We start from the raw sequence: 121,896 nt of genomic DNA, 5'->3' as shown, positions 1-121,896 counted from the left end.
ATGAGATTTTAAAAAGTGAAGTGCTTAGCATAGTACTCTGGCACTTAGCAAATGCCCAACAAATTTGATTGTCATTTTTCAACCAAGAAATCATAAAGGGGTGCACGGTCTGTGGAAGGCCTTGAGTTTTGTGTTTTGCTGCGTTTTGACGTCAGCACAGGCAAGCAGGAGCGCCAAAAAAGAACCTATTTAAAAGTGAAGAACAACTCTCCTGGCCACTTCGTGTCATCTCAAAATTCTGCCCCTTTAAGGAGGGCTCAGCCACGTGACCCAATGGGTCACATGGCTCGCGGGACAACATGGCTGCGCCCGCACTAGGGCTGGTTTGTGGACGCTACCCTGAGTCGGGTCGCGTCCTCTTGCTGCTGCTGCTCTCGCTGCTGTGTGGAGCGGCAGGGAGCGAGGAGGCCGGGACCAGTGCGGTCGCGGGGTCCCTTGCGGGTTCTTGCGGCTGCGGCACGCCCCAGCGGCCTGGCGTCCATGGCAGTTCGGGAGCCGCTCACCGATACTCGCGGGAGGCTAACGCTCCGGGCTCCGTACCCGGAGAGCGGCCGCTCGCGCACTCAAAGGTGCTCCATCGATTCTTCCAAGGCGGGTGGGGGCTGCTGGGTTACTGGACCGGGTTGGAGTAGGCAAAGCAAGGGACTAGTAGGAAAGGAAGTAAAGGTTATAACCACACCTCAAATCGAGCACCTGCTGATCCCGTATGAGGAGTTCTTCCTCTGTGCCTCACCGGAAGACTCCGTTTAATTGACCATTAGGGAGTTTGGTTTGAGGATTATTGTTACTTCTTTACCCCCTATTTCTTCCTCCCTCCAACCTGTTCTCTTGATGAGAGTCTCAGAATTTTAAGTCAATCAAATTATGGTTTAAATCACCATTTCCTCTCTTATTAACGGAATAAATTAGGATCCTGGGTCTCAGTATCTTCAACAGGGTTGTATACTTATCTGTAGTCTCCTCGAGTACACTCTGCTTGAGGACAAGGGCTTGTATTGTTTAGCCTGCTATTCTTAGCACTTTAGCACATAGGAAGGACTAAGCAAACTGTAGTTGTTTTATTACTATTATTTATCTGTGTCTTGCTTAGCGCCTCTATGTGTTAGGTGCCAGGATATATAAATAACTTACTGACCGGGCGCGGTGGCTCACATGCCTGTAATCCCAGCACTTTGGGAGGCCGAGGCGGGCGGATCACGAGGTCAGGGGTTCGAGACCAGCCTGGCCAACATGATGAAACCCCGTCTCTACTAAAAATACAAAAATTAGCTGGACGTGGTGGCGGGCGCCTGTCATCCCAGCTACTCGGGAGGCTGAGGCAGGGTAATTGCTTGAACCTGGGAGGCAGAGGTTGCAGTGAGCGGAGATCGTGCCACTGCACTCCAGCCTGGGCGACAGAGCAAGACTCCGTGTCGGGAAAAAAAAAAGAAAAAACAAAAAACTATTACTTCATTCTGTCTGCCCGGTATTTTGCATGTTGGTGTGTTGTCGAAACAATTTATGGAACTAGAAGTCAGGTGTTCTGACTCTTAAACTAGTGCTCTTTCTTGTTTACTTAGCGGACCCTATCCTTTTCCCATTCCATTTTTCTTTTCTTTGGGTTAATCCTGACTAATATTTAGGGCTTAGGTGAGAGGTAACATCCACAGCAGGTTTTACCTGACCGCCTCTCTTTCTCTCTCCTTCAGTATTTCCATATCCTGCCTCAGTAGTATGTGTTTACTCCGACATAACAATTATTAAAGATGTTTTTCTGCTGATGTCTCTCCCCAATTGGACTGTGAGGGTGATAGGGTCAGGACCATGATTTAGTCTCTCAGGTGTAGAGTGTAGGAGGTTGATACATGGGCTTCTCATTGTTTTTCCATCCTGTATAATTTTTGGTCTTTAATTTTTTTTCTGTTACCCCTTAGAGCATGCCCTGCAGCATTGTGTATCTTCTGTGTGTTGAAGACTCCTGATTACTGTTTTAGTGTGTATTGGCCATACTTGATTTTAATTCCTCTCTAACTTGCCGATAATTGATAATCAATCTCTCCCTCTTTCTTTTTTTTTTTTTTTTCAGAAGGAGTCTAGTTGTGTTGCCAGGCTGGAGTGCAGTGGCGCCATCTCCGCTCACTGCAGTCTCCACCTCCTGGGTTCAAACGATTCTCCTTCCTGCCTCAGCCTCCCAAGTAGCTGGGATTACAGGCACAAGCAACCATGCCCAGCTAATTTTTGTATTTTTAATAGAGATGGGATTTCACCATGTTGGCTGGATAGTCTCAATCTCCTGACCTTGTGATCCGCCCGCCTCGGCCTCCCAAAGTGCTGGGATTACAGACATGTGCCACCGCCCCCGGCCAATCTCTCCCTCTTTCTAAGGAGAAATCCTTGCATCTGTTTCTCTATTTTTTAATAGGGAGCCATCTCATTTGCATATATGCATTGGTCTGTCTCATAATTTTGTCTAGATTCCTCTGGCAAGCCCTGACATTTCTCATTTTTAAACATTCTGTTTTCCTATGGGTTCCAGAATGGATGTGGATGCTAGAATCTTTTGAATTATGTTTACAAGATGTACATTTTTCATCCCTATAGAGTGGTTTTGTGTCTTGATTGATGCTATATGGGTCATCTTTGGCCAGTTCTTATAGTCTGCTTTCTACACTGTTTAGGGGCATCTCAATTTATTAACAAATTAGTGGTTGATGAGAATATACCTTCAAGCCTTCAAGGGCACAACCTAATGACTGAACCTGAAGTAGTCTTGTTGCAAATGTCTTAGTTCATGTGCAGATGACTTTGGTCTAATTCTGACACTTTGCCATTTATTCTAAATTCAGGAACTCCAATATTTCAGGAGAAGTAAATGATCATAGTGGTGGTTCTGCTTTTTTTTTTTTTTTTCTCTTTGTTTTCTGTTTATTTGGTTTAATTCAACAAATGTTTATTTGGTACATTACTGTATAACACTTGTTATATAAGATTCATCCTATGTGCTGGGCATACAGGAAAAGACCCATACACTACCCACATGGCATTTACACTCTGGTAGGTGTTTCTCTCTCTCTCTCTCTCTCACACACACACACACACACACACACACACGTAAGCATCTTTTTTCTGTAGTGAGAATACTATAGGAGAAATATGTCCAGAGTACCTGGAGAGGAAGAAAGAATTCATTCTTCATGGACAAGTCAAGTAGTGCCTCAAAGAAAAGGTCACATTTGAGCTAGGCCTTGGAGGAAATATTTTTAGGAGCTGGGAATGGAATTTCAGATTCAAGGACATTCCAAGAAGGAGAATAGTATCAACACATGGCACACTGTGGAAATGCATGGTGTGTGCTGGGAAACATAAGTGATTTAAGATCTGGGAGTGACCTGTTCGCACTTTTTGATGTAACACTTTTTCGGTAAGTCTTTTTTTGTTTTTCTATATTCATACAATGAATGTGTGGCAAGGTGAGGGACACAGAGAAATAACACTGGGCTTTGCCCTCAAGAAATTTTCAGTTTCACTGGAAAGTTATGGCAATTAGAATTGTCTGGGAAACAATATAGACATTTAAAAATTTGATGTGTATTCCCTCTGGTTATAAAAATACAATTCTCATTGAGAAAATTATCTTAACAGTTTTCTGCACGGCTTATGATTGTGTAACAAGGAAGCAAAATGTTTTAGTCTGCTTTTATCTTTTAGAAGAGTTATTTGAAAGGCATTTAGGATCATCGGATGCTAAGATTGTAGGTAGCATGTCTGTACTTGTGGATAAAGTCAGTCTTGATTTCCTGTCTGAGGAGGTTTCTGTCTGGTAATGCTTCCCTGGGCATCCAGGCACAATCGAATGTCGTCTCTTCCATGAAACCTTTCCACCTCCTACAAAGAAGTAGTTTTTCTATCCTCTCAGTTCCCATAGCTTATTTTGTTGTTGTTTGATGACAGCTTGTATATTTTCTTTAATATAGTGCTAGTGTTTTTTTTGTTTGTTTTTGTTTATGTTTTGTTTTGTTTTTGAGACGGAGTCTTGCTCTGTCGCACAAGCTGGAGTGCAGTGGCGCAATCTCGGCTCACCACAACCTCTGCCTCCTGGGTTCAAGTGATTCTCCTGCCTCAGCCTCCCAAGTAGCTGGGACTACAGGCATCCACCACCACGCCTGGCAAATTTTTGTATTTTTAGTTGAGATGGGGTTTTACCATGTTGGCCAGGATAGTCTCGATCGCTTGCCCGGCCCTAATGTAGTGCTAGTTTTGTAGTTGTCTGATATTCTACATTGGAAGCATTTTTAGATGTTTTAATCTCTATATCTTCCACGTGCCTTGTACATTTTAGGCATTCTGTAATAATTTCTTGAATGACCTATTTCCTTTTATGGTGGATACAATATTGAGAAACTGCCTTGGGAATAAAGAAGGTCACATCCTCTTTCAAGAAACATTTGTAAAGTATTCTTTTGCTCTATTCATCCTCCTGAGAATCCTGTGAGAGAGATTGTCTCCCACTTTACAGTGAGGCAACTGCGGCTTAATGGAATCATATAGCTCAGAACTGCAAGAAACTTTGAATGTCATTTCATCTATGATTAGTGTCTGTTTGTAGAGGCAGGAGGGTGACAGAATGGTAAAGATAGATAAGCCCTGTATAGATAGATAAGGCAGGGGTTTGTGGACAGATCCAGAGAGCATGCTTCTCTTATTCACCCAGCTTTCTCATGAGCCTTTAGCTTATTTTATTTTATTTTATTTTATTTTATTTTATTTTATTTTATTTTATTAGAAGGGACTCAGAACAAGAGCCTTTAGCTTTTAATGTTAGGGCTGAGGAGAGGAAAGAAGGAAAAGGAGAAGTTACACAAAAAAGTTATGTATGATCTTATTTCATCTTTGTGTACAAGACAAAAATCACTAGCAAGTGAAAAAAAGACAAGACTGGCTTAAGCAGGAAAAAACTGGAGGGGACATTTATAGCTCTCCTGGTTGGAAGTTCAAGAGTAAATATGGTCCCAGACACACCCGGATACAGGGCCTCAGGCAGCATCTCCAAGGCCTTTCTCTTTGGCTATCTCTTGGCTCTTCTGCTCCATTGTCAGGTAATGTCCTTTCTCCTACTGATAAGATAATGAGAAGAGAAAAAGTTCTTTCCTGGTAGCTCCAGCAAAAGTTCAAAGATGAACTTTGATTGGGTCTTGGGCCTATCCCTAATTACATCTCTGTGATCAAAAGAATGCTATGGTTGGCCAGGCTTAGTGGGTCGTGGGAAGTAGGATAGAGTTATCCAGTACCCCTGGGCCACTTAGAAAGCTTAAGAAATGGTTTTGGAAAGGAACTTCAATATTTTACAAGTAGAGGGAGTGGGTGCTGGATGGACCAAAATAGCAGTGCCCACTGCACGTGGCCTAAATGTGTAGCCCACATACGGTGCTGTTATTCCAATGAATAATAGAGTCATTCTTGACTTCACTTACACTTCTGGCTTGAGTGGCAGTGGCAGAAGCTGTGGTGTGGCGGGAGGGGTTTATCTCACCTTCAGATTGGAGGAGATGTGGATTCTTTGAATTTGGACCTTCAATGAAGAGTTGACTAAAATGGTCCTTTTTATGTGGCTTAGGATCCTACAGAGTGAGACACTTGATGCTCTGGTTTTGTCCTCTTAGGACTGCGCTATCTTGTGTCCCAGCATTTATAGTGAGAATAATGGACAAACTTAGTTCAGTCCTTGACCTGCATCTGTTAAACAGGTTTCACTGTGATGTTGACATGTTATGCATGTCTAGGACTATTTAAAATTAAATAATATTTTTATAATTATGCATAATTCAAATGATAAATTGCTGATTACAGTCATGACCTCATTCAATTAGTAAAGATTTTTTGTGTCTACTGTGGACCATGCACCATGCTAGGCACTGGGGATATAGAAATGAAAGATTCATTTCTGGTCCCCAAAGAGCCTAGGTTCTAGGGAAGATGAAAACACAGAATTAAGATACTTTGGGTGAGATGCGGTGGCTCATGCCTGTAAGCCCGGCACTTTGGGAGGCTGAGGCAGGAGTATCACTTGAACTCAGAAGTTGAAGACCAGCCTGGGCACATAACAAGACCTCGTGTCTACTAAAAAAAATTAGCTGGGTGTGTTGGTGTGTTATGCCCAGACCCTCTGTTCTCTAAAGAAGACCACCAGAGTCCAGAGTCAAAGCCAAGCGGCAAGGATCTTTACGACAAGTTCGAACTTGGTCCTTCCATTACACAGCATACAAGAGGGCCCCGAACAATGCGAGTGTTTGCTTTTTATAGCCCGAAAGTTACAGGGGAACAAAGGAATTCTTTTGGTTCCCGCGCTTTCAGTAAAACTTTGAACGGCTGCCTCCTTATCGGAGACTTTTCCAGGTGGTGTTTGTACTGGGCTCAGGAAGTTTGAGAGATATATGGCGATATGTGGTGGGATGGGAGGATGTGATGTGTTTGTACTGGGCTCAGGAAGTTTGAGAGATATATGGCGATATGTGGTGGGATGGGAGGATGGGATGTGTTTGTATTGGGCTTGTTTGTTTTGAGCCCGGGGCTGAGGAATGTGCCCGGCTCCTCTCATTCCCCCCTTCTTTTCAGGTATCTGTAGAGCCAATCTTGGGTCTTACAAGTCTGATTCTGTTTCAGCGTCTACAGGTTGGTATTGGGCTCTGAGGACCATGAGTTGTACAGTGTCAAATCTTTCTCTAACGAACTGCAAAATTCTGTTAACAACACAAGGTCCTACGGTAAGCAGAAATAGAAGACTCAGCAGGGGTCTAAGGAAGGAGGCTAACAGAGAAAACATAGATGAGTTCCACCATTGGTCTGCAGCTGAAACAAACTGCCATGTTCTTACTTCTGTGCTTAACTTGCGTAACTGTTGGACCCGGTCCTCCACAAGTCCTGATTCATTTATGTAGAAACAACAGTCTTCTTTTAGGAACATACACGTACCTTCTTTTTCAGCAGTGAGTAGGTCTAAGGCCCTCCGGTTCCGCAAGGTTACCTGTGCTAGGGACGTGAGCTGCCGCTGGAGGGAGGCAAGGGACTCAGCTGACTCCTCTATAGCAACGGCAAATTGTTGGTACAGCTTGTTACTTTCTATGAGGGTGTGACCTAAGGCTCCCCCCGCCAGTCCGGCTGCCATGAAGGATGCGGTGAGGGAGATTCCTGCAATGAGGGGGAGAAATATGGCTCGTGCAGGTCTCGGTCTAGGGACTGGGTGAATAACAGCACTAGTCCAGTTACCGGTATACCTTAGGAACTCTCCGGCAGTAAGTAGAGTCAACCGGGGAACTAATGTGACAGGAAGACACAGTAGGTTGGTAACAGAGGGGCTTGATAGGTTTTTAGATAATGTTCTATTACACCAGAAGAATATGCCTGACGGAGCCCTTAAGGTGATATTAGGGGGCGTTGCAGTGATGCTGCAGAGGCTGGAATTAGTTCCTGAGAAACAGTAGTGAAACTTTTCTTGACTGGGGTTTAGGTATAGTGGCACGTTAGGGATAGGGGCATATGAGAGGTTTCGGTGGTTGTTAGCTTGGGCAGAGGTAGAGGATCCTCATGGCAGGGGGACAGCGGTTAGCGGTGGATGCCCTAGAGTGGCACACAGAAAGCAGCCAGACAGGCTGTGAAGTCCTGTAAGGTTAGCAAGTTCTAATCCTTCTTGCAATAATTTTAACCAGGAAAAAGGACGTAAATCTTGTGTCAGGCGGTTTTCTTGTCGCTGGATATTTCCATGGACCAGGGGCCGTACCTGCACTAGACCCCGCCACAGATAGAGGTGACTGCTAGGCCATGTGGAGGCGGAGGAGTAGTATACAGCCCTGTGTTGAGGCGTGGTCCAGCGGGAGTTCTAGGGGTCTCTAACTATCCATGTATATGAAAGGTCTCCATCTCGTCTACGACGGAAGGGCCATCTGGGATCTATCTGTTCTTTTCCACCCCACCATTGGTATTTATGGACGATACAATAGTTATAAGGGCAGCCGGCACTTTGGTGCCACCAATAGTGCTTACAATTGTATTGAGTCTGATCATACTCGAAGCATATCATTGGTGCCACTGGTTTGGCTATTGGGAAATCGGTAAAATTTAGTAAAATTGGGCTATTGCACCCTGAGGAGGGGCAATCTGCACTGGCCACTAATTTCCTGGGCTTATGAGGTTGCCCAGGGTGGGTTTAGTTTTCATAAAGCCAGAATCTCCAGACAAAGGGATTAGGAGCTGGCTTTATGTTTTCCCTAGCGGCCACTAGGGCGACCAACGTTAGAGTCAGACTACCTAACTGCATGTTTGCAGTGAGCTATGCTGTCGGCTCAGGGTGAGTTTTAAGGGGTTGTTCTTAGCTCTGTCCACAGTCCACATGTCCGGTGCTTCAGCCGCCGCTGTGATTGGTCCCAGGAGGTCGGAGGTTGGGTCCACTGGCTTGACGTGGGTGTAGTGGATCCACGACGTGATGCCTTCTACCTTTAGGGCGGTGGGTGTGGTTAGGAGTACCTGGAGTGGTCCTTTCTACCTGGGTTCTAGGGTCTCTTGTCGGTGTCGCTTGACCAGGACCCAGTCTCCCGGCTGGTACGGATGGGGTGTCGGCGGGGGACTGGTCTCATATAGTTCCTTCAGCTTGGGCCAGATTTCTTGATGAATTTTCTGCAAGGCTTGTAGGGAAAATAAGAGTTCAGAGACATTTTCTGTTTCAGACTTGAGCAGATCATCTTTTAGGCTGGGAACTAGGGGTGGGGGTCTACCATACATGATTTCATAAGGGGTAAGGCCCAGTCTGTAAGGGGTATTACGGGCCCCGGAACAGAGCGTAGGGGAGAAGGACTACCTAATTAGCGCCAGTCTCCATAGTCAATTTAGTTAAGGTCTCTTTTAAGGTCCGATTCATCCTTTCTACCTGTCCTGAACTCTGGGGCCTATAAGCGCAATGGAGTTTCCAATTTGCCCTAAGGATGGAAGCCAAATCCTGACTTACCTTAGCGACGAAAGCGGGCCCGTTATCTGACCTTATCTGGACGGGGAAGCCATACCTGGGAAGGATATCTTCCAGAATTTTCTTTGCTACGACCTGAGTAGTTTCTCTTTTGGTTGGGAATGCTTCAGTCCACCCTGAAAAAGTATCTACAAAGACAAGTAAGTACCGGTACCCGTACTTTCCTGGCTTTATTTCAGTAAAATCTACTTCCCAGTAGATACCGGGCCTGGTTCCCCTGAGCCTTTTTCCTGTTGCAGCTTGAGATTGGGGGTATGCGTTGTTAAGCTGGCAGACTTTGCAACTTGTCACGATACTGCTGGCCGTCTCAGCTATATGTCTGATTTTGAGCTTGGAGCGTCTGATCAGGTCTATCATCCGCCGGGCCCCCAGGTGGGTGGTTCGGTGGATGTGTTCTAACACCTGTTGTCCTAATTTTTCTGGTAGGATGGTTTGGTCATTAGTATCAGTCCACCACCTATTCTGGACTTGTTTCAGGGGAAGTTTGTCAATCCACTGGAGATCTTGTTCTGAATATTCAGGGAAATTTGGCAAGTCCTGGGAGCCCAGGTCAGGGAGCTGGAGTGTAAGGGAGTTGGCTGGGAGCCTTTGCCACATTCCTTGCAGTTTGGTCTGCCAGAAAGTTGCCTTGAGCAGTTGGAGTAGTTGGTTTCTGATGCCCTGGGCAATGCACAATGGCTAACTTTTCTGGCCTCCATAGGGCTGTTAGCAGGGCTAGGATCTCTTGCTTGTTTTTTATTTCTTTTCCTTCAGCCGTCAGTAACCCTCGCTCCCTGTAAATGGCCCCATGTATATGCGCCGTTGCAAAAGCATATCGGCTGTCTGTATATACTGTCAGCTTCTTCCCCTCCCCTAAGGTAAGAGCTTGGGTGAGCGCTATCAGTTCGGCCTTCTGGGCCGATGTCCCCGGGGGCAGGGGTTCCGCCCAGATTACCTCAGTCTCTGAAGTCACTGCCGCTCCAGTGTACCTCTGGCCTTGATGCATGAAGCTGCTCCCATCAGTGAACCAGACGAGGTCGGCGTCAGGAAGTGGGCGGTCCTGCAGGTCTTCTCGAACTCCGTGCACCTGAGCTAGTATCTTGGTGCAGTCATGGAGTGGGGCGTCCAGGTCCGGGTTGGGCAGCAGCGAGGCAGGGTTTAAGGTCGTTGGGGGCAGGAAAGTTATCCTGAGAGGATTTAGTAGTAGTCCTTGGTAGTGGGTGAGCCGGGTGTTACTCATCCATCGATTAGGTGGCTGTTTGAGTACACCTTCGATGGCATGTGGAGTAACGACCCGCAATTCTTGTCCCATGACAAGTTTATCAGCATCTTGCACCATCAGAGCCGTGGCCGCAATCATTCGGAGACAAGGGGGCCACCCGGCAGCCACTGGGTCTAACTTCTTTGACAGGTAGGCAACTGGCCTCCGCCAGGGGCCTAAGTTCTGAGTTATTACCGCCTTGGCGACACCCGTATTCTCGTCCACATATAGGGGGAAGGGCTTGGTAACATCAGGTAGCCCCAGTGCAGGCGCAGAGAGTAAGGCGGTTTTAATCTGTTGGAAAGCCTATTCGGCTTTGTCTGTCCAATTAAATGGCTGCTGCCCCCGGGTTGCCTGATACAAGGGTTTAGCCAGTTCTGCGAACCTAGGTATCCATAGTCTGCAAAATCCTGCCGACCCCAGGAATTCCCTCACTTGTCTGGTGGATTGTGGCCTGGGGATATGCAGAACAGTTTGTTTCCAGCGCTGTTAACCAGCGCTGCCCTTCTTTGAGCAGGTACCTCAGATATGTTACCTCTGGCTTACAGATTTGAGCTTTCTTTGCCGAGGCTTGGTAGCCCAGATTCCCCAGAGCTTGTAAGAGACCTTTGGTCCCTTGGATGCAAGCTTCTTGGGTCTCAGCAGCAATTAGGAGGTCATCAACATACTGTAGTAAAGTTATTTCAGGGTGTTTGCATCGGTACTCACCCAGGTCTTCATGGAGGGCCTCATCAAACAGGGTAGGAGAGTTTTTAAATCCCTGCGGCAGCCTGGTCCATGTCAATTGGCCACTTATGCCCTTATCAGGGTCATTCCACTCGAAGGTGAAGAGCTTTTGGCTCTGAGGGGCTAAAGGCAAACTGAAGAAAGCATCTTTCAAATCTAAAACAGTGTACCATTGATGTTTAGGGTTTAAGGTACTCAGGAGGGTATACGGGTTAGGCACAGTTGGATGTATGTCCACAACCCTCTTATTGATTTCTCTTAAGTCTTGTACAGGTCTGTATTCTCTACTATTAGGTTTTCGTACCGGCAACAATGGAGTATTCCAGGGCGAGTGACATGGGCAAAGGACCTCTTGGTCAAGGAGCCAGCGGATATGCGGGGCAATTCCTTTCTTGGCCTCTAGGGGCATCGGGTATTGGCGTACCCACATGGGGTCTGTCCTAGGCTTAAGTTCAACAAACAAGGCAGGACGGTGTTTTGCTAGTCCTAAGCCCCCCGTTTCCGCCTAAGCTTCTGGATATTGCTGGAGCCAGGTTGCTATGTCCTGGTGAGGGGCCGCTCGCTCCTGGTGGAGCCGGTACTCATCTTCTAGGGTTATAGTCAGGACGGACACGGGTTGATTGTGGGAGTTGGTCACGACGGGCCCCTCAGGGAGGAAATGGATCTGTGCTCCCATTTTAGTTAGCAGGTCTCTCCTTAATAGGGGACAAGGGCTCTCAGGGATGACCAGGAAAGAATGGGTTACATTCTTGGCTCCGAGGTTTACTGTCCTTTGTGTTGTCCATGGGTATTTTTTAACTCCTGTGGCCCCTTGTACCCACGAGGACTTGGAGGACAATTTCCTATTAGTTTTAACTAAGACTGAGTGCTGTGCTCCCGTATCGACCAAGAACTGGACTGGGGACCCCTCCACTTGCAAAGTTACCCTAGGTTCAGGGAGGGGATCCGAACCCTGTCTTCCCTAGTCTTCATCTTGAGTGACTAGTACGGGTGTAGACTTAGGGGGTCCCTGTCCTCGTTGTTTCTTTTTGGGGCAGTCTCTTACCTAGTGGCCAGCCTCCTTGCAGTAGGCACATTGGCCTTTTCTCAGGTTATCATGCCTGGGGGGCCGCCTAGGTTGGGTGTACTCTGGCTGTAGATGCTCTTTCTGTACCACTGCTGCCAGGACCTTGGTCATTTTTTCAGTGGCCTTAAATTGCCTTTCCTCTGGAGTATCTCTGTTATTGTAAACCTGCTGGGCTATCTGAAGGAGGTCTTGAATCCGCTTTCCTTCCAAGTCTTCTAATTTCTGGAGGTTTTTTTGAATATCTGGGGCTGCCTGATTTACGAAAGACATTACAACAGCTGCCTGACTTCCTGGAGCCTCTGGATCTATGGGGGTGTACTGTCTAAAAGCTTCCATTAATCTTTCTAAGTAGGTGGCTGGGCTCTCTGTCTTTCCCTGCAGAATAGAATATACTTTAGCCAAATTAGTGGGCTTGCGAGCAGCTGCCCGGAGACCTGCCATTAGAGTCTGGCGATAAAGGTGTAGCCGTCCCCTACCTTCTGCCGTGTTGTAGTTCCACGCTGGCCTGGTCAGAGGAAAGGTCGCGTTTATGAGGTCGGGGTTGGCAGTCGGTTGACCGTCGTCCCCTGGGACCAGCTTTCTAGCTTCTACCTGTATTCTCTCTCGCTCTTCCGTGGTAAACAAGATTCGGAGGAGCTGCTGGCAATCATCCTAAGTGGGCTGGTGGGTGAACATGACACTATCCAGTAAAGCCAGTAAATCTTTGGGGTTGTCTGAAAACCGAGCACTCTGAGTCTTCCAGTTATACAGATCACTGGTGGAGAATGGCCAGTACTGGAGCCTGGGGATTCCTGTGTCATCTGGGGGTCCTATTTCCCGAAGGGGTAAAGCCACCGTGGAGTCAGGCGGCTGGGGGGGCTAGCCCGCGAAGTGCGCCTTCGCGTCCGCCCCACTGGCCCTTCAAAGTTACCTTCCCTGTCAGCGGGCCCGTGTGTGCCGGCCGCCTCCCCTCCGCCTGCTCCTTCCTGCGACTCAGCCCGGGGGGTCGGGGCCTGGGGCCCGGAGGGGTACAGAGGGGGTTCTGTGAACAGTGGGTCCCCGCTATCAGGTAGAACAGGATGGGGGGGGGACAGTTGGTTGCTTGGATTTTAGTGGTCGAGCAACCAGTGTCTTACAGGGTTCAGAGGCTAATTGGAAAGGGGACAGCCAAGGAGGCGGGTTCTCAACAAGGTCCTGCCATATGAGGATATATGGGATTTGATCTAAGTGGCCCGCACGCCCAGGTAGGAAAATCTTGGACTTTACCCTAGTGATGACCGCAAGTCGGAAGGTCCCTTCGGGTGGCCACCTTACATCAAAGGCAGGCCATTCGGAGCGACACAGAGTAATTAGCTTTCCTTTCCTGATTTCCATACCAAGATCATGGCCCCTTGCTCTTACTTCTTTGAAATTATTCGTAAAGAGAGATAGAGGAGTGCTCTGGGTATTACCCATCCTGTAATAATTTGTAGTCCCTTCCTGTAAAGGAATGTGGGTTTGAATCCCTGCAAAGGAAATCTGATCTGACTTATTAATGATATTTAGTCGCGATCGTGCTCCAACAGCCCAGATCAGAGACAGTTACTGCCCAAACCGCAGACCGGCGCTCGGGGCAGTTCAGGTCAGAGACAGCTACTGCCCAAACCCCAAACCGGCGCTCGGGGCAGTTGAGATCAGAGACAGCTACTGCCCAAACCCCAAACCGGCGCTCGGGGCGGTTGAGATCAGAGACAGCTACTGCCCAAACCCCAAACCGGCGCTCGGGGCGGTTGAGATCAGAGACAGCTACTGCCCAAACCCCAAACCGGCGCTCGGGGCGGTTGAGATCAGAGACAGCTACTGCCCAAACCCCAAACCGGCGCTCGGGGCGGTTGAGATCAGAGACAGCTACTGCCCAAACCCCAAACCAGCGCTCGGGGCGGTTGAGATCAGAGACAGCTACTGCCCAAACCCCAAACCGGCGCTCGGGGCGGTTGAGATCAGAGACAGCTACTGCCCAAACCCCAAACCGGCGCTCGGGGCGGTTGAGATCAGAGACAGCTACTGCCCAAACCCCAAACCGGCGGTCGGGGCAGTTCAGATCGTAAGCTAGATCAGACGAGCACCAGGCGACGTCTCCTACCGGTCTCCGCTGGCCGTCCTATAGCGCGTCCCCCAGGACTGTGCCAGCTCCAGTTTCAGACCTCGCGAGTCACAGATTCAGATTCAGAACAGACACAGACAGACAAACGGAGACGAGCCGGCTCACCTATCAGTAGATCGATCCTAGTAGATCCGTTGACCAGGGGTCTGGTGGGCTTGGGGGAATCCCGGACGAGCCCCCAGATGTTATGCCCAGACCCTCTGTTCCCCAAAGAAGACCACCAGAGTCCAGAGTCAAAGCCAAGCGGCAAGGATCTTTACGACAAGTTCGAACTTGGTCCCTCCATTACACAGCATACAAGAGGGCCCCGAACAATGCGAGTGTTTGCTTTTTATAGCCCGAAAGTTACAGGGGAACAAAGGAATTCTTTTGGTTCCCGCGCTTTCAGTAAAACTTTGAACGGCTGCCTCCTTATCGGAGACTTTTCCAGGTGGTGTTTGTACTGGGCTCAGGAAGTTTGAGAGATATATGGCGATATGTGGTGGGATGGGAGGATGTGATGTGTTTGTACTGGGCTCAGGAAGTTTGAGAGATATATGGCGATATGTGGTGGGATGGGAGGATGGGATGTGTTTGTATTGGGCTTGTTTGTTTTGAGCCCGGGACTGAGGAATGTGCCCGGCTCCTCTCAGGTGTTCACCTGTAGTCCCAGCTGCATAGAGGCTGAGGTGGGAAACTTGCTTGAGCCCAGGAGATCGAGGGTACTGTGAGCTATGATCATGCCTCTGCACTCCAGCGTGGGGTGACAGAGTGGGACTCCATCTCTTAAAAAAAAATGTATATATATGTGTGTGTGTGTGTATATATATATACGTGTGTGTGTGTGTGTGTGTGTGTATATATATATATATATATATTTTTTTTTTTTTCCTGCAGGCAGGAAAGGCCTCCTGGAGGAGGTGATCCTTGAACCATGACAATATTTACAAAGAGACAAAGTATTTTATGAAAATGCAGGTGAAACACAGGGCAAGAGATAGTGTGAGAGATGAGCTCTGATGTTTATATATGTTATTCTGAAAGGTGATAGGAATTCCTGACAATTTTAAGTAGGAAAGTAGTATGGTCAGATTGACACTTTTTTTTTTTTTTTTTAAAACAGGAAGTACATTTACGTGGTTTAAAAATTTAAAAACATATAAAAAAGTATATAGTGAACAATTTCTCATTTACCCAATAACCTTCCCCTCAGACAACCACTGCATGCATTTCTTGTATATTTCCTCAGAGCTATGTTCTGCAAATATAAGTAAATACAAAAATATGTGAACCTATGTACCTCAACCTGCTTTCATGCTAATGACAGCATACCTTACTTACCATTTGTGCACCTTGCTTTGTTCATGTAGCTCATCATAGTGAGATCTTTCCATATCAATACATCAAAAGCTTCCTTTGATATCCCCCTCTTCTTTTTTCTTTCCTTTGGGCTGCTTAATTTTCCATTTTATCGAAGGCCCACAATTTACTTAAAATGAGCCTACTATTGATGGACATTTAGGTTGTTTCCAACCCTTTTCTGTTGGAAAATTGTGTTGGGTACAGTAGACTAACATTTTTAGAAGGATTAGTAGGGGCTTAAATATTTGTTGAATGAATTATTGAATGGAAAATAGATGACTTGGAAGCAAGTGGGGATGTGAAAGGGAACTGAAGACAGGAACACCAATTACAAGGCTTTTGCATTTATCTGGGGATAGAAAAGAGGGAGAGATTAGAGAGATACATACTTAGGAGATCGAGTGAGACTAGGTGGCCTGTGTAATGTTGGGAGTAGGGGATGCGAGTAGTCAAGGTTGATTTCTTGGGATAGCAGTAATACATTGGACAAACAAAAACACATTTATTACTAATTTATCATAGATGAAAACAGCACCGTTTTTATTGGGAAATGCATGCATAGAATCAAAGCAACCACTAACAAGGAAAGTCAGTAGAAATAGAAAGTAGAATCAATGATTGTGGATTCCTAATTTGTTTCTTCTGATGTTATTTTTCTAATGCTTCTGCCCTTATTGCTAAGCAACTCTTTTTTTTCCAGCTAGTCGTCTCTCCTTGACTTCTTTTTTTCCTTTTCTAATTTGAGCCCTTGGTTTTTAAAATTTTATTTTTAATCGACAAATAATTATATAATAATTTGTGGGGTACATTGTGATGTTTTGATATATGTTTACATTGTGGAATGAGTCAAGCTAATTAACAAATCCATCAGCTCACATACTTATATTTTTTGTGTGTGGTGAAAACATTTAAAATCTATTTTTTAATAATTGTGAAATATATAATGCATTATTTATTATAGTCACCACTCTGTGCAATACATCACTAAAGCTTATTTCTTCCATCTAACTGAAATTTTGTACTGTTTGATCAACATCTTTCTTTTTCCCATCTTCCCCACTCCCCTAGCCTCTGATAACCACCACTCTACTTCAATTAGTTCAACTTTTTTCGATTCCACATTTGAATGAGATCATCAAGGTATTTGTCATTTTGTGCTTGGCGCATTTCACATAGCATACCGGCCGCTAGGTTCATCCATGCTGTCATAAATGACAGAGTTTTCTTCTTTTTTTTTTTTTTTGAGATGGAGTCTCGCTCTGTTACCCAGGCTGGAGTGCAGTGGCGCAGTCTCTGCTCACTGAAAGCTCTGCCTCCCGGGTGCATGCCATTCTCCTGCCTCAGCCTCCTGAGTAGTTGGGATTACAGGTGCCTGCCACCATGCCTGGCTAATTTTTTGTATTTTTAGTGGAAATGGGGTTTCACTGTGTTAACCAGGATGGTCTCGATCTCCTGACCTCGTGATCCAACTGCCTTGGCCTCCCAAAGTGCTGGGATTACAGGCGTGAGCCACCACGCCTGGCCGTTTTCTTCTTTTTAAGGTTAAAATGTATAAATAAAATATATGTATATGCATATATATATATCATTTTCTTTATCCATTTATCTGATAAGGGACACCTAGGTTGCTTCTGTAGCTTAGCTATTGTGAATAATGTTGCCATGAATATGGGATTGTAGATATTTTTTGAGCATACTGGTTTTATTTCCTTTGGCCATATACCCAGAAGTGGGATACCTGAATCATATGGTAATTCTGTTTGCAAATTTCTGAGGAACCTCCATATTGTTTTCCATAATCACTGTATTTACATTCGCACCAACTGCCCAAGGGTTCCTTTTTTTCTACACCTTCTCCAACACTTGTCATCTTTCATTTTTTTGATGATAGACATTCTAACAAGTGTGAGGAGATAGCCCATTGTAGTTTTAATTTGTGTTTTCCTGGTGATTAGTTGTGATGAGCATTTTTTCTTATATTTGTTAGCCATTTGTATGTCTTTTGAGCAATGTCTCTTCGGGTCCTTTGCTCATTTTAAAATTGAGTTCTTTGTTTTCTTGCTATTTAGTTGAATTCCTTATGTATTTTGAACATTAACTCCATATAAGATGCATGGGTTGCAAAGATTTTCACTCATTCTGGGATATCTTTTCACTCTGTTGTTTCCTTTGCCTTTTGGTTTGATGCAATCCGATTTGTTTATTTTTGCTTTTGTTGCCTATGCTTTCGGGGTCAAGTCTGAGAAGTCTTTGCCAGGCCTGTCTCATGGAGCTTCTTTTCCCAATGTTTTCTTGTAGTAGTTTTACAGTTTCAGACCGTACATTTAAGTCTTTAATATAGTTTGAGTTGATTTTTGTATATGCTATGAGATAAGGGTCTAATTTCATTCTTCTACATGTGGATATTCAGTTTTCCTAATACCATTTATTGAAAGATTGTCCTTTCTCCATTGTGTGTTCTTGGTGCCTTTGTTGAAAATCAATTGATGGTAAATGCATGAGTTTATTTCTGAGCTCTCTATCCTGTTCCATTGGTTTTTGTGTTAGCTTTTATGCCAGTACCATGCCATTTGATTAGGTTTGTATTTATTTTGAAGTCAGCTAGTGTGGTACTCCACCTTTGTTCTTCTTGTTCAAAATTGCTTTGGGTCTTTGGGGTCTTTAGTGGGTCTGTACAAATTTTAGGATTTTTTTCCTATTTCCTTGAAAAATGACATTGGAATTTTGATAGGAATTACATTGAATCTGTGGATTGCTTTGGGTACTATGGACATTTTACTATTAATTCATTTAATCCATGAACATAGGATGCCTTTCCATTTATTTGTCTTTTTATACTATTTTTTTCATCAATGTTTTATAATTTACAGTATATAGGTGTTTCACTTCTTTGGTTAAATTTACTACTAAGTGTCTTTTTTTTTTGATGCTACTGTGAATGGGATTAATTTCTTTTTCTTTTTTTTTTGAGACGGAGTTTCACTCTTGTTGCCCAGGCTGGAGTGCAGTGGCATGATCTTGGCTCACTGTAACCTTCGCCTCCCGAGTTCAAGCAGTTCTCCTGCCTCAGCCTCCCAAGTAGCTGGGATTACAGGCATGCACCACCATGCCCAGCTAATTTTGTGTTTTTAGTAGAGACGGGGTTTCTCCACTTTGGTCAGGCTGGTCTTGAACTCCTGACCTCAAGTCATCAGCCTGCCTCGGCCTCCCAAAGTGCTGGGATTACAAGCGTGAGCCACCGCGCCCCGCCTGGGATTAATTTTTTAATATCTTTTTCAGATAGTTCATCATTAGTTTAAAGAAATGCTGGCTGAGCACGGTGGCTCATGCCTGTAATCCCAGCACTTTGGGAGGCCAAGGCGGGTGGATCACCTGAGGTCAGGAGTTCGAAACCAGCCTGGCCAACTTGGTGAAACCCTGTCTCTACAAAAAATACAAAAATTAGCTGGGCGTGGTGGCAGGCACCTGTAATCCCAGCTACTCGGGAGGCTGAGGCAGGAGAATCACTTGAATCCGGGAGGTGGAGGTTGCAATGAGCTGAGGTCACGCCATTGCACTCAAGCCTGGCCAACAGAGAGAGACACCGTCTCAAAAAAAAGAAAAGAAAAAAAAAAAGAAACGCTGCAGATTTTTACATATTGATTTTTGTGCCCTGCAACTTTGCTGAATTCATATATCAGTTCTGACAGTTTTTTGGTGGAGCCATTAGGTTTCTGTATGTAAGATCATGCTGGCCGGGCGCGGTGGCCTGTAATCTCAGCACTTTGGGAGGCCGAGGAGGGCGGATCATGAGGTCAGGAGATCGAGACCATCCTGGCTAACACAGTGAAACCCCGTCTCTACTAAAAATACAAATAATAATAAAAAAAAAAGATTAGCCGGGCGTGGTGGCAGGTGCCTGTAGTCCTAGCTACTCGGGAGGCTGAGGCAGGAGAATGGCATGAGCCTAGGAGGCGGAGCTTGCGGTGAGCTGAGATCGCGCCACTGCACTCCAGTCTGGTAGACAGAGTGAGACTCCGTCTCAAAAAAAAATCAATCATGGCATCTACAATCAGGGACAATATAACGTCTTTGTTTCCAGCTTGGATGCTGTTTCTTTCTTTCTCTTGCCTGATTGCTCTGTCTAGGACTTCCAGTATTATATGGAATAGAAGTGGCAAGAGTATGCATCCTTGGCTTGTTCTGAATCTAAGAGGAAAAGCTTTCAATTTTTCCCCATTGAGTATAGTGTTAGCTGTGGGCTTTTCATATATGGCTTATATTAAGGTACATTCCTTCAATGCCTAACTTGTCAAGAGTTTTTATCTTGAAAAGATGTTGAATTTCGCCAATGTCTTTCTGCATATATTGATGTGAACGTTTGGTTTTGCCCTTCATTCTGCTAACGTGGCATATCACATGTGTAGGTTTGCATATGTTGAACTACCCTTTGATCCTAGGGATAAACCCCACTTAATTTTGGCATATGATCCCTTTAATGTGCTGTTGAATTCACTTTGCTAGTATTTTGTTAGAATGTTTGCATCTATGTTCATTAGGGATATTGGCCTGTGTATATATATATATATTTTCTTCTAGTAGTATTCTTGTCTGGCTTTGGTATCAGTGTAATGCTGGTATCATAAAATGAGTTTGGAAGTGTTTCCTCTTCTTCAATTTTTTGGAAGAATTTGAGAAGGATTGGTATTAGTTCTTCTTTAAATTAGAATTCTGCCATGAAGCCATCTGGTTCTGGGCTTTTCTTGATGGAAAATTACTGTTGTTGTTATTATTATTATTATTACTTGAGATGGAGTCTCACTTTGTCACCAGGCTGGAGTACAGTGGTGCAATCTTGGCTCACTGCAACCTCCGCCTCCTGGGTTCCAGTGATTCTCCTGCCTCAGCCTCCCAAGTAGCTGGGATTCCAGGCGCGTGTCACCACACCTGGCTAATTTTTTGTATTTTTAGTAGAGATAGGGTTTCGCCATGTTGGTCAGGCTGGCCTCAAACTCTTGCCCTCAGGTGATCCACCTGCTTCAGCCTCCCAAAGTCCTGGGATTACAGGCGTGAGCCACTGTGCCTGGCCAATTTTTAAAATTATTTATTCAGTTTCCTTATTTGTTATCAGTCTGTTCAGATTTTCTACTTTATCTTGATTTGGTCTTGATAGGCTTTATGTTTCTAGAAATTTATCCTTTTTTTTCAAGGTTATCAAATTTGTAGATATATAATTGTTTATAAGTAGTTTCTTATGATCCATTTTATTCTGTAATATTGAGCCCTTGTTTATAGATGAGGGACTTGACAGTTCCTAAGCTGCTGTGGAGTCTATTAATTGACTCACTCAAATGATTTGAAAATAAGACATTATGTCTGTTAAGAGTGTATTTCTGACAGATGGTATGGTTGAAGCCCTGTGGTTTTTGAAAAAAGTTGAGATAGAATTCATATAGCATACAATACACTCTTTTAACATGTACAATTTAGTGGTTTTTAGTATAGTTATGAGGTGTTACAACTATCACTGCCTAATTCCAGAATACTTCATCATCTCAAGAAGAAACCTATGCCCATTATCAATCATTCCCCATTCCTGCCTCCCTCTAGCAACCACTAATCTACTTTGTGTCTCTTTGGATTTGTCTATTCTGGACATTTCATACGAATAGATTCATACAATATGTGGCCCTTTGTGATTGGATTCTTTCACTTAGTATAGTATTTTCAAGGTTCACTCATACTGTAGCATGAACCAGTGCTTATTTCTTTTTATGTCTGAATATTATTCCATTTTATAGATATACCATATTTTGTTTACTTATTCATCAGTTGATAGACATTTGGATTGCTTCTGCTTTTTGGCTATTATGAATAATGCTGCTATGAATGTTTTTGTACAAGTTTTTGCATGGACATATGTTTTTATTTCTCTTGGGTATATACCTAGGAGAACTGCAGGGTCATATAACTCTTTGTTTAGCTTTTTGAGAAACTGCCAGACTGTTTTCCAAAGCAGCTGAACTATTTTACATTCCTACCAGCTATATATGAGGGTTCCAATTTCTTCACATCCTCATCAACACTTGTTATTGTGTCTTTTTTGTTATAGTCATGCTAGTGATCATGAAGTGGAACCTCATTATAGTTTTGATTTGCATTTCGCTAATGACTCATGATGTTGAGCATGGACCTGCATTTTTTAACTGAACATTTTCAGTGTGATCCTCAGACCCTGTGCTCAGTGTTGGGAACAGAGCTGTGAATAAGGCAGCCCCAGTTGCTGTCTTCTTGGAGTTTAGAGTTCATGTGGGAAGGTAGATAGGAACAAAGTAATTGCAATTAGGGTTTTTATAAGGAATTATACAACACATAGCCCCTTAGTAAACTTTAAAACTTTCTATTTTAGTGAGGTAAGCCTTTTTCATGATTGTTGGAGGCCAAAATTCATGCAGTGGTTATTTAAAGATAGAGATTGCATTTTTACATGTGCTTTTAAAAATAATTCAAAGAAACAAAAGCATATGCGAATAAAATATGTATAAAGAAAACAGTGGGGCTGGTCACGATGGCTCATAATCCCAGCAGTTTGGAAGGCTGAGGTGGGAGGATCACTTGAGCCCAGGAGTTGGAGACCAACCTTGGCAACACAGTGAGACCGCATGGCTTAAAAAAAAATTAGCTAGGTTGGGCGCGGTGGCTCACACCTGTAATTGTAGCACTTTGGGAGGCTGAGGCGGGTGGATCACCTGAGGTCAGGAGTTCAAGACCAGCCTGGTCAACTTGGTGAAACCCTGTCTCTACTAAAAATACAAAAATTAGCTGGGCATGATGGTGGGCGCCTGTAATCCCAGCTACTCAGGAGGCTGAGGCAGGAGAATTGCTTGGACCCAGGAGGTGGAGGTTGCAGTGAGCCATGATCATGCCACTGTACTCCAGCCTGGGTGACAGAGCAAGACTCCATCTCAAAAAAAAAAAAAAAAAAAAAAAAATTAGCTGGTCATGGTGGCACATGTCTGTGCTCCAGCCATTTGAGAGACTGAGGTGGGGGGATCTCTTGAATCTGGGAAGTCAATAGTCAATGCTGTAGTTAGCCCTGATCATGCCACTGTACACCAGCTTGGTCAAAAGAGTGAGAACCTGTCTCAAAAGAAAAGGAAAGTTGAATATTCTCCCTACCTCTGCATTCCAGCCATTAGCGGCTTGGTGACTGTTATTCCAGACCTGTTTCCAGTACAGGTATAGATTTGTATCAGTAGAGGTTTGATTAAGGAGATTACCTTCCTAAAGAATTTTCACTTCTTTTTGAGAGACTTGTGATTCACCTTCTTTGGGGTATAGAGAGATTTTTCCTAATTTTACAGTTATTACTGTGGTGAAGATTTACTAACTATTGAGTGCTTACTGGGTGCTAGGAACCTTACCCCTACACAGGTACACCTTGGTTGTGATGCATGACTTCCTGTGTTTCACCTTTCATTGTAGATGGTCCCCATCCCTGCCGGAGTATTTACAATGGGCACAGATGATCCTCAGATAAAGCAGGATGGCGAAGCACCTGCGAGGAGAGTTACTATTGATGCCTTTTACATGGATGCCTATGAAGTCAGTAATGCTGAATTTGAGAAGTTTGTGAACTCAACTGGCTATTTGACAGAGGTAATGGGATTGGGGAAAGGAGGGAGAACTTGTTCTTTTCCAGAACTTTTAAGAATGCTTTAATAGCAGCTCAGAGTGACTGACCACTTTTACCACATTCTGTGGTAGAACTGTGTGAAGCATTTTATTGTATATATTTCATCTTAATTTCTCACAACAACCCTATGAGGCCGGTTATTTTTCAGGTGACATACTGAGGATTAGAAAAGTGATTTGCCCCACATCACACAGCTAGTTGGTGGTAGAGCTGGGATTCCAGCCTGGCCAGTGTGACCTCAGAACCTGTGCTGTAACTATTACACTATATTGTGTTAATGCTTAATGTGTCAGAGAATACCACTGACCACTAAGGCTTTTTGAGATAACAGATGGCATGCAAAGTAAGACCACTTTTCTTCTCAGTAAATCGCAGTTTGGTTTTTCCAGAAGCATTTCATATTTTTTAAGTGATAAATGCAGAAGTGCAGTTTTTCATTTTTGTGGCTTTATTCCAACACCTTGGCGACTCACACACACTGTGCTGTGGCAGCCCCAAACATTATGTGGTGGCCACTGAATCACAAAGCAAGGTTCTGAAAGTGGATGTTGTCCTAAATGGGAATAGGAAGAGGAAGGCTTTCTAGTCTATGAATGTTTATGTCACTTTCTGAAATACACTTATTTTATTTGCTTTCTAGTTTTCTCTCACAAAAAAACTTTACTCTTGTCTTCAGTTCGTGGAGTCCCTGTTCCTTTTTTTTTTCTTTAAGGCCCCAAATGTCTTTTTGTAAATTATTATTAAGTGAATAATTTGAGAGTGAATGTATAAAGTAAAACAACTTTCAAATTTGGTTTTGCATTGTCACATTTCTTTGGAATTTGCTCAAATATACAAAGTGGTTAGAAACCTTTTTTGTACACATTTCTAGTAAGCAGAAGTCCTTTTCCTTTTGGTTTCACAGGATATTCTCAGCTCAGGTTCCTCATTAGTTTACTTAAGTTAGAAAACTTCTAAAGAACAGGGTTGTCCATGAAGATTAGATAGAATAAGCAGAACTTAGGGCATCTAAAAACATGGATGGGGAAAAGTTATAAGTTGGTACAAAAGTAATTACGGTTTTTGTCATTGCTTTTAATGGCAAAGACCGTGATTACTTTTACACCAATCTCATATATCTGGTTATTTACTACCCTCGAGCCCAAATGTAATATTTCCTTCAATTATGATGCAAACAACAAACCACAGCAGTAGTAGCAGTACCTCTGACTTTGTTACCAGTAGAAATCACAGACATTTTTAATCATATTTTTGTTGTTGCAGAGATCTTGAAATATTGTCTGCATTCATCCCCACTTTGAAATATGATAATTATGAGACCTGCCACTAGATCTTATTTAATATATTAATGAAGAGCATATTTAATACTATAGCACTAATTTGCTTATTAATATTTTGATATAATGACTTTTCCTCATAATACTATTGATTTTATTTTATGCATTTTAAATGTTTTATTCTGAGAAGGGGGTTCTTAAGCTTCACCATACTGCCAAGGAGCTCAAAAAGGACCAAGAACTGCCTTGGACCATATGCTCTATTTTTTTTAATGGCACTCTATAGTCTTCTTTTCCCATCTCTCCAGCTTCACTTTATATCACACTCCTCTTGTGAACCGTGTTCTAGCCCTGCTGGTTTTGTTTCTATTCCTTGAAAACTCAACATTCTTTCCCACCTCAAGAGCTTGGTCCTTATTTTCTCTCTGCTTGGAATTCACAGTTCTCTTGCTTATCACCCTTATGCATGACTGGCTCCTTCTCATTCTTGAGTCGTCTCATCTTAAGTGTCACTTTCTCAAGAACGTTTTTCATGACACTCTTTACCTTACAAGGTGAAGTAAAGTTATAATTATTTTCTTCCATTCTTTGTTTGCTTGATTTTTTCTGTGCTCCCACACTTAAGCACAATAAGGATAGGGACCATGGCTATCTGATATTGACCTTATATCCCCCAATTTAGCCCCAAACTAGGCATAAGGTAGGTGTTTGATACACATTTGTTGAATAAATAAATGGCTTAGGTAGTTAGTCATGGCAGTGTCACAAGGGAATGCAGGAAGAAGATTGGGGTGAAGAAGAGATGGTAGCCTCCCCTCCGGAAAAGGAGTTGGAGGTGCTTGTAAGATCTGCAATATAAGATCCGGTACTCAGTTAATTTCATCTAGTAAGAACAGGACAGAACTAGAGGTAGAGATTTGAGAGTCATTTGGAGTACTGGCTATAGTTAATTTGATGAGGTTGAAAGAAGTTGTCCATCAACAAGCATCGATCAGTGTATCTCAAAGTGTATCTCTTGAGCTACCTGTATTAGAATGACTAGCTGTGTGCTATTTACACATACAGACTCCTTGACCTCACCCTAGAGCCCCAGAATCAGAATCTCTGGGGTTGGGGAGCAGCAGTATATAGTTTGAACCAGCTGATTACATAATCTCAATTGCACAAAGCCTGAGAGCCACTGGTGTAGTAGAAGTGCAGAGAGCCAAGGGCAGAGCTCTGGGGAGCAACAGTGTTCCAGTGGCTGAAACAAGAGCCCACATATTTTAGGAGATGAATAAGAACACTCAGAAATGTAGGAGGAGAGTCATGGTTACCAAGGGACAAATGACCTAATTTTCAGAATAGGGTTACATACAACAAAAATAATCAGGTGGATGAAGACTTGAGACACTAATGGTAAATAAAATCGTTAAAATACAGATTTCTATTTGGTGCTTGAATTGGCCAGTTGAGATTTGTAAGCACATTTGACCCCTTAGTGGAGCTAGAACGTGTCAGAATATGAGCAAACAGTGCCATTTTTTCATTTAGCTAGATTCAGGACAAGGACAAAACTTGATTATGTAATCTCACATGTACAGAATACTATTTCCCAGAGTCATTTGTAATACTTGGGGAAATGTATTTCCTTCAGGAACAGTCATGTTCTCAAAAACTAATCTTGTTCAGTCTGCATTCTTATCAGCTAAGTGAGTCTTAAACGAAAATGGTCTCTGTAAGTGACATTAACTTGTTTTAAGAGGAAGCCAGAGACTTTTAGGTCATTTCTGAGTCCCCTGGGAAGTCATAAGAAAGACCCAAGTTCAACCGGACAAGAGGAATAACTTTAATAGTGTGGAGAGAAAATGGCACACATGAAACACATTACCACAACCTTTTCTGGATTTTTATTTCCTACCTTCCTTATAGGCTGAGAAGTTTGGCGACTCCTTTGTCTTTGAAGGCATGTTGAGTGAGCAAGTGAAGACCAATATTCAACAGGCAGTAAGTAATGTTTCAATAGGCTCCTGTATTTCTCAAAGGCTCATTGAAAAGGGTTTGGGTGAAAAATCCAAACCACACATGTCACCCCCCTCTCCCCCTGACACCTAACCATTCTCCTGCTGAGGCCTGACCCCAAATAATAGGCCCATGGACCAGGACGCCTTATCTTAAGGAAAATGGGACAAGACGGTATCTGAGGAAGTGCTGGGTCTGCCTTGAGCTTCTGTCTCATGTGCCAAGGAACACACTGCATTGCTAGGTAGAGCTCAGTAGGCTCCAGACACTTCTGAGTTTCATTTACTTATAGCCATTTCTAGAATGGAGAGCTCAGTGAGAACATTTTAAAATTCTGTTCTTAAAGTCTCCATCTCCTCAGGTGCTGGTGTGGAGATAGAGCTTCTTTAAACATTTTTGAATTCATGGGATCAGAGTAGCATTCAAGAAAGGAGCCTTTTGTTCTGGATATTAATAAAAAATGGAGGTGGTGAACTGGTTCTTACACGCAGGGGTATACCCTCTCATATGGAGGATCCAGGGGATGCAGATGAAGTGTGTTTTTCTCAGACATCATGGAAACAAATGGTGGAGTAGACTTCCACAAGCACCTTTGTGATGAGTGGAACTTGGGATTCTTGTTCCAGACATTTTAGCAGGTTTGTGTATGTTTGAGTATTTGCTTGCTTACATGTCTCTTGAAAATATAAGAACAAGGGATGGAGTGAGGGTAAGCTGGGAAGTTGAGGGTTCACAAAACAAAGAGGGTAGAGAATGCAAAAGAGATAGGAGATGGTGAGAGAGGGAAGGAAATGAGGGTCTGCCCACTCAAGGGAAGCTGATGAAGCTAGAGGCATTGAAGACAGAGGAATCCAACCCTTATCTTCCTTTTTAATGCAAGTTGCCTTTTAGTTCCTGTCTGCACTTCATCTTTATGGGTGGGCCTCACTCTGTCCTCTCTTGTGAGCATCAGTGCAAGAAAAATTAAACTGTCCCGGCTTATGTTTTCTTTCTCTTAAAACTGACGTAGAAAAACTTGGGGGAAATGGTGAGGTAAAACAAGACTTGTTTTCAGATCATATGTAGGTGAATCGAGCCACTTTTTAATATGTGTTTTAGATAAATGTTTGAAAAATGTGATTGAGTTCCATTCGAATTCACAGCTTGCTTTGCTCCTTACAAGTTTATAAGTCTAATATGGAATCTGATACCTGCCCCCCCCACCTTTTTTTTTGAAGGACTTTGAGGTCAGTTTAGGCTAGTGTTGATGAGCCAGCAACTTGGGACAGAGGGCCTCATTTTAAGATACTGAGTTCAGGTGAGGGAGGGCGTTTGTGCTTATATTTGTAATTTGGGTTTTCAGATACAGGGCCTCTTGTCACTTGAGAACCTCCAAACACATTAGGTGTGAAGACAGAGGTGGGTCATTGCTAGGCTCTGAAGGTGCCTGTTGAGTACATAGTGAAGTGTGTGTGCTTGTAACTAGGATGAGGACAAGCAGCTCTCACTGGGTTGTAGTGTCAGTCACTTGCTTAAATGCTTATAATGGAAAAGCAAACCTTTTAAGCTTATTTAGAAAGGGCTGAACGAGTAACATAAATCTGTTGATGATCAGGGAGAGCAAAGTTTTTGTTTTTTTCATCCTCCTCATAAGGCCTGACTTACCTTCATTCACTGCACCAGACCTCTTTTTTTTTTGTAACTCAGTGTCTCCAGAAGAGTAAGATGTGAGCTGGCCTACGAAGTAGATTTAAGCAGTAGGGAAGATGATTTTGAGTGGTAGATAGGCAAGCCTCCCATCTCCCTGAATCACATAGTGAGAAAGTGCTTTCCTTTTAGGTGTCTTTCAAGACTTGATTAAGTTAAAAAGAAAGACTCTTGAGTGCTAGCATATCCTTAACACTTGACTACACTTGTTATTCTCCATTTTAACATAGAAAAGGGCTTGGAAGTGTCCTCAGGCTACCGCAGCTAGTTAATAATATTATTTTCATGTAATTATTTTAACTGTTGCATTCTATTTATGACAGGTTATAAAAGTGAGATAAATTCTCCTTTTTTTAAAAAAATCTTTTTTTTTTTTGTAAAATTAGACAAATACAGAAAATAACACAACACAAATGTGCAGCTTACTGAGTTATCCTAAGGTGAACACACAATTAGAATTTTTCTGCCTGGCCTAGCAGCCCCATCCAGGTGCCACATCCTAATCATCACCCCTCTCTGTCCTTAAAGTAGCCACTACCCTGCTTCTCAAAGTAGACACTTGTTTGCATTTCTTTATAATATTATTATCCAGGTGTACATCTCAAGTTTAATCTTGCCAATTTAAAGGAAATTTGTGTCTTTTAAGACTCTTCTAATCTACAGGTTTCCCTTTCATTGCGTTGCTTCCCCTTACCCCCTAGTTTTTCGTCCAGTGATTTATCTGTTGAAGAATCTAGGACATTTAGCCTTGAGACTTTCCTACAGTCTGGATTTTGCTGAATGCTCTGTCATGGTGCTGTTCACCTATTCTCTCTGACCTCTGTATTTCCTGCAAATTGGTAGCTGGATCCCCAAGTGTCATCAGACTCAGGTATGAACCCTACAGTAAAGACATCAGATAATTGGTGGGTTCTTTCCCCAAGAGGCACCTGATGTCTGGTGCTGTTTCTTTTTACGATGTTAGTGGCTGTTGATGCTCAATGTCTAATCCATTAATCCATTGGGGGCCATAAGATGGTGTATTACTCTCTTCTCGTGCTGCTAATAAAGACATACCCAAGATTAGGTAATTTATAAAGAAAAAGAGGTTTAATGGACTCATAGTTCCACACGACTGGGGAGGCCTCATAGTCATGGCTGAAGGTGAAGGAGGAGCAAAGGCACGTTTTACATGGTGGCAGGCAAGAGAGTGTGTGCATGGTGACTACCCTTTATAAAACCATCAGATCTCATGAGACTTATTCACTATCATCAGAACAGCACAGGAAAACCTGCTCCCATGATTCAGTTACCTCCCACCGAGTCCCTCCCATGACAGTTGGCGATTATGGGAGCTATAATTCAAGATGAGATTTGGATGGGGACATAGCCAAATCTTAGATGGTGATAATCTAATCTTTTTCATTTATTAATGGAGATTCTTTCATAAAGAGATAGTTCCATTCATCTACTGTTTCTTAACTATTGTTGCAGGTCATACAGGAAAGATAGGATAAATGCTTGATTCTTTACTAGCTTTTAAGATATAGATTTGGTTCCCTACTGTTCTTCAAAGGTGACCAGTTAGAGTATTTTTTGATTAAATATTTCATCTTCAGATAATCATATATTCTCATGCATTGTAAGGAATAATACAGAGAGATCTGGTGTACTTTTCACCCAGTTTCCTCCAATGGTACCATCTTATATAACTATAGTACGGTTTCACAGCTGGAAAATTGAGCATTCATATGACCCACTTGTTTTTGTCTGATTTCACCAGTTTTATATTATTCATTTGTGTGTCTGTGTATATTTAGTTCTGTACAATTTTACCACAAATGTAGATTTGTGTAATCACTGGATTTAAAAAAGTCTTCATGAACTCATGGATTTAAATATATTTTATGGCCAGGCATGGTGGCTCATGCCCATAATCCCAGCTGAATTTTGGGAAGCCGAAGCAGATGTTCGCTTGAGGCCAGGAGTTCAAGACTAGCCTGGGCAAGAGAGAGAGAGACCCCATCTCTACAAAAAATACAAAAAATTAGCCAGGTATGGTAGCATGTGTCCATAGTCCTAGCTACTTAGGCTAGCTACTTAGGCGACTGAGGTGGGAGGATCACTTGAGCCCAGGAGTTCGAGGTTTCAGTAAGCTGTGATAGCACCGTGGTACTCCAGGCTGGCTGACAGAGTGAGACCCTGTCTCTGGGGAAAAAAAACCAAAACATATTTTTTTTTATTTTATTTTACACTGAAATCATGATCCCTTTTGAAGGTTTGGGCATATCTTTTTTTCCAACAGCTTTATTGAGATGTAATTTACATACCATAAGTTTCAACATACTAAGTGTACAGTTTCATATTTTTTATATAGTACAGTTTCACAACTAGAAAGCTGACTGTTGATACAACTCACTTATTTTGGGTTTGTATCAAAAATTTATCTATATCATCACAATCAAATTTTAGAACATATCTATCAGCCCTAAAAGAAACCACATGCCCATTTGCGGTCATCACCGATTCCCATCCCTAGCTTTAAGCGGCTGTCCTGAGTCCTAGCAGTGACCCTGGTGGTCCTTCATGGCTTCATGGCTTCATAGCTTTGCTTTTTGTAATGAAAAGATCTGCTCCCATCCCTACCCTCACCCTTAAAGCCATTTCTTTAAGAATCTCTAGTATCTTTTAGTAGGAAATAGTATTTCGAGGACCCTGTCTAGGCCCTGGGTGTGCTCATTGCTATTAGGTTTCTAGGCCACTGCAGTGGACAGACTGAGATAAAATGCCAAAATCAGTTTACACTGATACTTCCATTTTGTGATTTTTAGTTTAACCTGTTCTGTATTACATCTATCCCCTTTCTTCCACAGCAGGAATCCTGGTTTTCAAGGACACAGGGGATGATAGACTACTCCATAATCACTCATTTATTTTATCCCAGATTATATACATAATGGTCTCAATAATACTAATGCTACCATCCCCAGTGTAATTACTGAGAATAGGTTTTTAAAAATCCAAAAAGTTTATATCTGCTTTTGCTGTTTCTCCCCTAGTTTTAAAATATTGTACTATTTCTGTATTATTGAAACATATGTCCATTATAGAGAATACTCTTTCCATTTTAGCTCTCAACTAATCTCAGTTCTATAAGTAACTACATGTTTAATGCTCTCTGTGATCATGTCTCTGTAGTCATTTGAATTGATCAAGCTCATTCTCAACTGGATTCTTCAGGAAGTGGCCATGGGAACAATATGCCCTGAGTGTTTGCATGTTGATAACAGTTTGTTAGTGCTCTTTATACTTTGAAGTCAACTTTTCTGGATATGAAATCTTTGGTTCACATTTATTTTTCTTGAGTAGCTCACATACTTTATTTTATTTATTTTTTTTGGAATGAAGCATTGCTATTGAAAAGCCTGATGATAATCTATTTTTTTCCCTTGAAAATTCGTTGTTTTTGCCTAAATACCCATTATTTTCTTTTTCTCATTCTCTAGTGTCCAGTGATTTCATTAGACTGTGTGTTGGTGTTGGACGTTGTGGGTCAGTATTCTCAGGTATGGGGTAGAAGCTTTCAATATCTAGTTTCATAATTTTTTTTTAAACTTCAGGAAATTTTTATATTATTACTTTTTATCATTTTTTGTGTCCTTACTTTTATTTTATTCTTTAGGAACTTCTCATATCTTTCTTTACATAATTCTTTTTACCCATTTCATTGTTTATCACTTTCTTTTTAATCATTTTTATCTCTCTCTCTCTCTTTTTTTTTTTTTTTTTGAGACAGGGTCTTGCTCTGTCACACTGGCTGGAGTGCAGTGGCACGATCTTGGCTCACTGCAGCCTTGACTTCCCGGGCTGAAGTGATCCTCCCACCTCAGCCACCCAAGTAGTGGGGACAACAGGCACATGCCACCATACCTGGCTAAATGTTTTGATTTTTAGTAGAGACGAGGTCTCACTATGTTGCCCAGGCTGGTCTCAAACTCCTGGGCTTAAGCAATCCTCCCACCTCAGCCTCCCAAAGTGCTGGTATTACAGGCATCAGCCACCGTGCCTGGCCTCTTCTTTTTATTTTAATTTTTTCTTCCTTTTTGTCTTCTGTGTCTTTTAATTATCTGTTTATTTTTGAAATGACTTTTTATTTTATTTCTAGTTACCACTTGACTTCTCTACCTCATCTGAGTTTGTGGATTCTGATTTATTTTGTTCTCTCATGCATCATTTTCTTTATGCCATTTACCTCATTTTATTTTTATTTTTATTTTTTGAGACAGAGTCTGGCTCTGTCACCAAGGCTAGAGTGCAGTGTGCAGTCTTGGCTCACTGTACCCTCCATCTCCTGGGCTCAAGCAATTCTCCTGCCCCAGCCTCCTGAGTAGCTGGGATTACAGGGGCCCGCCACCACGCCCGGCTAATTTTTTGTTTTTTTTAATAGAGACGGAGTTTGGTCATGTTGCTCAGACTGGTCTCTAACTCCTGAGTTCAGGTAATCCATCTGCCTTGGCCTCCCAAAGTGCTAGGATTATAGGCATGAGCCACTACGCCACACCATGTTGTTGTTTATTTATTTATTTATGAGCATGTCTTCCTGACTGCATTTGTTATTCATAAGGATGTTGTTCTGCTTCTTCTTCTCTTACTTCTTATAGAACTTTGGATTGCATTTGAGCTTGAGTCATTTCTGTTGCTCATTTCTATTTGAACTCAGTTTTTCTGAACTTATAGAAAGAGATATGGTTCAGGGTAGCTTTGTAACTTCACTGAGCTCCCTCTTAGCTGTTCTCAGCATAGTGTTTAAACAATGGCCTCCTGTCTCCTGAGATTTCCTGGATTTCTTCCCCTCCTCCACTACTTCTCTTTCCTTTTTCTCTCTTGTCTATCTATTTCAGGAGTTTGGTTTTGTCTCTTGAGATTTCTCCTTGGTGTGAGGTTGTATTCTGGAAGGGAACCCTGGCAGGTCAGTTTCAAGAGTTCATGGTGTACAACTGCTTGGGCGCCTTCACAGTTTCTTACCATGGGCCCCTTAAACCTACTCCTTATTGGAGTGGACAAAATTCCTTCCAGTGTGAGCTACTATTGTCAGACTGTCCCTCTATGTTTTCTAGTAATGCCTGTTGGCTCTTTTGGAATTTTCCTTTTCACAGGTCTGATTGCCTGTTGCTTTGTTTTTCCTGCCCAGCCACTGCCCAGCCACAGACACCGTGCAGGTTATATGGCTGTTGGCGGTTTTTCTTCACCTTTTTGTGTTCTGGGTTTGGTGAGGATACTTTGTCACATGGATTTGCTGTGCACATTATTCCTGGGTTTTGGGTATTGCTCTCTAGTTGTTCTGTCTGGTTTTATACGTAGAGAGGAGAGATTCAAAAGCTTTGCTGATGTTGTTCCCATCTTAGCTAGTTTTCTTTTTATGTAAAGTTTTGAGGTGAAACATTGAGCTAACTTTCAGAGTTTGTGTGTCAAAATATCTTAAACTGGTGAATTTAATGGTTTAAAACAGAGTATGATTAATTCATGATTATTATTTGGACATTGAATTTGAGACAAGAATCTTAAAAGGTATAGATATTAAGTCCCAGAAAGGATTAAGGTTAGTTTTGCAATTGTGGCAGTGTTTGCTTTTTGGGGGATATTATACTATAGATCAGCAGTCCCCAGCCTTTTTGGCACAAGGGACTGGTTTTTGTGAAAGACAGTTTTTCCTTGGATGTGGGGCAGGGGAGGGAATGGTTTTGGGATGATTGACGCACATTACATTTATTGTGCACTTTATTATTATTAAATTGTAATATATAATGAAATAATTATACAACTCACCATAATATAGAACCAGTGGGAGCCCAGAGCTTGTTTTCTTACAACTATGTGGTCCCATCTGGGGGTGATGGGAGACAGTGAGAGATAATCAGGCATTAGATTCTTACAAGGAGCCAGCAACCTAGATCCCTTGCATGAGCTCTTCACAACAGGATTCGCACTTCTGTGAGGATCTAATGCCACTGCTGATCTGACAGGAGGCAGAGCTCAGGCGGTAATGCAAACAATGATGAGCAGGCTGTAAATACAGATGAAGCTTTGCTTGCTCGCCTGCCACTCACCTCCTGCTGTTTGGCCCGGTTCCCAATAGGCTACAGACCAGTACTGGTTTGTGGTCCAGGGATTGGGCACCCTTGCTATAGATAACCCTCCTTTCTTGAAAAAACGGATAATATTTAAGATATACTTCCAGTATTTAAGATGAAGACTGTTTTGATTTTATAATTGTGTTATTAATATGCCTCATAAAACTTTGACCCAAGGGATAGCCATAGGCTGGGTAGAAAACAGTTGCTGTTAGTGGGAGCTTGAGGAACAAAGATTATCTCTTCATTTGTAGCTTGGCACTTTCTAGATTAACAGTTTAAGGAAACAAATTCCTGACTAGGTATCCTTGACAAATGAGAGGAGTAGGCTATTTTAAGTTCTTTTCAACCGAAAGTCAGTTTCAGTGAAGGATGAGAATTACCAGGCATCTTTTTTCCCCCTGCAGTAAAAAGTAATTTCTAGGCAGTCATATCCTGCCCAAGTGGTGCTGGGTGCTTTGTTATGTGGATGACACTGGACTGGGACAGAAGGCAAAGAATAATGCAGTCTGACCTGCTGTTATTTAATCACAACTGCACAAAAACTCTAAACTAGAAAGAGAACTGTTAGTAAGGATGCCATCCAGTTATCTGAAGGTGCATGGGTTGTAATGAGAAATGCCTTGAGGTCCAGCAGAATTCTGTCACACCCCCCAAAATAATTTTTAGAAAAGCTTTACTAAGTTAACTTCAGTGTAAACCAAGCCAGAAAGTATTCAGGAAGGCAAGTTTCAGTACATAGGAAAAGTAAATTAAAATAACTGAAAACACATGTAAGTCGGATAAATTGCTCAGCGTTTTTTTTTTTTTTTTTTTTTTTTTTGAGATGGAGTCTGGCTCTTGTTGCCCAGGCTGGAGTGCAGTGGTGTGATGATCTCAGCTCACTGCAACCTCTGCCTCCTGGGTTCAAGTGATTCTCCTGCCTCAGCTTCCCAAGTAGCTGGGATTACAGGCTTCTGCCACCATGCCTGGCTAATTTTTTTGTATTTTTAGTAGAGATGGGGTTTCACCATGTTGGCTAGGCTGGTCTCGAATTTCTGACCTCAGGTAATCCACCAGCCTCGGCCTCCCAAAGGGCTGGGATTACAAGCATGAGCCACTGTGTCCAGCCTGCTCAGCATCATTTTGAATGTTTGAACTTTCAGTTTTCTAGTAGTTTAAGCAACACCTTCTTGAAAACTTCAATTCTGCTTTAAGAGTTTTTTTTCTTGGCTGGGTGCCGTGGCTTCTGCCAGCACTTTGGGGGGTTGAGGTGGGAGGATTGCTTGAGGCCAGGAGTTTGAGACCAGTTTGAGACATACTGAGAGCTCATCTCTAATATTAAAAAAAATAATAAAAATTTAAAAGTAAAAAGAAATTTAAGAAAGAATTTTTTTTTTCTCTTATAAGACCACTAAGACTTTTCTTGCCGAAACTCACTTGTTTATTTGGAAAAGCCATATGGAAAAGATCATAGCCTTTGAATGAGAGAGATTTGGTTTTGAATCTGAGCTCTGCCATTTATCAAATGATTTTGGGAAAAGCCACTTAACTTTTTAAATTTAATTTTATTTATTTATTTGTTTTTTTGAGGCAGGGTTTGGCTGTCACCCAGACTGGAGTTCAGTGGCGTGATCTCCGCTTACGGCATCCTTGACCTCCTGGACTCAAGCCATCCTCCCACCTCTGCCTCTCGAGTAGCCGGGGCTATAGGAGTATGCCACCACACCCGGCTAATTTTTGTATTTTTTTGTAGAAATGGAGTTTTACCATGTTGCCTAGGCTGTTCCCAAACTCCTGAGTTCAAGCGATTCACCTGCCTCAGCCTCCTAAAGTGCTGGGATTACAGGCATGAACCACCACACCCAGCCTCACTTAACTTCTTTGCTCTTCTTTTTTTGACTTCTTAAGTTTAATACATAGTTTAAAATTGTTGAGTCTTCTTTGCTAATGTAAACATTTTAGTCTGCATATTTCTAAGTGACCACTTTAGTTCCACAAGGGTTATTGTAGTTTTGTAATTGTTTATTTCTAAATGTTTTGTAATGTCCATTAGCATTTCTTCTTTAACACATAGTTTATAAGATTTTTACTTTTTAGCATGCAGCTATTTTGCTATCATTTGGTGCTAAGATCTGACTCAGTGGGGCTGTAGTCAGAGAATGTGGCCCTCATGATATTGATCCCTGAAATGTGTTGGGACTGGCTTTAGCACCTACCAGGGGTCAACTTTCATAAATGAATCCTGTGTATTTGAAAATAATTTTTTATATTAATTGGGTGCAATATTCTATACATATCCATTATAGGAAGTTGTTAATTCTGCTGTGCAAATTTTCTATATCCTTACTAATTTTTTCCTTCTGCTTGATCTTAGTAATTGCTGAGAGAGTTGTTAAAAATCTCCATTTAAGATGGTAGATTTGATAATTTCTCTTAGTCATTCTGTCAAGTTTTGCTTTATATATATTAAAGCTATGTTACTAAGTGTATGTAAGTTTGGAAGTATGTCTTCCTCAGACGGAAAATTACTAAGAGGAAACATCAAAGATAAGTAGAGGTTCTGGCTCAACTAGCCTAACAGGATTCTTGCTGAAGGCAGGTCAGTGTGATCAGACATCACCTGGGGGACTGGGGAGGATGAGGAGTTTGATCAGATATCAAGGGTGATCACGCATTTAAGGGTAGGCAAACTGACTTAGCAGGATTCTTGGTGCAGCTGGACAATGCAGAGATGAGATTGGAAGCCCAAAACTCAGGGCCTAGTTGAAAAGAGAGTTCAGAGGAGCCTCATTAGAGTTTTGCCAAGGAGAGAATCTTTGTCATTAATGAGGTGCATCTTTCATTGTAATCTATGTACTTCTATGAGATGTCTCTTTTTTTTTTTTGCTCTTATAGCTGTTGAAACTAAATATTGAAATATTTTTATTGAGAAAAAAGTTTTTATGCTATTTATAAAATGAAATAATTAAAATAGTAGGAAAAGCATGTCTTACCATTGAATTGAACATTTTATTATTATATAGAGATTCTCTTTTACTTTGATAATGATTTTTGTCTTAAAGTCTATTTTGTCTGGTATCTGCTATATAGGTATATAAGCTTTCTTTTAGTTAGTATTTGTCTAATATATACTTTTTCTTTTTTTCACTTTTATTTTATTTATTTTATTTTATTTTTGTGTTTTGAGACAGTCTTGCCCTGTTGCCCAGGCTGGAGTGCAGTGGCACGATCTCAGCTCACTGCAATCTCTGCCTCCAGGGTTCAAGAAAGTCTCCTGCCTCAGTCTCCCAAGTAGCTAGAATTACAGATGTGCACCACCACGCCCAGCTGATTTTTGTATTTTTAGTAGAAATGGGGTTTCACCATGATGGCCAGGCTGGTCTGGAACTCCTGACCTCAGGTGATCCCCCTACCACAGCCTCCCAAAGTGCTGAGATTACAGGTATGAGCCACTGTGCCCAGCCTTCTTTTCACTTTTAATTTGTATCTTTATGTTTTTAGGTATATCGTTGTAAATAATATATAGCCACATTTAAAAGTAATTTATTCTTTGTGTTTTAATTAAGACTTTAGTTCATTTATATTTATTGTGGCTACTGATATTTTTGGATTTAGTTCTACCATCTTATTTTTTGCCTTCTGTTTATTCTGTTTTTCTCTTCTTTTTCCTTAATTTCTGGCCTGTGTTTTATTTTTCTTCTCATTCCAACTTTGCTTGTCTTCTTAGAAGTCATACACTTTATGTCTCCTCATTTAGTGATCAATTTTAATACTTGAGTATAAAGTCTAAAGTTTATTATTCCATTAATTTTTCTGTTGTATAATCCCATAACCTTACTGTAGTCATCCTTATCCAACTTATGTATTACTGGTGTCCACTCTTTCATTCTAATTTGTTTTCTTCCTCCACTAATTAGACATTGTTAATACTTTTTTATATAGTCAGTATTTCTTTACTCCTATAATTACTAATATCTGTACTCTCCATTCCTTTCTGCATCTCTGGGATTCTGTCTGAGATCAATTTCTCTTCTGCCTAAAGGATTTCCTTTGGCAGTTAACTTTCTTGTTATTGTTTGAAGTATCTTTAAGTACCTCATTTTTGAAAGATATTTTCACTAAGTAAAAATTTTAGGTTGGCAGTTATTTTCTTTTGGCACACTAAAGGCATTATTTCACTGTCTTCTAGACCTCCTCACTCCATCTTCCAACATCTCTTAACCTCACTTTTGAATATTTTCGTTTATATCTATATCTATGTCTATATCTATATGTATTTAGCATTCTATTGTAATTCTGTTGTCTCTTTGGCTATATCTTTAGTATCATTTTTAGTGGTAGCTTTAAGGATTACAATATAATATATATACATAACAACTTACACTATAGAGTTAACATTTTAACACTTTAAGTAAATGTGTCCTATAACCACATAGATTCCATTACCCTATCCCCTGTGTTAGAGTTGTCATATATTACATGTACATACATTGGAAAAAACCTAGACTATGTTCTGCATTTTTTCTTGCAATACTCATACATATTTAGTTTAATTTATTTATTTACTTTTTAAAAATAGAGATGGGGTGTTGTCATGTTGCCCAGGCTAGTCTGAAACTCCTGGCCTCAAGTGATCCTCCCACCTTAGCCTCCCAAACTGCTGGGAATTACAGATGTGCACCACTGCATCTCACCTCGTACTTATTTTAAAGATGAAAAATAGTCTGTTATATCTATCCAAACCATTTCTGTTGCTCTTCCTTCATTCCTAAAGTTCCATGTTTCCTTCTGGTATCATTTCTCTTCAGCCTAAAATAAAACCCTCTAGTACTTTTTTTAGAGTAAGTCTTATGGTAATGAGTTCTCTTAGTTTTTCTTCATCTGATGTTTTTATTTCACCTTCATTTCTGAAGGGAATTTTCTGAGCTGACAGGTCCTTTCTTTCATCACTTTACAAATGTTGTTTCACAATCTTTTCTGGTCTGCGTGATTGCTGATGATAGTCATTTCAAACACTTTTCTTATATGTATTGTGTCATTATTTTATGTCTTCCTTCAAGTTTAAAATTTTTTTGTCTTCAACAGTTTGATGATGATGCATTTGGACATTGTTTTCTTAGGGATTATCCTATTTGGGGTTTGTTGAGATTCTTGTGTGTGTTCATTTATGTTTTTAACCATATTTGGGATATTTTCAGATATTGTTTCACTTGTTTTTTAAAACCAATTTCTCCTCTCTTTTTGGGACTCCACTGTATAAATTTTAGACCTTTTGATAGTATTCCAGAGGTTCCTTAGGTTTGTTCATTATTTTAAAGTAGTCATTTCTCTGTATTCTTCAGATTGTGTACTTCCTGTTGATATGTCTTCAGATTCCCTATTTTCTCTGTCATTCTCTTGAGTTTCTTCTCCATTTTTTTGCAGAGGTTATCTAGTAAGGTTTTAATTTCAGGTGTTGTACTTTGCAATTCTAAAGTTTCATTTTTTAAAGATAGCTTTTTTTTTTTTTTTCTGCTGAGAGCTCTCATCTTTCCATTCGAGACCATTCACCTTTGCTTCATAGCCAATGATTGTAATAGCTCCTTTAAAGTCTTTGGCTGGGCATGGTGGCTCACACCTGTAGTCCCAGCACTTTGGGTGGCTGGATCACCTGAGGTCAGGAGTTGGAGATCAGCTTGGCTAACGTGGCGAAACCCCATCTCTACTAAAAATACAAAAATTAACCATGTGTGGTGGCGCAGCCTGTAGTCCCAGCTACTCGGGAGGCTGAGGCATGAGAATCTCTTGAACCCAGCTGGCAGAGGTTGCAGTGAGCTGAAATCACGCCACTGCACTCCAGCCTGGGCAACAGAGTGAAAGTATCTCAAAAAAATTAAAAAAATAAAGTCTTTGTCTGATAATTCCAACTTCTGGGTCATCTTGGGGTTGGCATCTGTTCATTTTCTTTTTCCTCCAGTATTGGGTCTCTGGGGCTTGTTATAATTCTCTGGGGAATTTTTAAATTTTTTTTTTCCAGCAAAATCAACCTTGTTAGGAACACACTGTAAGTTTTGTCTCACCTAAAGCTCGTGATCATTCTGCAACTCTGTTCATTCATGTTTTTTATGCCAGCACAACATTGTAGTTTTTTATTCACTAGTATTTTACTTGTTTTAATCATAGAAAGCCTTTTAGTAAGTGGCATTGTTCTAGTTTCTTCCAGTGGACTATCTCTTTGCTTGATATAATTGAATATTAAGTTAAATTTCCTTTACTGTTGCTTATTTGTAAGATTTGGTAATGCCTCATATAGTATTCTGCCAAGTTACAATGATGTTTTGAAAAGATTTGCTATTGTGGAATACCAAATTGCGAAATTTACTATGAAATAAATCCTCTTAGATTATCTCAGAGGCCTTGGCTGGAGGAATATACTAATAACATACATTGTATGTGTGTGTATGGTACACTATACATAACATAAAATTTACCATTTTAACCATTTTTAAGCATAAAATTCAGTGGCACTAAGTATAATACCAGTGTTATACAACCATCAACATTATGCATTTCCAGAACGTTTTCATCATTATAAACAGAAGCTCTATGCTCATTAAACAGTAACTCTTCAGCCTCTGGTGACCTCCATTGTACTTTGAGCCTCTATGAATTCTCCTATTCTAAGTACCTCACATAAGTGGAATCCTTGTCCTTTTGTGCCTCACTTACTTCACTCAGCATTACGTCTTCAGCGTTCATCCATGTTGTAGTATGTATCAGAATGTCCTTCCTTTGAGCCCCTGCTTTCACTTGTTCTGGATCTATACAGTGACATATCTCTTGATCTATCATTTGTATTCATGCCTTCTTGAGGTCTGTTATCCATCAGTGGGGTGTGTTCTTTGACTTCCAGTGATGGAAGTGAGTCTAATTCCTTCTGTGACAATTTTCTTTCTGGCTTAAGATGTGGTCTGTGTGTTTAGCATACAACTCTAGATGTCCCACTGTCTTCCAGGTACTATGGTGTTCTGTTCCTGAGAATAAAGGGATGAAAGATACCCTCCGTGCCTTTTAGCTGCTCAAAGTCTGGGAGATACAGTAACACACTGAGCCAAAAGTAGGTTGGATTTCTCCCCCAATTTATACATTTTAACCTCAAGTGTATTAGAGAAATAAAGTGAAATATATATTTTTTAAAAATTATGCAATAATTATTCAAAAGGAACAAGAGTATGTGAAATCCACATTATCCTGGAGTGTCCAGGTCGTATGAAATAACAAATTGAGAATAGTATTAGGATGGGAACCAGCAAGGTGCTGTAGTCAAGAGTACCAATAAGGAGTTGGGGAAGTGTGTGGAAAGCAACATTTGTTTATCTAGGAAGGCCTGGGTGAGGAAGAGGCATTTGAGGGGAACTTTGCTGATGAGGAAGAAGTCATCTTGGGAACACTTGGGGCAGAGCATCTGACAGAGGGTCTGCTGTGTCCACATGCTTTAAGTGCGCACCTTTAGCTTTGCAGCATCAGATCTCAGCCACACTTACTCTGGGATGTCCATTTGGAACACTGTTCTGTCATCCACATCCCAGATTTAGACGATCTGCATGTGTTACTTGTTCCTATGGTTTTTTGTGCCTTCCTTTCATATCATTAGTCTCACTTATGATAATTATTTCTATACATGTTTCTTGAATGTTCTTCCCTTTACTACAGGAGTGTTCAATCTTTTGGCTTCTCTGGGCCACATTGGAAGAAGAAATATCTTGGGCCACACATAAAATACACTAACACTAATGATAGCTGATGAGCTAAAAAAATTGCAATAAATCTCGTAATGTTTTAAGAAAGATTACGAATAAGTGTTGGGCTGCATTAAAAGCCATCCTGGGCTGCTTGTAGCCCATGGGCCATGGGTTGGACAGGCTTGCTTTAGTAGTTATGTTCTGTGAAGGTGGTGGGATTGCATCTGTATTAGTCACCACTTTATCCCCAGCACAGTAACTGTTACTTAGTAAGCACTTAATACATATTTGTCAAAACATGAAAGAATGCCATTTGAATATCATCTATTGGAGCCTTTAGTTTTTGAAAGCAGCAGGGCTCAGACCTGGTATGACCCATCTCATGTTGTAAAGTCAGCTTTTCCTTGGCGAGAGAACACTGGTCCAGTCACCAGGGTGAAGGTGGGTTCACAGTAACTGAGTTATTTGGGAAGGGCAGGCCAGGGCTGGCTGACTGGATGAGATAAGAAGGTAACACTGTCTTTTGTGCCTTTTTTTGAAAAGAGTAGTTGTTCACTTGACTTAGGAGCCAGTGTGTGGCATAAGCTCAGGAAGCAAAACATGATAACCCTGGAAGGTGAGAACCTAATATAATAGGATAACAGGGCACACAATATTTTTTTCTAACCTGCTGCAAGAGACCTGATCAGAATGAGTATGTGTGAGGCCTGCTGGGGTCCCAGAGGTGCAGGTTTGAAATACCTGCTTAATATGACCTTAAATTTCTTTTCATGTCTTGGTTCTTTTGAGGCCAAACTTAGATTAAGAAGTAACAATGATTTTGATATTCCCCGCCCCTCGAATATTGGACTCTGTATCATTGGCCTCTGTGGGAAAACAAAGGTAAACTGTTGAGTACAGAGTCATGCCCAGGGATATCTAGCTTTAAGAGAAACTTATGAAAAAATAAGAATTTAGAATGAATGAAACTTTCAAAATTATCTGGCAAAAAATCCTCTTATAGATGAGGAAACAATGGCCCACGAAGGGGCACAAAAGGATATCCCACTGAAAGACTGTATTCGAAATTAATGTTTATGCAGAAGAGGGTCACCCAGGGATAGGGTGGGTTTGGAAATCATGCAAACCTAAGGAACAGATGAATTTTTTCATTAAAAGTATTGTTTATCCAGTATGTACTATGGGCTAGGTTGTGTTTTAAGTGCTGTAGATACAACAGATAACTAGATATAAATCCTTATTCTCATGGAGGTTATAATTCTAGTAAGGAACAGACTCTAAACAGGTAAATTTATAACTGACTATGACGATGGACTGCAATTAAAATAAAACAGAATAATGGAAAAATGATTGGAGTATAATGCAGTTGAGCTCTTGGGTCTTTTATTTGTAGGATTAGTGATGGCCTGTCGGAGGTGATGACTTCTGAGCTGAAACCTAAACAATGAACAAGGCTAGCATGACCAGGAAGGAGGGAGTTAGGAACAAGGGGGACTGTGATGTGGGGTCAGGGTTAGGTTGGAGAAGTAGGCAGGGTTGGATTACACAGAGCTTTGTAGGCCTCAAAGAAGTTTGATTTTCATCTTAAACACATTAGAAGCACATTTGAAAACACATTTTCATCTTAAACACTTAGAAGCCATTGGATCTAATTAACATTTTAAAGAGACCCTCTGGTTCTGTTTGGGGTTTTGTGATAGTCCAGGTGAGAAATGATGGGTCTGAGGAACAAGGTGGTAGGAGGAGAGAAGCTAAGAAGTGATCCGATATTTGGAAGTACCTCTGAAAGCATAGGGAGAAAAGAAAAGACAGGAATCCAGTATGACTCCTGGGTTTTGGGGAGATGGCGATGCCCTTAATTTGAGATTGGAGTGCCTGGGAAAGGTTGAATAAATTACTGAACCTAAAGACTAAGAGATAAATGAGTTATGACTATTCTACAAATGTCTGAAAGATGATGGAGAAAGAATTTGATCTATTCTGTGTGATCTCTGGGAACCTGGAAAGGGACAGCAGAGGCAAGGTCTCCAGGAGACAGATTTCAGTTTAGCTAAAGATTAGGAACTCTGTTAGAATGATCTGAACATGACAGGGACTGCCTACCAGGAAGTGATATCTGTCACCCAAATTGTTCAAGCTGAGACTGTGGGACCATCTATTCACAGAGTGACTTCATAATTTATTGTCCAAATCAAGACACTTTTGAGAGTGAAATGGGATGCTCTTAATTATGCTTGGATAATAGTGACTTAGGACTTTTCTCAATCACTTTTGCCAGCTGGAGATACCTGGCTGGCAATGCCCTTGCCCCACCTTGGTCTGTGACTTCAGGGCTAGCTTGGCCTCACCACCATTTTTGTCATGTGGGGTGGCTGCTCTCTGTTGGTGAAGGGCAGAGGGCATGGTGTTACAGCCTTTTCTGCACCATGTTCAGGGGGTCCCAAGCTCTTGTCCCACATCCAAGAAGAATGAGGATATGCTGACAATCAAAGACTGAGGAGGCCGGAGAAAAATTTTGTTGAGCGATGCAACAACTCTCAGTGGAGAGAGGACATGGGGGTGGTCCCTACCCTCGCAGTTGGGTGGTTTCTCTCTCAGTGTGCCTGAGTCCAGGGCTTTTATGGGCTCGGAATAGGGGAATGCATGCTGATTCATTTGTGTGTATGCAAAGAAAGGCTAAAGCAAAGAAACCACTCAAAGGTGGGCATGGCAGTGTAGAAAACCAGTTAGTAAAGGGTAGGTATATGTAAAATTAGTAAAGGGTAGGGATCAATCATAGGAAAGGGTGCCAAATGGGAAGGCAGGTTCTCAATCTGGTCTGTGGCTTTGACTTAAAGCTTGGCTTTCAGGCTTTAAACTGTCTTCCACTTTTCGGTGGCGTTTCACCTTGGACCTGCCTCTATCTGCCTAGGCATTTGTCTGCTTCCTGCCACTATCAACAGGTATAAATTTGGACTGCCCTTGTCAAATAGGGAACAGTATTCATCCTACCTTATTTCTGTTCATCCTAGAGACACTATAGAGGGAATGCTTTTAGGTACCTGTTAAAATCAAGTAACCTTTTGGCATCCTTCCAGATCTAAGGTTCTGAAGATCTTTGGTACATTTTATTTAAAAAAAAAATATTGATGCCCAAATTTTCTGGATTAGTTCAAATCCACCTGTAATACAGGTGGCCTCCTGTGTGGAACACCCTTCCCACTCCTGCCCTGCCTTACTTGCTCCTCCTTCTCACCTCCTGCAGGAAGCACCTGCAGGGCATCACCCCGCTGACTGTGGGTGCCCCACCTTTGGCTACCATAGCTCATTGAGCTTCTCTTGGCCACAGTACTTAGAACAGGCTTGAAATCATCTGCTTGTTTGTCTCTTTTCCCTTCTCAATTATGTATTTTGGTTGTGTATCCCCGGGGGCTAGCACAGGAGTGGCATAGAGAAGATGCTCACCAAGTATTTGCGGAATGAGTAGATAGCATCATGAACCTATTCTATAGATTTGCAGTCATGTGCCAGTACCTACATAATACCTAACTACATGTTGAGTGCTTTTTATGGTATATCCTCATAACAAGCCTGTATGATAAATTTTCATAGATTACTAATTTTACTGATTGAGGAAACTGAGGCTCAGAGAGGAAAGTAATTTGTCCAACCAACATTACATGGCTAGTGATGTAATAGGAGAGCCAAAATTGGCACCCAGAATTAGCCACTTGGCTCAAGTGCCTACTATCTGTCCTGTTACTCAAGACTTACCATACACTTTATAAGATTCTTAGAAGTCCTGCAGTTAAAAATTAGTTTAACTTTGAGTAACCCAGTGCTTTCGTAACTAGTGTGACTCCTTTGATGGTGGAAATCTTTTATTCTCCGTACCTTCTACCATCTTATGGAAAACTGTCAGGAAAGAGCTGTTGGGAAATGCTTGAATAGTGGAAAAAGTTCTGAATTGGAAACATGCAGCCGTGGGTTACTTTCCTGGCTCTGCCACTATCTTCCACTTTTCAAGGGCCTATTTTCCCATTTATACAATGAGGGAATTTCAGTAGATATCTTCTCAGATTCTTCCCAACTTTAAAGTCTTTGCCACTTTTAAAATCCTTTAAAAGTATGCAAATGTTTCCTGCATAGTTTGCCTCCACCAGGAGGAGAATCAGCAGTCACCATCTTGCCACTGGTGCGGTGTCCTGCTGCAGGGTGAAATGAGATGTGCCAGGCTGGCAGCCTGAGGAAATTAGCTTTGCAGAATGTTCAGAATTTGTTCTGTGCTCTTGTGGCCATAGGCTGAGATTGGCTTATATAGTACCAGCCTCTTGTTTGAAGGGCCAGCAACAGAGCCATGATGTTATATAGTCATCTGCAGGTGTGTGTCTCTTACTATTAATGTTAGTAGGAAGTAGATCATCTCAGGCTGTGAGCCTGTGCTGCCTTTGCAACTAGAGCCCCTGTCCCTTGAGGATGCTCTTTTTCCTGTCTTTTACAAATAATAGATGAGATTATTTATATTGTTGTTTACCTCCAAGACAACGTGTGTGGGAGAATTTCCTGTTCTTAGAATGCCTTTTCTATGTTCTGTCTTCTCTTTGACCCCTCTTCTCAGAAGCTTGAGAGCTTATAAGGCATGAAAAAATAACATAGGAGCAATCAGATGGCCTTCCAACTTTCTGTAATTTCCCTGTTTTAGACACTGGAAAAGATCTATAAGTAAGCTACTAGCAATGTAAGGAACCTAATGGAGCCTTCTTTTAGAGTTGAAATAAATACCTTCATCTTGGGTGTACACTCAGACGTCTTTCCAGAAGGAAACTAACCATACCATCTAATAATATTGAGGATTTTTGTAAATGATTTTTAGCAAGGGCTATGAAGACACGCTGTTAGGTTGCAGTGATGCTACTTGTGGGAATTTAGCAGAAGCAAAAAATGTACATGAAGGTGTTTGAACATCTTCATTGTAGTGTTATCTATAACAGCAAAAAAAAGCACCAACAGACAAACTTGAACATAACCTGAATGGTTCAATGTTAGGAGACCAGAAATTATAGTGTATTGACAAGACAAAAATATTGGCAGCCACTAAAAGTGAACATTATGAAGTTCAGATAAAACATAGAAAAATATTTAATAAAATCAGTGAAAACATTTAATATAAAATTAGGAAAAACTGTAAAAATGTGTATGCTTACTGATGAAACTGGAAGGTGAATATAAAAATGAAATTTGTAGTAGAATGATGAATATAAGTAATTTTTAATGAACATTTATTTGATATTGCTTACTTTTGTTTTTTCAGTATAAAATTAAGCCTCAGCTCCATTAAAAGAAGAAACTAAATGAAACTAAAATGAAAATACTAATAAAAAAATATGTTCACTGTAGGCGTTTCAGACATTAAAAATGGAACAGGACCTAGAGAGGTGGCTCATGCCTGTAATCCCAGCACTTTGGGGGGCTGAGGTGGGAGGATTGCTTGAGGCCAGAAGTTCAAGTCCAGCCTAGGCAACATAGCAAGACTCCATCTCTACAAAAAATGAAAAAATTAGCCAAGTGTGGTGGCATTTGCCTATAGTCTTAGCTACTTGTGAGGCTGAGGTGGGAGGATTGCTTGAGCTCAGGAGTTCAAGATTACAGTGAGCTGTGATAGTGCCACTGCACTCCAACCTGGGTGACAGAGCAAGACCCTGTCTCCAGAAAAAAAAAAAAAAAGGCACAAGAAGAACATTAGATATACCCATAATCTCACCACCCAGAAATAATCATTATAAACATTTAAATATATGTTCTGCTAATATTTTCTTGGGATGTGTGGGTATGTGTGTGGGTGTCTCTATATATTGATATATTTTTAATTGAGCTTGTACAAACATTTTTGTAAATGGCATTTTTCACTTTCAGTAAAGGGTAGACATTCAAATTTTAGTTTTTCAGCGTATAATTTTTAATGACTACGATGTATTCTTTCAAATGGTATAAAATAAATGTTTCTGAATATTGTCACATTGCTTTCAAGGTAGGTTATACCAATTTACAGTTACTTATTTGACAAAAATGAGTAAAACTTATTTTTAAGTAATAAAAAGTGTTTTTCTTTTATTTTTGTTAATTTTTTTTACAAGCCCCAAATCAGTTCCCCCTGCCCCCTGATAGTCATGCGGGTCTTAACTGAAAATGAGTAAACTAGGTCAATTTTAAGGCTTCTTTAAGTCCATAGATTCCTTGGGCCATTTTTTGCACATTCTCAATAGTGCCTAGAAATTCTGCCTAGAATTTCCACTCCTCTCTTCAGGACATGAAATGTTTTGAGTATGCTGATTACTGATTGTGTGCCTTGGGAATGCAGTGTATTATAGCATGAGGAATTTCACTAAGAACTGAACCAAAAAGTATTGCAAAAGTTCAAGTCTGCCTGAAGTTTCATAAATATTTTTACCCTATTTGAAAAAGCACGCATTTTTCTCTCCCATGCAGTCTATTAAGTCGTCAAGGAACCTGATTTAGGATTTAACTTGAAGTAAGCTGTCAGACTTGACTACCTATTTTCATGATGAATTTGTTTTTAGCCTTTATTCAAGCCTCATTCTTAGCTTTCCACACTTGTATTGGATACTGAAGAAATATTTTTACTGTGTGCTCTTTACTCCATTTAATTCCTTCAGTTGCTAAATCCTCTTCTGGTTTTATTTACACTTCATGAATTTGAGCAGATCTGTAATTTCTCATTGTTCACTGATGCCAGCTGAAAAATTCTCCTGGGTTGTTTTTATAGGGGTAGCTGTCATGTTTATACTACATTTCAAGAGACGTCCATCTTTTAAATTTGCTTGTCTAAATGCATTTAATTTTTAAGAGAGCAGTTGTAAAGTTGTGAACTTGACATCTTTACACTTGAGTATGCATAATTATACAGAGCTTTCTTTTTTCTGTGCTGATTTTATCCTGGGCTGTGTGTGTATAAGAAGCGTAATTTGCCACCTCTGGCAAGAATAAAGACACCTTTGCTGTCTTGTTTCCTTTTCTTTAAGCTGCTACTACAAGTCTGGTTATGTCCCCAGGGAGAGGTGGGAAATACGTCTTTGCTCTCTGAAGCCCATTTCTCAAGGGGACTTCAAAACTCACTTGGGTCCTATTTACATTGTAATTGGTCACTGGCTGGCTCATACAGCTGTTTCAAGTTAAACCCTAGACAGTTGCTATGGAGATGGTTGACTAGAAATAGGTCATGTTAAAGTACTTTTTCCTCTGGATATAAGGGGGTGCTGTAACTCTGGAAATTGTCTCAGTTGAGCAGAGAATGCGTAGGTGGAAAACCACATCCAAAAAAATGTCTCTTTTTAGGTTGAGGTTTATCATAGATGCCAGTCCATTCATGTTGCTGCTTCTGCTCTGTAAACAACACACCTGAACACTATTCCTGTTAAAAGGAATTAGAGATGTCACAATCTGCAGTATAGCCTTGATAAAATGCCTAATATATGACTCTTAAAAGTTGTTTATTTTGTTAAGTTCCGAAACCTAGTAGAATAGCACTTATTTTCAAGACAGAGTCAGGATTTCAAGAACAAGTTATTTGAAATGTTTAGAAACAGTGACACTTGGAAAAGGAAAGCATTTAGTGAGTTTGTATGGGATTTGCCCTAAATTTGGCCAGAAAATATTTGACATTCCAAGGGAAACTTGGGCAGGATGAATAAGGCCCTACCTCTGATTTTGTCAGTCCTCAGTTGTGGGGTGACTTTGATTACTTGTCTTTCCTTCTTCATGTGTGAAATGGGAAAATGGTTTCTGACTGTGCATCTGACCATCACAATGGTGACTTATGATCTGTCTTACAGACAAGTGTGTAGTTTTGTTCCCTTACAGGGGCCCAAGCTTTCTGGAGTTTAGAGGTTGAGGAATGTGGATCCCTCCTGTATTGTGTTTACCCCTCACACCCTCCCTGATATGGTTTGACTGTGTCCCCAACCAAATCTCATCTTGAATGAATTGTAGCTCCCATAATCTTCACGGGTCGTGGGAGGGACCCGGTGGGAGGTGATTGAGTCATGGGGCTGGGTTTTTCCCACACTGTTCTTGTGAGAGTGAGTAAGTCTCACAAGAGCTGATGGTTTTATAAAAGGGGGTTCCCTTGCGCATGCTCTCTTGCCCTCTTGCCTGCTGCCATGTAAGGCATGCCTTTGCTCCCCCTTCACCTTCCACCATGCCATGATTGTGAGGCCTCCACAGCCATGTGGAATGTGAGACAATTAAGCCTCTTTCCTTTGTAAATTACCCAGTTTCGGGTATGTCTTTATTAGCAGTGTGAAAATGGACTAATACACTCCCCTTGCCCTACCCTCGTAGTGCTGCTTGCTTTAGAGAGTGGGTTAGTTCATGTGTGGATGGTTCTCACATCATGACTGTGATGGAAGATGGTACGTCTTCTTGAGAAGTCTTTGGAAGTGACACATGTTCCAACACTTCCTTCACCTCTTAGCACTTGGTCACTTTTCTCAGCGGATCAGTACTCTGAAAAGGGTGAACTGGTGGGTGGAGGGGGCTCAAGCTGAAGAGATATGGGGGTAGATTTTCACTAATTAGCATATATGTTCTTTGAAAGCTCTAAGAGAATATTGTAACTTGTAATAACATAAATGAATAGTAGTAATAATGACAGCTAACATTCTGTACCAGGTGCTTTTCTAAGCACTTTACATGTATTTTAAAATTTAATCCTTATAACAACCACAGAAAGTAGATAGTAGTATTTTATCCCCACTTTGCAGATGAGTAAACTGAGGCCTGAAGGGGTTAAATAAGCAGCTAGAGATCTTGTAGGTTGTAAAAAGTGGTACTGTTGTTCAAGCTTAGGCAGCTTGGCTTCAGGGTCAGATACTCTTACCACTATGCTACTAAGAACTGTATATTAATATTTAAGAAGAGTAATCTTTTTTTTCCTAATTATCATAATGCAGTAGATAATTTGCTCTCCCCAGAGGACATTTAGCAATGTCTGGAGACATTTTTATGTGCCACAGTTGGTGTGGGAGTGGGAGGATGCAACTGGCATCTAGTGGGTAGAGGTCAGAGACACTGCTAAACATCCTGCAATACATAAGACAGTCTCCTATAACAAGGTATTTGGCCTTAAAATATCAGCAGTACTGAGGCTGAGAAAACCTGTGATAGTGATGCACACTCACTCTAAAAATGTCGAATAGTACTCTCCTGATCCTTTGCTCATGTTAAGTTTATGTATAGTCTTTCCAGACATTTTTCTCCTGATGATACTAACAAAGATTGTTATGCATACATTTTACAGAAGCGGAATCAGATGTGTATTCCATAGGTTACCTTTGTGACAGTATATTATTTTCATATTTCCATATTAGAGTATATTTTGATAACTAGCCATATAGTATTCCTTTTTTCATGGACACCAAGGACAGTTGGGTTATTTTGTAATTCTCAGTTAGAAATAATATTATGTCTAGATTTACTATACATATATCTTTGCATACTTGCTTCAGGTCTTACTGTTTTGGACCAAAAAACTAGGTTGCAGCCCTTGGTCAAGGATAGTGTTATCGTGGTGGTGTTCTCTTTCTCGTGCTCCGGCTAGTGTGTTGACGTGTTTTTTCCATCTTACTGTGCACCTCATTGAGATTGGTGATCATCGTATAGCTCCATGATGTTAAGCTAGTAGTGTGTTTTGGGTGGGTTGCTAGGGTAGCATGAAAGATTTCAGAAAGAATAGATCCTGAGAAAAAAGAAAAACAGGTGTCTAGAATGAGAGAAAGTGTGAGTGAGTAGGTGTGTGTATAGCAGAGGGTGGGGTAGCGGGTAGAAGGAGATAAAAAACCTATAGTACTAACATGTGTAAGGTGATATCTGGACCCACCAGTTTGAATTTTAGAGACATTTATCAAGGAAAATGAGGTGATTAATTGCACACTTTCTGTCCCAGTTATTGCAACTGAGGAATTAATTGTTGTATTAAGCCATTCTTGCATTGCTATAAAGAAATACCTGAGGCTGGGTAGTTTATAAAGAAAGAGGTCTAATTGGCTCACGGTTTTGCAGGCTGTACCGGAAATGTAGCTCTGGTATCAGCTTTTGGGGAGGCCTCAGGAAGCTTTCGATCATGGCAGAAGACAAAGTGGGAGCAGGCGCTTCCCATGGTGAAAGCAGGAGCAAGAGAGTGAGGTGGGGGAAGATGCCACACACTTTTGACCAGATCTCCTGTGAACACAGTGAAAGCTCACTCATCACCAAGGGGACGGCGCAAACAATTCATAAATCATACTCGGAGGATTACTGGGACTTGTAGATCCCCTCCAAGAATCAGGTTCAGTGCTAGCCATATAGTGGGTGCTCAATAAATATTTGTAACCAGATTGAATTGAGAGGAAAAGGAGAGTAGAAGAGTATGGGCCGAGAGGCCACTAGAGAGAAGCCCTGGGGACTTCTATACATAAACTGACTTGAGGGAAAGCTCCCCTTTGAAAAAGTGGATGCCCTTAATTCATTCCTTTTTATGGCTGAGTAGTATTCCATTGTGTGTGTGTGTGTACGTGTGTGTGTGTATCACAGTTTCTTCATTCACTTGTTGATTGGTGAGCGTTTGGGTTGGTTCCACATTTTTGCAATTGGGAATTATGCTGCTAGAAACGTGTGTGCAAGTATCTTTTTCACGTAATGACTTCCTCTGGGTAGATACCCAGTTGTGGGATTGCTGTATCAAGTGGTAGTTCTACTTTTAGTTCCTTAGGGAATCTCCACACTATTTCCATTATTCTAAGTGAAGTAACTCAGGAATGGAAAACCAAACAACATATGTTCTCATTTATAAGTGGGAGCTAAGCTATGAGGATGCAAAGGCATAAGAATGACACAGTGGACTTTGGGGACTCAGGGGAAGTGATAAAAGACCACAAATTGGGTTCAGTGTATACTGCTTGGAAGATGGGTGCACCAAAATCTCACAGATCACCACTAAAGCACTTACTCGTGTAATCAAATACCACCTGTTCCCCAGAAACCTATGGAAATAAAAAGTTTAAAAATAAATAAATAAATAAATAATTTAAAAAAAAAAGAAGAAGAAAAAGGGGTAGGAAATGGCAGGGGCCTTCTCCTGTTTAAGGCTTGTGTGTGTTTGTCTCTGCTAAAGCTGTACACATGTGTATTCTAGGACCCAGCTGTTCCACTCCACCATGTACTGGCGGCAAAAATGCATACATATATTTGCCAAAAGCCACAAACTCTTTTAAGAATATCCATAGAAGCAGTACTATTCATAATAGCCCCAAACTGGAAACTACCCAAATGCCCATTAGTAGTAGAATGGATAAAGAAATCATAATTAAAAAAAAAAATCACTAGTGATGAAATATTCTCATACCCACAAAAGGGTATGAGAAGAAAAGTCATTCTAGTATCTACCACTCAGATTTCACAGAGGTTAACATATTGCTATATTTTATCATTCTTTTAAGCTTTTTTGTTTTTAATTTAAGAACTAGAACCTTCTGGTGGTGGCGTTAGTGTTGGGGACAGGGTAGAGTTGGGAGAATGATCTGAGGATCCTCCTGAAACACAAGTGTGGACTAACCTGAGCTTTCACTGCAGCTCCTCCCTTGAGTTACCTGTCATGGGCACCTAAACCTGCACAGCCCAGTCAGTGAGAACAGCCCCAGATGAGCTTCTACAGCACCACAAATGAAATAGAAAGAAGCCATGCCTTTTCACTCTCCTGTTCTCTGTAAAATAAAACACCTTTCCGTAGTGTCATTTAAGGACCTAATGCCTTCTTTTGTTGAAATATTTTAAAAATTGGTTTTTCCCATCAAATTGTGATTGAGATATCATGAATGTTCTGATTGTGTTGGTGTGAAAAGAGAATGAACAAGAATGCGGCTTGGTGTTTTCAGTGATTGCTGTAATGGTTAGCAGGAACATGTTCTCCCTTAACTTCTACTCAGACAAACTCAAAAGGATGAAAACAATCAAAGAGTAACATTGTTGTGGGGATAACCGTGAGTCACTTTCTTTTGTATTTGTATTTGTATTTGTATTGGAAGAATCATTTGCAGGCCAGGTGCAGTGGCTCACACCTGTAATCCCGGCACTTTGGGAGGCCAAGTTGGGCAGGGATCACTTGAGCCCAGTAGTTCAAGACCAGCCTGGGCAACATGGCAAAACCCCATCTCTACAAAAAATACAAAAAATTTAGCTGGGCATTGTGGCGCACATCTGTAGTCCCAGGTACTTGGGATGCTGAGGTGGGAGGTTCACCTGAGCTGGGGAGGTCAAGGCTGCAGTGAGCCATGACCGTGCCAGTGTTCTCCAACCTAGGCGACAGGGTGAGACCATCTCAAAAAAAAAAAAAAGAATCATTTGCAACGTCTGTTCTTTAGCTAGTATTAGCAGCAATGATTAGTTTTGTGGCTCTCCTTGTGACTGAGTGTCATGGGGCCATAGTGAGACTGTTTCCCTTTACTGAGTGCTTGCTAAGTCATATTAACCTCAGTTGCTAAGGGCATAGTCATAAGTCCTGTATGCGTATTATATTTCCTCCTTGTAATAACCCAAGATATAGGTTCTGTTACTATCTCTATCTCCACATGAGAAAACAGGCTTGGGGAAAGAGGTTAAATAAGTTGCCTTGGGTCACACTGTGAACAGCAGAGCCATGATTCAAATCTCATTTTGACTGGCTCCAAAGCCTGTGTTCCTAACTAAACCATTCACTAAATGAGGACCACTGACTGTTGTTATTTTAGTTAACAGAACCATAAAGTAGGAGTTAAGGTTCTAGTTGCAGTTTGCTGAGCATTTTCCAATCTTACCTCATTTGACCTCTGTATTCTGAGTTAGGTGAGGCAGGTGGGTGTGCTCCCATTTCACAGACAAGGACTAGGAGGGTCCAGACAAGTAGTGAACTTGCCCAGGGTCACCCAGCCAATGTTGGGTTGGAAGTTTAATCAGGGTATTTTGAAAACACACCCCATTTTTTCCTCTGTGCTTCAGCTTGATCTCTGACCACCATGGTTGACCTTCAGCCTCACATTTAATTGTAAGGTTAACTCTGTTTCCCCATCTTTTAAATAGGAGCAGCACTACCTGTCTCACTTGTTAGAGATTATAGAGGATTGACTAGCCATGCACTTAAAAAATTCTTACAAAGGCCGGGCACGGTGGCTTACTCCTATAATCCCAGCACTTTGGGAGGCCGAGGTGGGCGGATCATGAGGTCGGGAGATTGAGACCATCCTGGCTAACACGGTGAAACCCTGTCTCTACTAAAAATACAAAATATTAGCTGGGCGTGGTGGCACATGCCTGTAGTCCCAGCTGCTTGGGAGGCTGAGGCAAGAGAAGGAGGCAGAGGTTGCAGTGAGCCAAGATTGTACCCCCTGCACTCCAGCCTGGGTGACAGAGCAAGACGCCGTCTCAAAAAAAAAAATTCTTACAGATAAACACCATTTAAATACGTATTTATTTGTTCACTGTGATGCTTTATGATATTAAGTAATACTTTTTTGTTAAAGATTTATTTACATATAAGTCTTTTTTTTTTTTTTTTGGTATTCTGGCAAATGTATTTGTTTGGTAACCCAAATGGAAGTTGAAGACATTGAGATTTTTGCTGCATGCACTAAGTTGATGTTTTTCTAGAGTTGATGTTAGTAGCTAACATCAGCCTGTTCTGGGTTGCTTTGAGGTTGCAGCTGCTCCCTGGTGGTTACCTGTGAAAGGCGCTAACTGGAGACACCCAGAAGGGCCTGACTCTACTGTTCGGCACAGGTGAGGCTGGTCCCTCCTTCCCCAGTTGACAAGTTCCATTGCAAAATAGATACCCTTTGCTCTGGCAAAAGAACTCAGTGGGCGTCTTCATCTGTAAAATGGTGAGAATGACAAACTGTAATTGGTAGGAAAATAAGATGGCGGGAAATAATGTATGTAAAGACCCAAACATTGCAACTTGCTCATAAGAAGGCTCTTAATTAGTGGCCTCTTTCCTTCCTCATTTGGCCTGTCAAAGAGTTGCCTCTTCCCAGTTTCCCTGCTCCTTTTGAGAGGCCTATTCCAAATCTCATGACATGTTTAATCTTTACATTCTGTTTCTATTCTCTCTTATTAGTGGGTCATTATGAGGAAGAAGACATCTGTCTTATGGATAATTAATTGTGTCCTGCCAGGTTGCCACTGTAGAAGCCTAGGCCTTGGGTATAGGATTCACATGATCTTTAGTCCCGGATTGGAATTCTTTGAAGCCACCATCTAACTGGAAAACCACAGAGAGCCAAGTCGGTCAGCAAGTCTCCAGGGTGGCAAGGAAATAATTATCTCAAGCAAAAATAGAGTAACACTTCAAACTCTGGAGTTGGAGCAAGGTTTGGGTTAGGACTCAGCATCTCAGCAGCCCAAGAAACCTGCTCTTCTAACCTAATTTTTCAGATGCCATTTTTAAGTCACTATTTTTAACAACATTCCTGGTTATTGCCCTCATTGTCAGGGAGCTGGGAGTATAGGAAGTTCAGCTTTAGGGATATAGCCCCTTGACAAAAGTCAAACGTCTTTCAAAGCCTGAGTTGGAAACCTCTGTGCTGAAATTAGTCTTCAAGGTGGAAAGTTATAGGATTCCTGGGCTTCTCAGGTGGACTTGGCTTCTTAGCTCCCAGTTAATATCTGCTTTCCTGAATTTAGTAACAGAGGAAAAAGCTAAGGGAGGAAGGAAAACCCAAAGGGAAATGTATGTTATTCATGCAGTCAACACCAATGGGTCTTCTGAGAAGAGTACATCTCTTGTCTGTGCTGGGAAACAGTGACTGGCACGTGATGGGTACTCAGTAGATGTTTGTTGAAAGAATAAATGGAAGGCCTGGTGTAATTACTGTGGGGAATTGAAAGGTGTATAAGGAATGGACTAGGAATGTGTAGCCCACTTTAAAAAAAGTGAGCAGGGAATTCATCCAAAGCCATCTAGTGCTGGGTGAATAAGTCTATCCCCTTTTTCTGTGTGTGTGTGTGTGTGTGTGTGTGTGTTTAAACCAAGCTTCCACACCCTTTATACCCTCAGGAAAAAAAGACTGGCCACCTGTAGAGGAAAAGTAGAAAGACACAGAATTGAAAGCCAAGGGTCACAGGTTGGGTTCTGTGGAAACAGAGGCTGAGTTGGAGTTTAGGATGCAGAATGGTAGGGCTCCACACCTGTGGAAAGGAGGGGGCCAGAGCAGGACCAGGCAGAGGGAAAAATCAAAGCCACAATGCAGGTCCAACCAAGCTCCAGCCAATACAGGAGCCTCTAGGGTGTATATGGCCCTTAGGTTGAGCCACTGTAGGCTGAAATGGCTGGGTCTGTATGCCCCTGCTGTGGTTGGTTAGTCACTGGTGGCTCTGAGATGGCTGTCAGCTCTGCTAAACCCCAAAGGAGCTAGAAGCTTCTGCTGATGGCCCTCCTAGCAGCTGGAGTATCTCTGCATCTGCCATAGCAATGAAATTCTGTGGGAGTCCAAGCCTACAAAGTGAAGAAATGTTTTCAGTCTAGTTCCCAGTGGAACTGTAACCCATTTTGGAGCCTGGGTTGTCAGAAACCTTTGGTGGAGTGTGACAGATGTAGCATGGCTGGGGTTTGACTTCAGGACCAGGATGACCTCAGTGTCACAGATTGAAATGAGGGGGATTATGGGCGCTTTGCTGAAGCCAGTTCCTGCTTCCTGTTCTGTTGCTGCTTTTCATTCTACTTTTGCTGTTCCCCAGGCCGGATCATCCAGTTCTCCATGTCTCCTGGAATGATGCGGTTGCCTACTGCACGTGGGCAGGGAAGCGGCTGCCCACGGAAGCCGAGTGGGAATACAGCTGTCGGGGAGGCCTGCACAATAGGTACTTAGAGGGTCTCATCTTGCCTGACAATATGTTGATCATTTGAACAAACAAACAACAACAAAAAACTCCATGGAACTTACTTTGGTTAGAAAGTTAGTAACGACAATAATTCTTTTTCTTATTTTTCCACAAAATTACTTAGAAGACACTGGAGAATGGTTCACAAATCTTTTATCACCCCTAAACCAAGTGTCTGGCCAAGTGGGCTCCCTGCAGCCCCGAAGCAAGTCCTAGCAATTCAACCCCCTTGAGTTACATATCACTGCTTAGAGCTTGGCAGACTGCCTTGCTTTTAGCATTTTCTTATTTTGGGCATCTCCTGAAGCAGCAGTATTTCTCTGCTTCTAGAGCCATGAGACAGAAAACTCATGTTGGGTTCACATCTTCTAGGAAAGGCTCCTTAAAATAGCGCAGGCTTTATAAAAAAGTGTGGTGTGGTGGTGCCTGATCACGCTACCATATAAGTCCAAAGTGAGGTCTACTCTCCCAGCTTTCTATAAGTCCTTCTTTTAGTTTTGTGATTTATTTCAGGCCTCCTGAGTACCTGGGCAAGACTGAGGCTGTTGTGGATGTGACATGAGAAGTTATAAGGAAATTGAAAATAAATCTTGATTAAAAGCTTTATTTATTTATATATATATTTGAAAAGGCTCACTCAGAACAAGTGAGCAATGTTCTCTTTTTCATTGCATCCCTTCTCTTGACTTTAATCCAAAACCTGTGCCTGTTTGACAGGCTGATGCCTATGTCTCTTCTGACAGACTTTTCCCCTGGGGCAACAAACTGCAGCCCAAAGGCCAGCATTATGCCAACATTTGGCAGGGCGAGTTTCCGGTGACCAACACTGGCGAGGATGGCTTCCAAGGAACTGCGCCCGTGAGTAATGAGACCTCTGCAGGAGGGTGGCAGCTGCTGAGAACTGCGGCTCCCAGTAGACATGGGTGAAAGGCATTGCTCATTTTCTGACTCACATGGTGTTCCCTTCGTGTATGCATTCACTGTTGCACGTAGTAAATACTAATAATTAATCAGATGCTCTTTTTGTATAATGGATTTTCTTTTCTAATTCCATAATACTTATTGTAGAATATTTGGAAAAACAAGAAGACTATAAAGGAGAAAGCTAAACCGACCTGGAATTCTACCACCCAGAAATAACCCCTGTTAGTATATCGGTGCATTTCTTCCCCGTTTGTTCTCTGTGTTGATGATGCTAATAATGACTTGTAGTTGTTGAGTGCTTGCAACGTGCCGGGCATTGTGCTAAGGCATTTGCATGAATTGTCTCATTTACTGTCCATTCAACTCTGTAAGGTAGGTACTATTATCCCCATTTTCCAGGTGAGCATTCTGAGGCACAGAGAGGTTAACTAACTTGCACAAGGTTACACAGCTGGAAAGCGGCACAGCTGGAATTTGAACCAGGTCGGTTTGTTTCCAAAGCCCATGCTCTTAACTACCATATTTGCCAGCATATGTGTTTCTGGTGTATATGTATCATATTTTTTTACATATTGCATTTAGGTCAGACTGGATACAGTATTTAAAATCGTACTATTTTAAATAGTTTTAAATTATAGGCAGGGACTATATCAGAAACGTTTCATCTGTCATTAGCAGTATGCCACAAATACATTGTCTTTCAGCAGCTGGGTAACCTATCATATAAATAAGCCCCAATGTATTTATCAGAAACAGGTTATTTCTGTTTTTGTTTTTTTTTCTACAGTGAATATCTTGTACATAAATATTAACCTACATCTTTGATGATTTTTGAAAGATAGATTCCCAGCAGTGAAATAATTCAGCCAAAGGCTAGAAAACTTTCTTTTTTTTTTTTTTTTTTTTTTTTTAATTTTTTTTGAGACGGAGTCTCGCTCTGTCGCCCGGGCTGGAGTGCAGTGGCCGGATCTCAGCTCACTGCAAGCTCCGCCTCCCGGGTTCACGCCATTCTCCTGCCTCAGCCTCCCGAGTAGCTGGGACTACAGGCGCCCGCCACCTCGCCCGGATGGTCTCGATCTCCTGACCTTGTGATCCGCCCGTCTCGGCCTCCCAAAGTGCTGGGATTATAGGCGTGAGCCACCGCGCCCGGCCTAGAAAACTTTCTTGGTAAGAGTTTCAGATATATGGCCAAATTGTTTTCCAGAACGCTTGGGCCATGTTTTCCTCTGTGGGTGTATAAGAGTTCTTTTCTCACCGTTCTTTTGTTGGCATAATCATATACTCATAAAGCCATGACTTAGTCTTAGTCCCTTTGTGCTGCTGTAAGAAAATACCACAGACTGGATAATTTGTAAACAACAGAAATTTATTTCTCACAATTCTGGAGGCTGGGAAGTCCAAGACCAAGGCACTAGCATGATTGATGTTGGCTGCATCCACCAGAAGGAACTCTCCTGGCAGAAGGCAGAAGAAGGGCAAAAGAGCACTCACTTCAACCTTGAGCCATTTTATTTGCTTAATTATCTATCTATTTATTTATTTAGTTTTGAAACGGAGTCTCACTCTGTCACCCAGGCTGTAGTGCAGTGATGTAATCTTGGGTCACTGCAACCTCTGTCTCCTGGGTTCAAGCAATTCTCCCATTTCAACCTCCCAAGTAGCTGGGATGACAGGTGCACACCACCATGCCTGGCTAATTTTTTTGTTTTTATTAGAGACAGGGTTTCACCATGTTGGCCAGGCTGGTCTTGAAATGCTGACTTCAGGTGATCCTCCTGCCTCAGCCGCCCAAAGTGTTGGGATTATAGGCATGAGCCACTGCACCCAGCTCTTTGATGATTTTTTAAAGATAGATTCCCAGCAGTAAAATAATTGAGTCAAAGGTTAGAAAACTTTCTTGGGAAGAGTTTCAGATATATGGTTGAATTATTTTGCAGAACACTTGGGGCATGGTTTCCTCTATGGGTGTACAGGAGTTCCTTTCTCACCGTCCTTTTGTTGGCATAATCATACACTCATAAAGCCGTGTTAAAGAGTGTCTTAGTCCCTTTGTGCTGCTGTAACAAAATACCACAGACTGGATAATTTATAAACAACAGACATTTATTTCTTACAGTTCTGGAGGCTGGGAAGTCCAAGACCAAGGCACCAGTATGATTGGGTTGACTGTATCTGCCACAGGGGACTAACGCTGTGTCCTCACCTGGCAGAAGGCAGAAGAAAGACAAAAGAGCACTCCCTTCAACCTTGAGCTCTTTTATAATGGTGCTATTCCCACTTGCGAGGGAGGAGCCCTCATGATTTTGTCACACCCTCAGAGGCCATACTTGCATTGAGGATTAAGTTAATCCCCAATGGGGCACAGTGGTTCACGTGTATAATCCCAGCACTTTGGGAGGCCGAGGCAGGTGTATTACTTGAGGTCAGGAGTTTGAGACCAGCCTGGCCAACACGGCAAACCCCTGTCTTTTGTAATAATACAAAAATTAGTCAGGCGTGGTGGCAGGCACCTGTAATCCCAGCTACTCTGGAGGCTAAGGCAGGAGAATCACTTGAACCCAGGAGGCGGAGGTTGCAGCGAGCCGAGATTGTGCCACTGCACTCCAGCCTGGGTGACAGACCAAGACTCTGTCTCAAAACAAACAAACAAAAACAACAACAACAACAAAAAATCAAGTTAATTCTGTTGCATTGGGGATTAAGTCTCAATATGAATTTTCGAGGGGACACCATTATTCACAGCATAGCAAACACATTTTTATTTTTTCTTAACACTGTGAGAAAGGAAATCTTGTGGTGGAGAAATAGCCCTTTACTAGGTTTGTTGTTACAGAGACTAATTTTCTTCCAACAACCCTTCTAACAGTAGTCATTTAAAAAAATATTTGTCTTTTTGTTTCATGCAGTAATTGTTCTTCCAAAAATTTCTTTCTTTTTCGTTTCCTTTTTTTGAGACGGAGTTGCACTTTTGTTGCCCAGGCTGCAGCACAGTGGCACGATCTTGGCTCACGGAAACCTCCACCTCCCAGGTTCAAGCGATTCTTCCACCTCAGCCTCCCAAGTAGCTGGGATTACAGGCACCTGCCACCAAGCCCGGCTAATTTTTTGTATTTTTAGTAGAGATGGGGTTTCATTGTCTTGGCCAGGCTGGTCTCAAACTCCTGACCTCAGGTGATCCACCTGCCTTGGCCTCCCAAAGTGCAGGGATCAAAATTTATTTCTAAGTGTGACACAGACAAGCTATTGGAAACATCACCAAGTGATTCCAAGATTTAAACTGAAAAACTAAACAAGCAATAGAGAAAGAACAAGAGATTTTTAGAAAAGATGAAGAACAAAGAGGCACTTGACCTAACAGAAATGAAAGACTATTTTTAGCTATAGTAGTTAAAACATTATAGTTGTGGCCCAGGCACGATGGCTCATACCTGTAATCCCAGCACTTTGGGAGGCTGAGGCTGGTTGATCACCTGAGGTCAGGAGTTCAAGACCAGCCTGGCCAACGTGATGAAACCCTGCCTCTAGTAATAATGTAAAAATTAACCAGGCATTGTGGTGGGCACCTGTAATCCCAGCTATGTGGGAGACTGAGGTAAGAGAATTGTCTGAACCCTGGAGGTGGAGGTTGCAGTGAGCCGAGATTGCACTACTGCACTCTAACTTGGGCGACAGAGTGAGATTCTGTATCGAATGAATGAATGAATGAATGAATGAATGAATGAATGAATAAATAAAGCATTATTCTTCTTAGGGTGGAATTAATATAAGAAACAAAATACTGCATGAGAGTATTTGTCCCTTAAATAAGTATATGAGTGCATATGTATATAAAATTCCATGTATGTGAGTTGCATATGTAATAAACCAACACAAACTCATGGGAAATGGATGCATTATTTGGTAGCGGCAAATGACTTATCAAACCTAGTAGCTGTTTCCTCTGATGTTTCCCTTAGAATGAACTACTATTGCAGGTGAATCGTTTTATTAGAAAAAGTGACTGATTAGAGGTCTTGGGAAAAAATGATCTCAACCTTTTCTCAAACTTTAAATGGGTAGGAAGCCCGGCTTGCTGGTATAGAGCTGGGTGTGGAATGAAGGTGCCCAGCGAGCTACTTTTGGTTCAGCAGAAGTGGTACTGCAGGATGCACAGAATGTCAGTGAAGGTACCTGCTGTGGATGCTCATTAGACACCAGGAAAGGTATTGGTTGTTACAGACAGCAGGACAGTAGCCATTAAAGTCAGACTCTGCTAAGGAGTGTATAACAACTGACCTGTGGATGCATCTGACCCTGAAAATGGATGGCACTGGGCTACCAGGCCCATATTCGGCCTTCTTAGGCAGTGGACACACTAGAGACGCTGGCAGGAAAAGGGCCTTAGCCGCCTGCATCCCCCTCATGCATGCCGGGGTGTGACAAGCAAGGCAGCTGCAGTACAGCTTGAAGCCTAGGTATGGGCCTGGGTGGAGCTGTAGATGCAATTCTTAGTTGTCCTAGTAGCAAATATTCAAATAAACGCTTTGAAAGCCAAAGTGCAGGAGGGTCCATGTGATCAGCAGTTGAACAGGATCAGTTGGTCCTGAAAGATGGGTGAGCTCTGTTCCAAAGACACAGGCGATGGCCTTTGTGGCCCTCATTTGGACAAGACCGTGATAATCATTTCTTTTCTTTTTCTTTTTCTTTTTTTTGAGGTGGAGTCTTACTCTTGCCGAGGCTAGAGTGCAATGGCGTGATCTTGGCTCACTCCAGTCTCTGCCTCCTGGGTTCAAGCGATTATCCTGTCTCAGCCTCCTGAGTAGCTGGGATTACAGGTGCACGCTGCCACGCCTGGCTGATAAAACAAAAAGTTTTAGTGTGTTTCCAAGTCTGGTCTCCGAATCCTGAGCTCAGGCAATCCACCTGCCTCGGCCTCCCAAAGTGCTGGGATTACAGGCGTGAGCCACTGCGCCTGGCCTGTGATAAGCATTTTTGATGAACCAAACAAATGATATAAGTGCCTGTTCATTTTAGCAAAAGGCCATGACAAGGTTTTCTTGGACAGTTATGCATATTTGACAGCACTTGCAGCTACAGAGTTTCTTTTCTATTTAATTACATGAGCTACCAAGGAATATAGAGCCATTTACTCTTTTAAAATCAGTGTACCTTTTCAAAAAACACGTTGTTCAGTATGAAATAAGGACACTCTACAGATGTTTAGAATTGGAATATTTAACTGGAAGTTCAGCATATGTGTAGGAAATTAACCTGAAGAAGTTGCCATGGAAGTTACTAAAACAAATTAGAACATTTACTGGGAGTCCTAAAGGAACCAATTTGACAAACAGGACTAAAGGAAAAAGCAAGCAAGCCAGCCAGAGAGACAGCTGCCATCTGTGTTTAGAATGAGACTTAATGAGATCTCTATCTTATGGAAATCGTTTACACGTAGTATCTCAAGTCCACCTAAGCTGCTCTTTTGTATCCACATGCTCTGGTCAATTGGAGCAGGAATTTAACTTTGATGATGAAATGGACTACAGGGAAATAGCTTCCTGACCTGATATTTCATGTATTTATTATTTCAGGTCTGATTTTATTTATTTGAGACAGGATCCTGTTCTGTTGCCCAGGCTGGAATGCAGTGGCATGATCACAGCTTGCTGCAACCTCAGCCTCCTGGGCTCAAGTGATTCTACAACCCCAGCCTCCCAAGTAGCTGGGACTACAGGTGCACACCACCATGCCCAGTTAATTTAAAAATTTTGGTGGGGCAAGGCACAGTGGCTCATGCCTGTAATCCCAACCCTTTGGGAGGCCGAGGCAGGTGGATTGCCTGAACTGAGGATTTGGAGACCAGATGGGAAATGCAGTGAAACCCCGTCTCTACTAAAATACAAAAAAATTAGCCGGGCGTGGCAGCGTGCACCTATAATCCCAGCTACTCAGGAGACTGAGGCAGGAGAATCACTTGAACCCAGGAGGCAGAGATTGCAGTGAGCTGAGATCAGGCCACTGCACTCCAGCCTGGGTGACAGAGACTCCATCTCTAAAAAAAATATTTTTTTTTTATGGAGGTGGGGTCTCATTGTGTTTCCTAGGTTGGTCTTGAACTCCTGGCCTCAAGCTATCCTTCTTCCTCAGCCTCCCAAAGTGCTGAGATTACTGGCATGAGCCACCAGACCCAGCTAGATCTGATTTTATACTGAGCAAACTATTTTGACCCCAGTGAGCCTAAAGAATTTACATTTTGCTATGCTGCTTGTTACACAATTGGCTTTAATGCATATCAGCTCATTCATCTGAAAATGTGCCAGGAGTATTCTCATATACATTTGTTTGCTTTTGAGGCTCCTGAGAGGAAGCTTTAGTTAGTGGATTGGTTTAACAGCAGGCAGTTAAAATTTTTATTTTCCTTAGTGGTATACTCATGTATGGTAATTTTAGGGGTGGTGACCTCCACATTCTACCTCACTTAAACATCAAATTATTTAAGGTGGGTAAAGAAAAAAATACCCAAACCCTTGAGTAGGTACTATTATTTTTCCCATTTTACAGACAAAATATAGGTTAAGTTGCTTGCCTAATGTTAGCTGTTAACTGTTGGTGTCACTGGGTCTGGTGCCTCATGCTTATAATCCCAGCACTTCGAGAGGCTGAGACAAGAGGTTTGTTTGAACCTAGGAGTTCAAGACCAGCCTGGGCAACATGGGGAGACCCCATCTCTATAAAAAATTCCAAAAATTAGTTGGGTGTGGTTGTGCACACTTGTGGTCCCAGCTACTCAGGAGGCTGAGCTGGGAGGATCGCTTGAGCTTGGGAAGTTGAGGCTGCAGTGAACTGTGATCGCATCACTGTACTCCCGTCTGGGTGACAGAGCAAGACCCTATCTAAAAAAAAAAAAAAAATAGTGTTGGTGCACAGATAGGACCTCAGGCAGACGGATTTGAGAGCACTTCCACCTGTGCTCTTTGAGTCTGGAAAATGATTCCTTCCTCCAGCATGTGTTTCATCTGTTTTTGTTTGTTTGTTTGAGATGTAATCTCGCTGTGTCACCCAGCCTGGACTGCAGTGGTGCCATCTTGACTCACTGCAACCTCCGCCTCCTGGGTTCAAGCAATTCTCCTACCTCAGCCTCCTGAGTAGCTGGGATTACAGGCACGGGCCATGCACCTGCCTGGCTAATTTTTTTGTATTTTTAGTAGAGACAGGGTTTCACCATGTTGGCCAGGCTAGTCTTGAACTCCTAACCCCAGGTGATCCACTCACCTTGACCTCTCAAAGTGCCAGGATTACAGGCATGAGCCACTGTACCTGGCATGTTTCATCTTTTAACTGCACTTGCTCCCCTGACTCCTTTCCTTTTCTTCCTAAAATAACTGAATTTCTTCTTTTCCTTCCTACTCCTTCCAGCTATTACTCTACCATGTTTTTTTGGATCCTCTCCAAATTGTTGAAAAAGTTGTTTATGTCTGTGGCCTCTTCTTTCTCTTTTGAACTCTGAGCCCTATTCGAAATCTGCCCACACAGCTCTACTTTTGTAAAGGAGAATGCCTTCAGCCAGAAATTTCTCCCTCTTGTGAATTTCTCTGACATTTTATTTCCCTCTCTTACCCTACTCATCCCATTCTGCCTTTCAGAATTGGATTTTGAGTTTTGGGCATATTCTTTTTTTCTCCCTCATTAAACTAGTTGAGGTCATTCATTATTTGTCATTGAAGCCTTCCCTGTCTTTAGTCACTGTGCATGGAATTACTGAATGAACCAATGAATAAGTACTGCTGTTTCCATAATGATTGCTGATTTTGGAAGCAGTGTGGTGAGAATTTTCAGCTTTCCAACTCATCCAGATTAAGTTCTTTTCACACTAGCTTCGTGACTTTGATTGGAGTGCTCTGAATTGCCCAGGCATCAGATGCTTCCATATTCATGTGTAGATGTGAAACCATCTGAAGCCACATGGAATGAATTTTAGTTTATTCATTCCTTGCATTCTACTTCATTTAGTATGGAAAAAGCATGGATTTACAAAAAGATTGTTAAACCCCCAAGGATTACTTGATATATGTATATATATTTTTCATTTTAAAAATGAAATTTTCCTTTATGTTTGAGAATTTCCGTTTTAAAATGTTGAGAAAAATGTTAAGCCATTAAGCCAGCAAAACTTTCTGCATTTACTATTGTTCAGTTAGATTTTTTTTTTTTTCTCTTGCTCTCCCCGCTTTTATAAAAACTCTACACTTTGGTCCCGTGTTTGTGACAGTATTATGTGGCAGACTGTCTGACCTGCCTTTGAAATGTATAATTTTCTGCTGAAGAATACATACACTTTGCCTGAGACTCAGGTTTCAGAGACTGAAAACCCTCTATTACCAATATAGTTGATAATGAATTCACATTTTCTTTATAAAAACAAATCCCCTTAAGTTTTGAGGCTTAAGATAAGATGATGAGTTGGCAGAAACTTGTGGAGAGGACAGAGCTGACTGACTTGGGGTCTCTCAGTGCTGAAAGACATTTTGTGGCCAGGAAAGTTGAGCTCTGATGGCAAGACTCATATTGGGTCCAATGGGATTTTCCTGTGAATGATTTTGAAAGTCTAAGTATCTTCTATCCTCCCCCTACTCACCCAATGTTTGATACAAATTTTTAATTTATGATAATATTAGTAACTCTATTAGGAATAATTTATCTGACTTTCATGCCATTTAATATGAACTCTCTTTAGGTTTCTGAATTCTCTAAGAGCTCAAAGCCAAAAAAAAAAAAAAAAAATGCCCCTTTCTTTGTCTTTATGTTGGCCGAATTGTACTTTGACTATTGGAATAAAAATCAGTATTCATACTCTGAAATTAAAGCTCTTGTTGCATTTCTGCACTGAAGACTTTTTCTAAACCAGGTGAATAGTTTGACAGCATTTTTCCTTTCTTTATTTTTAGGTTGATGCCTTCCCTCCCAATGGTTATGGCTTATACAACATAGTGGGGAACGCGTGGGAATGGACTTCAGACTGGTGGACCGTTCATCATTCTGTTGAAGAAACGCTTAACCCGGTGAGTATTATTCGCAGAGCATGTATCTTGGAATGGTAGCATCTGTCCTCTGGGCAGTCTGCAGCCAGACTTTCATGTATTTCCAAAGGGTATTTACATACTCTGGAAATTAATCTTGGGATTTCCCTAAAGGGGCGTTAAGCACATGTTTCTTATTTCAACCTTAGAGCATTTTGCAAAAATGTCTGTGAGCATCTTATCTTTTCCAGGATTGTGATGGTGATAACTATTTGAGGAAATCTGCCTATAACTTTAGAAATTGTATTCAGTCTCGTAAATTTGATCAAAGCGTGATATATAAATAATTATAAAGTTTATTACTGTTTTATTATTAACTATTAAGATCTGTTAGATGGTATTTATCATGCCTCTAGTTGCCTGAGTTCTGATGGGTTGAAATTTTGATTCAGCAGCATTGTTTGGAGAGAATGAGAAAGGGTGTTTTCTGGTTAAATGTTGAAGCAGGAAGTTGTGTCATTTAGTGATTAATTCCTGAACCTCTTAGTATGTCAGGTCAAGGCACCTTATACCTTGGGAACAGAAGACAATCATGTTTGTCTCAGTTTTACTTATTCTGGCATGTGAAAAAAGTTGAATGCAAATAGTATACTACCCTGCCTCTAAAACCAAACTATCCCAGCAGAATGTATACAAATTGAGACACTACATGGGCATGTGTGTGGAAAGTTCTTCCTTTAAAAAGAACATCTCTGAATATTTTTTATGGTGTGAACAGATTGGGGGGAAAATATCATGCAAAATCCTATCTCTAGCAAAGTAGCCATTCATAAGTCAGTTCCAGGAATGTATATTTATAACCAAACTAGCTAGACTGGGTACTTGATGTGCTTAATTTTAAACCTGAACCTTTTGAAAAGGCTCAAAGGGTAATGATAAAGAAAATTAATTCTTAAGTATTTTCTCAATATAGGATTATAGAGCAATTGAAGAAATAGACTCTGCCTGAGGTTCATTTTTCAGAATATGGGAATAAAGTTGTTTGGTATGCTTAATTTTTCTTCACAGAATAACACATGGGCTGCTCATGAATAATCTAGAGAAACAGATCTACTTTTGGGGGGGGGTGCAGATAAAAAAGCTGAGTTCTTCAGAAACTGTCATCCCTCCTCAGTTTCTTTTAATTTCCAGCAGGGCTGGTGGAAGTAGTGGTCAAAATGAAAATAAGGTTGTAAAATTTTAGGTGGGTTTGTGGTTGGGAGATGTCATTCTCTACTGGCAAGATGTGACTTGGCATTTGCTGTCAGAATCAGAAGTAGAATTTTTTTCCTCTCAGATAAAAGCATCTGCATGCTTGGAAGGGGGTGCACAAGGCCTTAGAATGCTGGCAAGTTGTGAATGTATCTATCTGACCATCTGGTGTGGAGCTGAGTGCTTGTTAGCTTTCAGTTTTAGAACTACTTGTGTTTCTTCTAAGGATTTACAGAAAAATTCACATTTTTCTTTTTACCAATCCCAGGCTTTATCCTGGATGTTGCCCTTGCTCTAATGAAATTGTTCTCATTTTAGGTTTCTCTTTGTCCCAGTGGCCTCCTTTGCTTCCTCATTTGACTGGGATATAATTTAGCAGTTTTGAGAACTAAACCCCAAATCCTTAGACAATTCATACTCTGTAATTCAGGTCTTTACAGCTATTCTTCATTGCCAGCAGAAAAGCCATGATCATCCCTTATCTGGGTTACTGCAGCAGCCTCCCAGAGGGCTCCCTTGCCTTCCCTCTCTTTGTCATATTGAGACTAGACTGATCTATATAGAGAGCAAGTCACATGCGGTCACTCCGCTGTTTAAAATCCTTTAATGCCTTCTTATTACCTGAAGAATAAAGTGTAAAATATTTTTTAAAAACTTATTACTTTTATCTTTTTATTATTATTATTATTATTTTTTGGAGAGAGAGTCTCACTCTATCCCTCAGGCTGGAGTGCAGTGGTGTGATCTCAGCTCACTGCAGCCTCTGCCTCCCATGTTCAAGTGATTCTCATGACTCAGCCTTCCAAGTAGCTGGGATTACAGGTGCCCACCACCACACCCAGCTAATTTTTGTATTTTTAGTAGAAATGGGGTTTTGCCATGTTGGCCAGACTGGTCTTAAACTCCTGACCTCAGGTGATCTGCCCGCCTTGGCCCCCCAAAGTTCTGGGATTACAGGTGTGTGAACCACCATGCCAGGTCTTATTACTTTTATTTTTAATTTTTGTGGAGATGGGGTCTTGCTCTGTTACACAGGCTGGTCTTGAACTCCCGGCCTCAAGCAGTCCTCCCGCCTTGGCCTCCTAAAGTGCTGGGAGTACAGATGTGGGACACTGCACCTGGCTGATTAAGTATAAATTCTTGCACATGACTTCTGAAGGCTAACATAATTTAACCCTCGCTGATCTCTCTAGCCACATCTTTTTTTTTCTTTTTTAAACAGTTAATTATGAAATGTTACAAAAATTCAGAATAGTACAGAAAATAGTATAATAGATAACTGTGTACCTACTATATAATGTTAATAGTTTACTGTGTTTACTTTCTGTCTCTTTTAGCCAAAGAAAAAGAATAAAAACTGTTCTTCTCATCAGTGCTTGATATCATCGGTATGTTTTATTTAAGCTGCTCTGGTCAGTGTGCAGGGCTATTTCACTGTGTTTTTCAGTCATCATTTTTTAAACTTTGTCTGATAACTCTGATATCTGGCCACCAGGTTGATCTGTTTCTGTTGTTCTTGGCTTTCAGTCACATCTTTTTCTCTCACATGCCTGGTTAGTTTTGACTGAGTGTCAGACATTTTATGTGAAAATTTGTGGAGGTAATTTGAGATCTAGATAGTGTGATGTGTCTCTGGAGAGGATTTACCTTTGCTTCTAGAAACTTCTATTTCAGATTAGCTTTAATCTAGTCAGGAATTGAGATGATTTGAAGCAGAGCTTCAGACCCTGTAATGGCCAGACTATTCCAAGTTCCCCCTGGGTATGGTTCTTCCGGGTGCCAGCCAAAAGTCTAGGGGTTTTACCATAGATCCTCCACCTTGGAGGGCCTTGAACTCCAATGTTTTATTTCCTCAGGCCATGAGTCTATTGAAAGTTCTGCTCAGCTTCTCAGCCTTACATCTGCCATTTGAGGCAGTAGATCTCTAAGGACAACAGTTTCACCTCTCTAGGATTTGAGCCCTGCAATTCTTCACAGCTGTGGTAGTTCTCATCGAGTCTGGTTAAGTCCTATTTCTCTTTGAGATCTTAATTTATTTGCTTTTCTTCCCTAATGGACTGTGTATCTCTAGTGCTTAGCAAATAACCTGTATATAATTATTGACCCTACAGTAATACCAGTTCCAGATATACGGGATTGGGGGAGTTTGGTGACTGTCCAGACTCCAGGTGTTTCATAAGCAGAGGCTGGTTAGAAGAGACATTTTCAGGGAAAGTTTAGAACCAAAATATCCGTGTGGTTAGTAAATATTTCAATTCAGGAACTGACCTCTTCTATGTCATGTATTTATGTTAGTTCTGTGACTAACTCACAACGGCAAGTCATTTTAAAGCTTCTTTGGAGAGCTTGGGAATATCAGTGCCCTATATGCAAAGGCTATTCAGGAAATATATTTTTCTTATTCAGTGATTTCCAGGGCACAAAAGTTAATCATTAGTTTTTATTTTATTGGGCAGTCATTTATGGCAAAAGCAGGTTGTGGAAACAGCCGTGTGTGCTTTGTACACATCTAAAAGAAGATGAGGTATTTGTCCATGTGAAAAAAGGATCAGCTTGGTTAGCGTGTGTGTGTGTGTGTGTGTGTGTGTGTGTGTGTACTATGTGTGTGTCCTGTGGAGGTGCTACATTAAGGTGGCCTCATTCCCCTCCTCACAGACACAATCTAGTATATGGCCAGTGCTGCAATGTATTTTAACCCAATAATTGGTTTTTGCAAATGTAGTTTGTGGTTATTTGCTTCTCAGTTACCTAAGTCTGAGACGAATATTAATCTGTGGTGCCATGTAGTGCTTTCAGTTAAAGAAACATGTAGAGGTTATATAGCATTCTAATTTCCCACATCTGCGTACTCACTTTCAGTACCAAGGTACCCTGCTGACTTGTTCAGTTGATGATGTGACAGGATGGGGCGATCTGTGATATCTTTCCCTCTCTGTTAGGGACACAGTTGCATTTAGGTGGCGTCTTTTTCTCAGGGAAAGAACTCTAATTTTGTTTTTGTTTTATTTGAGGTGGAAGCTTGCTCTGTCACCCAGGATGGAGTGTAGTGGCACAACCTTGGCTCACTGCAACCTCCGCCTCCCAGGTACAAGCAATTCTCCTCAGCCTCCCGAATAGCTGGGATTACAGGTGCCCGTGCTACCATGCCCAGCTAATTTTTTTTGTATTTTTAGTAGAGACGAGGCTTCACCATGTTGGTCAGGCTGGTCTTGAACTCCTAACCTCTGGTGATCCACCCGCCTCTGCCTCCCAAAGTGCTGGGATTACAGGTGTGAGCCACCACGCTTGGCTGTCAGGGAAAGAACTCTAATTTTGGACTTAACCAAAATAACTTGGATTACAGCTCTGCCACTTAATGTTAAAGGACTACTGCTAAATTTGGAATATATCTTCATTTTCCTTGTCTACAAATTGGAAATAATTATACTGGATGAAATTTTGTGAAATTTAATTTGTCACTGTATGTGCAAACTTTATATCACTTCCAGAGGACTGTTGTTATTTTACTGTTTTTGTTTATATTATGTTTTGGCTATCTAATTATAATATTGCTTACTTCCATCAGCAGAGTTAATGAGAAACGTTGGTCTTCAGAGGCATGGGGGAAAAAAAGAAAAAAGAAGCAGAGGGGAAGTAAATGATATTTATAAATACTGATTGCTGATATTCCTCTTACCCTTACCTTTTGTTGGCTTATCACATACTCATTCTCTCAATGAAAACCTTGCTCATCAAAGCCCAGTGAGATCAAAGTTTTCCAAAACGTATTCCTCCTCTGAATGAATCTCTGCTACTTACCACATTTTAGCCAGAAATTCAGTTTGTTTTGCTTCCGTTAATGTGGAATTTGATTGTCTAATAGATTGTATAGCTCTCGATATTTTGGAAAGTGTCCTCTGTTTCTCAGGGTTGTTTGATGTATGGAATTGACCTGGGATATGCTGGGTGCAGTGGCTCATGCCTGTAATCCCAGCACTCTGGGAGGCTGAGTGGGAGGATCGCTTGAGCTCAGGAGTTTGAGACCAGCCTGGGCAACATGGCAAAATCTCATCTTTACAGAAAACACAAAAAGTTAGCTGGGCATGGTGGCACATGCCTGTAGTCCCAGCTACTTGGGAGATTGAGGTGAGAGGATGGTTTGAGCCTGGGAGGCGGAGGTTGCAGTAAGCCGAGATCACACCACTGAACTCCAGCCTGGGCAACAGAGCCAGACCCGGTGTCAAAAAATAAACAAAATACACACAAAAAATAAAATCGACCTGGGATAAGCCCTCCTTGTCTGTCCTCCGTGGTGTGCAGAGGCCACCCCTCTGAGCTCTTGCCTATCCACACATAGCACATTAAGTACATTTGGGGCACATACCAGTTCTCTGGCCAGAGATTAGCATGTATACTCATGCTTGCAGATGCCATACTTGTTGACCCTGCTCAGATCCTTCTTTGTCATTGCATGATAGGGCTTAGGGCTTGGACTCAGTAGTTTTTTAGATCCTCTAAACTCCACACTTGATTGTTCCTCTTCCCTGTGATCCTCTGGCCTCCCACCACTGTGTCTCAGTGTGCAACAGAAGCATGAGACTGTTACTTAGCTTGCCTCCTGATCTTCTTCTGCCCAGGCAATGAGACTGCCATTTTCTCAGTCTGGCAAAAACCAGTAAATATCATGTCATCTTTCTCCTTAATTAAGACTTTCATACCAATTGATGGTCCCATCAACAGTCTCATCATTTCAAGCAAGCATTCATTGAGTACCTAGTATGTGCTGGGGGCTGAGGGAGGAAGTTGATTGAGAATTTCTCCCTGCCCATAAGGCCTTCACTCACATGTTTTTTGTTTTGTTTTGTTTTGATTTTTGGAGACAGTTTCCTTCTTGTTGCCCAGACTGGAGTGCAGTGGCACTATCTCAACTCACTGCAACCTCCACCTCCTGGGTTCAAGTGATTCTTCTGCCTCAGCCTCCCAAGTAGGATTACAGGCATGTGTCATGTGCCACCACGCCTGGCTAATTTTGTATTTTCAGTTGAGATGGGGTTTCACTGTGTTGGTCAGGCTGGTCTCGAACTCCTGACCTCAGATGATTCACCTGTCTCAGCCTCCCAAAGTGCTAGGATTACAGGCATGAGCCACTGTGCCTGGCCCACTCACATGTTTTTGATCAGGACATTCTGAGGACATGAATAAATCAGTTTGATGGAGAACTAACTTAGTGTTCAAAATGAAAAAAAGCACGAAAGTGATAATGAAGTTCGCCTGATAATAAATTTAATACGGCTACAAGTTATACATAGTAAATGCCAAGGGCAAAACAAGGTGATAAAAATAACAGCCTTTTGGGGCTATGTTTGGGAAAATAGTTTTATCTCCTTATCCCTAGTGGAAGATGAATGTCTTCTGGAGGAAGTACTAATATTTGCCCATTGTAATTTTTCACTGTGGATCAGTTGCAAGGTTCTTCATCCAATAAAATAGAACTATTGAGAAGTAGAAATAAACTCAAATGTATGGTTCAGATATTTAGATCCTGCAGACACATTTCCAAACACATTATCCAAACATATGCTTCTTGCTTGAAAAGAACGAATTCTAATTCCAGTTACTCTTTGGACGATGTTAGAAATACCATTTGTTTCCAGTTCGGGACAAAATTACCCTCAGAGCCTCATGTTACAACTACTGATTGTTCCTGAGCAAAAAGAGCAGAACACCAAAATGTACCATGGCCTCCTTAGTTTGGAGGGTCAGGGGGGTATCTGAAAGGTGGGAAGTGGAAACCTCCTCTAACCTCTCACCCTGTAGGAATTCCTTCTTTGATACCCCTGACAGCTGTGGTCCTGCAGCCTCTTGCTAAAAGCTTCTTGGTGAATAAGCTCTCCCCAACACTTGGGGCAACTTACTGCCTTGTCAGATGTTCTCACTGAAGGTTCCTCTGTCCAACTCAAATCCTCCTTGAAGTGTCAACTCAGTGGCCCTCATTCTGCCATTGCTGAGAATAAGAAAGTCTCTTCCTTCTGCCTTGTACATACAAGCTCTTGAGATACCTAAGGACAGTTGTCGTGTCTCCCCTGCCCCACCCATTTTTCTGTTTCTAGATAAGCATTCCCATTCTTCTGCTGCACCTGGGATAACTGGGTTTGCAATTCAGGGCAACCCAGTTACATTCCTCTGAATAACATGAATTGAGGGAAAATGTCCCTTTTTGTAAATGGACACCCAGAATTATACACAGTGTTCTTATACACAGTGTTCTAGATGTTGTTGGATAGATGCAAATAATAGTGGGGCTATCCTTTTTTTATTTATTCTGTCTCATCAGGTCTCAGATTATGTCAGCAGTTAAGGGTTTGGTTAGTGGATGCCAATCAAGCTGGGTTTGAATCTTGTCACTGTAACTGTGGCTTGCCAGATGTGTGACCCTGTGCAAGTCACTTAACTGCTCTGAGACTCAGTTTGCTTCCTTCTTAAATGGAGATGAAGATTCCTACTTCATAGAGTTGTAAGGAAGTGAGAGAGTATAGTACGGTACTTAGCACAATGTTTGGCAAATAGCATGTGATACATGGTAGCTTCCATCCTAATTGCTATCAGTGCTACACTACCACTACTATGGGCACTACTACTGTTACTATGAGTAGTAGCTGCAGTAGTAACGAAGAACAGTATCCCACTGATGGTTCCTGTTAAGCTTGTAGCCAAATAAAACTTGCATTTTTCTTCCATGTTGATCTCAGGCTAGGTCTCCCCTAATGTTGTTGTTACACGGCAATTTTTTTTTTTATGTAGCTATTTTTTACATGCAGTTATTTTTTAAGAAATATTTTTAAAAATTTTGAATCTTTTCTTTGTTTTGTACGTGCATTTTGAAACTTCATGCAATGCCTATCTCATGTCTCCATGAGATTTCATTTTGTTTATGGGTTTCAACCTTGAGAGACAGCTTATAGAAATCATTCTGGCTATCAGTGCTGTCTTCAATGGTGGTAGCTTTCCCTTCCAATTTATTATAACCAACAGATTTGGCTGTTTTAAAGTCATTGATATAGTATGAATGGGACAGGGCCCAAGGCAAAGCCCTGTAGCACTGGAGTCAGCCTACATTTCCTGAGTATCTACTGTAGTATCAGGATATATATACTCTTGGGATACAGAGATGTGTAACACAAGTCTTGCTGTTAAGAAGCTCCTAGTTTGTTGAGGAAAGATTGAGTGCCATTCAGATGAATCAAGATGCACTATGGTAAGATTTGTTATGGATATGATTGAGGTGGAGCCTTGGTGACCGCTCTACTCTCTACCAGTTGGAGCTGTGAAGGCTTCTTGGAGGAGGTGCCTTTAGAAAGAATGGCAGCAATTGGCAAGGTAACTATGATAGGTCCGAGGGATCCAAAGATGAAGAAGACAGGGTCCAGCCTTTTGAGGAATTCAAGGTAAGTGGTGAAAGGATTTTCTTCTTTCTTTCCCCACTTCTTTTAGTTTCTTAAGTAAATGCCTAATCAGTGCCCTGAGCCATAGCTGCCCTCCATTTCCCCTTCAGTCCTGAAGCGTGATGACTTTTCCATACCCAAAGTAAATACAGTGAGAGGGAAGCATGTGTGTATGTGCACTTCTTTCTTCTCGTTTTTCTGCAACATATTTTCCTACTTCTTACGGAGCAGTAGAACTGTTTCAAGAATTTCCTTTAGCTTACCAGCTAGAGGCTTTGGAGAGTGACTGGTAAATTGTCTTCCTTACTTCAGTGTGCTGAAGAAAGGGGCTTTTATTGGTTACCTTTTCACAGTGTTCACACTCCTGGGAAGGGAGAGCCATATGCTATAAGATTGGGATGGCAGCAAGTGAGCAGAATGGGTTGGGCTTATAACAGAAACATTAAAAAAAAGAGCAGAGAGTTTGCTAATGTAGTTATTCGTCATTCTCAGTAAAGTTCTTTCTGCTGCACTGAATAACAGAGTCATGGTTAAGTGATGAAAGTGAGGTCAGTCGCCTGGGTTTCCATCTGAGATTTAGCTTTAAAATGTCGTGGGGCCCTAGGTGAGTTATGTCACCCTTGTAGGCTTACTGCTTCATCTATAAGTTGTGCTGAGGATGTAGCAAGCCATTCCTAAGGGTGCAGTAAATCTGGGGAACTGCCCTTGGGTCTGCTGCTGGCTTGCAAAGTAGGCAGTGATGGAGGCTGCAACTGACAGTAACATGGTTAAGAGGGTGGTTTTAAAATGATTTCCACAGAATGTAAACTAGTTCAACCATCGTGGAAGACAGTGTGGCAATTCCTCAAGGATCTAGAACTGGAAATACCATTTGACCCAGTGATCCCATTACTGGGTGTATACGCAAAGGCTTATAAATCATGCTACTACTATAAAGAAACATGCACACGTATGTTTATTGGGGCACTATTCACAAAAGCAAAGACTTGGAACCAACCCAAATGTCCATCAATGATAAACTGGATTAAGAAAATGTGGCACATATACACCGTGGAATACTATGCAGCCATAAACAAGGATGAGTTCATGTCCTTCGTTGGGACATGGATGAAGCTGGAAGCCATCATTCTGAGCAAACTATCGCAAGGACGGAAAACCAAACACCGCATGTTCTCACTCATAGGTGGGAATTGAACAATGAGAGCACTTGGACACAGGGTGGGGAACATCACACACTAGGGCCTGTTGTGGAGTGGGGGGAGGGGGGAGGGGTAGCATTAGGAGAAATACCTAATGTAAATGACAAGTTCATGGGTGTAGCACACCAACAAGGCACATGTATACATATGTAACAAACCTGCACGTTGTGCACATGCACCCTAGAACTTAAACTATAATAAAAATAAAATAAAATGATTTCCACCTAGGTCCACATCCCAGCTCTGCTATCTTAGGGCCAGGGGGTGAAATCCTTTGCTTCTGTTTCCTTGTCTATAAAATGGAGTAATAGTAAGATTCAACAATATCGAGCTGTTCTGAGGATTAAAAAGAAAGGTTAACTCACTGTGCCCACCACACAGCAAGCACTCGGTAAATGAGAGCAGATTATGGTTTCTAAGTGCCTCTCAGTCAGAACATCTCCCTTTGGAAAATCCTTTCCCCTTCAGCATTGCCTCTTGTTGTGTAGTAGACCAGATTATGTTCTTTTTCTTTCGTTTGTTTAATAGCATTTTTGAGCACCTGCTCTGTGCTAGTGGCAACCATAAACATCACACAGTCCTTGCCTTCAGAGAATTTGAATCTCAGAATTCCTAATGGTGGTTTCTTATCATTTCCATGGTAATAGGCACTTTTGCTCCACTGATGCTTAGGAAGCCAGAACCAAAGCCCAGGTTTTTGGATTTCTTTCAATGAAAAGATTGTTTATTCCTTTCTGTACTTTTCTTCACCTGGAAAGGCCATGGGGAAATTTCAGGGTGACGGCTTGAAAGCCTGTGTCTCTTGGCTCCCTTAGTTGCATCCACAGCTGACAGGCCATGTCTGAGCAGCTTTTCTGGGCAGAGGAAGGGTACTCTGGGAATTCAGGTAGAATTAGGCCACCAGTTTGGGTCAGTTGCTTGAGGATTTTTATCTCTTGTCTTGGTGTGGTTTGAAGTATGAATTGAGAACATAAATTTAGGCTCTCGGCTGGGTGCAGTAGCTCATATCCGTAATCCCAGCATTTTGGGGGACGAGGTGGGCGGATCACATGAGGTCAGGAGTTTGAGACCTAACATGGTGAAACTCCGTCCCTAATAAAATATACAAAAATTAGCTGGGTGTGGTGGCATGTACCTGTAGTCCCAGCTACTTGGGAGGCTGAGGCACAAGAATCACTTGAACCCAGGAGGCAGAGGTTACAGTGAGCTGAGATCGCGCTACTACATTCCAGCCTAGATGACAGAGCAAAACTCTTGTCTCAAAAAAAAAAAAAAAAAAAAAAAAAAAAAAGAAAGGAAATGTATGCACTGTTTGGAGGGCCAGACCCTTTGCCAGGACTGGCATCCTGTCTTCCACTTCCGTGTTCCTTCCTTTCCATCTTCTTCATGACCTGGGATCTCCCTGGACAGATTGTTTTTTCTTGGCAGTGAATTACAGTTAACCCCAAATGTTCCTGCATTGTCTCAGCCTGTGATTGCTGCTTAATATTTTCAGATAGAGTTCGGTCTCATCACTCTTGGCTGTAAGCAAAGATTAATATACATATATACTCCAACTCACACAATAATTCTCTTCCTTACATTTTCTCACATACAGTAGTCCATATTCATAAACAGTTTTCCCACAGTACTCCTGAGTCATCACAAATGGTTTGGGGAGGAAGAGTGGTCTCTGTCAACTTAAAGATGGCCCCCAAGCCCTTCCCCACTGTAGCTTTATAGATTTTTAGTGTGAAATGTGTTTCGGGTTAAAAGTATATGCCTCAGACCCTGCACCCCTGTGTAATAGTCCTGACTTTACTCCAGACTGCTGTGCTTCTGGAGTGAACAAAATGAGGAGTGAGGAGTGAAGTCAATGTCTTAAAGCTTTGCATTTATATGGGACTTTTCTCCCCTGAAGAGCTCTAAGTGTTCACGCATGCGTTTTCCCCACCGCTCCGCCCCCTCTCGTTCTCATATCCTCAAAATATTCCTGATTATGCAAAAAAGAAGACGTGGTCTTGGACTCATTTTTTATGGTGTGGAGCTCTAGAGGTTTTGACTTAGCCGAGATTTTGAACTTGATTTGTGGTCGGGATTAAATCCCAGATCTTCTGATCCCCAGATTGTTAATGTTTACTGGATTCCAGATGTTATTTCAAATACAAAATACGAAAGTCTACTTATTTCCTTCTAGTAGTATTTTGTCACAAGCCCCATATGTTAAATCAGGCATCTCAAGACTTGTTATAAATATAAAGATAATTTAAGAAGTGGGAATTGCTATGTCATACAGTGGCTTCTTCCAAAAGCAAGAGAAAGGCAGTGAATTTTTTCTATGGTTTTCAATCTCTTGAGATTTTAAATCAGTTTCTTGTCCTTCTTACCTTCCTAACCTCTTATTTCCATTAGATTATTTTTTTAAATTATTGATTTGGCAAGCTAGTTTTTGTATCTGACGTCTGACTTGTTAATGAATTGTAAAGTAATATAGTGCCATTTCCCATTCCTATAGCTTACTTTTAGTGACTTCCCCATGTCATAGTATGACTCATTTGTTCTTTCCCTAAGGATCTGAAAATAAAACCAGGTTATTAAGAAGAGAAAATAGAATAGTTAAATTGTCTTTTTTTGTTACCAAATTATGCTATGATTTTTTTCATGTGGATGTATGGATGCCTTTTAAATATGGGAATATGCAGATCCACACATAGAAGTTTTATGCAAGGGTATTCTCCTATCCATTCAGCAAAATTTACTGGCAAGCTACTGAATGCCAGATTTGTGTGCTGGGTTCTGGGAATCTAACAGACAAAATCCTCTTTTCTTAAGGAGCTTGCAGATGTTAAAAGAGCAAGCAAAACCCACCTCAGTGGGTTTACATACATATACATTTATAGCAATAAATACATATACATAATTAAGGAGGAAGTATAGCATGATGGTTAAAAGCATGCAGTTTGGAGTGGGACCTGGATTTAGGTCATAGCTCAGCCACCTACTAGCTGAATAACCTGGAGCAAGTTAGTTAACCTTTCACCCAGCTTCCTCATCTGTAAGTGAGGAAATAGTAATACCCTTTATGGAGTTATTGGAGGTTTCAAGGAGATGCTACAGAGAAAAGGTCTAGGATAGAGGCTGTCATGTAGTAAACACTTGATATATGTTAATTATGAGTATTATGTTTTATGTATAATGAAAATTCAAATAAAATAAGCTAGCAAGCTATGAAATTATACCTTACTCTGAAATCTAATCCATGGAAGACATTTTTTTTGGACCTTTTTAGGGATGTGGAAAGGAGATAGGCCATCTGGTAGCATGCGATTATAAATAACACTTCTTTCCATGGACAGTCTCCACTTTATACTCAGTAAAGGAAGTAAACATGGCATCTAATCAAGCAGCAGAACATACAGAATTGGGCTCTTAGCACTTATCCACTTTCAAAACGTCCAAATAAAATCGTGGAAGTCTTCAAGTGGTTCTCTGAAAATAATGTTTAAGTAAAAATGCCATTTGGTATAAGCTAATTGCTTTATTCTCTCATAACTTGCTAATGAATTGTCACAGAAGAACACAGAAGATTGTGAGAATAAAAGAATGTGATAGATCCATAGTGAGACTAAACCGTGTCTACTTTTCTCACTTCAAGTAATACTTAGAACCATATGTGGCCTTGCAGTCAGGACTGACAGTTTTATACAGCTATTCTAAGCAATATAAGTGATTGATTCTGGAGCAAATCTTTCAGTGAATATAGTCTGTACCCTGTGTTGTTGGTGGTTTGGTTTTAGTTGACCTAGAAGTCGCCTTTGCATTTCGGATGCTGCTGCTGTATAACATGCATTGCTTAGGATAAAACAAACTGATTTCTCTATACCTTAGATCTAATCTGTCTGAAATTGGACAAAGCAGGCATGTTCTTTTGTGTGGCATATTAGTGTGTTACACTTTCTGAAGTGAAAGAACCACCTGCATTATTAGGAAACTAATTCCATCTAGCAGTCTACTGCATTCCATCTGACAGTCTACCACTACCAGTAGATGAGGAGGTTTCTTCTTTGTTGCAGAAATCTAATGTGTTATATGTTTTCTCTTAATCGTTGCTTCTTCTGTGTTTAGGTTGACTGGTTTTCAGCACATAGATGCTTTATAGCCTTGTGTTTCACAGCTATAATAATTCATGCTTCTTAAACAGAACATATGTATCTACCGTTATACAGGTCAGAGAATTAACCGTTCTCCTGGGGCCTCACTCTTTTTTCTACTCTCTTTCCTTCCTGTCTCGTAGTGGGGAGAGAGGCTGCAAAACTTGAGGCCCTCGAATGAGGCACCTCAAAGAAGATTGTAGTTGCTTATCTCACACCTCAGCAAGAAACCATGGAAAGTTCCCTGAAGGAAGTGACACAATTTGGGATGGAGAAGCTCCAAGATGAAAGGATTTGGACATGTGTCCACCAGCTCATATCAAATGGTTGGCAGGGAAGGACCTTATAAGGTCTCTAGAGGAGCACAAATGAGGGAACTCAGGCCAGGAGGGAAAGAATGGAGCCCAGACTAGATACTGGTTCTGCCAACTACCTGGCCTATACGGTGGGTCCCCTGGTGATGCCTTATGCCTGGGCTCACCCTGTGGAGTCTCTGCAGGTTATTTTGCAGGCACTTTCTACTTGCAATCTCTTGTAAGACTTTTTATTGTGTGGTTTTAGGCCTTGTGAAACTTGTGAACTATAGAGAGGTTTGTGTGTCTGAAACTAGAATAGTTGAATGATTTATTTGAAAAATGTTACAGTCTATGAGTTAGCTCAGAAGGGGCACATGGCAGAATGGCTGAGTATAGTGCTGAAGCCAGACGTCCTGACCTTCAACCTGGCTCCTCTGCTTACTAGCTGAGTGACCTTGGGCATACTATTCAACTTCTCTGTTCCTTAGTTCTTTAGCTGTAAGATAAGGCCAATGAGTGGGTATCCAAACATTCCTGGTTTATATCTGTGCCTGGCACAAGTGTTAATAGTGCCACCTTTCAATCTCTAAAGTATCCTTATTTGGATGATCAGTTATATGTCTGCCATACCAATAAGAGAATCTATATCAAAAATTTTTTTGGAAGACTAAAAATATAGAAAACAATACCCAATTGTAACATGCTCAGTAAATATTAGCTGCTATTGTTTTTTTATGTGCTATTTATTTTACAAGTAGACTGGTATTTTAAATACCCAATTTCATGTATTACTCCAGGAGCAAAAACTGTTACCACAGACTTTGGGATCTGAAAGTGACTTATATTATTGGATAATGAGGAGCTAACAAGGTGTGAGCAAGTGTAATACAATTTCAAAAATTCTCTTCCTTTCTAATCTGGCGTGGGTGAAACAAGTAGCATGGAGGAAATGACTGTTTTCATTCATTTCACTAAAATGGTAATCACCTCAATGGCATGCTGGTTTTACAGAGAAAATACAGTGGAGGTTGCTAATTTGGTTCGTGTGTTTTACTGCACTGTTCTTTCCAATTTGATCTCTAGTTTTCTTTCTTTGACCTTTCTTTGGGTGTCACCTTTTCCTCTCGCAGGAGAGGCTAGTTGCAGTCCCTTCTTCATTGATCCTTGTCTCCAGAGATAAATAAAATTAAACATAATTCAGAAAGCTTTATTTGAAGTAATGGTTTCATCTGCTCACTCTTAAAATATTTTTTCATGTTGGACATTAGGTAAAATAAATACAAATTATTTGTATTTTGACTTTATTTTTCACAAATATGTACTTTGGGTAGAGATGCTGCTGAACCTAGAAGATCCTCTATCTGGTTAGGCAGGGGGGTGGGATAAGCTTGCGGAGGCCATGGTGTGATGGACTTTGACTCCTGGTTCTCACTTGCTAGCTGTGTGATCTTGGGGATGCCATTTATTTCATCTCTCTGAGCTTCAGTATTTTTCATCCTTAAAATGAAAAGAATGATACTTCCTGCTCTACAGGGTGATTATGAGGATGAAATAGGATGATAAGGATTAGTATACTCTCAACAAATGGATGGTATGGTAATTAACAGTTGTCAGTCATTTTAAATTCTAGGATATTTGGAAACAAAGAGTTCCTTTCTCGAAAGATGGTTGAGGTGATTGAAAGAGACTTCTTTTAGGGGGAAGATGTGCAGAGGCTGTGTCTCTGATGATAAAAATGCTTTGATGATGTGGGTTTCATACAGGAGAAGCTAGTGCTCTTCACAGAGCTAAATATAGACCTGCCCAGGACCTGGAGAAACTAAAGGAGGATATAAGGTCAGTGAGAAACAGCTGTAGCCCCACCCGGATCCCTTGTATCAGTCTTCTGAGAATAAAAGCACTGTGGCTATTGCTACTCTTTTGTCTTCCAGATCGCTCAGTAAATGTCTTTTGTAGCACACCCTAACCAGAAACATAAAAGGAAGAGAATTCTGGGAAACGAGGTTCAGTCTAGCCAAGGTGACACATTACCAAACTGGCACATTAACAGTTATCCAATCTAGTTTAATCTAACACCTTTAAATTATTTTAAAACCAACTCCAAATAATATATACTTTTTTCCCTAGAAAACTTCAGTATGTGGCTGGGTGCTGTGGCTCATGCCTGTAATCCCAACACTTTGGGAGGCCGAGATGGGAGGATCACTTGAGCCCAGGACTTTGAGACCAGCCTGGGCAACATAGTGAAACACTGTCTTTACCCCAAAATTTAAAATGCTGCATGTGTCTGTGGTCCCAGATACTCAGGAGGCTGAGGTGGTAGGATTGCTTGAGCCCAGTAAATTGAGGCTGCAGTGAGTCATGATCATGCCACTGCACTCTACCCTGGGTAACCGAGTGAGACCCTGTCTCAAAACACACAAAAAAGCACTTCAGTATGTGACTGTAAAAGCTAAACACTCTTTTTTTAAAAAATAAAAAAAAAATAAAAACAAAACTAGAATGACATTATCAAATCTCAAAAAAACTAAAAATAATTCCTTAATATTATCAGATACCCAGTCAGCATTCACATTTCCTTAATTATCTCATGAATGTTTTTCTGTAATTGGCTTGTTGAGAATCAGGATCCTAATAGGTTCCATTCTTTTTGGGATCCTAATTACATTTGGTTGAGTTCTTATTTTGGTAATTGCAATGTCAGAAGTCAAGTGATTCACTAATACAGAAAACAAGTACAAAACTGAACAAAATTGTAAAGATAAAAAAACACACACCCAACCACTGGAAACTGAAAATCCACCAAAGCGAGGTGAAAAATTGAGAAGTGTTGATTCTTGAGAAGCTTCTGTAGCTTTGGCCAAGAATGGGTGAGAATGTGGCATTCTTGCTTGGAACTGATTCCATATCCTCTTCCTGCCACACTCTATTATTTAAAAAAAAAAAAAAAAAAAAAAGGCCAGGCATGGTGGCTCACTTCTGTAATACCAGTACTTTGGGAGGCTGAGGTGGGATGATCACTTGAAGCCAGGATTTCAAGACCAGCTGGTCAATATAGTGAGATGCTGTCTCTGCAAAAAAATAAAAAATTAGATAAGTGTGCTGGCGTATGCCTGTAGTCCCAGCTATTCAGGAGGCTGAGGTGGGAGGATAACTTGACCCCAGGAGGTCGAGGCTACGGTGAGCTATGATTGCACCACTGCATTGTAGCCTGGGTGACAGAGGGAGACCCTGTCTAAAAATAAAATAAAATTTTAACTCAGTTCAGGACTGGCGGCGAAAACCAAAACCTTACAGCCAAAGGTAGACTTGATTCAGGGTGGAGGATGGGGGCACTGAAAGCCTGTGGCTTTGTGAGCTAAAAAAGCAGACTCACGTTAGAATATTTCAGGAAATCCTGCAGCATGACTAGCCCACGGTAGCAGTTGTGATTTGGGATGGGTGGTAGACCAGCCAGAATTTAACAGGGAGATCGTGCAAGTGAGAGAGACATTAAAGGTGTGAAATAAGCTTTTCTAGGCTTTCTGGGAAACTAAACATAAGCAGGGAAGACCCAAGAGAGCCCAGCAAAAAGTAAAAGCCAGGGAGACCTGCGATGACTGCCACTTTGAATGCCATTCCTCAATCCATACACCTTGGTTAAGGAAGGGTGAAAGCACAGTGAGTTCAGGGTGTCTAAATTATTGGTCAGCTGTTCAAGTATGTAACACAAATATGACCTCAATGGAATTGGAAAAAAAAATTCTGAACAGAGACATCAGTGGGTACAGACCATGGAGAATGAGATTCTACAGTTTATATTCAGGTAAGTTATCAAAACAAAACAAAACAAAAACCTTCAGAAAAATAAGGTAATCAAGTGTTGATGTTACATATACATGTGCTCTCTCTCTCTCTATATATATATGTGTGTGTGTGTAGATATATACACACACACATATATATCTGAACATATAAACATTTAAGATTATATATGTAATCTTAAATTATGTATATTATATATATAATCTTAAATGTCTAGTTTTCAGCTAAAATGTAATAAACATGCAGACTAACAAGAAAGTGTGACCCATACTAAAGAAGATGAGTATTTAAGTTAAAACTAACTCTGAGTAGGCCCAGATGCTAGATTTAACAAAGACTTAAAAATAGTTATTATGATTATATTTAAAGAACTAAAGTATATTTGAATAGTTGCTATAAAATATGCCAACTGTGAATCAACAAATAGAGAATCAAATGGAAATTATAAAAAAAGAACCAAGTAGAATTTCTAGAATTGAAGAGTATACTACTAACTGAAATGAAAAATTCCCTAGTTGAACTCAAGAGCAGATTAGAAATGGTAGAAGAAAGATTCAGTGATCCTGAAGGTAGATCAAGAGAAAGTATCCAGGACAGGTGCAGTGGCTCACACCTACAATCCTAGCACTTTGGGAGGCTGAGGTGAGTGGATCGCTTGAGCCCAGGAGTTTGAGATCAACCTGGGCAACATGGAGAAACTACGTCTCTACAAGAAATAAAAAATTAGCCAGGTATGGTGGTGCACAACTGTAGTCCTAGCTACTTGGGAGGCTGAGGTGGCAGGATCACCTGAACCTAGGGAGGCTGAGGCTGTGGTGAACCAAAATCGTACCACTGTACTCCAGCCTGTGTGACAGAGCAAGACCCTATCTCAAAAAAAAAAAAAAAAAAAAAAAAAAAGGAATTATCCAAACCAAAGAGCAGAGAGGGCTGGGCATGGTGGCTCATACCTATAATCCCAATACTTTTGGAGGCTGTGGCAAGTACATCACTGGAGCCCAGGAGTTTCAGAGCAGCCTGGGCAACATGGCAAAACCCTGTATCTACAAAAATTAGTCAGGTGTCATGATATGCACCTGTAATCCCAGCTACTCAGGAGGCTGAGGTGGAAGGATCTCCTGGGCCCAGGAAGTTGAGGCTGCAGTGAGCCAAGATCATGGCGAGTACTCCAGCCTGGGTGACAGAATGAGACCCTGTCTCAAAATAAATAAATACATAAAAATTTAAAAAGCAGAAAAAAATTCAGAGAAAAATCAACAGAGCCCTGTGCAACAACATCATGTGTCCCAACATAATTTTAACACCTGTGTAATGGGAATCTCAAATGGAAAGATGCAAAAGGGACAAAAAAATTGAAAGAAAAATCTGAAAACTTCCCAAATTTGATGAAGATTATCTATAGATCCAAGAAGCTCAGTGAACTGCAATTAGCGCAATTACGATAAACCGCAAAAAACAAACAAACAAAAAAACAAAAAACCATTTAGACAAATCATATTCGCACTGTTGAAAGACAAAATCTTGAATATAACAAGAGGAAAACAATTCATCACATACAGGGCAACAATAATGTGATTAATAGCTGATTTCTGATCAGAAACAGTGGAGACCAGAGGATGATGGTGTGACATAATCAAAGAGCAGAAAGGAAAAAACAAAAAACCTGTCAACTAAGAATTCTATATCCAGGAGAACAATCCTTCAAAAATGAAGGTGAAGGAGGTTTGACTCATGGTTCTAGAAAGATGGAGTAAATGTACATTTATTAGTTGTATCTTACTAAATACAACTAAAACTCTGGACACTGCACATAAAAGAATTGTAAGCATAATTATAACCATGGAAAGTTAAAAGAAAGCAGAGTGGCTAAAGATCTGAGTCCTAGAAATCACATTATGGTGAGCCCGGGAATTCGAGACCAGCCTAGGGAACGTGACCAAACCTGGTCTCTACAAAAAATACAAAAAGTAGCCAGGTATCATGGTATGTGCCTGTAGTCCCAGATACTCAGTAGGCTCAGGTGGAAAGATCACCAGGGCCCAGGAAGCCGAGGCTGCAGTGAGCCAAGATTGTGCCACTGCACTCCAGCCTGGGTGACAGAGTGAGACCCTGTCTCATATATTTCCTTTTTGCTGCGTATATCCCAGACTTGGACCTAAAGAAGCAAGCAACTCAGAAATGCTAACAGGTGCAGACAAAGGAAGTCTCAACAAAAGCCTGCTCTCTCTAGCCAAAGGAGCAAGTAGGAAATGGGCAGTCTAGCAATACAGAGAGCTTTTAGACAATAACCACTCTACTCTATCTAAACACCAAAGAAAAAACTGTCCAGCAAAGGCTGAATGGGGAGCCTAGGCTTGTACCCTCGTGAGGCTGTATTTAGGTGCCAGAGAAGGCCAAGTAGGTATTCAGGTCTTTCATATTGTCTAGTAGTAAAGAGGTTACCTCTACCTTGCTGTAAACAACCAGGTGGGGAGCCAAAACGCCTACCTACATCTAGTAGTAATGAGGTGTCCCTTTTTTTTTTTTTTTTTTTTTTTGAGACAGAGTCTGGCTCTGTTGCCCAGGCTGGAGTGCAGTGGCCGGATCTCAGCTCGCTGCAAGCCCCGCCTCCCGGGTTCACGCCATTCTCCTGCCTCAGCCTCCCGAGTAGCTGGGAGTACAGGCGCCCGCCACCTCGCCCGGCTAATTTTTTTTTTTTTTTTTGTATTTTAGTAGAGACGGGGTTTCACCATGTTAGCCAGGATGGTCTTGATCTCCTGACCTCGTGATCCGCCCGTCTCGGCCTCCCAAAGTGGTGGGATTACAGGCTTGAGCCACCGCGCCCGGCCGAGGTGTCCCTTTTGAGTTGTTAACGGAGGCTGAGCAGGGAACCTGAACTTCTACTTCTGCCTGGCAGTAACAGGATCACACCTCCTCTCTTCCCCTGCCAGGGTATCAGAGAAAGACAGCTAAAACTGGGTGTTTAATAAGATCTAGAGTCTTTTAACATAATAAGAACATGTCCAGGTTTAAGTTGAAAAGTCACTTGCCATTCCAAGAACCAAGAACTTGCCAGGAAGATATCAAAGTAAATTTAAATAGACAGCAGATGCCCACACTGAGATGACAGAGATGTTAGACTTACCCACCAAAGACTTTAAAGAAACCGTGGGAGAAAAAAGAAATCAGTGAGCAACTATGATCACACTTGAAACAAATGAAAAAATTGAAAGCTTCAGCAAAGAAATAGAAAATATAAGAAGAACCAAATGCAAATTTTAGAACTGAAAATTGAAACAAACTAAAAAGCTCAGGGTATGGGCTCAGCAGCAGAATGGAAGGCACAGAAGGGAAAAATCAGTGAACTGTAAACTAGAACAAAAGAAATTACCCAATCTGAATAATGGAAAGAAAATAGTAAATAAATAAAGAAATGTTGACAGCCACAAGGATCTACGTGATTATAACAAAAGATCTTACATTTATGTATTGAGACTCCTAGAGGAGAAAAGAAAGAAGACAGCACAAAAAGAGTACTTTACAAAATAATGACTGAAAAGACCTCCAGTTTGGCAAGAGACTTAAACTCACAGATTCAAGGAGCTAAGCAAGCCCCAACGAGGGTAATTCCGAAGAAGTCTACAAGAAGACACAGTTATAATTAAGCTTGTGAACACTAAGGACAAAACTTGTAAAAGCAGCCAGAAAAAATGACACCTTACCTACAGGGGGAAAAAAAACAATTTGAATGACAATGGATTTCCCATTGGTGACCATGAAGATCAGAGGAAATGGCATGATGTTTTTTAAGTGCTAAAAGAAAAGTACTGTTAACCCAGAATCCTTATCCCGTGAAGTATCTTTTTGGAATAGGGAGAAATCAAGACATTCTCACATAAAGGCAAACTAAGAGAATTTGTTGCTAGCCAGCCTATCCTAAAAGGATGGCTAAAGGAATTTTCTTAAACAGAAAGAAAATGATTAAAGAAGGAACCTTTGAATATCAGACTAGAAGGAAGAACATGGTAAGCCCAAATATGAGTATATACAATGGGCTTTCCTTCCTCCCTGGAGTTTTCTAAATTTTATTTGACAGTTAAAACAAATTATAACATTGTCTGATATTGTTCTAAATGTACTTAGAGGAAATATTTAATATGATTATATTATAAACAAGGGAAGCTAAAGGGATTTAAAGAGAGTTATGGTTTTGTTACTTCACTGGAATTGTTAAAATGACATGAGTAGACTGATACATTTATGACTATACATACATGAGTAGAGCGATATGTTTATGAATATGCATACACCTTTTAGCAGCCACTAAAAAAGCTACACAAAGAGGTATGCTTAAAAGCACAATAGGTAAATAAAAATGGAATTCTTTTTTTAAAGTTTAGGTAACCCACAGGAAGTCAGAAAAAGGAAAATAGACAAAAATATAGAGAACAGACAGAAAACAAAAAATAAAATGACAGACTTAAGTCGACATATCAATAATTATATTAAAAGTATGTGGCTTATTATATCAATTAAAAAGACAGATTGGCATAGTAGAATAAAAAACCAACCCAATTATATGCTGTATACAAGAAACTTCAAATATTATGATATATAAGCAAGTTGACAAGAAAATGATGGGAAAATATATATTATGTAAACATTAATCAAAGGAAAGTCAGAGTGGCTATATTCATATCATGTAAAGCAGACTTCAAAGCAAAGAATATTACCAGAGTTGGGGAAGAACATACATAATGATAAAATGGTTAATCCGTCAAGAGGACATAGTAATATGTATATGCCCAGTGAATGGAGCTGAAACATGTGAAGCAGAAACTAATAAAATTGAAAGAAGTAGACTAATCCACAATTTTAGTTTGGGACCTTACCACTCCTTTCTCAATAATTGATAGTACAATTAGACAGAAGGTCAGCAAGGATATAGAAGAACTCAACAATACCATCAACCAAAGGATCTGATAGAGATTTCTAGCACTGTCTAGCACTACCCTACAACTACAGAATACCCCTTTTCAGGTATGCCTAGAACATATACCAAATTAGAACATATCCTGTGCCATCAGATGAACCTCAATACATTTTTAAAAATTGAGGACATACAGAATGTGTTCTCCAACCACAATAGAATCAAACTAGAAATCAGTAACAGAAATATAATAGGAAAATCTCCAAACAGATGGCAACTATGAAACATGCTTCTAAATAATCCTTAGGTCACAGGGGAAGTTCCAAGGTGAATCAAACAATGTGCTGAACTGGGTGAAAATGAAACATATCAAAATTTGGGGGATACAGTGAAAACATTGCTAAGAGGGAAATTTACAGAACTGCATGTGTACATTAGAAAAGAGAAAAAGTCTAAAATCAATATGTTTCAACTCAAGAACCCAGAAAAAAAAGGAGAAAACTAAACCCAAATCAAGCAAAAGGAAGGAAATAATAAAAACAGAAATCAATGAAATAGAAAACAGAAAAACAGAGAAAAATCAGTTAAATGAAGAGCTGGGTCTTTGAAAAGATTTATAAAATTGACACACCTCTAGCAAGTCTGACAAAGCAAAAGGAGAACACTCAAATTACTAATATGAGAAATGAAACAATATATCAATGCTAACTCTGTAGACATCAAAAGGATAATGAGGGAATACTGTGAACATCCATATATACACATAAATGTGACTTAGACGAGGAACAACAATTCCTCAAAAAACTCCAACTACCACAGTTCACCGCCTATAACTATTAAGGAAATAGATTTAGAAATTTTAAAACTTCTCCAAAAAACAAACAAACAAACAAACAACTCCAGGCCCAAATGGATTCATTGAAGAATTTTACTAGACATTTAAAGAAGAATCAACACCAATTCTACACAATTTGTTTAGAAAATAGAAAGAAGGGAGCACTTTCTAATCATTTTATGAAGCTAGTATAGCTTTGATTCCTAAACCAAAATCAGTTAAAAAAAAAAAAAAAAAGATTACTACAGGTGAACATCCCTCATAAATATAAACACAAAAATCCTTAACAAAATGTTAGCAAATAGAATTCATCAATGTATTTTTAAAAACATGATAATTGAGGTTTATTCCAGGAGTACAGTCTGGTTAAATACTTAAAAATCAGTCAGTTTAATCTACCATAATAAGAAGCTAAAGAAGAAAAAAAAATCACATGATTATATCAGTGCAGAAAAAGCATTTAACAAACTTCAACACTCATTTATAACAAAAATTCTCAGGAAAATAGGAATACAAAGATTTTCTCAAACTTAATAAAGAGCATCTACAAAAAAACTGTATAGTTACCATTATATTTAATGGTAAAAGACCAAGTGCTTTTCCACTAATATCAGGAAAAAGGTAACTATGTCTGTTTCAAGAACTCTTATTCAACATAGTGCTGGGATTTCTAGCCAGTAGAATAAGGTAAGAAATGGAAATAAAAGGTATACAGATAAGCAAGGACGGAATAAAACAGTCCCTATTTGCAGATATATGAGTGTTTGTTTACATAGAAAGTCCCAGGGAGTCTACCAAAATCTTCTTAAAACTAATATATCAGTTTATAAAGTTTATAAGACACAAGATAAACATAAGTTTATTTCTGTAGACTAACAACAAACACATGGACATTGAAATTTAAAATACAATACATTTACAGTTACCAAAACCAAATGAAATGTTTATGTGTAAATCTAATAAAATGTGTATAGTACATGTGTGCTAAAAGCTATGCAACACTAATAAAAGAAATATCTGAATAAATGAAGAGACAATGCTCATGAATTGGAAAATTCAGCCTAGTAAAGATGTCAGTTCTACCAATTGTTTAATGTAATTCCTGTCAAAATCCCAGCAAGATTTTTTGTAGACATTGTCACGATTATTCTGAAATATATATGGAAAGGCAAAGGAACTAGAATTGCTAAAACAATTTTGAAAAATAATAATGTGAGAGGAACCAGTATACCCAATTTGAAGACTTACTACATAGCTACAGTAATCAAGACTGTTTGATATTGGTGGAGGGATATGCTCATAGGTCAGTGAAACAAAATAGAGAACCCAGAAATAGACCCACACATATATGATGCCCAACTGATTTTTGACAAAGTTGCCAAAGCAATTTAATGAAGGAAAGAAAGCCTTTTCAACATATGGTGCTGGAACAATTGGACATCCGTGGGCAGAAAATGAACCTCTACCTTAGTCTCACACCTTACACGAAAATTAACTCCAGATGAATCACAGAGTTAAAATTTAAACTGCAAAACTCTAAAACCTTTAGAAAAAAACACAGGAGAAAATGTGAGATCTAGGGCTAGGCAAAGAGTGTATATAGACTTGACACCAAAAAGCGTGATCACCCACATATGGAAAAATAAATAAACTGGACTTTATAAAAATTAGAACTTTTTTGCTGTGAAACATCCTGTTAAGAGGATATAAAGACAAGCTACAGAGTGAGAGAAAATATTCGCAACCCATATATCTGACAAAAGCCATGTATATTTACAATATATAAAAAACTCAACACTCAACAGTAAAAAACCAAACAATCCAATTAGAACATGTGCAGAAGACATGAAGAGACACTTCACAGAGGAAGATATACAGATGGCACTAAGCACATGAAAAGATGCTCAACATCATTAGCCATTGGAGAAATACAAATTAAAACCATAATGAGATACAACTATACACCTATCAGAAGGGCTAAAATTAAAAAGTAGTGACTGGCTAGGATACAGAGAAACTGGATTATTTATCCATTGCTGGTGGTTATGTGACAGAGTACAGCCATTCTGGAAAACAGTTTGATGTTTTCTTTAAAACCTAGACATTCGACTGGGCGCAGTGGCTCACTCCTGTAATCCTAGCACTTTGGGAGGCAAAGACAGGCTGATCACATGAGGTCATGAGTTCGAGACCAGCCTGGCTAACATGGTGAAACCCTGTCTCTACTAAAAATACAGAAATTACCTGGGCCTGGTGGCGTGTGCCTGTAATCCCAGCTACTCAGGAGGCTGAGGCAGGAGAATCGCTTGAACCCAAGGCTCAACCCTTGGAATGAGCCAAGATTATGCCACTGCGCTCCATTCTGGACGACAGAGCGAGGGACTCTGTCTCAAAAAAAAAAAAAAAAAAAATCAAGTAAACATTCGACCACCATATGCCCTTCTTTGGCACTGATTCCAAAGGGATGAAAATTTATGTTCATACAAAAACCTACACATGACTGTTTATAGCATCTTTATTCGTAATAGCCAAACAAACAAACAAACCTAGAAACAGCCAAAATGTCCTTCAGTGGGTGAATATTTAAACAAACTGATACATCCCCACCATGGAATACTACTCAACCGTAATAAGGGATAGACTGTTGGTACGCGAAGCAACCTGGATGAATCTCTGGAGAATTATGCTGAGTGGAAAAAAAGCCAGTTCAAAAAGTTTACATACTGTATGATTCCATTTATATTAATATAACATTCTTGAAACGACAAAATTATAGGAGTGGGAAGGGGTTAGTGTTTTCCAGGGGTTAAGAAGGGGTTGGGGGATGGGAAGGAAGTGGTCGTAACTATAAAAGGGCAACGTCAGGGATCCTTGTGATGGAAATGTTCTGTGTCTTGACTATGTCAATGTCAACATCCTGGTTGAGATAGAGTACAGAGTTTTGGAAGATGTTGCCATTGGGGAAAACTGGATATAGAGTACACCAAACATAAGATTGTTTAAAGCAATAATGGTCACACTGTGTTGTTAAGATTTTCACGTATATAACTGGAATATATATGCCAGTAATACTATGCATTTTGTTTGTTGATATGTCTTCATCAAGACTATGAAGAGTCTGAAATTTTATCCTGTTTGCAAGCTCATGAGTTAGGCCACTACAGTATCATGGATGCTGGCAGAAGACATGAAGTTTCTGTGTCAGAGTTACAGATTTTTCTAGTCACAGCACAGCAGGCAACATGGACTTCATGTTCACATCGCTTCCCCTTGTCCCCCAAGTCCCACAAGGATGACACAGTAGGTCTTTGTCACAGCTAGATAATCCTGAGCTTAGGAGACTTCCAGTCTTATAAAGAGGTTTATAATAAACACACCCAACCTTTGACATTATTGTTCTGGCCAGGAAACAAACCTGCCTTCTTCTGTCATCTTCTGAGACTCTTGGTTACACAAACATCCTTCAAAAGATAATCCAAGACAAAAACTGCCACAAGGCATATAGAATTGCCCCATGCCACCACCACGACCAGAGAATATTTTAAGTCTCTCAATTTATAACTTTTCTCTTTTTCCTCCCTTGTTATTTATTTGTTGAAAACATGTCTAATCTCTTCTTATTTTTTATTTATTTATTTATTTATTTATTTATTTATTTGAATTGGAGTCTTGCTCTGTCGCCCAGGCTGGAGTGCATGGTGCAGTCTCGGCTCACTGCAGCCTCTGCCTCCCAGGTTCAAGTAATTCTCTTGCCTCCCCCTTCCTAGTAGCTGGAATTATAGGTGTGTACCACCATGACTAGCTAATTTTTGTATTTTTACTAGAGACATTCACCATGTTGACCAGGATGGTCTTGAGCTCCTGGCCTCCAGTGATTCATCTGCCTTGACCTCCCAAAATGCTGGGATTATAGGCATGAACCACTGCACCCGGCCCTGATCTCTCTTTTTTTTTTTTTTCCTTTTTATTGTACTTTAAGTTCTGGGGTACATGTACAGAATGTGCAGGTTTTTTACTTAGGTATACACATACCATGGTGGTTTGCTGCACCCATCAACCCATCACCTGCATTAGGTATTTCACCTAATGCTATCCCTCCCCTAGTCCCCGACCCCCAACAGGCCTCAGTGTGTGATGTTCCCCTCCCTGTGTCCATGTGTTCTCATTGTTCAACTCCCACCTATAAGTGAGAACATGTGGTGTTTGGTTTTCTGTTCTATCGTTAGTTTCTTGAGAATGGTGGTTTCCAGCTTCATCCATGTCCCTGCAAAGGACATGAGCTCATCCTTTTTTATGGATGCATAGTATTGCATGGTGTATATGTGCCACATTTTCTTTATCCAGTCCATCATTGATGGGCATTTGGGTTGGTTCCAAGTCTTTGCTATTGTGAGCAGTGCTGCAATAAACATATGTGTGCATGTGTCTTTATAGCAGAATGATTTATAATCTTTTGGGTATATATCCAATAATGGGATTGCTGGGTCAAATGGTATTTCTGGTTTTAGATCATTGAGGAATCACCACAAATGATCTGTTTTTAGAAGAATTTCCCATGACCTGGGTTTTGTTCATTGCATCTTTGTGGAATCATTTTAGAATATTCTTCTATTCCCTGTATTTTCTACAATCTTTATTTAGATTTAAAGTCTTGATTATATTTAGGCTTTAGGTAGGGGGTGTGTGTGTGTATGTGTGCATGAATGAGTGTGTGTATGTATAAGAGTAATTAAAAATACTTCATAGGGCTGTGTACATTCTTTATATCATATCAGGAGGCATATTATGCATGGCTTTTATTGTGACACTGATAAGATTATGTTTGTTAATAAGATTGATCAGTATTTAAGTAGACATTGTCAGTCTGAACCATCTGTTACAAGGTTCTTCATTAGCCTTTCACTCACTGATTTTAGCAGCCATTGATACTCATTGCCTAGATTCAGTTCTTTAGGAGGGTTTGTTTTTGTTTGCTTGTTTGTTTGTTTGTTTTCCTGAGACAGGGTTTCTCATTCCTGTTGTCTGGGTTGCAGTGCTGTGGTGCAGTCACCCCTCACTAGAACTTCTGCCTCCCAGGTTCAAGTGGTTCTCCTGCCTCAGCCTTTTGAGTAACTGGGACTACAGATGTGCCCCACCACGCCGGGCTAACTTTTGTATTTTTTGTAGAGATGAGGTTTCACCATGTTGCCTAGGCCGGTCTTGAACTCCTGGGCTCAAGCAATCTCCCCACATTGGCCTCCTAAAGTGCTGTGATTACAGGTGTGAGCCATTGCACTTGGCCAAGATTTTTGAAATAATGATATTCCATTACTCTTTCTGCATTAATTATCTGGAATTCCTCTATAAAGAACATTCACTCATAACTCTTCTATTTTCCTGAGGCACAGTTTGTGTGAGGAAGTCAGAATAAATGGTTGATGCTGTTATTTTCATAGTAAAAAAGTGATAGTAATGTGTACACATACAGAAGTGCCTCATTCTTTTTAATGGGTGCTTAGCATTTCATTACTATGGATTGTGTCAAATAACATGTTTATTATTTGTTTTACTTTTAAAATTTTTATTGGTTATTGGGGAACAGGTGGTGTTTGGTTACATGGGTAAGTTCCTTAGTGGTGATTTGTGAGATTTTGGTGCACCCCCACCTGAGCAGTATCCACTGCACCCGATTTGTTGCCTTTTATCCCTCACTCCCTTCTCACCCTTTCCCCCTGAGTCCCCAAAGTCCAATGTGTCATTCTTACACCTCTGCATCCTCATAGCTTAGCTCCCACTTATGAGTGAGAACATGTGATGTTTGGTTTTCCATTCCTGAGTTACTTCACTTGGAATGATAGTCTCCAGTCCCATCCAGGTCGCTAGTAGTGCCTTTTGACTGTTCGCTGAGTGATGGAAATTTGTCACACTCTCCATCCCTTCTGTTGCTTTCCTTGTCAATGTATTGGGCATGATAAGGAGGGAAAGGAAAATGTCTCTTGACTACACAGAGTGCAGTCATTGTGCTGTGAAAAATGTCCTGGTAGCCCTCAGCAGGATGGCCACCCCTCTTCCTTACAGACTCATTCCTCCTCTAAACAAGCCAGTCTCACTGATTCGTGGTTCTGTGGCATCTCCAGTGGATTTGACTCATTGTTAAACATGCCTTCCCAGGTGTTTTAAACAGGGGTAGATTTCTCTGCACTAATGCTGAGCGTTGCTTCTTCATCTCTTTTCCTGAGAACTTTAGCTTTACCTTGGCCTTTTGAGATTATTGGGACTGATATGTAGAAACCTGTGTGTTTGGCTGTTCTTGCAACCATGCAAGCATTGGAGATGTGTTAATATTTTGGTGTCTATGGGACTAGAGCAGTTACGGGCAATAGTACCTTTGAAGATAGCATTCACGATGGTTCCTGCCTGGTTATAGGCAGAATCCCTATGTTCCATGTGTTTTTCCACTGAGACTTTTTTTTCTTTCCAACTTTCATTTTAAGTGCAAAGGATGGATGTGCAGGTTTGTTACATGGGTAAATTGTGGGCTGAGGGGGTTTGGTGTACAGATAATTTTGTCACCCAGGTAATCAGCATAATACTCAGTATGTAGTTTTTCAGTCCTTATCCTTCTCTCACCCTCCACTTTGCTCAAATAGGCCCCAGTGTCTATTGTTCTCTTCTTTGTCTCCATGTGTACTCAATGTTTAGCTCCCATTTATAAGTGAGAACACGGAGTATTTGGTTTTCTGTTCCTGCGTTAATTCACATAGGATAATAATGGCCTCCAGCTCCATTCAGGTTGCTGCAAAGGACATGATTCATTCTTTTTTATGGCTGTGTAGTATTCCATGGTGTATATGTACCACATTTTCTTTATCCAGTCCACTGTTGATGGATATCTAGGTTAATTCCAAGTGGTTTCTTATGCATCCCTGAGACTCTTGAGCACAGGAGGTGGAGGTGGTAGGGCCCTGCGGCTGCTCTTCCTGCTGCGGTATACAGGCAAACAGATGAGGTGTTTAAACACCACCACCAGTAGCCACTTAAGTTGTTTAGCCTGCAGTAATAAACTTGATCATGAGAGAGTGTTAATTTTGATTTATTAATGTTTTTTTTTCACAAATGGATATGGAGATACCCGTCTTCCCCAACTCTCCGGATTAGTCTGCTAGGGCTGCATAACAAACTACCACACACTTAGTGTTTTTTTTTTTTTTTTTTGAGATGGAGTCTCGCTCTGTTGCCAAGCTGGAGTGCAGTGGCGCGATCTCGGCTCACTGCAACCTCTGCCTCACAGATTCAAGTGATTCTCCTGCCTCAGCCTTGTGAGTAGCTGGACTATAGGTGTGTGCCACCACAACCAGCTAATTTTTGTATTTTTAGTAGAGATGGGGTTTCACTATATTGGCCAGGATGGTCTCTACCTCTTGACCTTGTGATCTGCCCGCCTTGGCCTCCCACACTTAGTGTCTTGAAACAACAGAAATTTATCCTCTCACAGTTCTGGAGGCTAGCAGTCTGAAATCAAGGTGCCAGCTGGGCCACACACCATCTGGAATATCTAAGGGAAGATCCTTCCTGGTGGCTTCCAGGAATCCTTCGCATTCCTTGGCTTGTAGCTGCCTCACTCCAGTTCCTGCCTCCATCACCATATAGACTTCTCTGTGTTCCTCTGTGCATACTCTCCTCATCTTACAAGGACACCAGTCGTTGGATTTAGAGCCTGCCCTAATCCAATATGATCTTATATTAATTACAAAATTTACAATCTGCAAAATTCCTATTTCTGAATCAGGTCAGATGCTAGGGCTGTGAATGAACATTAATTTTGGGAACATTTTTCAACCCACTACACCCTCCTAGTAATTTTTCTGTTTTTTGGCAAAGTGGCAAGCATTTCAAACAGTTTTAGTTAATTATCATGTTGTTTGCTAGCAAAAATAGTTTTATTTATAAGAAGCAGCTGAGCAGTCACCTAAATTGAGGACTGTGTTAGGGGCTACAGTTGTGTCAGTCTGGGATGACTGTCATTAGTACTCGCGTCACTGTGGTAAGTGTCGTAGTTATTGATTGCAGACTTAGTTCATTGAAGTTGATGATGAAAGGGAACTATTTTGTTCCCATGCCTTCCCATTGGCAAATCAGCTCCTCCTTGTTCCTAGATCTACTTGAAGAGTCTAAATTGCATGCTAGCAGATACTGTGAAAGACTTGAATCACAATTTGATACATTGTAACAGAGCATGCAGAGAACCACCTAAAGCAGTGTAATGTAAGAACTGTTAAGCAAGAAACAGTATAGGAGAGTGTGGCCGTTACATGGGAGAGTTCCACAGTTTTAAATGCTTTCATTGATGCCACGGTGAATTCTCGGTAATTGTCTTACTTTTATAGAGTAATAAAACTGACTTAGAATGTTTGTCAGATTCTAGATATTCCTGGGAAGAAAACTGCTGCCAGCCATTATTTTGACATGTAGCTTTTCACGTTTGCAGTGTGTCTGTTTATAATTAACAAAAGTTTATTAATATAACATTAAGCATTTAAGGCCTTGGAAAAATTGTAGCCCTACAGATGAAGGAGGACTAGCCAATGGCTTTGTCTGTGATAGTTTCTAAGCACAACAGTCCCCTACTTACAATGGTTTGACTGAAGATTTTTTTTGAGTTTACAATTGTGTGAAAGTGATATGCCTTCGGTAGAAACTGTGGTTTAAGTATCCATACAACCATTCTGTTTTCCACTTTCAGTTCAGTATTCAGTAATTTACATGATATAGTCAACACTTTATTATAAAATAGGCTTTGTGTTGTTAGATGATTTGGCCAGCTACAGACTAACGTAAGTGTTCTGAACATGTTTAAGGTACGCTAGGCTAAGCTATGATATTGGGTAGGTTAGGAGTATTAAATGCATTTTCGACTTAATAAATAGTATTTTCAACTTATGATGGATTTATCAGGACAGGACCTAATCCCATGCTAAGGAGCATCTGTACCTGGAAATGCTTAGAAGATAATGTGCACTTCTGCCCACATGGTTTACATTTGCAAGAAAGTACATTAGCTATGCTTCGAGAAAGCGTTGTTCTTTTAACTTCTGCCAGTTAACTAAGGACCCTTTTGATTCACAGGAAAAGGAAAAACTAAGATGTGAGCGGGGTTGTCCCAGCTTCTTGTGTTTTTGGAGCAAATAGTAGACGGGTGTGTGATTGTCTTTTTGAACAAAAAAAAGGAGATAAATCCCTCTCCCCACAGACTCCCCTGATATCGTTCTGACTTATTAGAGCCTATTTATTGGTACCTTTCAGATGCTGTGTATGGCTTACCTGATATTGAGGCTTTTATCTTGGCAACTGATGCCTTAGGATTTTCATTTCCTTTGAACTTTTATCTGAAGCCCTTCCTAGAAAAAGGTCTTGCCATTGTGCTGGCTCTGTGTAGATCTCAATTCTTATTACAGTGGTAGACATTGCTCTTTCTTGCCTCCTTTTAAGCACTGCCTAATTTCCTATACTTCTTGTCTCTAAGTGGGTGCACAGTGGAGTGCCTCAGAGCTTGGAGTCTGGAGCAGGGCTTCCTGGTTGTGCCACTTATTTTGCTGGTAACTTAACCTACCTCCAAGATTGGATGGAGAATACCTGAGTTAATATTTGTAAAGTGTTCAAACTGTGCCTGGTTCATAGTATGCATGTGTGTCTTTTTCTTTCTTCAAGATAAACCATGTTCTATATCTTGATTGTGGTAGCGGTTACATGACTATATATGTTTGTCAAAACTCATTGGAACTGTGCACTTAAAAAGGATGAATTTTACTGTATATTAATTATATCTTAATAAACCACACCTAAATTTTTTGTTAAGGCTAACAAACAAACTCTTTCATTCAATCAGCAAAGTGTTTATTAAGTGTTACACAGTGGGATTATAAAAACATATAATTCTGGCCTGGCATGGTGTTGCATGCCTGTAATCCCAGCACTTTGGGAGGCTGAGGTAGGAGGGTCACTTGAGCCCGGTAGTTCAAGACCAGCCTGGGCAATAGAGCGAGACCCTGTCTCTACAAATAATAATTTTTAAAAATTAGCTGGGCGTGGTGGTTCATGCCTGTGGTTCTAGCTACTTGGGAGGCTGAGGAGGGAGGATTACTTGAGCCCAGGTGGTCAAGGCTGTAGTGAGCTGTGATCATGCCACTGCACTCCAGCCTGGGTGACAGAGGGAGACCCTGTCTCAAAAAAATTTTTGTTTCAAAAAAAAAACAAAACAAAACATGTAATTCAAAGACGCTTGCCAGTGTAGATGAATAAACTAATTATAACACAGGATAAATTTGCTTATTAGCATGACATGGTAAGAGGTGCGGCCAAGCAGCTTATTAGTCATCCAGGCAAGAAATGCTGTAGGGGCTTAGAGGCAGGATTGCTTCCTATAGTCACGAAGACTTCACCAAAGAGTGGGAACGTGAGGTGGACCTTAGAAGATGGGTAGGATTTAGGGAGGTGGGCATTTGGGAGGGCCCATGAATACAGATACAAAGCCTAGGGGTGGAAACACATGTGGAGAGTTTAGACAACCATGAGAGAGCCGGTTGGATCAAAGTGGATTCTCTCCCACTGTGTAAGGGGCAGCTTTGCCTTCTGGTCTAACACAGCCTTTTTTCTTCATCCGTAGAAAGGTCCCCCTTCTGGGAAAGACCGGGTGAAGAAAGGTGGATCCTACATGTGCCATAGGGTAAGTCATGTCACTAAACTATTTTGTCGTTCTTGTTCTGATAGCAGTTTTATGGATCCATTGTAAATGATAGCCCCGAATGTCTCATTCACTTCTGCAAATGCATACCTAACCCCACTGAAACCAGAAAAAAAGGAGGATAGTCATCTCAAATTTGGTTACAAGCACGGAGAAAAGTAACACAAGTAGCAGAGGTTGTGAATGACGTATTGTCAACCACATTTCATCTATTGAATCTTGCCCCTTTGAGAGACCTTTGTTGTCTCGTGAACTGCGTGGGGGTGAGTGTATATACCTTTTCCAGCATGTGAGTCTGAAAGCACACCCTTAATTTATTTGAGAATCCTGTACATTTCTGGATTTTTTGTTGAGATTCAGGTGAGAGTTATATATGGAGGGCAGATTGTGATATACTGAAATGGAAGCATCCCGTGTTCTAGGTACAAAGTGTGCCTTGTGAAATGAGCATCATTCCCAGAGTGTTTCTTCTCTTCGGGCTATGATTTTAGTGTCTGAGCTGGCTTTCTTCATCAGTTAGAGTGACTTGGTGTTTCATAAATAACCTTTATAAGGAATTTGGAAATAGAATACCATCCCTTCCCTTTTTTCTTTGAGTCATGTATTTTTCACATCTCCTGAACTCCAGCTTTCTCTCCCTGTGCAGAGATGGCATTTTGCAGATTGTTATTGCTGCAAAGCTTCCCCTAGTAATTTATTCAGTCCAGGTGGTTAGAGACTTAAAACCACCTATAATGGCTCCAAATTAAGTTACTAATTTGATAATGATGGCATTATCGAATTTTGTCTTAAAACAGTGGTTCTCAAACTTTATTCCACATTGTAATCATCTGGGATCTATATAAAATACTGATGTCTGGTTCCTCACTCACCCCCATTCTGATTTGATTTTTCTTCAGTGTGAGCTGGGCATTGCATTTTTTAAAGCTCTCCAGGTGATGAAAACATACGTCCAAGTTTGGGAATCACTAGCCTAAAGCAAATCTCTCTAGATTATATATATATATATATATATATATATATGTGTATGTATATATATATATATATATATATATATATATGAGTTTGTATGTATGTGTATCTTCTGTATTTCTTAGGATTTTTAATCCAGTGATTCAGGTAGAAGTTCATAAAGCAGAGCTCAATTGATGCTTTAGACCTACACTGATAATAAGATGTAGACCAATTTATCTTCATAAAATCTTTTTTTTTTTTTTTTTGGTGACAGGGTCTCACTCTTCATCCACACTGAGGTGCAGTAGCACAATCACAGCTCACTGCAGCCTCGACCTCCTAGGCTCAAGTGATCCTCCCATCTCAGCCTCCCAAGTAACATGGCTAATTTTTAAATTTTTTGTAGAGATGGGGTCTTGCCGTGTTGCCTAGGCTGGTCTTGAACATTTGGGCTCAGAAAATTCTTCCTGCCTTTGCTTCCCAAAATGTTGGGATTCACTGCGCCTGGCCTAAAATTCTAGTTTTAATTTTAAATTAAAAGCGTTGTCCCAGGTCTTCCCAATATATTTATATGTTCACATATACATCAGAGTCTTTAATCCCAGATTGTTTCTCTATTTGAAGTTGTTGCTACAAATGTACCTGGATCTTCTTGCCAGGGAACCAGGCTTCCATGGAAAACAGGTGAATCTCTCTTTGTACAGTAGTGTCTCAAAATCCTAATTGTCACCAGTTATGTCTCTGACATATGGCACTTTTCTAAATTGAGAATCCATTTACTTTCTAAGTAATTGAGGACCAGAAGATTTTTCTTCAAGAATAAATGGGGTAACAGAAGCTTGTAAAAAACATTTTAAGCAAGTAAAGAACATTAACTATCCTAATTCCATGCATATGAATGTATCTACTTTCATGTTTATAATTTTTAGCTTACTTGTAATCTACATTTTTATAAGCTTCCCAGTAGATTCTTTAAAAATATCTTTTAACCTCCTACATGCTTTATTAAGTATGCTTACATGGTACTGATTTTTGTATGTTCATCTTGTATCTTGCAACCTTGCAAAACTCATTTATTAGTCCTAGTAATGTTTTTGTAGATTGTATTATATTTTCTACATAGGTGATCATATGATCTGTGAATGTTGACAGTTCTTCCTTTCTAATCTAGATGCCTTTTATAACTTTTTCTTGCTGTATGTCATTGGCTAGAACTTTCAGTATAGTGTTGAATAGGAATGATAAGAGTAGACATTCATACCTCATTCTTGATCTTAGGAAATAAACATTCAGTTTTTCAAAATCAGATATGTGTTAGCAATAGCTTTTTCATAGACGCCCTTTACAGCTTGAGAAAGTTTTTTTCCATTGCTAATTTTTTGTGAGTTTTTTTTTAAAATCAGCAATGGATGTAGATTTTGCTGGGTGCTTTTTCTGCATCTATTGAGATGATAATATGATTTTTCTTTTTCTTTTTTTCTTTCTTTCTTTCTTTCTTTCTTTCTTTCTTTATTTTTTATTATTATATTTTAAGTTCTAGGGTACATGTGCATAATGTGCAGGTTTGTTACATATGTATACTTGTGCCATGTTGGTGTGCTGCACCCATCAACTTGTCAGCACCCATCAACTCGTCATTTACATCAGGTATAACTCCCATTGCCATCCCTCCCCCCTCCCCCCCCCATGATAGGCCCCGGTGTGTGATGTTCCCCTTCCCGAGTCCAAGTGATCTCATTGTTCAGTTCCCACCTATGAGTGAGAACATGCGGTGTTTGGTTTTCTGTTCTTGTGATAGTTTGCTAAGAATGATGGTTTCCAGCTGCATCCATGTCCCTACAAAGGACACAAACTCATCCTTTTTTATGGCTGCATAGTATTCCATGGTGTATATGTGCCACATTTTCTTAATCCAGTCTGTCACTGATGGACATTTGGGTTGATTCCAAGTCTTTGCTATTGTGAATAGTGCCGCAATAAACATACGTGTGCATGTGTCTTTATAGCAGCATGATTTATAATCCTTTGGGTATACACCCAGTAATGGGATGGCTGGGTCGTATGGTACATCTAGTTCTAGATCCTTGAGGAATCGCCATACTGTTTTCCATAATGGTTGAACTAGTTTACAATCCCACCAACAGTGTAAAAGTATTCCTATTTCTCCACATCCTCTCCAGCACCTGTTGTTTCCTGACTTTTTAATGATTGCCATTCTAACTGGTGTGAGATGGTATCTCATTGTGGTTTTGATTTGCATTTCTCTGATGGCCAGTGATGATGAGCATTTTTTCATGTGTCTAAAACATTTCTAAAACACCAAAATGTCTAAAACACCAAAAGCAACGGCAGCAAAAGCCAAAATTGACAAATGGGATCTCATTAAACTAAAGAGCTTCTGCACAGCAAAAGAAACTACCATCAGAGTGAACAGGCAACCTACAGAATGAGAGAAAATTTTTGCAATCTACTCATCTGACAAAGGGCTAATATCCAGAACCTATAAAGAACTCAAACAAATTTACAAGAAAAAAACAAACAACCCCATCAAAAAGTGGGCAAAGGATATGAACAGATGTTTCTTAAAAGAAGACATTCATACAGCCAACAGACACATGATTTTGCTTTTTCTATCTGTTCATATGGTGAATTACATTGATTTTCAAATATTAAGCTATCCTTGCATTCCTGGGATACGTATCATTCCACTTAGTCATGATGTATTATCTTTTTTATACATTTTGGATTTGATCTGCAAAAATTATGAGTGAGTATTTTTGCATCTAGTTTATTCTGTGTTTTCTTGTAATATCTTTGTCTGATTTTGGTTTCAGGGTATTGCTGTCTTCATAGATTGAGTTAAATATTAACTTATTTTACATGTTTTACAAGAGTTTATGTAGAATTAGTGTTATTCTTGAAATGTTTGATAGGATTCCTTGGTGAATGCATTTGGGCCGAGAGTTTTAACTATTAATTAATTTAGAAAACAGGATCGAATTTCTGAACTCAAGCAATTGTCCTGCCTCAGCCTCCCTAGTGGCTGGGACTATACATATGAGCCAGTATGCCAATTTTTTTTCTTTTACTATAGGCCTAATTTTTAAAATAGATGTGGGACTATACAGCTTATCTGCTTCTTCTTGAGTACATTCTGGTAGTTTGTATCTTTTAAGGAATTTGTCCATTTCATTTGATTTATTGTATTTATTGGCATAATCTCTGCCTTTCTTTGGGTGTTTAGACTATTTATATTTACCGTGGTTTTTGATATGGTTGGGTTGAAATGTGCCATCTTGATTTTTTTTTCTCTTTGTCTCACCTGTTCTTGTTCTCTGTTTGTCTTCCTTTTTATTGCATACTTTTTATCACCCTATTTTCTCTCCTTAATACTTATTAGCTGTAACTCTTTGTTTTATAATTTTAGTATTAATTTAAAGTTTATATTACGCATTTTTATCTTTTCTTAGCTTACCTGAAGGATTTGTTTTAATTTAGTTAGGTTCCATATGATGGGGATAACATTTTAGAAGAGGAGAATAGCAGAGTGACAAAACTGAGTGGGATCCACAGGATTTTCCATAGAAAAATGGCACTTCCAGGATCTTGGTCAAGTGAATTGTTTATTAGGTTGGTCTTTAACATCAGTCTGATTATATCTGTAAGGTCAGGAAAATAGCACAGTGTTGATTGTGAATTATTTTCAGAGTGCTTAGCCTTTCCAGTAGATTAAGAGTGACAGCTTTTACTAAATTATTGGGATGTGGATTAGGGAATTACATCTGGATTGGAGTTCTATATCTGTTTCTTGCCAGGTATGTGACCTTGGGGAAATTACTTAATCTTTCCAAGCCTCAGTTTTCACATTTGTAACATGCTATAATTATACCCATTATAAGGTTCTGGTGAAGATGCTATAATTATACCCATTATACCCATTATAAGGTTCTGGTAACATGCTATAATTATACCCATTATAAGGTTCTGGTAAATGAACCAACATATATAAGTTCTTGGTACAGTGCTTAGCTTGTGGTAAAGGCTCAGTAAAAGTTAGTTGCTTCTATCAGCATCATCTTTATTGTAATTAGATTATTTCCCCTCTTCTTTTTTGAAGAAGGAACTGACTAATAAACTCCCAACTAGACAGGCAAAAACAATGTTTATGGCATAGGTGAAAATCAATAAAAGGAAAAAAAATCAATAGAAAGAATAATGTTATAATTCATTTTTAAAAACATTTTCTTGCTTAGATGATAACTTATTTTTGATCATAGGCCAACACGAGTTTGTCTGGCTAAAGTAAATTCTTTTTTTTGAGACAGACTCTCACTCTGTCACCCAGGCTGGAGTGCAATGACATGATCTTGGCTCACTGTAACGTCCGCCCCCCAATTTCAAGCATTTCTCCTGCCTCAGCTTCCTGAGAGCCGGGATTACAGGTGTGTGCCACCACGCACGGCTACTTTTTGTGTAGAGATGGGGTTTTGCCAAACTGGCCAGGCTGATCTCGAACCCCTGACCTCAAGTGATCCTCCCGCCTTGGCCTCCCAAAGTGCTGAGATTATAGATGTGAGCCACCATGCCCGGCCTGACTGGCTAAAGTTAATTCTGATGATCATTCATAATTTTTTGAAAATCTATCCAAAGTATAGCTTCAAGAAGGAGATAGGGGCACAGAAAGAAAAACTATGAGGCAACATGTCATCTGGTTAAGGGTGCAGACTTTGTAATCAGATTGAATAGGCTGGAACCTTGGATCCACCATTTATAAACCATGTAACCTTAGGCACACTATTAACATCTGTGTGCCTCAATTTTTCCTCAAGTATACAGTGCAGATACTAATAATGCCTATCTCATAGGATTGTTGAAAGGATCAAGTGAATTAATACATAAGAAGTTCTTAGAATAGTTCACATAGTAAGTACTCAAGAAATACTCGTTGTTGTTGATGTTGTTAGATTAATCCCTCTGGGTCTTTAGCTCAGCCTACAACATTGAGGAAATCCTCACCTTCCTGCCAAGATGAAGAGCGAAAGGAGTTGGTCTAGTGTCAGTGGCAAGTGTAATGGATGGGAAATTGAGACATCTCTTCTGTTGTGGAGTTCTCAATAATGATTTTGTTTAACATGAGCTACAATTATCTTTAAAATGCCCTTTGTCCCTAAAAGTCTTCCTCTCATAAAAACCATATTGCTGTTCCACTTGACTTTGAAGCCCCAAGGCTGGTAAGTCATTATCTTAAATGGATTGTTCCCAAGTCCAGGATCACATTCTTAGCACAGACATGGAGATCAATTTCACACAGTAATTAGCCATCTTGATGAAATAGGACTAAAACAGGTCCTTCCCACTTGCCCTGTTCTTAATTAATAGAATGACCCATTTTTCAGCCACCTAGACCTCGCATCCTTAAGAACCACTTTTGGTGCTAAAAATAAAGTTGGAAAAAAAGAAAGAGCAATGAGGACATTTATAATGAGGCCATTTACCTCTTTAATTGTATGCTTTGAACGATTAATAAATGTTTGCTGAGTGAATGAGTGCATTTGAAATGGAATGATGTGTGAATTGACTGTTTTCTCAACTGATGGCTCTGACCTCTCAATACTAACTTTTGTAGTGAGTGTTGCTTTTTAGGGTTTAATTTTTTATTGTCATTTTGGCTAATGGACAGTGTCAGGGATTGCTGTGATCTAATAAAAAACTTTTGGTGGTGGGGAAGGGAGAAGCACTGATTTTAAACTTTTTATTATACAAAGAAAACATTTTCATGGCATACAAATTAGAAAATATATAATAAAGATCAAAACGAAAATGAAATCATTATGTTTCCTAAAGAAAACAATTGATAGTATTCCAGCAAACTTAATTTTTGTCTTTCAAGAATGGAATTATTCTGTATATTCCAGGGTCTTCAGATATAGCCCTGGGAATAATCTCTTATATATCTCTTTTCTACTGTCCTGTGTCACAGCTGTAGAATCCTCAACACAGTGCTTTGGGCAGGTCCCACCAGTTCATTTGAGTTGTTATATGCTAGGTTTTGTGGCATATGAACATCATCTTATTTTAAAATAGTTTCTGATATAATTTAAGAGATAAGTGACAGGTAGAAATATGCCGTTCAACAAAAACCTAAGTCCTATGCCCTATCACCAGAGAGATTTCTTAACTTTCCCATTTATGCAGCAATTGTATATCCACATTCAGATGCTGGCAGGGGTATTACCATCTTCCTGCAGTTGAACACAAGGTTTCTAAGACCTACTTAGAAGCTGGCTAATACCTTTGTTGTTTTAGTGAGGAAGCCAGTTACCCCAAAGACAGTCATTGCTCTTGCCTGGAATTCTCATGCTCCAGATCTTTGAGCAACTCAGCCCACATGTGATCTTAGAGGGGCCTTTCCCGACCACGACCCTATCTAAAGTAGCTACCCAGTCACTCTCAGTCCTCTTTCCCTATTTTCCTTCCTGCAGAGGTGACTACTCCTGGAAAACAGCTTGAGTGTATTGGTTGATTTATTGTCTGACAATTCCCTGTTGAATGTCAGCTCCCTGATAACAGGTATCTTGTTTGTCTTGTTCTGATTGTATCCGCCATACCTAAAATAGCATCTGGCATATTGTAAGCTCTTATATATTCAATGAATAATTAAACCATGCTCTGATATTATCAGGCTGTGGCCTTGCTATCCTCTCAACTTGCCCTTCTAAATCCTATAAACCAGTGTTACCCAAAGTGTGGCCCATGGGCCTGTAGCATCAGCAGCACCTAGAAACTTGTTAGAAGTAGGTTCTTGAGCCCCATACTAGACTTCCTGAATCATAGTTTCTGAATGTGTGGCCTAGGAACATGGATTTAAGCAAGCTGTATTGGCCGTTCTTATGTATGCTGAGGTCTGAGGACCACTGCCATGATCATGGAAATCTCATCCACATCAATTTTTGCTTTCTAAAAAAGCCTTTCCTAAAATCTGTGGCATTCTACAAGGGACAACTCCTTCACCTGAATTACTAATTACCTCAGAATTGTTTACCCCTACATGCTTTGTAGCTGTTTGATGTATAGTCTGTTTCTTCAACCAGTCTGAGATCTCCAGCAAGACAGGAACATAATTCTACTCTGATCTTTTCTGTGGGTGTAATGAGTGAGCAATCAGGAAACACTTGATTGTTTTGGTCATGTGTGTACATTTATGGGACAAGAATGTTATGTCGTCTGTGTAGCTCCCCCGAACCTGATCTTTGCTGCGGTGTGGAATTGGCCACACATGCTTGGTTGCATGGGGCCCTGGATTATCCACAGGAACTTGGTTCTGGAAATACCAAAGCACTGTTGTTTCACAGCAGCCCAATGAGTAGGCCCTGCATGGGATGAGGCTTTTGCTCTGTCTTCCTGCATGGTCACCTCTAGTCATTTGAGAGCTTCCGTTGCATGCGCATCACCTATAGTAGGAGATGCCATCAATTTATCAATTATTTCAAGCACATTTTAAATTCATCGTCCCTCTGTCTACCTGAGAATTGCTAATGTCATATTCTTCACTGACCACAAGGCAAATTAGAAAATTGGTTGCTATGATTTCACTATCTATAGAAGACAAAGCACTGTGTCTCTCTTTTTACAGTAGAAGTGCTCCAGAGAATTTCTGTGTCAACTTTAGAGATACTTTTCATAAAGATAAGAAGCATTTTATTCTTCTGAGAGAAAGGAGAATAATTAAAAAATAAAAAAACCTTTTGCATGCTGACTTCCCCCTGACTCCAAATTATCGCTTCTGCACAGATTCTAAAGTTATTCCACACGTTTCTTTGTGAAACTTCTTTAACCAGCTTGCGGAGACTTGAGCTGTACTGGGCCAACTCATAGTGTATGCTCATGGCACACAGGATGACTAGTTTATTTTTATTCTCCGTTATTTTGGATCGGAGAACAATCCTAGGGCACAAGAGTTTCATGTGTGGTTATTTTTGGCATGTGGAGGCTTTTGAAGTAATCTGTGGTTAATCACTGAATACCTGCTAGATAGGCAGGGATATGTGCGTTAGGCTGTCTTATGTTTGTGCAAGTGTACAAGTGCATGCAGGGCTTGTGTATTGGGCAGTGGGAAAGAAGACATGAGTTGTGATAACCTTCCCTCTGGAATGTAGAATCTTGCCAGGAAAGCAAGCACACCAGTTAGACCTGAGCTGGAATTCTGCTTTCTTTAATAACTGTGCAATCTTGGGTAAGAGTTTCTCTGGGCTGTTACAATCAAATGACGTAACAGATGAAGATGCCTAGCCCCATGTCTGGTGTGTACTAGGTGCTGAAGGTCTGTGTTGGTGTGCATGTGTGTACTTGTGCCTGGCTCTTATTTAATAACACAGATGTAAAACAAACTGCACACAACATTGTATAGCTTTATTAGTTACTATGTTTTAAACTCCCAAAGCAACACATTTTTAAAAAGCAATGTTGTCCCACAGCCTTTCCTACATTTGATGTTCCTAGGCTTATTGTTTAATTTTTTGCCAATCTACTGTATTAAATGAGATCATAAATATGATTTAGATAGTAAATGATATCATAAATATTATTTAGATATTAAATGATATCTTAGTGTTATTCTTAATATTTTTTCAGTGGCCATCTATCACTTATTACTTAGTTTAATTTAAAAAATTAATATATATTAATTCTTATTGTATAGGAATACTGCATAGGTTTCATATAGGAAGTATGAAACTCAGGTTGCTTGAGGGGTAACTGCTGTGCACACTGTGGTGCATTCAGAACCTTCCAGTCTTTTCTTCTTGGCATATGTAGTTATCTACACTGAGGTCATACCACATATACAGCTTTATATTCTGACTTTTTCATTTAACTTTTTTTTTTTTTTGGAGACAAGATCTTGCTCTGTCACCCAGACTTTAGCACAGTGGCTCAGTGATGGTGCACTGCAGCCTCAAACACCTGGACTCAAGAGATCTTCCCACTTCAGCCTCTGGAGAAGCTGGGACTACAGGTGCACACCACCATGCTCAGCTAATTTTTTGTAGAGATGGGGTCTTGCTGTGTTGCCCAGGCTGGCCTTGAGCTCCTGGCCTCAAGCAGTCCTCCCATTTCAGCCTCCCAAAATGTTGAGATTACAGGTGTGAGCCAGTGCACCTGGCCTCATTTTACATTTTGTCATGAAAAAGTCTTGTGCCATTAAATGTTATGTAAAAACATGACTTTCAATGGCTGCTTGCTTTTCTGTTATATGGATGTGCCTAAACTTAGGCAATCACTGGTTTTTATGTTTTTCTTTTTTGCTGTTCTATCTAACGCGGAACATCTTTGTACTATATCTGTGTTACGTTTATCAGGTAAAGGACGTTGGAAAATATGTGGTTAATTCTTGAATGTACTGCCCTTTTTAAAGCATACATGTGAAGTATCCATACAGCCAGGGTTGTGGGGAAGCACTGTCTGCAGCTGGTGCTTTTGTGTAACATGCATCTGACAGGTTAGAGCCCTCGGCTGAGAGTCCCAGTAGCACTTACCTTGCTTTTTCTCTCTGCACAGTCCTATTGTTACAGGTATCGCTGTGCTGCTCGTAGCCAGAACACACCTGATAGCTCTGCTTCGAATCTGGGATTCCGCTGTGCGGCCGACCGCCTGCCCACCATGGACTGACAACCGAGAAGAATTTTCCCAATCCCAGAAGGAGTCGTGTCTGACCTACAGAACTCTGAACGATCTCATGCAAAGAATTCCCACCCTGAGGTGGGTTACATACCTGCCCAACGGCCAAAGGAACCGCCTTGTGAGACCAAATCGCTGACCTGGGTCAGTGCATGTGCTTTATTGTGTGGTGCATCTTTGAAGATCATCGCCATATTTTACTTTTGAGAGTCTTTAAAGAAGAAGGGGAGTGGAGGGAACCCTGACCTAGGCTTCAGGAGGCCCGCATCCTACACAGGCTCTGCCACAGGGGTTAGACCCCAGGTCTGACACTTGGCCTTCCTGGGCCTCAAGTTCCCTCCCCTATCAAATGAGGGGATGGACAGCATGACCTCTGGGTTTCTCTCCAACTCATCAGTTCTAAAAAGGATATCAGATTCTATTGTGACTTCATAGTGAGAATTTATGATAGATTATTTTTTAGCTATTTTTTCCATGTGTGAACCTTGAGTGATACTAATCATGTAAAGTAAGAATTCTCTTATGTATTATTTTCAGAAAAGGGATGGTGGTGACTCCTTTATATTCATACTGCACTTTGTTTTTCCAAGGAAATCAGTGTCTTTTACATCGTTATGATGAATCCCACATGGGCCAGTGATGGTATGCTGAAGTTCAGCCATTGAACACACAGGAATGTCTGTGGGGTGACTCTACTGTGCTTTATCTTTTAACATTAAGTGCCTTTGGTTCAGAGGGGCAGTCATAAGCTCTGTTTGCCCCTCTCCCCAAAGCCTTCAGTGAATGTGAAATGTGTGCTAAATGGGGAAACCTGTTTAATTCTAGGTATAGGGTAAAAGGAATGAGGACCTTGAATTAGCTATATTCAGGGTATCCGGTATTTTGTAATAGGGAATAGGAAACCTTGTTGGCTATGGAATATCAGATGCTTTGAATCATGCACTATGTTGAATAAACTTATCTGCTAAATCAGGCTTCACTCTCATCAGCTTCTTTTCTCTTTCTCTTCTTTGAGTTTTCTTTTAAAGAAAGGACTTTGTGATATGCATGTTTTATTTGCTAGAAGACTTCCATGTTTATTAGCTAGTGGATAACTTTGATATATAGGTAATTTGTGGGAATTTTTATTCCAAATAGCAAGGCTATTCCACCAGGAACCCTATCATGACCTTGCTGCTTGTTGCCACAGTAGATAAATGCCAAGTCAAAGGCACTGCCCCGGTTGGTGGTCTTGTAAAACCCAGCATTTGCTTCCCATGCCAGGAAAGCACCTTGTTTTAGAACAATGGATTTTGACCTAAGGTCCCTCTTATCAAAGTTCCCATCCTGATTCCTCAGTCCTGAGAACCCCTAAGCCATTTCTTGCATGCCATTCAAAAGAAATGTTTAAATCAAATAATATTCAAAAGTGTTTAACCAACACATTTACTACTTTTGTGCTTCGCCTCTTAACATGTTAAAACATTTCACTTGAAAAGCAATTGTGTAGGCCAGGCTCAGTGGCTCATGCCTGTAACCCCAGCACTTTGGGAGGCCAAGGTGGGTAGATCACTCAAGGTCAGGAGTTCGAGATTAGCCTGGCCAACATGCCAAAACCCTATTTCTACTAAAAATACAAAAAAAAAAAAAAAAAAATTGCCAGGAGTGGTGGCATGTGCCTGTAGTCCCAGCTACTCAGGACTGAGCCAGAAGAATCGCTTGAACTCGGGAGGCAGAGGTTGCAGTGAGCCGAGATCACGCCATTGCATTCCAGCCTGGATAACAGAACAAGACTTTGTCTCAGAGAAAAAAAAAAAAGTCATGTAGCTGGCATGTTTAGCCACATTTGTGGTTCATTTTGTGGATATTAAATGTTTTTCTACAAACTTCCACCTACTGATGATTAATCCCGGGGCAGGGGGGAAAAAAACATTTGTAGCAAATAACTAATGTAGGAAATAAGAGATTTTATTTTTAAAGTCGTCCTACTCCAGTACAGTTTGTTTTTACTTGTTACCTCCCACCTGCATATATTTTTTACATTGTTATATTTATAGTGTGTATATTTTGAATTCTTCTCTTGTTAATTAATGTTATATTGCATAAATATTTTTGGTGTTTTGGGTATACTTTTTAGAATTGCATTTTTAGCAGCAGCACAATACTGGAAGGCATTTAAAATGAATTCCTAAGTTGGGGACAGTGGCTGATATCTATAATCCCAGTGCTTTGGGAAGTTGAGGCGAGAGGATCATTTGAAGCCAGGAACTGAGACCAGCCTGGTCAACTGATATGGTTTGACTGCGTCCCCACCCAAATCTCATCTTGAATTGTAGTTCCCATAATCCCCAGGTGTTGTGCAAGGGACCTGGTGGGAGTAATTGAATCATGGGAGCAGTAACCCCCATGCTGTTCTTGTGATAGTGAGTTAGTTCTCACAAGTTCTGATGGTTTTATAAGGGGCTTTTCCCCCATTGCTCAGCACTTACTCTCCTGCCACCCTGTGAAGAGGCGCCTTCCACCATGATTGTAAGTTTCCCCAGCCATGTGGAACTGTGAGTCAATTAAACCTCTTTTCTTTATAAATTACCCAGTCTCAGGTATTCCTTCATAACAGTGTGAACATGGAGTAATATAGCAACAAAGCGAGACCCCATCTTTACAAAAAATGAAAAATCAAAATTAGTTGGGCATGGCAGTGTGTACCTGTCATCCCAGCTACCTGAGAGGCTGAGGTGGGAGGTTTGCTTGTGCCCAGGAGCTCAAGGCTGCAGTAAACTATGATTGTGCCCGTTTACACCAGCCTGGGCAACAAAGAAAGACCCTGTCTCTAAAAATACATAAAATAAAATGACATCCTAACAAGCCATTTATTTAAGAACTACATGTCTGGGTTACCAACTAAAGAGTACCCTAAACTATGGCCAGCTATAGTCACTACGGTTTATAATGCTGGATAATGACATATGAGCAGACCAACAAAATGGGACTGTGAAAAGTTCGGTTTGAATGCCATAAGTCCTGAAAAGCCTCACTTTCTGTAAAATTGCACACAGAAAAATAGAGGCATAAGGGGAAAATAGGGGTAGAGGCAGATTACTCAAAACTTAAGGAACTTTGTACATTGTACCATAGCACTAGCAAAATAATAACTATCCTAACAAAACCAGTAGCTTAATTCAATCTCCACTGGCATTTGCAGCCAGCATTACAGCCCAGTTGATCCTTTGCAGCCTTAAGCCTTGAGGCACCTTCTTTCTTCTCCAAGATGTAAGACCTTCAGGACATATGCTTCTAATGGAGACCACTTCCATCAAAAGTAAAAAATCTGATCTGGGATGTAGATTTCTTCATCAGTCAACTTCAAGAGGGGCAGTGTCTTTGCAGCGTCTTTACCTGCACTCTGCTTAACGCAGAGAGAGCTTAACACAGTGGAAACTGTAGCAGTTCTTGAAGCCACTAAATAAATCACTAGATGCACTAAAAGAAGGCACTTTCATAGGATTATTTTTGTTTTTTCCTGAAGGTCTTCATATATTGCTAAGGTTTTCTCTTAAATTATGAGAAAGTTTGTGCCTGCTTGTTTCAATACATGTTTTAAACCACATGTGATCCAACATGACTTCCACATTCTACTGTCCTCCATTCTGTTTATTAATCGCTTGTGAGCTATTTCTGCTTTAAATAAACACTTGGAGCAGAGCAGACCATTTGGTCAATGTGCCAGTTCCAGTTGCAGTATTAAAAAACTGTTTTTTATTGTTGTTGTTGTTGTTTTAGGAACTCTTATATCTAGAGTTGGTTTCTAATTCTCGTTTCTTGCCCCATTGAAACATGGAAGGAATTTGAGGTTTGTTCTCAAGTCTGCTTTAGTCCTGAATCCTGGATGGTCTTTATTTTTGGATTGTACGTGACAGTTGAGTGAGAAGCAAGGTGTATCTCTGTTTTTTAAAAGCTGTAAACATGATTAGAAGAAGGTAGGGGCTGGGGGAAATAGGGGTGGTAATCAAGAGGGACATTCTCTTCATGGAAAATGGGCTGCATAGATGCCTCAAACTACATGGTTCAACCTACAGCTTAAAATGGAGTACAGCTCTGTGTCAATATGGACATTTTCTTTTCACCCTCACCTTCTACCTTTTTTTGAACAGAGCATCTCAATTGTCCATATGACCCTTGAGGAAAAAAAGAAATGGAAGCTACCATTTATTTTAGTAAGAGTTCGTTGGGGCCAGGCACGGTAGCTCATGCCTGTAATCCCAGCACTTTGGGAGGCCGAGGTGGGTGGATCAGCTGAGGTCAGGAGTTCATGACCAACCTGGCCAACATGGTGAAACCCCGTCTCTACTAAAAATACAAAAATTAGCTGGGCTTGGTGGTGGATGCCTGTAATCCCAGCTACTCGGAGGCTGAGGCAGGAGAATCAATTGAACTCAGGAGGCGGAGGTTGCAGTGAGCTGAGATCACGCCATTGCACTCCAGCCTAGGTGACAAGAGCAAAACTCTGTCTCAAAATAAATAAATAAATAAAAGTTAGTTGGGGCAGGGGTGTGGTGGGGGTGGTGGCTTCAAAGTAGTGCATTGGTAAATTCTATTTTTCAGGGACTGTCTTTACTGAGAATTCTGTTGATAAAAAATAATGACTGAAATTTCATCCATGAGAATCTAGTATTTTAATTCTCTTGCTAATCTAACCTTTTCAAAATAGATCACATTTTTGTCCTCAGTATTCAAGCTGCAAACAGAATTTTTGCATGTGGTAAAATCCATAGTTGACTTCAGGAATATCTTGAAAAAAACACCGTAAACATAGTGCTTTCTGTTCTGAAACTTCAGGAATTTTATGAAAGGGATTAGTGTGGGCTTATGTTTTCTTTTTTAAATATTTGGCATTTCTGTCTCCCTCCTGCCCTCCTTCCTTCCAACAAATATTAACATTCTATTCTCAGTATTTCTCATAAGGGAGTTAACCTGCAGGCTGGTTATGGAGGAACAAAGGAAGTGCAGAGCCAGGCAAGATGTGTCAACAGGTGAAGCAGGCTGGGCGTGAGTGAGGCCTGTTGTAAGCGTGCTGCCACTGCTCTGTTCTCGTCCATGGCTGCCCTGCAGAAATGTCAGCCGGGAGTTGCTCAGTTATCCAGTTTCCAGGACTGGCTGGATGTTTGCATTTTCGTGTGAAGTCTTCTGAGTTTTTAATGTTGGCAACCAACTAAGATTTTAAAAAAGCAAACACTGTGAAGACCTAATAAATTGCTTCTACAGCTCTGTTTCATCTGTGGGGTGCCAGTTTGCATTTGCAGCCTGGATTATGAAGAGTTGACACAGAGCAAAAAAAAAAAAAAAAATTTGTATGTATTTATATCTGAAGAATGACTGATGAAGTAAGTAATGTACTAGTAAGAAATGTATAAATGTGAAAAAGGGCCGTGGCTTGCCCAGGGACCTCATCTTGCCTAGAAATGCCTTACGAGACTCCTCTCTTCTATCCCCACGCCGTCCCCACCAAAAACCATTTAACAGCGATGGGTTATCTCAGCAGAGCCATGGACAGCCCATTTTCATTAACTTGAGCACTTATGGCTAAGTGTGCAGATTAATATCAGAGAATAGCAAAATTTTAATTTATTGACTGTTGATTTACTTTTATTTGTTAAAACTTAATTCTCTGGATACAAACCACCCTAGAGCAGGCCTCATTTTTATAGGTTTTCCAGAGTCAGTTGTGCTATTAGTGAAAGCTAGCCTTTGTTGTTTCAAATGCTTAAAACACCATGGAAATTATTAACTCCGAGAGCCTCAGATGGAGCTTTGGCAGGTGGCCAGAACTTCCTTCCTCTGACTCTTGTGTTTAGACCATTAGAGCAAGAGTTTAATTAATTTTTTGATTAAGCAAAATCGTTACAGACAATATTCAGGTAGGCTGTAAAATGAGAAATGCTCTTTCCTGAAACTTGCCCTATTTAGGATTGGAAAGTTCAAGGGATTAGTACCAAGGGGGCGGAATTTTTCAGCTTCAGATCAGATTCTAATCTGTCCCCAAAGTAATTGACCCCAAAGTCATCATTACGAGCAGGCTGGTTAGGCCTTTGGAATTAGTCACAGTCGTCAGGGAAGAAGGCGATTCCAGTTCAGAGTAATTGAAGGTCGGATAGGATTGCTCTCCCACCCTTGGGTGTGGGCCATATTTGACAAACCCCTTGTTTTCTTTGCCAAGGGAAATGGAAGACTGATCAGAGCAACTCTTTTCCAGCATGTCAGCTTGGACCTCAACAGGGTAATGCCAGAAGCTGTGAATCAACGCTTAGGGGAAAAGTGAAACCACTAACAGACTAGCAGGGGAGAAGAGATAAGGCTTTCCTTGTCAGGTGGCACTGATAAAAGGTTCGCCTACATTTACTTTGGTGCCTGTGGGGAAGAGCCATTTGTTGCTTTTTCAAAGTCCACCATTTTTCTCCGCTCTACACCTTTGCCAAATAAGATTTTATTTATTTACCTTTAAATGACATGGGAAGGATGGCCTTTTAATCTCTTCAGTCACTGTGTTTTATTTTTATTTTTATTTTTTTGAGACAGACTCTCCCTCTGTCATCCAGGCTTGAGGGCAGTGGTGCAATCATGGCTCACTACAGCTTCTACCTCCTAGGCTCAGGTGATCCTCCCACCTCAGCCTTCTGAGTATCTGGGACTACAGGCACATGCCACCATGCCCAGCTAGTTTTTTGTATTTTTTTGTAGAGATGGGGTTTTTCCATGTTGCCCAGGCTGGTCTTGAACTCCACGGCTCAAGCAATCCACTTGTCTCAGCATCCCAAAATGCCGGGATTATAGGCGTAAGCAACTGTGTCCGGCATCACTGTCTTTAAAAGGCAGTTTAGCACCATGGGTAGAGAGCCTTGGGATAAGATTGTCTGGGATCATATCCCTGCACCACCACATACGTAACTGTGCCACCTTGAGGCAAGCAATGTCCTCTAAGGTAAAATGGAAATAATAATACCTCCCTTGTGGGGTTGTGAGGAGATATGAGACAATGCAAAAACAAAGTGCTTAGCACAAAGTACTGGGATACGTGCTTCCTAGGTACTTGGACAAGTGCTTCCCAGGTACTGGGATAAGTGCTTCCTAGGTACTTGTTCCTGTTACAAATATGATTATTAGAAGCAAAGGAGCAGGAAGGTACTACCAGATGGTCCTGGGCAGTCATGGAGTTACAGCCACAGAGCAGAGGACAAAATAGGCTAAGAGTAAGAAAGAACGAAGAGACTGCATAGAAAAGCTTAACCTTGACCCCCATATCAAACATTAAAAAAGAAAAAAGCTGGCATGATTAATCCCCAAACTTCTGTTAGTACTTGAATTTGGAAATACCTGCTCCTGCATGATCTGTCTGTCCTACAAAGTTCTCACGGAAGGGGAAAGTGAGACCTGGTTATTTCTACATAAATCGTGAAACTCTGGGACTTTTCCTCTTGAATCCACCTCACAAAGGACCTCTAGCAGGTTTAATACCAATGGAAAAGTCATTCGTGGGCATAACAATAATTAAAAAGAAGGAATAAAGAAAAGGGAGGATAGTCTGTTGGCCCACGCTATGTTGATCAGCCTGTTCAAGGTTTTCTGTGGTGTCCTCAGTGCTAATTTGCATTTCAGTTTTAGAGAATGGTTGTTTGGGTAGTTCTGCCTAATTGTTTACATTCTTCTTATTTAATCCTTCTTTGAGATTACTGGTCCAGGATCTTAATTCTAACTACATAAATTACCAGATTTAAAAATCAAGATGGGGGCTGGGCAGGGTGGCTCCTGCCAGTAGTCCTAGCACTTTGGGAGGCCACGGCAGGAGGATCACTTGAGGCCAGGAGTTCATGATCGGCCTAGGCAACATAGTAAGACCCCATCTCTACCAAAAATAGAAAAAATAGCTAGGCATGGTAGCACAGTCCTATAGTCCTAGCAATTCAGGAGTAAGGCTGAGGTGGCAGGATGGCTTGACCTCAGGAGTTTGCTATGATCACACCGCTGCACTCCAGCCTGGGTGGCAGAGCCATACCCTGTCTCTAAAAATCATAAAAATGAAAATAAACAAATGAAAATCAATATGATGTCCAAGGAGAGGAGTTCAGGATGTGGCAGACAGAACTCATTACAACCTGTTGTAGGAGTTTTTTTTCTAGCTCAGCAGTTCTCCAAGTGTGATCTGGAGACTCCAGAGACCTCCAGCCCCCTTTCAGGGGGCCTGTGAGTCAAACCGATTTTCATATTAATATTAAGATGTTGTTTGTTTTTTAAATTATCTCAAGAGTGTGCAGTAGAGTTTTCTAGAGATTACATGATATGTAGCCTGAGGGCTCACAGAATATGAGCTTGTATATTTTTAAGTTAAAAAATTTCCTAATCTTAATTTTTTCTTAAAATGCAAAGGGGGGGGGTCTTCCTATGTTGCTCAAACTGGTCTTAAGCTCCTGGCCTCAAGCCATCCTTCTGCCTTGAGCTCTCGAAGCTCTGGGATTACAGGTGTGAGCCACCGTACTTGGGTGAATCTTTTAATATGTTCAATGTCTGTAGATAAAATGCACATTACAGACATTCTGTGGGGTCCTCAATGATTTCTAGGAGTGTAAAGGGATCCTGAAACCAAAAAGTGTGAGAGCTGTTCATCTAGTAGAAGAGCAAGGTCTGAGAGTGATTGAATCTGTCTTGGGAGAAAATGACAACCTTTCTCCATCTCGTCTGAGGATGGTCAAAAAGAACTGGGTTTAAATGACCACAGGAGCAAGTTAAATTAACTGTTAAGAAGCACTTCCTTCCTGTTTGTTTTGGGAGACCTATGAAATGCAGAGGTGAATTTCCTTACCTGGCCCCTTCACAGACAGATGGCCCTGCCATGGGTTGTCACACTTTTTTTTTTTTTTTTTTTTTTTTTTTTTTTTTTTTTTTTTTTTACAGGCAGCAATAATGGACCTACATCCTTTGGAACATAATTCT

At 40.7% G+C, this 121,896-nt stretch overlaps 1 protein-coding gene across 2 annotated transcripts; it reads left to right on the top strand.

The window, feature by feature from the left end:
- The first annotated feature begins 275 nt into the window (after positions 1-275).
- SUMF1 (sulfatase modifying factor 1) lies at positions 276-113,907 on the top strand. 2 transcript variants are annotated; one of them, XM_015130369.3, is made up of 9 exons: positions 276-569; positions 22,952-23,125; positions 26,351-26,425; positions 55,639-55,721; positions 57,678-57,800; positions 58,565-58,679; positions 67,670-67,783; positions 102,229-102,288; positions 112,816-113,907. In XM_015130369.3, exons 1-9 carry the CDS (start codon positions 300-302, stop codon positions 112,924-112,926), a joined length of 1,125 nt encoding a protein of 374 aa, XP_014985855.3. In that variant the 5' UTR covers positions 276-299; the 3' UTR covers positions 112,927-113,907. The 2 variants fall into 2 exon arrangements, with proteins under 2 accessions (XP_014985855.3, XP_014985857.3); XM_015130371.3 differs by lacking the exon at positions 102,229-102,288.
- Positions 113,908-121,896: the final 7,989 nt, after the last annotated feature.

This window comes from Macaca mulatta, chromosome 2, assembly GCF_049350105.2.
Source record: "Macaca mulatta isolate MMU2019108-1 chromosome 2, T2T-MMU8v2.0, whole genome shotgun sequence".
Lineage (NCBI taxonomy): Eukaryota > Metazoa > Chordata > Mammalia > Primates > Cercopithecidae > Macaca > Macaca mulatta.
The sequence above is the reverse complement of the archived record's forward strand: the minus strand, read 5'-3'. Positions and strand labels throughout refer to the sequence as shown.

Bases quoted from the DNA above. Each gene is read 5' to 3' on its own strand.
- SUMF1 (XM_015130369.3), top strand. From the start codon at position 300: ATGGCTGCGCCCGCACTAGGGCTGGTTTGTGGACGCTACCCTGAGTCG. The intron at 26,426-55,638 runs GTAAGTAATGTT...GGTTGCTTTGAG, and splicing joins AGACCAATATTCAACAGGCA to GTTGCAGCTGCTCCCTGGTG. The intron at 55,722-57,677 runs GTGAGGCTGGTC...GCTGTTCCCCAG, and splicing joins GACTCTACTGTTCGGCACAG to GCCGGATCATCCAGTTCTCC.